Source organism: Sturnira hondurensis, unplaced genomic scaffold, assembly GCF_014824575.4.
Source record: "Sturnira hondurensis isolate 20B ecotype Veracruz unplaced genomic scaffold, ASM1482457v3 Scaffold0009932, whole genome shotgun sequence".
Lineage (NCBI taxonomy): Eukaryota > Metazoa > Chordata > Mammalia > Chiroptera > Phyllostomidae > Sturnira > Sturnira hondurensis.
Genome location: NW_028082563.1, coordinates 1 through 144,179, shown reverse-complemented (window position 1 = coordinate 144,179; position 144,179 = coordinate 1). Strand labels below are relative to the sequence as shown.

Here is a 144,179-nt window from a genome sequence, read left to right as displayed (position 1 = left end):
TGGGTGGCAGCAGGTTGACCTTAGGGCCCAATGCAAAGTGATTTAACTTTATGCTACTCTTGTGTTTGGAGGAGGACAAAAAAAAGAGTCCCACCTGGCAAAATTTCTGTAACATCTTCAGTTGAAAACTTCAGTATTTTTAAAATCGCAATAGTTGTTGTGTCAAGCTTCTTCAGGTGGAGCTCCCAGGGTTAGCTAATTTTGGGGTCTGAAACAGATGCAGAGACCAAAGGCAGTGCAGAAAACAGCCACCAATTTTGCTACGCCTCTGAGCTGCAAGATTATATTCATTTGGGGGCTTGCAAGATGGTGACAGAGTAGGATGGAGTGGATTCCATTTCCTTGTATAAATGGGAGAGGATCCTGGCTGATCCGTGGAAGAGCAGCACAGGCAGCCAGCAGTTCCCCAGCAGATATGAAAATAAGGGTCCAGAAATCCTGACAGTCACGGAGGATCCAGATGGTAGGGAGACAATGGTGGTACAGTGGAGTGTCAAGGACCAGAGCAAAGACAGGAGCAGCAGGGGCTTCGGTGGTGCACAGCCCGGGGTCCAGTGTCCGGTGCCCAGCACTCAGGACTGGCTCCTGGTGCATCTCCCTTGGACTCTTTGGGAGCCCCGGGCCTGCTGAAGGGTTGGAAGAGAGCTGGGTTATCAGTTTCCTCCCTCCCCAGCCAAGCAAGGTTGGGCACCAGGAGAGATTTGTTTGCCAAAGTTCGAAGAGAGGGTACTGAGCACAAAGGGCTGAGATCAACCACGGACTCTGTGGCCACCGGCCTGGAAGGATTGAGAGGCACAGTGTGGGGCTCTGACTTAACATAGTCACAGCTGCCCCGTCTGCTCACCAGCCGCCCTGACAGTGAACCCAAGGTTGGGCGGAGGACCTGGCGTTCCCCCACAGAACTGGGAGGGTTCTATGCCCGAACCCACAGGAACCAGGCAGCTTGACCAGCGTGAGCACACGTGCACACGTGCGCACTCCGCAACAAGGGCCATGGTGGTAACCCCTGAGAAAAGAACACTGTGAGGAAGTCCTAGATCCCCTTCACAGGGTGCTGGGGAGAGGTGCGGCTCTTGGAAAGCGTTCACAGAAAGACCACACTGATTGCCCCTCAGCCTGTTGCAATCATAAAAATGGATTTGGCCAATTTGAAACCAACAAAAGATGTTTTGGAGTTTTTTTAAAATAATCTTTTGTCTTTTTATTTTATTATTATTTGATCTTTCAATACATTTTCCTCCTTTTTCTTCTTTTCTGTTTTATTCCTTCTTCCTTTCTTTCCAAACATCACTTTTTCCTTTCTTCTCCTGCCTTTTTTAAAAATTTTTTACCCACAAGCAACACAAACAACTTGTAACTGCAAAAAAACCAGAGCTGGGCCCAAGGAAGAGGCTTCCCAACAGTGGTGACAGAGAGACAAATTTCACTTTGCTATAGCAGAGAAGCCACAAGTTGCTGCATATTTTTATTATTACTTTTTTCGTTATTCTCACTTCTTTTATATTTTAATAGTATCTTTGTGCTCCTCCTCTTTCTGTACTCTTCTTTGCCTTGGCTTGTTATACTGTATCATTTGACAGGTTTGCCCTGTTCTCTCCTCCACAGGGTATTGCTAATTTTCTATACTTCCTGCCACTTATTTTCCTTTAGCACACTACCCAAAGTCCTAAATCCCCTACTCAGACAGATCACATAGAGTCTGTCATATGATTGTTGCTCCAATATTATTGTAAATAATAGCTGTTCTATACAACTGTCAATACCTCACAACACAGCTTCCAGATCTTAGTCCACTTCACAGTTTCCTGAGTTCTATTAGTGGAGTAGTTAACTCTATTTGCTCATACACTACACCTATTTACTTTCCTTTACTCTCACCTTACACCAGAATCTGAATACCTCCAAACTCAGTGCTTTCTAAATCCAACTCACGAGCCTTCTCTCTCCAACAAGAGACTTATCATGTGTCCAGTCTCTTAAAAGTGGCAAATTGGGTTGAAGATTATGGTTAACACTATATATAGCCTAAAGATCTTCTATCTTTTCTCTACCAGCTGTGACTATAAATGTCATAAAATACTCTCTCTCTATCATAAACCATCTTGCCTCTCCGTCCAACTGATCACAAAAAATAAAAGTAGGTAGAAGCCGAGAACACCAGGATAACTGAAGGAGGCTGCACCATTGAATTTCACAGGCATTCCACCACAGAAGTTTACATAATACACACAGAGAGTCAGAACAGATCAATTTAAGGAGCTGAGGCTAACAGGAAGAGTCTCACAAAAAATGAGAAAGACAAAGAAACAATCCCCAAATGAAAGGGAGGGAGGAAGCCTCAAATACAATGTTACATGAAATATACTATCAGACACTGAATTCAAAGCACTGGTTATCAGGAAGTTCGAAGAGCTCACAATGAGCTACGAAAAACTACAGGAGAGCTACAATGTGCTCACCAGAAACTATATCAGCATGAAAATAAAATAGAAACTATCAGCAAGGGAAAAGAGGAAATGAAGAATAAAATTTCCAAATTGAAGGACAGAGTAGAAGGAATCAAAAGCAGAATTGATGAAGCAGAAGATCAGATCAGTGAGTTGGGAACAAAGTAGAAAAAAACTCACAGAAAAAGCAAGAAAAGAAAAAGAGGCTCAGAAAGAATGAAGAAATATTAAAAGAAATGCAAGACAATATGAAATGTAATAATATCCAAATAATAGGGATACCAGACAGACAAGAAGAAGAAGGGATAGAAAACCTATTTGAAAAGTATTGATGGGAAACTTCCCTATATTGATAGGAGAAAAAGTCACATGAACTGAGGAATCACATAGAGTCTCAATCAAAAGGAACCCAAAGAGGGCCACCTGAAGACATATCATTATTTACATGGCAAAATTCCAAGACAAAAGCAGAATCTTAGAGGCAGCAAAGGAGAAAAAGGAAGTAACATACAAGGGAGCCCCAATAAGGCTAGCTACTGACTTCTCAATGGAAACACTCCAAACAAGAAGAGAATGGCAAGAAATATTTCAAATAATGGAACCAGAGGCCTACAACCAAGCCTACTTTACCCAGCAAAGCTCTCAAACAAGATAGAAGGCCAAATAAAGAGCTTCCAAGACAAAAGAAGACTAAAAGAAGATGCCTCCACCAAACCAGCTCTACAAGAAGTACTAAAAGGACTGCTTCAAGGAAAGGAAGGGAAAGAGAGAGAAAGAGAGGAACTGTGGTACAAAAATGGCAATGAATAAGTACCTATCAATAGTAACCTTAAACATAAATGGACTAAATGCTCCAATCAAAAGACATAGAATAGCTGAATGGATAAGAAAGCATGACCCACACATATGCTGCCTACAGGAGACCCACCTTAGGACCAAAGACCATCACAGACTAAAAGTGAAAGGATGGAAACAAATTTTCCAGCAAATGGACTAGGAACAAAAGCTGGAGTAGCAATTCTAGTATAGGACAAAATAGACTTCAGAAAAGGGCCATAAAGAGAGACCCAGAAGGTCACTCATAATACTCAAGGGAACAATACACCAAGAAGACATTAACATTGTAAATATATGTGCACCCAACATAAGAGCATCCAAGTACATAAAGAAAATCTTAGAAGATTTCAAGAAAGGTATTGACAGCAACACAATTATAGTAGGGGATTTTAATACCTCACTGTCAAAAATGGACAGATCTTCCAAGCAAAATATCAACAAAGATATTGTGGCACTGAAAAATGCCCTAAATGAATAAACATAACTGATATATATAAGCCTTTCCTCCCAAAGAAGCTAAATACACATTCTTTTCAAATGCACATGGAATATTTTCAAAGATAGACCACATGATAGGGCACAAAATGAGCCTCACAAATTCAAGAAAATTGAAATCACACCAAGCATTTTCTCCAACAACAAGGGACTGAAACTGGAAACCAAAAACAAGGAAAAAACCCCAAACACTCAAAATCATGGATATTGAATAGTGTGCTATTAAACAATGAATGGGTCAAGATTGAAACTAGGGAAGAAATCAAAAAGTTTCTGGAAACAAATGAAAATTAACTCACAATAACCCAAAACGTATGGGTCACAGCAAAGGCAATTACGAGAGGGAAGTTCATAGTAATATACCTAGAAAAGATAGAAACATTTCAAACAAGCAGCCTAACCCTACACCTGCAAGAACTCGATAAACAAGAACAAAAACAGCCCAGAACAAGTAGAAAAAAGGAAATAACCAAGATCAGAGCAGAATTAAATGACATAGAGACTAAAAGCACAATTCTAAGGATCAATGAATCCAGGAGCTGATTTTTTGAAAAGATAAACAAAATAGATAAGCCTTTAAGTAGACTCATCAAGAAAAGAAGAGAGAAAACACAAATTAACACAATCAGAAATGAAAGAAGAGAGATTACAATTAATACCACAGAAATAAAAGGGATTGTAAGAAATTACTATGAAAAATTATATGCCAAGGAATTTGAAAACCTAGGTAAAATGGAAAAATTCCTAGAAAAAGTATAATCTTCCATAACTCAATAAAGAAGAAGCAGACTGCCTGAACAGACCAATAACAGCAAATGAAATTGAAGTAGTAATCAAAAAACTCTCCTCACACAAATGTCCTGGACTAGATGTTTTCACAGGAGAATTCTACAAAGCATTTAAGGAAGAGCTAACACCTATTCCTCACAGACTATTTCAAAAAATCGAAAATGATAGAAAATTTCCGAACGCTTTTTATGAAGCTAGTATCATCCTAATTCCAAAACCAGATAGAGACACAACAAAGAAAACTTCAGGCCAATATGGCTGGTGAAAATGGACATTAAAATCCTCAACAAAATATTGGCAAATCACATCCAACAATACATCAAAAAGATCATAGACCATGGCCAAGTGGGATTCATCCCAAGGATGCAAGGATGGTTCAATATTCAAAAATCAGTAAATGTAATACATCACATAAACCAAAGGAAAGGCAAAAATCACATGATCATATCAATAGATGCGGAAAAAGTTTTTGATAAGGTACAACCCCACTTATGATAAAGGCACTTAGCTAAGTGGGAATAAAGGGAACATTTCTCAATATAATGAAGGCCATACATAAAAGATCTACAGCCGACATCATACTCAATAGGAAAAAAAAAATTCCCAATAAAATCAGGAACAAGACAAGGTTGTCCACTTTCACCACTTCTATTCAATATAGTATTAGAAGTTTTAGCCACGGTAATCAGATAAGAAAATGAAATAAAAGTCATTCAACTTGGAAAGGAGGAAAGAAAACTGTCAGTGTTTGTTGATGACATAATAGTGTAAATAAAATATCCTATAGACCTTACCCAAAAACTGCTCGACCTGATAGATGAATTGGGCAACACAGCGGGTTGCAAGTGAATATTCAGAAATCAAAGGCATTTTTTATACTAACAGTGAATCAGCAGAAGCAGAAATCAAAAAAAAAAAATCCCACTCGATATAGAAATACAAAAATAATATATCTGGGAATAAATCTAACCAAGGAGGTAAAAGACTTGTATGCAAAAATTACACAACACTGAAGAAAGAAATTAAGGAAGACACAAACAAATGGAAACATATACCATGTTTATGGATTGGGAGAATTAACATCATCAAAATGTCCATACTACCCAAAGCAAGTTACAGATTTAATGCAATACCTATTAAAGTGTCGATGGCATATTTCACAGACATAGAACAAACACTTCAAAAATTTATATGGAACCATAAATGACCCTGAAGCACCCAAAATTCTGAGAAAGAAAAACAAAGTAGGAAGGATCACAATACCTGATATCAAACTGTATTACAAGGCCACTGTAATCAAAACAGCCTGGTACTGGCATAAAAACGGGCACATAGACCAATGGAAGAGAATAGAGAACCCAGAAATAAACCCAACTCTCTACAGTCAATTAATATTCGAAAAAGGGGGCAGTAACATAAAGTGGGGTAAAGATAGCCTCTTCAACAAATGGTGTTGGGAGAACTGGACAGCTACATGCAAAAAAAAAAAAAAAAAATGAAACTCGAGCACCAACTTACATCATACACCAAAATAAATTCAAGGTGGATAAAAGATTTAAATATAAGCCATGACACCATTAAAGTCCTAGAGGAGAACATTGGCAGGAAAATATCAGATATTTCACGCAGCAACATTTTACTGATAAGTCCCCTAGAGCAAGGAATATATAGGAAAGAATAAACACATGGGATCTCATCAAAATAAAAAGCTTCTGTGCAGCTAAAGAAAACAGCAGTAAACTAAAAAGAGAACCAACTGTATGGTAAAACATATTTGCTAATGATACCTCAGACAGAGGTTTAATCTCCAAAATATACAAAGAACTTACACAACTTCATTTTAAGAAAAAAAAACTAACCTAATTAGAAACTAGGGAAAGGACTTGCACAGACACTTCTCCAAGGAGGACATACAGAGGATCCAGAGACACATGAAAAGATGATCAATATTGCTAGCTATCAGAGAGATGCAAATTAAAACCACAATGTGATACCACTTAACACCAGTCAGAATGGCTCTCATAAACAAAGCAATAAACAACAAATGTTGGAGAGGGTGTGGGGAGAAGGGGACCCCAGTTCATTGTTGGTGGGATTGCAGACTGGTATAACCATTATGAAAAACAGTATGGAATTTCCTAAGAAAACTAAAAATGGACCTCCCTTTTGTTCCAGCAATTCCACTGCTGGGATGATATCCTAAGAACCCTGAAACACTAGCACAAAAGAACCTATGCGCCCCAATGTTCATAGCAGCACAATTTACAATAGCCATCAGCTGAAAGCAACCAAGCTACCCATCAGTAAGTGAATGGATCCAAAAAACTATGGTACATTTACACAATGGAATTCTATGCAGCAAAATAGAAGAAGTTCCTACTCTTTGCAACAGCATTGATGGAACTGGAGGGCATCATGCTGAGTGAAATAAGCCAGGTGTTGAAAGACAAATAGTATATGATCTCACCTTTCACAGGAAACTAGACAATGAAACAAACAAACAAGCAAAATAAAAACAAAGACACTGAAATAGAGAACAGAGTGACAGTGACCAGAAGGGAGAGGGGAGGGAATTTCAGAGGAAAAAGAAGGATTTACAGGAAGTAGTATAAAGGACACATGGACAACGTCTAAGGATGTTGGAAATGGGAGGGAGGTGGAGAACACAGGAAGGGGGAGGTAGAGGTGGGATGGGAGTAAAAGACAGAAAACTGCTTGAACAATAATTTAAAAAAATATTTTTTAAAAAGAAGTCCCAATCCATAGTATACCTCATGTAACCATTGGGAAACTGTGCCTTGAATCAGCAGTTGGTCTGCCCAAGATCCTGTGCCAAGAGGAGCAGGATGCATATAGAAGGTTTCACAGTCTTACACATCTGAATTCAGTAACCAAGATCCATAATGGCTCAGTGTTCACAAAGAATCTCTGCAGGCAGATGTCAGCAGTCAGTGGGCCTCTTCTGCGGTGGTTGGAGGACAGACTGGAGCAAAACCAACAGCATTTACAGGAGTTGCAACAAGAAAAAAAAAGAGCTTATGCAAGAACTTTCTTCTCTAGAATAAAGTGGTCTAGAATAAAGTGGGAGACAAAATAGAGGAATGGAAAGGATCCATGTATAAAATTAAATAAGCTCAGTCAGTTTTGAAGAAAAAGTTGGAAGGACTCACATTACCTGAATTCAAGACTTACTGGAGTAATAAAGATGGCATAGTATATAACCAGCTGAATTTTGACAAAGGTACAAAAGCAATTGAATGCAGGAAAGATAGTCTGTCCAACAAGTGATGCTAGAGTAACCAGACACACATAGGCAAAAAAAAAAAACAAACTTTGACATAAAACGCACACCTTATATAAAAATTTAACTCAAAATGTGTCATGGACTTAGATGTAAGATGTAAAACTATAAAAAGTTTAGAAATAGCCCTGACTGGTATGGTCTGACTGGTTGAATTGAGTGCTGGCCTGTGAACCAAAAGGGTGGCAGTTTGATTCCCAGTCAGGGTACATGCCTGGGTTGCCAGCCAGGATCCCCAGTTATTGCATGCAAGAAGCAGCTTATCAAAGTATTCTTCCCAGATTGATGTTTCTTTCCCTCTTTCATCCTTGCATTAAATAAATGAATACATAAATAAGTAGATAGATAGATAGATAAATAGAAAAAAATACATAAGAGCTTTAATAAATGAAAACTAACAAAAATCTTAGAAATAAAATTATAGAAAAAAGTGTATTGTCTTGAGCTAGGCAACAAGTTATCAGCACTCACCCCAAGGCACAGTCCTAAAACAAAACAAAAAAAAGGGTGACCCATTGGACTTCCTTAAAATGAAAAACCACCCTGCCAAATTTTAGAGAAATAAATTATTGAAGGAATTATTTGCAAACCATGTCTGATTAATCTAGAACATGTAACAGGAAAAACCAATACTACAATTAGAAAGTGGGCAAAGTGCCTAATAAATATTTCACTTAGGAGAACAGAAAGTAAGTGCAAGAAGAGATATAAGTTAAATATACATATACTGTATGACCCAACAGTCTAATTCATAGATATTTATGACAAGGAAGTGAAAACCTGTGTGGACAAGAAAACTTCTACATAAATTAGAGAAGCTGTTGAGAGCACTTCAAGTGGAAAAAAAATGATCTCAGTCAGAAAGTGGAAGCCTTGAAAGAGCAGGGCCCTGTGAAAGCAGCAGATGTAGATGTAGCAACAACTGGGATAGAGCCCTGTACTACTATTGATTCTCAGAAAGACTTGAAGCCTTCCTCCACAGGACCTCCAGGAATCTGCTTGCAAGATGAGACCAAGGGAGGAAATGAAACCAAATGCAGTCCCAAAGACCCTTTCCACACGATCTCTTCTGGGCATTGATTCAGTTGATGTAGTGACGAGTGCTTCATGTATTGAGACGCACTTTGTATATAAGTTTTCCATAGCTTTTAGAATAGGTTTTCTGATGAAAGGTTTCTACTTCTGCATTTCCTTAGAACTATTGAACTGTGTGGTACACACAAGTGCCTAGCAGTCTTGCGTTGTTTGATGTATACATTTCTACAGCTGTATTTCCTATCTGCCTTCTTTTCCCCTTCATCAAAATATGTCTACTCATTGCCTTATGGTTTTAGTGTTATCACTTAGTGTGCTTATTGCCTTATCTCTGGGTCTTGCACCTAATTACAGTTAAACTTAGATTTGTTCCAACAGTGGCTCCCTATGTGAAAAGCAAAACTAATTCAAACTATCTAGTCCACTAACAAAAGAACAAGCCATATAAAAAATGATTAGTTTAGTTTATTGGATCATTTTAATGCCATCTAAAATTAAGATGAGTATGGGGTATGAAACAAGAATAGTATGTTGGATTCGTATGGGCTTTTTTAATAATATTTTTTAACACTCGACAAATTGATGTGACTGCCAAATCCCAAAGTAGGGGCAGGTTGTGTATATGAAGATGCCATTTATGGAGAAACTGGGGCTTGCAGGCAAGTCAGTGGACAAATAGGCTCAATATTCACATGTCCCAAAACGTCTTACTGCTTTAGTTTGTGTTAGATAGATGTCTAAGGAAAAATAATTGGTAACGAGTATCTGCATTTAGAATGGTCAAATTTTCAAACATGATGGTTTCATTCCTTACTTATTTCAATGCCTAAAAGCTACATTTTTTTCTTTCAAAGATTTTATTTATTTATCTTTAGAGGGGAGGGGAAGGAGAGAAGAGAAGGAGAGAAATATCAATGTACGGTTGCCTATCGCGAGTCCCCTACCGGGAACTGGCCTGCAACCTAGGCATGTGCCCTGACAGGGAATCGAACTGTGATCATGTGGTTCGCAGGCCCATGCTCAATCCACTGAGTTATACCAGCCAGGGCAAAAAAAGCTACGTTTTTTTTATTTTGGTGTTCCTCTCACACTTACAATCTAAAATTGGTTAAAGATGCAAAATTATCTACCAGGGAAAAGAGCCAAGAATCTAAGTAAAGTATAAACTTCCTCGATAATCAACAGTCCAGACAGAATAGGAAATGTACATGAAATCTGACTAAATAATTATGCCAACATTAGCAGAATCAAAACATCTCACCCCCACCCCCACAACAAGCTGTTATGAGTACCTCCCTTAGCTATCAAATGAAATTTGGGGCCCAACTCCGCAGAGAAATGAGGATATGTGTCAGAGTTATAATTCGACTTGGAATTGATCCTAGTGATCAGATTGTGCAGGACCTAGCTGCTGCTAAGCTTTTAACACTTTACAAAGATAGTTCTGTGTCCCATCACACTTCTTTGTCACCTGTTTTGTGTGGAAGGTAAATCTTGGATTGAGAGCAATATGGTTGACAGAACTTGGTCTATCTATTCTTTTGGCTGTACTGGGTGTATTAGATAATATTGTGTGAAATAAGACATTAAAAGGATCTAGCTTGTTTGAGGAGCTTTTGTTTCCTTCTTACCAAGTGGAGAAAGGCAGGGCCCGGTGGGGACCTGATGAAAACCATTTTCTTCTAAATGACCTGAAGCACGCCCAGGATCTACTGTATTCTTCAACTGAAGTTGGCAAACCCGGACTTAAGTGGCTAGTGCTGGCTTTATGAGGGTAGTTGAACAAGTCTCAAATATTTGATATCTGACCCTTTGGCAACCCTTGTTTGAAAACACCGTATCTCACCCAGGAAAGGTTTACATGCCACAATCAATTAAATTGTGAGCATTTGCGCCATTCTGTGGGAAGTTCTGGAGTTGTAAAATTTATAGTGGTAGTGGGTTCCAATGTAGGGAAATCAACATGGGTGTGAAAGAGAAGGCCATTTCGTATTCAGATGTACAGAAATACATTACGTGATTCATGAGACATTTTTCTAGTTATTAGTGACTAAGGACATATAGTCACTACCATAAGACATAGTGACTCTTATTACACCTGTCATCACGGTTCATTTCCTTAGGGCTCATTTTCAGAAATAACTACCTCTTTCAGACCATAAATGAAAATAACCAAAAGAAAAAACAAAAAGAAAGGGATGCAGTACTACCTACACTGCCTGATTTTTACAGCTCACGCATCCTTCATAGATGTAACTAGATCGATGAGGCAGTCTTACTTTGTTTTACAAAGACATTTTGTACAGATTTTTAACTAATGCAAATTTTATTTTATCTTCTATGTTAAGGTTTAGTCTCCATGTAATGATTAACTTAATAGCCTCTGTGTATTCTTTACATTTAATGACTTTAATTGTATGACCCTCAAGTTCAAACACAATTTTTGTAAACAGCTGACTTCTCCGGTTTTATAGCACAATTTGGATAAGCAGTGGGTAGAGGAACATACCCTCAGTTTGTCTGGCAAAAGTCACTTAGCTGGACTCTCAGCATATAAAAAGCTAGAAGAATAAGGGTTTTATTTGTTGTTGTTGTTATTTTAACCTTCCTAAAATTATGAGAATTACAGCCACAGCTCTTTCTTTTTGATATTTGAAAACTTTCCTTAAAGTATTAGGGGATAGCATGGTGCTAGAAACATTTGCACAGAAACATGAATATACATGCTATAAATCATATGGTTTTTAAATTTTATTTTCAAATATACTTCTCCCTAGTTTATTGTGCTGGCATTAGTTAATAAAGTTATGTAGCCTGGAGGTGTGCAGTTCTTGTAAAACACCATCTGTGTATGTTGTGACACCACCATGTTGTGTCTTCTCCACCACAAGTCAATTCTCCTTCCATCCCCATTTATCACCCTTTACCCTCTTTTACCTTCCCCACCCCACTTTTCCTCTGGCAGTTATTTTACTCTTGTCTCTGTCTGTTACCAGGTGTTTTATTTTATTTTTTTGCTTTTGCTTCAGAAACTTCACCTGTTTCACCCAGCCCCCGAATCCCAACCCCTCTGACAGCTATCAGTCTGTTCTTTATATCCATGCATCTGCTTCTCTTTCGTCTATTTTGTTCATTATACTCCATATATGACTGAGATCATATGGTACTTGTCTTTCTCTGACCGGCTTATTTCACTTAGGATCGCGCTCTCCAAGTCCACCCATGCTATTGTGAAAAGTAAGCAAAATTCTATGTTTTAGCTGAACAGCCTGGGAGGAGGCTGATGATTTTGTTTGAATGCCCAGTTTAGGCACAGATGAAAAGACGTCAAAAGTAATATAATGGTTCCAGATCAAGGCGAAGTCACATGCTGTTTGTTTTTTACTTTCTGGCTTACTTCACTCAGCATAATGCTCTCCAGTTCCAACCATGCTTTTGCAAAGGATCCCATCTTCCTGTTTGCTACAGCGTATATAAATGTAGCACAGTTTTGGGATCCACTCCTCTAGTGATGGGTGCTTAGGCTGTTTCTAGCAAACACAGAAAAGAACAAGCAAAATATATGAACAAATACCTTCACCTCCCCCTGTGAATGGGTGGCCCACATAGCCGATCTGAGGAACAGATCAAACAGCCAACAGTATCCCAGCATATATGGTGATTGGAGACCAAAAATTGTAGAGAGCATTGAAAACTCAGGGGGTGAGGAGCGAGCTCCAGGACAGTAAGATCCCTGGGACCAGCTTGGAAACCAGGTGCAGCCGCAGACCCTGTGCCCACTGGTTCTGCCACAGGTTTCATGGGAGAGAGCCAGGTCAAGGGCTCCCAACCCTGCCAAACAAGGTTTGAGCAGCATGGGGCCCTCCCACCTCCCTTCCCAAGTAACCTACCAGGGCCCTGGTTACTTGAATTTGCAGGGCAGGAGTGAGAATTAAGTGGCAAGCACTCAGGGGCAGTGTGTAACCTCTCAGACTGTGTACATCAGCAGGGAAGAGTTGGGCTTTGAGGGACCCTGACCAGAATAACCCCAGGGCTGTGAGAGGGGCCAGGCAGTTGTTTGGAGAGGCAGGCTTGAGCAGGAGAAATTTTTCAAAAGCAAAAAGAGAGAAAAGAGGCACTCAGAGGCTGTGTGAAGAATTTTCCTGTAGCAGCTGCCCCTGACCTCCTGGATCTGTACCCAGTCCAGCTGCATGGTGCTCCTGCAGTGGCACAGAAGGTCCCGAGCTCACATCCAAAGTCCCAGGGAGAGTGACAATCCACACTTGTGGAACCAGTGGCTGCCCCTCTTGCCCCAGTACCGCTGGCCAAGTGCTCATGCCCACAGGCATGCTATGGGCTTCATCTGACTCCACCTCATGGAAGCACCTTGAACCTTGAAAAGCATTGAGTCCCTTCCCACTGAGGGGGATCCCTAGATCCTGGGGGAAGCCACAGAAGATGCAGGCCCCTGCATCCACAGCAACAGCCACACAGGGCACACTGGCTCTCTAAGAGGGAGGGGAAGACATCCCCATGGAAGGGAACTAATTGCAGAGCCCAGGGAGTCAGCAATCCCCCGAGAGACTTAACTGTTTTGTCGGGGAGGGGTTGAGCTAGGCTGAAAGGACTCTGAGACTCCCTAGCATCTAGGACAATAAGGAACGAGAAGCCCTGGCTGGTGTAACTCAGTGGATTGAGCAAGGGCCTGCTAACCATGCGGTCGCGGTTCGATTCCCAGTCAGGGCACATGCCAGGGTTGCAGGCCAGTTCCCAGCAGGGGACTCAAGAAGAGCAACCATACATTGATATCTCTCTCCTCCCTTCCCCTCTAAAGATAAATAAATACAAGTATTTTTTAAAAAAGAGCCAGAAGGTTATGTGTGAACTGCCCCCAGTGGGTGCACCTCAAAGACAGCACCACTGGTGGACTGTAGGTGTAGGCTGGGCTCAGAAGGACACTGAGGGCCTGGCAGTGAACTGAGGAACTGGTCTGGAGGCTGGGCAAACAGGAAGAGTGAAGAGTGTGGCTAAGGAAGAGAGGAAAACCCCAAACAAATTCCTGCTCAGCCTGCTGCAGCCAGGAGGACCAGCAGAACTGGCCTGGCCTGTTTGAAGCCAGCAGGAGGTTCTTTTATTTTTTTTAAGTAATTTGTTTTTCTTTTCTTTGAATTCCCTCTTCCTTTCTTCCTTTCCTTCCCTTTTATATCCCCCTCCCTCCTTCCTAATTTCTTTTTAAATTACCACATGTAAGACAATAAAACCTGGAGCTGTGAAGGACCAGAGCTGGACCCCTACAGGGGTCATGCCAACAGTTGAGACAGTGAGACAAATTTCACCTTGCAAGTCATTGTATATTTGCATTATTCTTTTCATTATTCTTGCATCTCTTAGTTTACTAGTATTTTTGTAGTTTTCTTTTTTCTGTTTAGTCTCTGCTGTTCTTGTTAAATTACATTGGTTGACTGGTTTCCGTTGTTCTGTCTTCTAGAGTACATTTTTAATTTTCTGTCTTCCACTTCACTTGTGTTCTAATTGCACACTAGTCCAATTCCTTTAGTCCCTATTCTTCTTATCCAGACCACAGAGATTCTGTCAAATGATATGTGCTCCACTACTATTGTAAATAATTGCTGTTCCATACGATTGTAAATTCTACACAGCAACCCTCCCAGGTCTTAGCCTGCCTCACTGTTTCCTGAACTTTATTACTGTTGTGCTTAACTCTGTTCTCTCACAAACTACACCTATACTCTATATTTTGCTCTTACTTTACCTCATAATCTGACCTCTCACAAGCTGAATGCTTTCTAGATTCAACTCACAATCTTCCCCCACCTGTAGGAAGAGTCTAACCTATTTTTCACCCTTTCTAAAAAGTTCTGAGTTGGCTAAAACTCCATGGTTAACACTATACGTATACAAAGGACCTCCTATCTCTTCTCCAGAGGATGGTACTTTATTCTATGGAACTTTAAATACCATAGGATACACTCCTGCTGTCTTAAATCATTTTGCCTCACCCTTTCAATGGTTCATCAAAATCAGCAAGTGCCAGCACCAGCATATACTATGAACACGAGTATACCTGCTTAGAGAGGAAACCCACAAGCAAAGGAACCACCAACAGATAACAATGGTAGAAGGTGAAGGAGGGAGTGGAAGCCACCCAACCTCCACCCAGGACTGATTTGGAAATATAATTAAATGGTAGAGAAATTGCCCAGAGGAAACAACTGAACAAGAGTGAGGGAGAAGCCACAAAACCTCATGCACACACAGGATCAGCTTCAACTCAACCTGTCCACAGCTGCACATCAGATTACATGACGTGGTGGATGGAGTGACATTTAGTGATTCAGCTGGAGAAAAGGACCCACCAAAGGAAGACCCAATTTGTTGAGAAGAAAGTCAGCTATTACAGTTATATGCAACACATATTACTGGAAATACAGTGGGTCCAATTAAGGCACACCTTAAGGAGCCCAGCCCAGAATACATAATAATTAAAATGGCCAACTTGAAAGAGAAAGAAAGAATCTTCAAGGAAGCAAGGAAAAACAGGAAGTAAAACACAAGGGAGCCTTGGTATGACCAGCAGCTGACTTCTGAATGAAAACACTACCAGCCAAAAATAGAGACAAGACATATTGTATGTAATGAAAATCAGAGGCTTGCAACAAAGACTACATTATCCAGTGAGGCTCTCAATGGAAATGGAAGACCACATAAGGAGCTCCCCAGACAAATGAAGCCTCAAAGAATATACCTTCTCCAAACGAGCCCTGCAAGACATGCTAAAGTTTCTGTTTTAAGGACAGGAATTAAAAACAAAAAAACAATGCAAGAGAGTGGAACACAGGTATGAAAAAAAAGCAATGAGAAAGTACCTATAGAAGAGAAATCAGGAGAGGAAAATGGCGGCAGAGTAGGATGGAGAGACTCTAGTTCTTGTACCCCTGGGAGAAAATTCTGGAAGATTTACTGAAGAACAGCGCAATCAATTCCCCAACCAACAATTCCCCAGCATGTATGAAAATAGGAGACCAGAGATAGTGACAAACCAGACAGCTACAGGTCGTTTGGGTCTCAGGGACACCAGTAAGGATGGAGGCGGCCAGGCTGGCGGCAGCCATTGGCCCATGCGTAAAGACCTTGGAGCCACTGCTGCCACAGCAGTCAGAGTCCAGAGGCTTCCTTCTGTCTCTGCCTAGCGACAGGGGCGTCTGCCACGAAGAACTCATTGGGAGCCTGGCAACCCTGAGTAAAGTCAAGGGTACCGGCAGCGGTGGTGGGGGCAGTGGTGGTGGCGAGATGGCAGGCATTGGCTGGCGCATAAAAACCTGAGAGCCATCGCTGCTGCAGTGGTCGGGGCCCAGAGGCTTCCGCCAGAGCCCAGAGACAGGGGCGTCTGCCACAGAGGACTCATTGGGACCCCAGCACATGTGAGTAAAGACAAAAGCAGCAGCAGGGGGAATAGCAGGCATTGGCCGGAGTGTAAAGACCTTGGAGCTGCTGCTGCTGCAGCTTCCAGGACCCAGAGGCTTCTGTCTATGACCAGCATCTGGGTGTCTGCCACAGAGGACTCATTAGGAAGCCAGCATCTGTGAGTAAAGACAAAAGCTACAGTGGCAGGGCTGGCTGCCTTTGGCCAGCCTGAAATGCATCTGGAGCCACCGCTGCCACTGCATTAGGGGTGTAGAGGCTTCCTTCTGTGGCCAGTGCCACAGAGGACTCATAGGGAGCCCAGCACCCAGTGGAACATTGGGTCAGCTGCAGGGTCCTTGGAAGAGCTGGCTCCCTCCCTTACCATCTAGGTGGGGCTGGGTGGCAGGGACCTGTCTGCCTAGGTGTGCAGGGAGGGTGGCAAGGACAGGGGGCAATGTTCAGTTGCGATCTCTGTGGTTGCCAGCCCACCAGCCTGCCAGCCCAGGATATTTGAGAGGAACAGTGTCCTAACCAGTCAGGTTGGGGATTGGGCTGGGCTGAGAGGCACCCTTTCTAGAGAAGTTTTTACTGGAAAGTGGACTGAGGTGTTCTCCTGTGAAGGCAGCTTGACTTGCTTCTCACCCAGGCACAGGACTGGGAAGGACCAGAACCAGATCCTGTGGGACCCAGACAGCCTGCTGGGTGGGCAGTGGCCCCCACCCCAGTCTGGTAGCCGAGCTGGTGGGTGGGTGTGGTCCTAGACCTACAACCCAGCCCACAGAGTGGTTCTGCCTAAACGAGAAATCCGGATTGGACAGTTTGAATCCAACAAGGAAGGAGTTTTTGGTTTTGTTTTTACTTTTTTTCAGTAATCGTGTATTTTTTAAAATTTTATTGTTGCTGTATCTTTCAGTACTCTGTTCCTCTCCTTTCTTTTTTCCTGTTTTAGTCCTTCTTCCTTTCACCCCACACTTATTGCGATTTTCTCATTTCTCTTGCCCTTTTTTTGTGTGGTTGTTTGTTTGTTTGTTGCTTTCTATATCACTGTAAATACTTCACAACACATCTCTCGGGTCTTAGCCCACTTTACAGGTTCGCGAATTCTGTCACTGTAGTGATTAACTCTACTTGCTCACACGCTATGCCTATTTACTCTTTACTCTCACCTTGCCTCAAAATCTGACCACCGGCAACCTCATTGCTTTCAAGATACAACTTACAAGCCTTCCCTCCCCACAAGAAACTTATCCTTGGTCTATCTTTTATTAAAAGTGGCAAATTAGGTTGAAGATTACACTTAACACTATAAAGAGCCTAAAGATCTTCTATCTCTTCTCTACCGTCTGTGACTGTAAATAATCATAAAGTACTCTCCTGCTGTTATAAACCATTCTGCCTTCCCCTCCAGATGATTCCAAACACACAAAGAAAGGAGTAGGTGGAAGCAGAGAACATCAACATACCTGCAGGAGACTGCACCACTGAATCTCACAGGTATTCTACCACAGAATTTCACACCATAAACCCAGAGAGTCAGAACAGATCAATTGAAGAAGCTGAGGCTAACAAGAAGAGTCTTCCAAACAATGGGGAGACAAAGAAACAATCCCAAAATTAAAGAAAAGGTGAAAGTCTCAAAAAAATGTCAGATGAAAGAGAGGCAACTCAGTTATCAGATATTGAATTCAAATCACAAGTTATCAGGATATTCAAAGAGCTCAGAATGAGCTACCAGAAACTAGAGGGGAGCTACAATGAGCTCTCCGCAAACCATATCAACATGAAAAAGGAAATAGAAACTATCAGCAAAGGCCAAGAGGAAATGAAGAATACAATTTCGGAACTGAAGAACAAAATAGAAGGAATGAAAAGCAGGATTAATGAGGCAGAAGATAGGATCAGCGTGTTGGAGGACACAGTACAAAAAATCACCCAGAAAGAGCAAGAAAGGGAAAAGAGGCTCAAAAAGAATGACGAGGGACTAAGAGAAATGCAAGATAATAAGAAAGGTAATAAAATCTGAAAAATAGGAATACCAGAAGGAGAAGAAGAACAAGGGATAGGAAACCTATTTGAAAGAGTAATGATGAAAAGTTTTCTTAATTTGATGAGAGAAAAAGTTACACAAATCCAGGAATCACAGAGAGTCCTATTCAAGGGGAACCCAAAGAGGCCCACTTCAAGACACATCATCATTAAAATGGCAAAATTCCAAGACACAAGCAGAATCTTAGAGACAGCAAAGGAGAAAAAGGAAGTAACATACAAGGGAGCCCCAATAAGGCTAGCTACTGATTTCTCAATGGAAACCCATTCTTTTCTCTCCAAGCAAGAAAAGAGTGGCAAGAAATACTCCAAGTAATGAGAACCAGAGGCCTACAATCAAGCCTACTTTACCCAGCAAAGCTCTCAAACAAGATAGAAGGCCAAATAGAGATTTTTCAAGACAAAAGAAGTCTAAAAGAATATGCCTCCACCAAACCAGCTCTACAAGAAGTACTAAAAGGACTGCTTTAAGGAAAGGAAGGAAAAAAGAGAGAAAGAGAGGAACTGTGGTACAAAAATGGCAATGAATAAGTACCTATCAATAGTAACCTTAAACATAAATGGACTAAATGCTCCAATCAAAAGACAGGATAGCTGAATGGATGAGAAAGCATGACCCACACATGTGCTGCCTACAGGAGACCCACCTTAGAACAAAAGACCATCACAGACTAAAAGTGAAAGGATGGAAAAAATTTTCCAGCAAATGGACAAGAAAAAAAAAAAGCTGGAGTAGCAATTCTAATATCGGACAAAATAGACTTCAAAAAAGAGCCATAAAGAGAGACCCAGAAGGTCACCCAATACTCAAGGGAAGAATCCTCCAAGAAGACATTAACATTGTAAATATATGTGCACCCAACATAAGAGCATCCAAGTACATAAAGAAAATCTTAGAAGATTTCAAGAAAGATATTGAGAGCAACACAATTATAGTAGGGGATTTTAATTCCTCACTGTCAAAAATGGACAGATCTTCCAAACAAAATATCAACAAAGGTACTGTGGCACTGAACAATGCCCTAAATGAAATAAACTTAACTGATGTATATATACATATATATATATAGCCCTTTATCCCAAAGAAGCTAAATGCACATTCTTTTCAAATGTACATGGAACTTTTCCAAAGATACACCACATGGTAGGTCACAAAATGATTCTCAACAAATTCAAGAAATTTGAAATCATACCAAGCATTTTCTCTGACCACAAGGGACTGAAATTAGAAACCAACCCCACAAGAAAAAATCACAAACACCCAAAATCATGGAGACTGAATAGTATGCTATTAAACAATTAATGGGTCATGATTGAAATTAGGGAAGAAATCAAAAAGTTTCTAGAAACAAATGAAAATGAACTCATAACAACCCCAAACTTATGGGATATGGTGAAGGCAGTACTGAGAAGGAAGTTCATAGCAATACAGGCTTACCTAAAGAAGATAGAAACATTTCAAACAAACAACCTAACCCAATGCGTGCAAGGACATGAATCACAACAACAAAGACAGCCCAGAGCAAGTACAAGGAAGGAAATAACCAAGATCAGAGCAGAATTAAATGACATAGGGACTAAAAGCACAATTCTAAGGATCAATGAATCCAAGAGTTGGTTTTTTGAAAAGATAAACTAAATAGACAAACCTTTAAGTAGGCTCATTAAGAAAAGAAGAGAGAGGACCTGAATAAAAACAATCAGAAATGAAAGAGGAGAGATTACAACTGATACCACAGAAATAGAAGGTATTGTAGGGAATTACTATGAAGAACTGTATGCCAAGAAATTTGAAAACCTAGGTGAAATGGACAAATTTCTAGAAAAATATAATCTTCCAAAACTCAATGAAGAAGAAGTAGAAAGCCTGAACAGACCAATAACAGCAAATGAAATTGAAGCAGTAATCAAAAAACTTCATCACATAAAAGCCCCGGAACTGATGGTTTCACAGGAGAATTCTACAAAGGATTTAAGGAAGACTATTCCAAAAAACCCAAAATGATGGGAAACTCCCAAACTCTTTTTATGAAGCCAGCATCATCCTAATTCCAAAACCAGACAGAGACACAACAAAGAAAGAAAACTTCAGGCCAATATCACTGATGAACATAGATGCTAAAATCCTCAATAAAATATTGGCAAATCGCATCCAACAATACATCAATAAGATCATACAACAAGACCATGTGGGATTCATCCCAGGGATGCAAGGATGGTTCACTATCCACAAATCAGTAAATGTAATACATCACATAAACAAAAGCAAAGACAAAAACCATATGGTCATATCAAAACATGCAGAAAAAGCTTTTGATACGGTGCAACACCCATGTATGATAAAGGCACTCAGCAAAGTGAATATAGTGGGAGCATTCCTCAATATAATAAAGGCCATATATGAAAGACCTACAGCCAACATCATACTCAATGGACAAAAACAAAAATCTTTTCCACTAAGATCAGGAACAAGACAAGAGTGTCCACTTTCACCACTTCTATTCAATATAGTATTGGAAGTTTTAGCCTCAGTGATCAGGCAAGAAAAAGAAATAAAAGGCATCCAAATTGGATAGGAGGAAACAAAACTGTCATTGTTTGCAGATGACATGATAGTGTACATGGAAAATCCTATAGACTCTACCAAAAAATTGCTCAAACTAATAAATGAATTTGGCATAACAGTGGGATACAAAGTCAATATCCAGAAATCAAAGGCATTTCTGTATACCAACAATGAAGCAGCAGAAGCAGAAATCAGGGGAAAAACCCCATATGATATAGCAAAAGCAAAAATAATATATCTGGTAATAAATCTAACCAAGGAGGTAAAAGACCTATATGCCCTATGGTAAAAAACTACACAACACTGAAGAAAGAAATCAAGGAAGACACAAACAAATGGAAACATATACTGTGTTCATGGATTGGAAGAATTAACATCATCAAAATGTCCATACTACCCAAAGCAGTTTACAGATTCAATGCACTACCTATTAAAGTACCAATGGCATATTTCACAGACATAGAGCAAACACTTCAAAAATGTATATGGAACCAGAAAAGACCCCTAATAGCAGCTGCAATATTGAGAAAGAAGAACAAAGTAGTAGGAATCACAATACCAGATATCAAACTGTATTACAAGGCCACTGTAATCCAAACAGCCTGGTACTGGTATAAATACAGGCACATATCAATCGAACAGAATAGAGAAGCCAGAAATAAATCCAACTCTCTACAGTCAATTAGTATTCAACCAAGGGGGCAGTAACATAAATTGGGGTAAAGATAGCCTCTTCAACAAATTATGTTGGGAGACCTGGACAGCTACATGCAAAAAAATGAAACTTGAGCACCAACTTACATCATACATCAAATTAAATTTAAGGTGGATAAAAGACTTAAATATAAGCCGTGACACCATTATAATCCTAGAGGAGAATATTGGAAGGAAAATATCAGATATTTCACGCAGCAACATTTTTACTGATATGTCCCCTAGAGCAAGGAATATAAAGGAAATATAGGCAAATGAGATCTCATCAAAATAAAAAGCTTCTATGCAGCTAATGAAAACAGCATTATAATCAAAAGACAACCAACTGTATGGGAAAACATATTTGCCAATGATACCTCAGGAAAAAGTTTAATCTCCAAAATATACAAAGAACTCACAGGACTTCACTCTAAGAAGACAACTAACCCAATTAAAAAATGAGGAAAGGATTTGAACCGACACTTCTTCAAGGAGAACTTATAGAGGATCCAGAGACACATGAAAAGATGCTCAATATCGCTTGCTAGCAGATAGATGGAAATTAAAACCACAATGACATACCACTTTACACCATTCAGAATGGCTATCATAAACACAGCAATAAACAACAAATGTTGGAGAGGGTGTGGGGAAAAGGGGACTCTGGTCCACTGTTGGTGGCATTGCAGACTGGTACAACCATTATGAAAAACAGTATGGAATTTCCTAAGAAAACTAAAAATGAACCTCCCTTTTGTTCCAGCAGTTCCACTGCTGGGATTGTATCTCAGGAACCCTAAAACACCAATCCTAAAGAACCTATGCACCCCAATATTCATAGGTGCACAATTTACAATAGCCAAGAGTTGTAAGCAACCTATGTACCCATCAGTAAACGAATGGATCAAAAAACTATGGTACATATACACAATGGAATTTTATAGTGCAGAAAGAAAGAAGGAGCTCCTACGTTTTGCAATATAATGGATAAAACTGGAAAGCATTATGCTGAGTGTATTAAGCCAGGTGTTGAAGGGTGAATACCATATGATCTCACCTTGAACAGAAAGCTAAACAACAAAAGAAACAAGCAAGCAAAATATAACCAAAGACACTGAAATAGAGAACAGGCTGAGAGTGACCAGAGGGGAGAGAGGAGGAAATTTCAGGGAAAATAGGGGAAGGATTTAGAGGAGCATATATAAAGGATACATAAGCAACAACTGAGAAGGGTGGAAATGGGAAGGGGGGAGCATGGGGGTGGGATAGGAGTAATATATAGAAAAGTGTACTTGAAAATAATTAAATAAAATAATTGAGAAAAAAAGAGAGAGAGAGAAAAAGAAAGTACCTATACAAAATACCCGAAGTGTAAATGGGTTAAATGCTCCCATCAAAAGACACAGGATAGCTGAATGAATAAGAACACGTGACCCACCCATGTGCTGCCTGCACAAGACCCACCTCTGAACAAAAGAACTACACAGATTGAAACTGAAGTGCTGGAAACAAATATTCCAAGAAATGGACAGGAGAAAAGAGTCAGGGTAGCAACACTTACATCATACAAAATACAATTCAGAAGAAGAGCCATAAATAGAGACTCAGAAGGTCACCCCATAATACCCAAGGGAAGAACTCATCTAGAAGAAACAAACATTTAAACACATATGCACCCAAAGTGGAGCTCCCAAACAAATAAGGAAAATCCTAGGGAACTTCAAGAAATATGTTGACAGCAACACTCTTATACTAAGGGATTTTCATAGTCCATTGTCAAAAATGGACAGATCTTGCAAACAAAATATCAACAAAGACATTGTGGCATTGAACAATGCATTTGGTGAAACGGAATTAACTAATGTACAAAAAGCCTCTATTCCCCCAAAACAAAATTCACTTTCTTTTGAAATGTGCACGGAGCATCTTCAAAGATAGACTACCTGATAGGACACAAAACCAGCCTCAACAAATTCAAGTAAATTGAAACCAGATAAAGCATTTTCTCTGACCACAAGGGACTCAATCTAGAAAACAACCTCAAGGAAAAAAAAACAACACACACACACAAACACTCCAACACATGGAGATTGAATGCCATGCTATTACACAATTAATGGGTCCAGAACAAGATTAGGGTTAAAATAAAAATGTTTCTGCTAAAAAAAAAATGCACTGACAACAATCCAAAACTTACAGTGATACAGAATAACAGCAGCCAAGTGTTGCTATGTCTGCTGCCTTATAGGAAAGACATGTCTCAATGCCAGAGATTTGTGAAAAGGAAAGGAAATGTTTATTTAATGCCACACAGACTTAAAGTAGTGACCCTGTGTCTTCCTTTAAAATATCAGAGATTTTTAGGTTATGTACCGACATAACACACACAGTGCTTCCTTATCCTCCTGCCCTAATGTGAGTGTAGGTACCGTCAGTCAGGAAAAGAAACAAACGTCCAGGATTCAGACTCCTGCGACCATCCACTGCGTTGCTGTCCAGGCAGGGTCTTTAGTTAATCCAAAGCCATGTGGCGCTCTCTCATGGTCTGCTGGCAATAGTTTTTTGTACCCATTTTCCAGGTAATGTTTCTCTTGCTTCCCTTGCCATATGGACAAAAGCAGCACCTTGAACCCACGTAGTCCTCTTCTACCAAAACCGCAACAGTCTGCACCACAGCCAAATCATGTGGTTCTCTTTTCCTGGCAGGGCTAAGAGAGCAAACTTTATGGCACTCTGGCAAATTCTCTCTCTGGCAAAACCCCACTCTAGCAAAGCCTCACAGCACTCTCTCTTCTTACATGGCTCCAGGGGTGCCCACTCTGGAAAAGCCACATGCTATTCTCTCCAATGGCTGTCATGTCTGGGTTTAAATCCCCAAAATGATCTTCCTCTGTACCCCATTCCCAACTCTTCCTAAAATGAACTACACCTGTCAGCCTTTTTGTATTATTCCAAGTTTACCAGGCTCCCATCCTGAATCTGGGCAGGTATGGCCCCATGTCTTGGCATCAATCTTCTCCAAGCTCCCACACATGTGGTGTAACTCGAGGGATCTGTCAGATAGTAAATCTTGGGGTGGAGTCCCTTCCATCCCCTTGGCTCAGAGGATGGCCCCAGCTATTTAACATATCTAAGCGACCCGTCATAGGCTATAGATATGTTAAACAACCATGCCATGGATTAGCTTCAAGGCTGTGGCTGTGCAAAACAATCCTGCATGCTCCTACTTCATGTGTCCCTTCCCCTAACTCACCTGTGCAGGAAGGGGTAAGGACATCTTATATGTCTTTCTAATATTTCCTAGACAAATTGGTTTTGGACAACATTCCAAATCCCAATTGGGGGCCTCTCTCTTGGCTGCATCCTGTTTTAATGCGACATAGTGAAATCACTTTTGTGATGGAAGCTCATATCAGTACAGTCCTACATAAAAAAGATAGAAACATTTCAGATAAACAACCTAACACTATGCCTACAAGAACTCAAGGAACAACAGCAAAGACAGCTCGCAGCCAGTAGAAGGAAGGAAATAATCAAGATCAGAACAGTATTAAACTACATAAGACACTAAAAGTCTAATTCTCTCAATTAATCCCACAGTGGCCCTTTGAAATGAAAAACAAAATTGACAACCCTTTAAGTAGACTCACTGACAAAAAAGAGAGAGAGGACCCAAATAAACACATTCAGAAATAAAAGAGGAGACACTACAATTTATGCCACAGAAATACAAAGCACCGTAAGAAATTAATCCAAAACACTATATGTCAACAAATTGGAAAACCTAGCTGGAATGGACAAAATGTAGAAATACATAACCTTCCAAAACTGAATGAAGAAGAAGCAGAAAGCCTGAACAAAGCAATAATACTTGATGGTATTGAAGCTATAATCAAGATCCTACCAACACAGATGGAGCTGGACCAGATGGATTCACAGGAGTTTGGTACAAAGAACTTAAGGAAGAACTAACCCTCATCCTTTACAGCTTTTTCCAAAAAATTCAAGAAGATGGGAGTCTCCCAAACTCATTTTATGAAGCCAGCACTATCCTACTCCAAAAACCACATGAAGACATAAGAAAGAAAGAGAACTTAAGGCAAATATTACTGATGAACATAGAAGCTAAAATCCTCAACAAAATATTGGCACACTGTATCCAGCAATATGTTAAAGAGGTCAGTCACCATGACAAAGATAGAATTTTCTCAGATAACTACAAATTGAACTGCCCATTTACCCAGCAATTCAGGTTGCTGAATTATATCCTAAGAACTCTGAAAACCAATCACAACAAGTTATGTACTACAATGTCCAGAACAGCACTATTACAGTGGCTGAGTGCTGGAAGCAACCCAACAGCTTGTCAGAAAATGAGTGCATCCAAATACCTTGGCACATATACACAATGGAATACTAGGCAGCAGAGAGAAGGAAGCTCTTCCTACCCTCAGGAAGAGCATGCTTGGAATGGCGCAACATTATGCTAAGTGAAATAGGCTTGGTGGTGAGGACACATACCATAGAATCTCACCTTTAACTGGAATCCCATGAACACACCAGGAAAGCAGGCAAAATATAAGCAGAAACACTGAAAGTGAGAAGAATCTGAGAGTCGCCAGAGGGAAGTTTGGAGGCTAAAAGGTTGGAGGGCTTTTAGAAATGACTGCAAGGAGCACATGGGCAAAACCAACTTGCAGGTGGAAACAAGGGAGGGAAATGGTTGTAGCTTGGCCAGGGTGATGATGGGGGAGAAGTGCTAACAACTGTAAATGAACAAAAAATATGATTAAAAATGAAAATAACAGTAAGAATAGGTGAATATAGAAAACAACAGCAACAACAACAAGTGCAAGTTTAATTTAAATAGCATATTTAACACCATACATAAAAACTGGTCCTCTATCTCTTTTTTACATGTTTCTTAGGTTTAATCTCAGAGAACACAGGCTCTGTTTCTTAATCCACATTTCCTCCCCCTTCCTACTGATCACATAAAGCATCCAGTGGAAGCTGGGAACACCAGGATAACTGCTGGAAATGAGGAATCAGCAAGAAAGTATAAGAATACAGGGTGAAGTAGTGAATGGAAGCCATATTCATCTCCATACACAACCAGTCTGGAAGTACAACCTGTGGTGAACATATTCCCTGGAAGATCCAACTGAAAAATGGTTAGAGAGAATATTCAAAACTTTAGGCAAACAAAATAAGCACCCTTGACACAATCTATTGCGCCTGCATAACTGCGTATAAAATGTGATAAATGAAGTGGCCACCAGTTTACCAGATACAGAAAAATACGCACCAAAAAAAGACCCTGGGTCAATCAAAACCCAAAATATATAGAGATCTAACATACTGGAAAACACAAGAATGGGATGTTCCACAGTTCTAGGTGTCTGTCTGCAACGATGATTCTTACAGGTCTATGGCCATAGTGGTTCATATGTCAATCACAGAGGATCACTATGATGCATTTAAGAAGCCGATGCTAGTTAGAAGACTATGAAAAGACAACAAAAAATAAATAAATACTTCCCAAGTAGAAGGGCAGGTAGACATCATAGAGAGTGCAAAATTAAGTAAATGACAGTCAAAAGTCAGATATTACATTTAAGAAAATGGTTAGAAGGCAGCTCAATGAGCTCATTGAGAACTACCAAAACCTACAGGGAAACTAGAATGAATTCTCTGAAAATTATGTTATCATGAAAGAGGAAATAGTAACTATTTAAAAGAGCCAGTACATAGTGGAAGAACAGATTACAAGTGGAAGAACAGATTCTTCTGAGTGGAAGAACAGATTACAAGTAATCCAAAGGAAACTGCATGAGTAGAGCCTCAAACTAGTTAGCTGCTCAACGAGGTGGAAGAAAACATCTAGAAAGAACATGAGAATGAAAAGTGGCCCAGGTATGTGAAGAAGGGTTTAGGAAATTACAGGATAACATGAAACATAATGATATTTATACACCAGAGATACCCTGTGGAGAAGGAGAATAAGAAGGAGTAGTAAAGATTTTTTCTGAAAATAATAATGGATAACTTCTATAATTTGATAAGAGAGAAAAATCACACAAAATGGTAACACGGAGTGTCTTGATAAAGGCGAACCATGAGGAGCCCCGTTTAGAATACATGATAATTACAACAGACAACAACCATGGCTAAAAGAGAATCTTGAAGGCAACAGGGGGAAACCGAAAGTAACATACAAGGGAGACCTTATAAGACCAGCAGCTGACTTCTCAATAAAAAAAACTACCTGCCAAAAGTAATGGGCAAGAAATATTGCAAGTTACTAAAACAAAGACAAAAAATGGCAATCGAGAACTCTCACTCCAGTAGAGCTCTCAAATTAAAAAAGAAAGGGCTAAATAAAGATTTGCCAGATAAAAGGAACTGAAGGCATTCTTCTCTTCAAACCAGCTTTGCAAGAGATGCTAAAGGGTTTGCTTTCAGAAGACAAAAAAAAAAAAGTGTGAGAGAGAGGAACACAGGTGTGAATATCATGAAATGACTGAACACCTATCAATTACTACCTTCCAAGTAAATGGATTAAAAGCTGCAACCAAAAGACAAAGAAGAGCTGAATGGGTAAGAAATCATGACTCGCACATATGCTGCTGACCACAGACCAGCCAAAATCAAAGACCTGCACAGAGTGAAAGGGAGGAAATGGAAACGTATATTTTAAGCAAACAGACAGGAAAGAAAGACCAGGGTAACAGTAATTCTTTCATCCATCACACACTTTCAAGGAAGGGGCAGAAAAAGAGACCCAGGAAATCACTTCATAAAACTGAAAGAAGCAATACACCAAGAACCACAAACAATTTAAATATATACACACACCCAACATGGGAGCACCCAAATATAAAACTAAAATCTTGGAGGACTTCCAGAATGATATGAATGTCAACAGTTAGAGTGGGGGATTTGAACAGTCCACTGCCAGAAATGAATAGAAAATGTATATTTTCTATTTCCCTTGAAATGGAAAAAACACATTGAAAAAACAACTTGCAGGTGGAAACAAGGAAACACAAAATACACATTTGGTTCACACACACACATGGAAAAGTTTCAAAGATAGAACACATAATAGGACACAAAAAAAGCCTTAGCAATTTTAAGAAAATTGAAATCATATCAAGCAATTTTTTTAGTAAAAGGAACAGAAGGTAAAAATTTCAGAGGAAATATTCAGAAATACTGAAACTCCTGGAGGTCCTATAGCAGTTATTGGGTCAAAAATCAGAGTCAGGAAGAAATTTTAAAAAGTTTCTTAAAGCAAATACAAATGAACTTACAACAACCCAAAATATATGGCACACAGAGGAATTAGTTCTGAGAGGGGAGTTCATTGGGGAACAAGGCTACTAAAACAAGACAAAAATATTGAAATAAAGAACCTCACCCTACATCTACAAGTACTGAAGGAACAACAAGAAAGCCAGCCAAGACCGCATTGAAGGGAGGTAATGACCAAGATCAGAGCAGACTGAAATGACACAGAGACCAAAAGGACAATTTGAAGGGTCAAATTGCAAACAACCAACAGAAGCCGGTGGTTTAAGAATAAACAACCGGCCCTGGCTGGTGTAGCTTAGTGGATTGAGTGTGGGCCTGCGAACCACACGATCGCGGTTCGATTCCCAGTCAGGGCACATGCCTGGGTTGCAGGCCAGTTCCCGGCAGGGGACTCACAAGAGGCAACCACACATTGATGTTTCTCTTCTTCTCTCCTTCCCTTCCTCTCTAAAGATAAATAAATAAAATATTTTTTTAAAAAAGAATAAACAACCAGCAAGCCTTTAAGAATACCCATTAGACAAAAATGAGAGAGAACACAAGAAAATGATTAGAAATAAAAGAGAAGACACTAGAGCTGCTTCCACAGAGATATAAAAAAAAGTAAGAAACTACTATGAAGAAGTATATGCCAAGAAATTTCAAAACCTAGGTGAAAGGAACATATTTCTAGAAAAACATAATCTTCCAATAGTGAGTGAAGAAGCAGCAGAAAGCCTGTACAGAGGAATTACAGCTGATGAAACTGAAACAGTGATCAGAAAAATGCTGACACACGAAAGCCCTGTAACATGTGGTTTAACAGACGAATTTTATGCACGATTAAGGAAAAGATAAACCGCTTCCTTCACAAATTATTCCAAAAAAATCCAAGAAGGATGAAGACTCCCAAACTCTTTTTATGATGCTAGCATCATCCCAAAATCTAAAATACATAAGGACAAAATGAAGAGAAAACCTTCAGGTCAATATTGTCTGTAAACATAGACAATACATGATAAACAATACATTGAGGAAAGTGCATTGAGCAATACATTGAAAAGGTCGTACACAAAGATCAACAGGGATCCCCCATCCCCGGATGCAAGGAAGGTACAATATTCATCAATCAGTAAACATAATACATGACATAAACATTAGGAGAGACAAAAATTAAATGATCGTGGCAATAGACTCATAGAGAACATTTCATAAGGCACAGCACATATTCATGGAGAAAAACACTTAAGAGGGTGGCAATAGAAAGTGCATTAATCAACATACTAAAGGCTGTATTTGAGAAAACTATAGGCAACCTGAAGCTCATGGGGCAAAAACTTCAGCTTTCCCACTAATATCAGGAACATCGCAAGGATGCCAGCTTTTACTACTGCTATAGAACATGGTATTGAAAGTCCTAACCACAGAGGTCATACAAGAAAAAAGACATAGAAGGCATCCCACTCAAAAGGAGGAAGTAAAATTGTCATTGTTTGTACATGACTTGAGAGTGTACATGAAACATCCTATAGACTCCACAAATAATATACTGGACCAAAGAGGTGAATTTTTACAAAACAGCAGGACACAGAATGGGCACTTGAAAAATCAAGAGCATTGTTGTACACATAAAAGAAATTTCAGTAGAGAAAACACTGGAAGTAATCCTATTTGATAAAGTAGCAAGGGAACTAAAGCACTTGAGAACAGATTTAAGCAAAGATGTTAAAGTCTTTTACCCAGAAAAGTACAAAACACTGAGGACAGAAATGGAGGAAGACCCAACAAATGGAAGCATGTCCCATGAACACAATTTTGAAGAATTCACATCAACAAATGTCCTTATATCCCAAAGCCATACACTATATATCCCAATGTAGTATTTATGCATTCAATGCAATCCCTGCTAAAGTACCAATGACATATTTCACAGACAAAGAAGCATTTCAGACATGTATATAGAAGCATAAACAACCTCAAAGAGCTGCAGCAATATGGGGAAAGAAGAGCAAAGTAGAAGGGATCACAATGACTGATATCAAACTAAATTACTAGGCCACTGCAGTCAGAACAGCCTGGCATTTACATTAGAACAAACACATAAAATCATGGGACAGAACACAGAGCCCAGAGATAAAAACCAACTCTCTATGGCCATTTAGTGTTTGACAAAGGGGGCAGCAGCATCAAATGGGCTCCAAATTGACTCTTCAGTAACAGTTGTTGGGACATTAGGACAGGTACATGTGCAACAATGAAACTCAATCAACAACCTATGCCATGCAAAACACTAGAGTGAAGGTGGAGGAAGGCCTGAAATATAAGTCATGACATCACAGAAGTCTTTGAGAGAAATCTTAGCAGGAAAATCTGAAACATTCCATGCATCAATATTCTCACTGATAGGTCCCCTAGAGCAAGGCACAGAAAGTAAAGACTACACACATGGGACCTCATCAAATTGAAAAGCTTGTGCATGGCTAAAAAAAAAGCCCAGCAGCTTTAAAATACAAAGAGTACCAACTGATGGGGAAAATATCTATGCAGTGATACCTCCCACAAGGGCTTGATCTTCAGGATGTGTAAAGAACTCACATAATTGCACTTCAGGAAGGCAAACAACTCAATGAAAGGGCTCATGAATTGAACAGACACTTCCCCAGGAGGACATAGAAAAGGCCCACAGGTATACAAAAAGATGCTCAAAATCACTAGTCATCAGAGAGACTGATGCAAATTAAAACTGCAGAGAAAGACCACTTCACACAGGTGAGAAGGGCCATCATAAACAATGTGGAAAAGCAAGTGTTGGAAAGGAAGTAAAGAGAAGTGAATCCTAGTGTACTGTCTTGGGATCCCTAGTGTATAGATAATACTACATTTTGTGTGGTTCTGTAATTCCTTAAATCCTTCCTCTATGTGAGCCTCTTTTTCTTTTCTTGCTCTTTCTGTGTGTATTCTTCTACCTTGTTTATGAGTCCACTGATTTGAACCTCTTCTTTATGGAGTTTTTACTGGATTACTTCTGTGTTCTTCCACTCAGATGGCATACCCTTCATTGAATATTGTCCCTTGTTAATAGGTACTACTTTCTCTTTCAGGATAATATAATTTTCAGTTAGTTCATTGTCGTTGCCCTGTCAATTTTGGTAGTTGTCAGTAACCTTGTTGAGCTTTCTTCTAACCACTGCCTTGAACCTAATAACTGACAGTTGACCTGTATTTCATTTTTCACTCTCTCTGTGATCTCCAACTGTCCTACTCTTAATTTGGTTTTCATTTTCTTAAATGATGTTTTCTCATTCATTTACCTTTGTATGCATTTCTCCCCCATCATCACCCTGGTGCAAGCTGAAATCATCTCCCTTCCTTGTTTGCACCTGCAAGTTGTTTGTTTTTTCAATGTGTTTCTTCCAGTCATTCATGAAAGCCCTCCTTCCTACTGACTCCCAATTGCCCTCTAGCGACTGTCAGATTGTTCTCCATTCCAGTTTTTCAAGTTATATTTTGACTTCTTTCCTGGTGTGTTGACTGGATTCCAGTTAAAGATGAGATCCTATGGTGTGTGTCCCTCACCAACTGACCTATTTCACTTAGCATAATGCCATTCCAGCATGCCATTCCAAGCATGCTGTCACTGAGGGGAGGAGCTGCTTCTTCCTCTCTGCTTCCTAGTATTCCATTGTTCATATGTGCCATGGTATTTGGATGCACCAATTTCCTGACAAGCTGTTGGGTTGCTTCCAGTACTCGGCTACGGTAATGGTGCTGCTTGGACAATGGAACACATGGCTTGTTGAGATTGGGTTTTCAGATTTCTTAGGATATAATTTGGTGAGAGAAATTGCTGGGTCAATGGGTAGTTCCATTTGTAATTATTTAAGGAATATCTATCTTGTCTTCCATTGTGTGTGCACCAGTGTGCCTTCCCAACAGTACACTAGGATTCCCTTTTTTTTACCTTGTTTCCATCACTTCTTTACTGGTTTGTTTGTGATGGGCATTCTTTCATGCATGAAGAGGTCTCTCACTCTGGTTTTAATTTGGATCAGTCTCTCTAATGGCTAGAGATGTTGAGCATATTTTTACATGCTTGTGGACACTTTCTATTATCTTCTGGAAGAAGTGTCTGTTCAATGCATTAGCCCCTATCTTCACTGAGTTTTTCACCTTCCTGCAGTGTAATCATGTCAGTTCTTTACACATCTTGGAGAATAAGCCTTTATGTGAGCTTGTCATTGTCATCCATATTTTCCCCATTAGTTGGTACTCTTTGTATTTTAATGATAATTTTTTAGCCATGAGCAAGCACTTCAGTTTGATGAGGTTCCATGAGTGTATTATTTTCTTTCTGCACTTGCTTTGGGAGCTGCCAGTGAGGACATTGATGCTTTGAATGTCTCAGATTTCCCTGCTAAGATTTCTCTCTAAGACTTCTGTGTTGTCATGACTTATATTTCAGGCCTTCCTCCACCTTCACTCTAGTGTTTTGCATGGCATAGGTTGTTGATTGAGTTTCATTGTTGCACATGTACCTGTCCTAATGTCCCAACAACTGTTACTGAAGAGTCAATTTGGAGCCTATTTGATGCTGCTGCCCCCTTTGTCAAACACTAAATGGCCATAGAGAGTTGGTTTTTATCTCTGGGCTCTGTATTCTGTTCCATGAGTCTATATGTTTGTTCTAATGTAAATGCCAGGCTGTTCTGACTGCAGTGGCCTAGTAATTTAGTTTGATATCAGTCATTGTGATCCCTCCTGCTTTGTTCTTCTTTCTCAATATTGCTGTAGTGCTTCAGGGTCATTTATGGTCTGTATACATTTCTGGAGTGCTTTTTCTCTATCTGTGAAATCTATCATTGGTATTTTAGCAGACATTGCATTGAGTCTATAAATTGCCACATCCTCTTTCAACCATGTTGTCTGACAAGATTCCAACATGGAGAGAAGAAATTCAAGGAATCTATCTTCCTGGAAGAGAACGTGGCATACAAAGGGGGACAGTAATTCTTTTTGAGATTTCTCTTAGTAACTTCCTTGCTGATGCTATTCATGGTCTTACTTTGTACCCTGATGCCCATAAGAACAGGCCATGAGGAGAAAGAGCCTCAAAGTGAGTCGATGATTAACTTTGAAGAAAATTCTGAAAAGATAACTAGTTCTCCCCAGTCTACTGAATCATGCCCAAAAAGTGTTTAAACAAAGTGTTTATAAACCTTCTCCTCAAAACATGTTTGTTTTGGTGATAAAAAGGTGGTGGGATTGTAAAACACCTGTATTTCAGATTCATTAATTTGCATAATTCCAATGAAGTTGTACAAAATAATTTCTTGACCAGAGAGCAAAATACCCTCTAATGAAATAGCCCCTGAATGTCTAAAAGTTGTTAGAGTGACAACCCCTCCTTTACCTTGAATAGGAATATATATCAATTAGATTAGACAGGCAAAGAAATAGGAGAAGGTATTTAGCTATTACAAACTAAATACATAGAAACAATTACCAGGGAGTCAGAGTCCACAGTACATAGAGAAATATTTTAGACAGAGAAGATAGATAGCTAAGTTAGACATCACAAAGGCCTTATACTCAATCTAGTGTATCCCTTTGCCCATGACAACTTCTGAGAACTTTAATATAAACAGAGAGATATTCAAACTCTGTACATACAGCTATTTTTAATTTTTTGATTCTGAGCAGAAAATTTTCTGCTTCACCTAACCACAAATGTTAATCATTACCAAAAATGAAAATATAAAAACATGCTTCTACTTGTAATAAATGGAACGGAGCTTCACTGTCCTGAGTCACATTGTCGTCATCTGTCTCCCATCGCCAACGCCCTACCCACCTTTCGGGAACCCCTGGACCCTGCTACGGCCATACAGCAGCAATAATTGGCTTTAAGATGAAAGCACATTCTGTTGATGTGAATTCTTCCAATCCGTGTGCATCGGACATGCTTCCATTTGTGTGAGTATTCATTCAATTCTTTCCTCAGTGTTTCTACTTTTCTTAGTATAGGGCATTTACATCTTTGCTTATATCCAGTCCTAGGTAATTTAGTTCCCTTGCTGTTTTATCAAATCGCATTCCTTCCCCTTTTTCTCTACTTGAGGTTTCATTATATTCATACAACGATGCCCTTGATTTCTCAATATTGACTTTGCCTTTTGCTTTTTTGAGAAATTGACTTCTCTGGTTTCATAAATTTTTTGGTGTCTACAGGATCTGCCATGTACACTCTCATGTCATGTGCAAACAATGACAGGTTTGGTTTCTCCTTTCCAATTGGGTCACTTCTCTGCCTTTTTTTCTTATATGACTGCTGTGGCTAAAACTTCCAATCATATGTTCAATAGCAGTGGTGAAAGCTGGCATCCTTGCAATATTCCTGATCTTAGTAGGAATGTTGCAAGGCTTTGACCTTTGAGCTTCATGTTGCCTATAGTTTTCTCAAATGTGGCCTTTAGTATGTTTAGGAATGCGCCCTCCATTGCCAATTGCTTAAGAGTTTTTCCCAATGGATACATGCTGTGCTTTATCAAATGCTCTTTCTCAATTTATTGCCATGATCATGTAATTTTGCCCTCTTGTATTTACAATGCAATGTACTTCATTTGCTGATTGGCTCTTACACTACCATCCTTTCATCCTAAGTGTGAATCCCTCTTGATCATTGTGTATGACCTTTTTAACCTATTGCTGGAAGAAGTTTCCCAATGTATGGTTTAGCACTCAGTGCCTATGTTCACTGAAGATATTGTCCTGAAGACTTTATTCTATGCTTTTTGTTTATGCATTTTAGATATTTGGATGATGCCAGCAGCATCGAAATAGTGTGGGAGTCTTCCTCATTCTTGGATTTTTGAAATTATCTGTGAAAAACACAGGATAGCTCTTCTTTAAATGCTATGTAAAATTTTTCTGTGAAACCATCTGATCCAGCTCCATCTGTGTTGGTAGGATCTTGATTATAGCTTCAATATCATCAGGTATTATTGCTTTGTTCAGGCTTTCTGCTTCTTCTTCATTCAGTTTTGGAAGGTTATGTATTTCTACATTTTGTCCATTCCAGCTAGGTTTTCCAATTTGTTGACATATAGTGTTTTGGATTAATTTCTTACGGTGCTTTGTATTTCTGTGGCATAAATTGTAGTGTCTCCTCTTTTATTTCTGAATGTGTTTATTTGGGTCCTCTCTCTCTTTTTTGTCAGTGAGTCTACTTAAAGGGTTGTCAATTTTGTTTTTCATTTCAAAGGGCCACTGTGGGATTAATTGAGAGAATTAGACTTTTAGTGTCTTATGTAGTTTAATACTGTTCTGATCTTGATTATTTCCTTCCTTCTACTGGCTGCGAGCTGTCTTTGCTGTTGTTCCTTGAGTTCTTGTAGGCATAGTGTTAGGTTGTTTATCTGAAATGTTTCTATCTTTTTTATGTAGGACTGTACTGATATGAGCTTCCATCACAAAAGTGATTTCACTATGTCGCATTAAAACAGGATGCAGCCAAGAGAGAGGCCCCCAATTGGGATTTGGAATGTTGTCCAAAACCAATTTGTCTAGGAAATATTAGAAAGACATATAAGATGTCCTTACCCCTTCCTGCACAGGTGAGTTAGGGGAAGGGACACATGAAGTAGGAGCATGCAGGATTGTTTTGCACAGCCACAGCCTTGAAGCTAATCCATGGCATGGTTGTTTAACATATCTATAGCCTATGACGGGTCGCTTAGATATGTTAAATAGCTGGGGCCATCCTCTGAGCCAAGGGGATGGAAGGGACTCCACCCCAAGATTTACTATCTGACAGATCCCTCGAGTTACACCACATGTGTGGGAGCTTGGAGAAGATTGATGCCAAGACATGGGGCCATACCTGCCCAGATTCAGGATGGGAGCCTGGTAAACTTGGAATAATACAAAAAGGCTGACAGGTGTAGTTCATTTTAGGAAGAGTTGGGAATGGGGTACAGAGGAAGATCATTTTGGGGATTTAAACCCAGACATGACAGCCATTGGAGAGAATAGCATGTGGCTTTTCCAGAGTGGGCACCCCTGGAGCCATGTAAGAAGAGAGAGTGCTGTGAGGCTTTGCTAGAGTGGGGTTTTGCCAGAGAGAGAATTTGCCAGAGTGCCATAAAGTTTGCTCTCTTAGCCCTGCCAGGAAAAGAGAACCACATGATTTGGCTGTGGTGCAGACTGTTGCGGTTTTGGTAGAAGAGGACTACGTGGGTTCAAGGTGCTGCTTTTGTCCATATGGCAAGGGAAGCAAGAGAAACATTACCTGGAAAATGGGTACAAAAAACTATTGCCAGCAGACCATGAGAGAGCGCCACATGGCTTTGGATTAACTAAAGACCCTGCCTGGACAGCAACGCAGTGGATGGTCGCAGGAGTCTGAATCCTGGACGTTTGTTTCTTTTCCTGACTGACGGTACCTACACTCACATTAGGGCAGGAGGATAAGGAAGCACTGTGTGTGTTATGTCGGTACATAACCTAAAAATCTCTGATATTTTAAAGGAAGACACAGGGTCACTACTTTAAGTCTGTGTGGCATTAAATAAACATTTCCTTTCCTTTTCACAAATCTCTGGCATTGAGACATGTCTTTCCTATAAGGCAGCAGACATAGCAACACTTGGCTGCTGTTATTCTGTATCACTGTAAGTTTTGGATTGTTGTCAGTGCATTTTTTTTTTAGCAGAAACATTTTTATTTTAACCCTAATCTTGTTCTGGACCCATTAATTGTGTAATAGCATGGCATTCAATCTCCATGTGTTGGAGTGTTTGTGTGTGTGTGTTTTTTTTTTTTCCTTGAGGTTGTTTTCTAGATTGAGTCCCTTGTGGTCAGAGAAAATGCTTTATCTGGTTTCAATTTACTTGAATTTGTTGAGGCTGGTTTTGTGTCCTATCAGGTAGTCTATCTTTGAAGATGCTCCGTGCACATTTCAAAAGAAAGTGAATTTTGTTTTGGGGGAATAGAGGCTTTTTGTACATTAGTTAATTCCGTTTCACCAAATGCATTGTTCAATGCCACAATGTCTTTGTTGATATTTTGTTTGCAAGATCTGTCCATTTTTGACAATGGACTATGAAAATCCCCTAGTATAAGAGTGTTGCTGTCAACATATTTCTTGAAGTTCCCTAGGATTTTCCTTATTTGTTTGGGAGCTCCACTTTGGGTGCATATGTGTTTAAATGTTTGTTTCTTCTAGATGAGTTCTTCCCTTGGGTATTATGGGGTGACCTTCTGAGTCTCTATTTATGGCTCTTCTTCTGAATTGTATTTTGTATGATGTAAGTGTTGCTACCCTGACTCTTTTCTCCTGTCCATTTCTTGGAATATTTGTTTCCAGCACTTCAGTTTCAATCTGTGTAGTTCTTTTGTTCAGAGGTGGGTCTTGTGCAGGCAGCACATGGGTGGGTCACGTGTTCTTATTCATTCAGCTACTCTGTGTCTTTTTTAAATATAATTTTTATTTAATTCTTGTTCAAGTACAGGTTTCTGTCTTAATTCCCAACCCTGCCCACCCCCCACCCCATGCTCCCTGCCTCCCTCCCCTTTCCACCCCCCACTCTTACTTATTGTCCATGTGTCCTTTATATTTGTTCATGTGAGTCCATTCCCTTTTCCCCTATGATTCTCTCCCCTCTCTACTCTGGACCCTGACAGCCTGTTCCATATTTGAGTGTCATTGGTCGTATTTTGCTTGCTTGTTTGGTTTGTTTAGATTCCTGTTAATGGTGAGATCATATGATATTTGTCTTTCACCGCCTAGCTTATTTCACTCAGCATAATTCTTTCCAGTTCCATCCATGATGTTGCAAAGGGTAGTAGTTCCTTCTTCTTTTCTGCTGCATAGAATTCCATTGTGTAAATGTACCATAGTTTTTTGATCAGGTCATTTACCGGTGGGCATCAAGATTGCTTCCAACTCTTGGCTATTGTGAATTGTGCTGCTATGAACATTGAGGTGAATAGGTTCTTTTGGATTGGTGTTTCAGGGTTCTTAGATATAATCCCAAGAGTGGAATTGCTGGGTTAAAAGGCACATTCATTTTTAGTTTTCTTAGAAAATTCCATACTATTTTCCATAGTGGTTGTACCAGTCTGCAATCCCACCAACAGTGAACTGGAGTCCCCTTTCCCCCACAACCTCTCCAGCACTTGTTGTTTGTTTCTTTGTTTATGATAGCCAATCTGACTGGTGTTAAGAGGTATCTCAGTGTGGTTTTAATTTGTATCTCTCAGATATATAGTGATATCGAGCATCTTTTCATGTGTCTCTGGATCCTCTGTATGTCCTTCTTGGAGAAATGTCTGTTCAAGTCCTCTGCCCATTTTTTAATCGGGTTGCTTGTCTTCTTTGAGTGGAGTCGAGTGAGTTCTTTGTATATTTTGGAGATTAAACCCTTATCTGAGGTATCATTGGCAAATATGTTTTCCCAAGCTGTTGCTTCTCTTTTTATCTTGATACTGTTTTCCTTAGCCATGCAGAAGCTTTTAATTTTGATGAGATCCCATTTGCTTATTCTTTCCTTTATATCCCTTGCTCTAGGGGAGGTATCGGTAAAAATATTGCTGCTTGGACTATCTGAGATTTTCTTGCCAATGCTCTCCTCTAGGGCTTTAATGGTTTCACAGCTAATATTTAAGTCTTTTATCCACCTTGAATTTATTTTGGTGTATGGTGTAAGTTGGTGCTCAAGTTTCATTTTTTTGCATGTGGCTGTCCAGTTGTCCCAACACCATTTGTTGAAAAGGCTGTCTTTACTCCATTTTATGTTATCCCCCCCCACCCTTGTTGAATATTAATTGACTGTAGAGAATTGGGTTTATTTCTGGGCTCTCTGTTCTATTATATTGGTCTATGTGCCTGTTTTTTTGTGCCAGTACCAGGCTGTTTCGATTACAATGTCCTTGTAATACAGTTTGATATCAGGTATTGTGATCCCTCCTTCTTTGTTCTTCTTTCTTAACATTGCAGCTGCTATTCGGGGTCTTTTCTGGTTCCACATAAATTTGTGAAGTGTTTGTTCTATGTCTGTGAAATGTGCCATTGGTACTTTAATAGGTAGTGCATTGAATCTATAAATTGCTTTGGGTAGTATGGACATTTTGATGATATTAATTCTTCCAATCCATGAACACGGTATATGTTTCCATTTCTTTGTGTCTTCCTCGATTTCTTTTTTCAGTGTTGTGTAGTTTTCTGCATACAGGTCTTTTACATTCTTGGTTAGGTTTATTCCCAGATATTTTATTTTTCATTTTGCTATATCATATGGTATTTTTTCCCTGATTTCTGCTTCTGCTGCTTCATTGTTGGTATACAACAATGCCTTTGATTTCACGATATTGGCTTTGTATCCCCGTTATGCCAAATTCATTTATTAGTTTCAGCGGTTTTTTGGTAGAGGCTATAGGGTTTTCCAAGTACACTATCATGTCATCTGCAAACAATGCCAGTTTTGTTTCCTCCTTTCCAATTTGGATGTCTTTTTTTTTTCATTTTCTTGTCTGATCACTGCAGTAAGAACTTCTAATACTATATTGAATAGAAGTGGTGAAAGTGGGCAACCTTGTCTTGTTCCTGATCTTAGTGGAAAAGCTTTTAGTTTTTGCCCATTGTGTATGATGTTGGCTGTAGGTCTTTCAGATATGGCCTTTATTATGTTGAGGAATGCTCTGTCTATTCCCATTTTTCTGAGTACCTTTATCATAAATGGGTGTTGTACCTTATCAAAAGCTTTTTCCGCTTCCATTGATATGACCATGTGAGTTTTGTCTTTGCCTTTGTTTATTTGGTGTATTACATTTATTGATTTGCATATATTGAACCATCCTTGCATCCCTGGGATGAATCCCACTTGGTCGTGGTGTATGATATTTTTGATGTATTGTTGGATGCGATTTGCCAATATTTTATTGAGGATTTTAGCATCTATGTTCATCAGTGATATTGGCCTGTAATTTTCTTTCTTTGTTGTGTCTCCATCTGGCTTTGGAATTAGGGTGATGCTGGCTTCATAAAAAGAGTTGGGGAGTTTTCTCTCCTTTTGGATTTTTTTTTGAATAGTCTGTGAAGAATAGGGGTTAGCTCTTCCTTAAAAGCTTTATAGAATTCTCCTGTGAAACCATCTGGTCCAGGGCTTTTGTGTGATTGGAGTTTTTTGATTACTGCTTCAATTTCATTTGCTGTTTTTGGCCTGTTCATGTTTTCTGCTTCTTTTTCATTGAGTTTTGGAAGATTATATTTTTCTAGAAATGTGTCCATTTCACCTAGGGTTTCCAATTTCTTGGCATACAGTTCTGCATAGTAATTTCTTACAATCCCTGCTATTTCTGTGGTATCAGTTGTAATCTCTCCTCTTTCATTTCTGATTGTGTTTATTCGGGTCCTCTCTCTTCTTTTCTTGATGAGCCTACTTAAATATTTGTCTATTTTGTTTATCTTTTCAAAAAACCAACTCCTGGATTCATTGATCTTTAGAATTGTGTTTTTAGTCTCTATGTCACTTAATTCTGCTCTGATCTTGGTTATTTCCTTCCTTCTACTCGCTCTGGGCTGTCTTTGTTGTTTTTCCTTGAGTTCTTGCAGGCGTCGGGTTAGGTTTTTTGTTTGAAATGTTTCTATCCTCTTTAGGTGAGCCTGTATCGCTATGAACTTCCCTCTCAGGACCGCCTTCACTGTGTCCCATAAGTTCTGGGTTGTGGTGAGTTCATTTTTGTTAGTTTCAAGAAGTTTTTTTATTTCCTCCCTAATTTCAATCTTGACCCATTCATTGTTTAATAGCCTACCATTCAGTCTCCATGATTTTGGGCGTTTTGGTTTTTTTCCTGTGGGGTTGGTTTCCAGTTTCAGTCCCTTGTGATCAGAGAAGATGTTTAGTATGATTTCTATTTTCCTGAAGTTGTTGAGACTGGTTTTGTGTCCTATCATGTGATCTATCTTTGAGAATGTTCCATGTGCGTTTGAAAAGAAACTGTATTTAGCTTCTTTGGGATGGATGGCTCTATATATATCTATTAGGTCCATTTCTTCTAGAGTGTCATTTAATGCTGCTATATCTTTGTTGATATTTTGTTTGGAAGATCTGTGCATTTTTGACAGTGGGGTGTTAAAATCCCCTACTAAAATTGTGTTGATGTCAATATCTTTCTTGAGGTCTTCTAGGATTTTCTTTATATATTTGGGTGCTCCTGTGTTGGGTGCATATATATTTATGATGTTAATGTCTTCTTGGTGGATGCTTCCCTTGAGTATTATGAAGTGACCTTCTGGGTCTCTCTTTATAGCCTTTTCTTTTTTTTGAAGTCTATTTTGTCTGATATGAGGATTGCTACCCCGGCTTTTTTTTCATGTCCATTTGCTTGGAAAATTTGTTTCCATCCTTTCACTTTCAATCTGTGGTGGTCTTTTGTCCTCAGGTGGGTCTCTTGTAGGCAGCATATGTGCGGGTCATGCTTTCTTATCCATTCAGCTATTCTATGTGTCTTAATTGGTGCATTTAATCCAATTACATTTCAGGTTATTATGGAAAGGTACTTATTCATTGCCATTTATGTACCTGTGTTACTCTTTGTCTCTCTCTTTTCCTTCCATTCCTTAAAGCAGCCCTTTTAGTAATTCTTGTAGAGCCGGTTTTGTAGAGGCATATTCTTTTAGACTTCTTTTGTCTTGGAAGCTCTTTATTCGCCTTTTATCTTGATTGAGAGCCTTGCTGGATAAAGCAGTCTTGGTTGTAGGCCTCTGTTTCTCATTACTTGGAATATTTTCTGCCATTCTTTTCTTGCTTGGAATGTTTCTGTTAGAAGTCATTAGCCAACCTTATTGGGACCCCTTTGTATGTTACCTCCTTTTTCTCCCTTGCTGCCTTTAGGATTCTCTCTTTGTCCTGGAGTTTTGCAATTTTAATGATGATGTGTCTTGCAGTAGGCCTCTTTGGGTCACCTGCCTGGGACTCTCTGCGATTCCTGCATTCGTGTGACTTTCTCTCCCCTCATCTTAGGAAAATTTTCCGTTATTACTCTTTCCAGTAGGTTTTCTATCCCTTGTTCTTCTTCTTCCCCTTCTGGTATTCCTATTATTCAGCTATTATTACGTTTCATATTGTCTTGCATTTCTCTCAGACTCTCCTCATTTTTTCTGATTCTCTTTTCCATTACCTCTTCCATCTAGGAGTTTCTTTCCACCCTGTCTTTGAGCTCGCTTATGCGGTCCTCCACCTCATCAATCCTACTCTTCATACCTTCTACTGTGTTCTTCAATTCAGAAATTTTATTTTTCATTTCGTCTTGGCCTTTGCTCATGGTTTCTATGTCCTTTTTCATGCTAGTATAGTTTTCGGAGAGTTCATTGTAGCTCCCCTGTAGTTTCTGGTAGCTCGTTGTAAGCTCTTTGAATTTCCTGATAACCAGTGCTTTGAATTCCACATCTGATAGCTGACTTGCCTCTATTTCATCTAACATTCTTTTTGAGGCTTCCTCCTTTTCTTTCATTTGGGGATTGTTTCTTTGTCTCCCCATTGTTTGTGCTGCTCTTCTCATTGGCCTCAGCTCTTAGATTGATCTGTTCTGGTACCCTGAGTTTATGGCGTGAACTTCTGTGGAGGATACCTGTGGAATTCAGTGGTGCAGTCTCCTGTAGGTATCTTGGTATTCTCTGCTCCCACTACTCCTCTGGTTGGTGTCCAGCGAGTCAAACCGTCTGGTCTCACTAACTGCGGCAGCCTGAGGGGCTGTTTTTGTGGCTCTTCTCGCACCTTGGTACACTCAACTGGTCTTGTCAGTACCCCCCCAAGATCCAGACTGGCGCCTCTCACCTGCGCCCTACTGAGAGCGGATTTTCTCCCAGGCTTCCGAGCCCTGGTCTGACATGAGGGTGCATGCTCCCAGCCTGGCTTTCTTGTTCTTGTAGGCTTGGGTGTGGACATTTCCCTGTGTTGTGGCTAAATACACAGGGCAACTCACAATTCTCCTAAACCAACAGCAACAGCCTGACTCCCTGTGCTTCCCTGTGTTTCCCTGTCTGCGCTGACTGAGTAGGGGGAAGCTGGAGACTGGCTCTCTTCCAGGGGCCCAGCCAACAGCCAGAGACTTCCCGAATTTATTCGACAGCCGGTGCAGGTCCTGTGCCACAGGGATCACCTGGGCAACTCTCAATTCCCCAAGCCGAGGGTCAGCGCAGACCCGCCCCACCGGAAAAGCATGGGCGACTGGCAGTTCCCCGAGTAGACGGCCTGCGTGGGGCCCCTCAGGGGCCCAGAAGGCGCTTGCGGCTGAAGGAGCGGCTGAAGGAGCAGGCACCGGCAGTGGTGCGGGTCCCTAGGGGGCTGAGAAGGTGCAGGGGACCAGTGGTCGACGAAGCCGGGGGGCCGGGTAGGTGCGCGCTCCCCGCGGTCAATGAAACCGGGGGCCCAGAAGGTGCGCGGGACCAGTGGTCAATGGAGCTGGGGGGCCAGGAAGGCGCTCACGGCTGAAGGAACAGGCGCTGGGGATGGCAGGGCCACTCGGGGACTGGGAAGGCGCGCATGACTTGCAGCCGGTCAAGCCAAAGATCAATGCTTGACTCACACTGTCTCCTAGTCTGTGCCAGCTGAGCAGGGATGGAGCTGGTCTGTGCCAGCTGAGTAGGGATGGAGTTCACAACTGACCCACTTCTGGAGGCCTTGCCAGCAGCCCAAGACCCCCGGGACTGCTTGCAGGCAGGCAGGGGCCCCTCGAAGCAGGGAATGCTCTGGCAACTCTCAGTTCTCCCAAGCCAGCAACCTGACTCCACAGGTTTTCGGAGCTTTCTGGTTTGCTTCTGAATGCTCACTCCTCTCTCTGCCAGTACTGGCAGACCAATCTCTTATGGTGTTTTCCAACCTGCGCCCTGCCAGATGGGGGTGGTCCCGGTGACCAGTTCTCTCCCAGAGACGGTGTTGCCCACCCTCAGCTCTCAGAGACCTGGGCGGCCGACCAGGGCCCTGGCTCGGCCTGGCCGGGGGCCCGCCACTACCTCTCTCGTACCTTGTTGATCTGTGGTTGTCTCCTCTCCTCAACCTCTGGTCATTCAGTGTCCACTCCAGTCTCTGGAGTCCTGCCTTCTTATATGCTGGGTCCCAGTTTGGCATCTGCTGTGCTCTTCAGCAGATCAGCCAGGTCCTTCTCCGGTGCATGGAGAGAAGCGAAATCCTTTGTCCTACTCCACCGCCATCTTCCCCAGAATCTCTACTCTGTGTCTTTTGATGGGAGCATTTAACCCATTTATATTTCAGGTTATTTTTATAGGTACCTTCTCATTGCTGTTTTTTCATACCTGTGTTCCTCTCTCTCTTGCATTTTTTCTTAATTCTGGTTCTTAAAACAGAAACTTTAGCATGTCTTGCAGGCCTTGTTTGGAGAAGGTATATTTTTTGAGGATTCAATTATCTGGGGAGCTCATTATTTGGCCTTCCATTTTTATTGAGAGCCTCACTGGATAAAGTAGTCTTTCTTGCAAGCCTCTGATTTTCATTACATACAATATTTCTTGCTTCTACTTTTGGCTGGTAGTGTTTTCATTTAGGAGTCAGCTGCTGGCCTTATTGAAGCTCCCTTGCATGTGACTTCCTATTTTTTCCTTGCTGCCTTGAAGATTCTCTCTTTATCTCTGGTGTTGGTCATTTTAACTGTTATGTATTTTGGGCTGGGCTCCTTATGTGTCACCTTCATTTTGACCCTCTGTGTTTCCAGCAATTTGTGTTCCATACAATTATAAATAATTGACTTCCTTCTTATCAAATTGGGTCTTTCTTTTTTTTTTAAGTTTTTTTTAAAGATTTTATTTATTTATTTATTTTTAGAGGGGAAGGAGAGAGGGAGAGAAACATCAATGTATGGTTGCCTTTTATGCGTCCCCTGCTGGTAGTTAGCCTGCAAGGAACTGGCCTGCAACCCAGGCATGTGCCCTGACTGGGAATCGAACCACGATCATCTGGTTCGCAGGCCCGCGGTCAATCCACTGAGCTACGCCAGCCAGGGCAAATTGGGTCTTTCTTTGGTGGATTCTTTGCTCCAGCTGACTAACTAAAGGTCACTCAACCCACCTAGCCCTGTATCAGGATGTGCAGGTGTGGACAGGTTGAGTTGAAGCTGATCCTGTGTGTGTATGTGGTTTTGTGACTTCTCTCTCACTCTTGTTCAGTAGTTTATTCTGGGTAATTTCTCTACCATTTAATCATATTTTTAGATCGGTCCTGGGTGGAGGTTAGTGTGACTTCCACTCCCTCTTTCAACTTCTACCATTGTTATTTGTTGGTGGTTCTTTTGCTTGTGGGTTTCCTCTCCTGGCAGGTATAATGGTGTTCATAGCTTCCACCTGTTTTTTTTTTTTTGTGTGTGTGTGTGTGTGAACATTTGGAAGGCGAAAGTAAAATGGTTTATGACAGCAGGAGTGTACTTTATAGTATTTAAAGTACCATCCTCTGGATAAGAGATAGGAGGTCCTTTGGATATGTATTGAGTTAACCATGAAGTTTCAGCCAACTTGCCACTTTTTAGAAAGTGTGGGAAAAGGGTGTGACTATTCTTAGGGGTAGGGAATTATTGTGAGTTGGATCTAGAAAGCATTGAACTTGTGGGAGGTCAGACTGTGAGGTAAAGTGAGAGCAAAGGATAGAGTATAGGTTAGTTTGTGAGAGAATAGAGTTAACCACAACAGTAATAAAATTCAGGAAACAGTGAGGTGGGCTAAGATCTCGGAGGGTTGCGGTGTAGAATTTACAATTGTATGGAACAGAAATTATTCACAACAGAAGTGGATCACATATCATATGACAGAATCTCTGTGATGTGGATAATAAGAATAGGGACTAAAGGAACTGGACTAGTGTGCTATTGGAACACAAGTGAAGTGGAAGACAGAAAATTAAAAATGTACTCTGGCAGGCAGAACAAGTGAAACAATGCAATTTAACAAGCCAAGTGAAGACTATACAAAAAGAAGAGAACTACTAAAATATGAGTAAACTAACAGATGTAATAATGAAAAGAATAATACAAATATACAATAACTTGCAAAGTGAAATTTGTCTCACTGTCTCAACTATTGGCATGACGCCTCTAGGGGTCCAACTCTGGTTCTTTACAGCTCCAAGTTTTATTATCTTACTTGTGGTAATTTAAAAGAAAAAAACAAGGAAGGAGGGCAAGAGGAATAAAAGAGAAGGGAAGGAAGAAAGGAAGGAGGAATTAAACAAAGAAAAGAAAGGAATTATTTAAAAGAAAGGAAAAACAAATTACTTAAAAAGTCTCTTGCTGGCTTCAAACTGGCCAGGCCAGTGCTGCTGGTCATCCTGGCTGCAGCAGGCTCACTAGGATTTTTCTTCCTTCCTTACCCACACTCTACATGTTTGCCCATCCTCCAGCCCAGTTCCTCAGTTTGATGACATGCCCCCAGGTCCCATGTATGCCTAGCATCTACCTTCAGTCCAGCAGTGGTGCTGATCTTGAGGTGCACCTACTGGGAGCAGTTCATAGGCCTCCTTCTTGTTCTTTGTTGTCCTAGATGCTAGGGACTTAAAGAGTTTCTTCGGGCTAGTTCAGCTCCTCCCCCACAAACTGAGTTAAGTCTTTCTGGGATTGCTGACTCCCTGAACCCTGCAGTTTTCCTCTGCAGGTATGCCTTAGGCATCCTCTCAGAGAGCCAGTTGGCCCTGCAAGGCAGGGGTACCACCATGGTTGTTGCTGTGAGTGCAGGTGCACACTTGTGGAACAAATGGCGTGCCCCTCTGTGGCTTCCCACAGGGTGCAGGGGTTGGGTTCGAGGTGTCTCTGGGAGACAGGGCCAGGTGCACTCCAAGCCATGGCTGTTGGCATGAGAACTTGGCCAGGGCTACTCGGGCTTGAGGGGCAGCAATCAGTTCCACAAGTGTGGGTTCTCACCTTCCCCTAGGCTTTGGGTGTGAGCTTGGGACCTTTTGTGCCACTGCAGGAGCACCATGCAGCTGGCCTGGGCAGGGATCCAGGAGGCCAGGGGCAGCTGCTACAGGAAAATTCCCCAAACAGCCTTTGACTGCCTCTTTCCTCTCTTTTTGCTTTTGAATAATCTCTCCTGTTCAAGCCTGCCTCTCCAAATACGTGCCTGGACTCTCCCACAGCCAAGCTCACCAACCAGACCTAGGAGTATTCTGGTCAGGGTCCCTCAGGCCCAACTCTTCTCAGCCAATGTCCACAGTCTCAGAGGGTACACATTACCCCTGGATGCTTGCTACTTCATCCTTACTCCTCCCCTGCAAATTCAAGTAACCAGGGCCCTTGTTGGTTACTTGGGAAAGAAGGTGGGAGGGCCCAGTGCTGCTCAAACCTTGTTTAGCAGGGGCGGGAGCCCTTGCCCTGGCTTCCTCTTGGGAAACCCGTGGCAGATCCAGTGGACACAGGGTCTGGGGCTGCACCTGGTTTCCAAGCTGGTCCCAAGGATCTTACTGTCATGGAAAAGTCTCCATACCCTCTGAGTTTTCAATGTCCTCTACAATTTTTGGTCTCCAATCATCATATATTTTGGGTTACCATTGGCTGTTTGCTCAGTTTCTCAGAAGATTGGCTAGGTGTGCCACACTTGAGGAGGGGGAGGTGGATATATTTGTTGCTATATTTTGTTTTTTTTTTTTTTCTGTGTGTGCTGGAAACAGCCTAAGCACATACCACTGGGGTCCACCCATCAAGGAGTCGATCCCAAAACTGCTATGGCATAGCAAACAAGAGATGGGATCCTTTGTGACAGCATTGTTGAAACTGGAGAGCATTATGCTGAGTGAAATAAGCCAGGCAGTAAAAAACAAACAGCATGTGACTTCACCTTGATCTGGAGCCATTACATTACTCTTGACCTCTATTCATGTGTGCCTAAACTGGGCGCTTGAACAAATTATCAGCCTCCTCCCAGGCTGTTCAGCTAGAACATAGAATTTTGCTTACTTTTCACAATAGCATGGGTGGACTTGGAGAGCGCAATCCTAAGTGAAATAAGCCGGTCAGAGAAAGACAAGTACCATATGATCTCAGTCATATATAGAGTATAATGAACAAAATAGACGAAAGAGAAGCAGATGCATGGATATAAAGAACAGACTGATAGCTGTCAGAGGGGTTGGGATTCGGGGGCTGGGTGAAACAGGTGAAGTTTCTGAAGCAAAAGCAAAAAAATAAAATAAAACACCTGGTAACAGACAGAGACAAGAGTAAAATAACTGCCAGAGGAAAAGTGGGGTGGGGAAGGTAAAAGAGGGTAAAGGGTGATAAATGGGGATGGAAGGAGAATTGACTTGTGGTGGAGAAGACACCAACATGTGGTGTATGTCACAACATACACAGATGGTGTTTTACAAGAACTGCACACCTCCAGGCTACATAACTTTATTAACTAATGTCAGCACAATAAACTAGGGAGAAGTATATTTGAAAATAAAATTTAAAAACCATATGATTTATAGCATGTATATTCATGTTTCTGTGCAAATGTTTCTAGCACCATGCTATCCCCTAATACTTTAAGGAAAGTTTTCAAATATCAAAAAGAAAGAGCTGTGGCTGTAATTCTCATAATTTTAGGAAGGTTAAAATAACAACAACAACAAATAAAACCCTTATTCTTCTAGCTTTTTATATGCTGAGAGTCCAGCTAAGTGACTTTTGCCAGACAAACTGAGGGTATGTTCCTCTACCCACTGCTTATCCAAATTGTGCTATAAAACCGGAGAAGTCAGCTGTTTACAAAAATTGTGTTTGAACTTGAGGGTCATACAATTAAAGTCATTAAATGTAAAGAATACACAGAGGCTATTAAGTTAATCATTACATGGAGACTAAACCTTAACATAGAAGATAAAATAAAATTTGCATTAGTTAAAAATCTGTACAAAATGTCTTTGTAAAACAAAGTAAGACTGCCTCATCGATCTAGTTACATCTATGAAGGATGCGTGAGCTGTAAAAATCAGGCAGTGTAGGTAGTACTGCATCCCTTTCTTTTTGTTTTTTCTTTTGGTTATTTTCATTTATGGTCTGAAAGAGGTAGCTATTTCTGAAAATGAGCCCTAAGGAAATGAACCGTGATGACAGGTGTAATAAGAGTCACTATGTCTTATGGTAGTGACTATATGTCCTTAGTCACTAATAACTAGAAAAATGTCTCATGAATCACGTAATGTATTTCTGTACATCTGAATACGAAATGGCCTTCTCTTTCACACCCATGTTGATTTCCCTACATTGGAACCCACTACCACTATAAATTTTACAACTCCAGAACTTCCCACAGAATGGCGCAAATGCTCACAATTTAATTGATTGTGGCATGTAAACCTTTCCTGGGTGAGATACGGTGTTTTCAAACAAGGGTTGCCAAAGGGTCAGATATCAAATATTTGAGACTTGTTCAACTACCCTCATAAAGCCAGCACTAGCCACTTAAGTCCGGGTTTGCCAACTTCAGTTGAAGAATACAGTAGATCCTGGGCGTGCTTCAGGTCATTTAGAAGAAAATGGTTTTCATCAGGTCCCCACCGGGCCCTGCCTTTCTCCACTTGGTAAGAAGGAAACAAAAGCTCCTCAAACAAGCTAGATCCTTTTAATGTCTTATTTCACACAATATTATCTAATACACCCAGTACAGCCAAAAGAATAGATAGACCAAGTTCTGTCAACCATATTGCTCTCAATCCAAGATTTACCTTCCACACAAAACAGGTGACAAAGAAGTGTGATGGGACACAGAACTATCTTTGTAAAGTGTTAAAAGCTTAGCAGCAGCTGGGTCCTGCACAATCTGATCACTAGGATCAATTCCAAGTCGAATTATAACTCTGACACATATCCTCATTTCTCTGCGGAGTTGGGCCCCAAATTTCATTTGATAGCTAAGGGAGGTACTCATAACAGCTTGTTGTGGGGGTGGGGGTGAGATGTTTTGATTCTGCTAATGTTGGCATAATTATTTAGTCAGATTTCATGTACATTTCCTATTCTGTCTGGACTGTTGATTATCGAGGAAGTTTATACTTTACTTAGATTCTTGGCTCTTTTCCCTGGTAGATAATTTTGCATCTTTAACCAATTTTAGATTGTAAGTGTGAGAGGAACACCAAAATAAAAAAAACGTAGCTTTTTTTGCCCTGGCTGGTATAACTCAGTGGATTGAGCATGGGCCTGCGAACCACATGATCACAGTTCGATTCCCTGTCAGGGCACATGCCTAGGTTGCAGGCCAGTTCCCGGTAGGGGACTCGCGATAGGCAACCGTACATTGATATTTCTCTCCTTCTCTTCTCTCCTTCCCCTCCCCTCTAAAGATAAATAAATAAAATCTTTGAAAGAAAAAAATGTAGCTTTTAGGCATTGAAATAAGTAAGGAATGAAACCATCATGTTTGAAAATTTGACCATTCTAAATGCAGATACTCGTTACCAATTATTTTTCCTTAGACATCTATCTAACACAAACTAAAGCAGTAAGACGTTTTGGGACATGTGAATATTGAGCCTATTTGTCCACTGACTTGCCTGCAAGCCCCAGTTTCTCCATAAATGGCATCTTCATATACACAACCTGCCCCTACTTTGGGATTTGGCAGTCACATCAATTTGTCGAGTGTTAAAAAATATTATTAAAAAAGCCCATACGAATCCAACATACTATTCTTGTTTCATACCCCATACTCATCTTAATTTTAGATGGCATTAAAATGATCCAATAAACTAAACTAATCATTTTTTATATGGCTTGTTCTTTTGTTAGTGGACTAGATAGTTTGAATTAGTTTTGCTTTTCACATAGGGAGCCACTGTTGGAACAAATCTAAGTTTAACTGTAATTAGGTGCAAGACCCAGAGATAAGGCAATAAGCACACTAAGTGATAACACTAAAACCATAAGGCAATGAGTAGACATATTTTGATGAAGGGGAAAAGAAGGCAGATAGGAAATACAGCTGTAGAAATGTATACATCAAACAACGCAAGACTGCTAGGCACTTGTGTGTACCACACAGTTCAATAGTTCTAAGGAAATGCAGAAGTAGAAACCTTTCATCAGAAAACCTATTCTAAAAGCTATGGAAAACTTATATACAAAGTGCATCTCAATACATGAAGCACTCGTCACTACATCAACTGAATCAATGCCCAGAAGAGATCGTGTGGAAAGGGTCTTTGGAACTGCATTTGGTTTTCATTTCCTCATCCTGCAAGCAGATTCCTGGAGGTCCTGTGGAGGAAGGCTTCAAGTCTTTCTGAGAATCAACAGTAGTACAGGGCTCTATCCCAGTTGTTGCTACATCTACATCTGCTGCTTTCACAGGGCCCTGCTCTTTCAAGGCTTCCACTTTCTGACTGAGATCATTTTTTTCCACTTGAAGAGCTCTCAACAGCTTCTCTAACCGTTCCAGCTTCATTTGAGAAGATTTGTACTGTTTATCACGAATAGTTTTCTGGGGGGGAAAAAAGAGAGAACGTTAGCAACCTCTGCATATGTAAATACAAATTCGATTACCATTTACAAAATTAAGTAATCCCAGCAACCCTGGAAACTACTTATTTTCATCTTTTGGACCTTACTGAATACTGATATGTATAACTATTCTGAAGGAGTACAAACATTAGGTAACCCAAATGTACTTCATGACTGTGTCAAGTAGTAAGAAAATCCAGCATCTTAACTTAAGATGCCAGAAACATGAACAATTTTCCTTCTATTCCACCATTTTAGAGCCTTCGTGTTTTATTTTCTGTCATAAACTAGCCCTATCAAGTTTATGGACGTGTGAAATGTGCTAATTGTACTTGGGATACATTTCAGCTTTATTTATAAGTCTGACAAAAACATAGTTTGTTGTCTTTTGGAAAGAATAAGTCAGGGCAAAGAAGCAATCGAGTCACAAGTTGGTGTTCTCCCCACAGGAAATTTGAAAAAAAGTTGTCTGTATCGAAGAGGAGAGACTCTAAAGTTGTGGCTTTTGAGCCAGCAACATAATTATGCTTTACACAACTACTTGTTAGAAATGCAAATTATTGGGCCACACCCTAGATTTAATGAATCGATAACTGTGAGGGAAGCAGCATACCAGGCGTCACAAACCTTTAGTTGGCATACACTCATTTACTATAGCAGAAAGCAAAATCTACATACTTTAGCGCTATGTTTAACAAAATTAGTTGGGCAAAGAAGTTTCCATATCACACTGAACACAACCTAACTCACTGCAGAAAACTAATCAAACTTTAATAATCACACCTGAAGTTACTTTAGCAAATACCCAGCCTGCCTTAAAACTGGAATATATGAGCATTCACCGTTAACGTAAAACCTTCTCACCTCTTCAGCCATTTGCAGAAGTACTTTATTATTACTTTCCCACTTGGTACGCCATATTACCATTTCTTTTTCCAGTTTCTTAATTTTCTTTGTCATCTGTGAATCAACACAATGCAAATTTAAATCCTAAGTGGAATTTCCTGACCTCCAACAGAGACATGTTATAATGTTCCTTTTTCCTCTCTCATCACTGCACTTGTCTCACCAGCTGATAACATGAATGTCTCTACAAAAAAATTTTTTTTATCTGCCCTGGCTGGCATAGCTCAGTGGATTGAGCACAGGCCTGTGAACCAAAGGGTCACAGTTCGATTCCCAGTCAGGGCACATGCCTGGGCTGCAGGCCAGTTCCCAGCATGGGACCCAGGAGAGGCAACCATACATTGATATTTCTATCCCTCTCTCCTTCCCTTCCCCTCTAAAGATAAACAAACAAAATCTTTAATTTTTTAAATCTTCTCAATATTAGAGAAAGATGCAACATGCTAACTTTAGATACTCTTAAATCTCTGAGTTAAGGTCAGAATACAATTCGTCCCAACTCATGTAGGAAGATACAAGACCTCCTGCTTCCTAGGTTGTATGGGGGGAAGGAAAGTACACGTTTTTGAGTTTTCTCAAAACTCAAGATGTGATACAACACATTAAACTAATTTATCAGATTCTTGGAACAACAGAGATTCTCAGGCCACAAAGAGATTAAGAATCTAAAACCACAACAGTAGCAGAACTAGGGCAGGAGAAGTTAGGTGACCAAGGAAGACGGTATTAAAATTATTAAATCCTTAGGTTTCATCAGCCCCACAAATCACACGAATTTTACTTGAGATTTTACCAAAGATAAAATGGGTCTAAACATAAGGGGAATGTTGTTAATTCAATTGCTACAATATCCCCTTTTTCAGAAATTCCAAATAAGAATCAGCTATGCCTATCACACGCCTATGGTTACAATATTCCTTCACTGTTGAGCTGCACATAAGCGCTGCTTCAAGTAGGCACACTAATTAAGCCAGGCAGTGTTAGAGAAAACAAGGATAAGACAGAGCCAATGCCCTATGTCATGTGCTATTAACCACAAAACTGCACCACAAGGCACAGTGCGACAGAGGCCATGGGAAAAGCATGTAGAAGACCCGAGCTCAGGCGTGCTGACGTATCTGTATAGCCAGCAGCGCAAGCGCGCGCGCGCACACACACACGCACACACACACACGCACGCACAGTGTTCCAGGCCAGAGGATTCTCCACAATAGTGAAATGGCCATCCCCGCTCTTAAACCGCTCTGAATCAAAAGCATGCATGTGCTACAGTCCAGCTAACACATACGCTTCAACTGGAGCCTCAGCTGCAAAAACGGGAGGGCAAAACTAATTTTCTCAGACTCACTGAACTCTCCATGTTAGTAGGTGTAAAACCACCTGAAGATGCTAACTGGAGCACTTAACATGGACAAGGTCTGTTTGAAATACTGCAGACACTTTCATTATTCTCGTTTTTAACAATGAAAGGCCAGTGAGGTTGAACAACTTGTCAGTGGTCGACAATACATAACGCAAGGGTACTTGTTAACAAGATAAATCTGACTACTGAAAACCGCCTTTCGACTACCATTCAAGATTTGGTAATAATGATGACTAATAGCTACTGACTATTTATAAAATGTCAGACCCCACTGTTACTTACCCTGCACTGACCACCCTTTCTTAAAACCCAATTTTAACGGGCAAATGCCAAAGTAAATAGCTTGCCCCAAGGAAGTCACACAGAACAGATATTAGTTCCAGAGTCCATGTTCCACACGAAGGTGCTGCTCCCTATTTATTTCAGGACAGAGGCAGGTAACAGTACTCACTAAACTTGACCTTTACCCCATATTCTGAACTGGAATGACCCAAAAGTGATGTCTATGCCGAATTTTATTTTATGTTCTTTTAAAGATTTTACTTATTTATTTTTAGAGAGAAGGAAGGGAAGGAGAAAGAGAGGAAGAGAAACATCAATGTGTGGTTGTCTCTCAGGTGGCCCCTACTGCAGACCTGGCCCACAATCCAGGCATGTGCCCAAGACCGGGAAATCAAACGTGTGACACTTTGCGTCACAGGCCAGCACTCAATCTACTGAGCCACGCCAGCCAGGTCTCTATGACAAATTTTAATACTAATTTTTAAATTTTATAACGATGTCCCTGTGTGTAGTAAGGTCAAATTTTAAAAAGTATTGCCCTGGCTGGTGTGGCTCACTGGATTGAGTTTGGGCCTGAGAACCAAGGGTCTGGTTTAATACCCAATCAAGGCACATGCCTGGGTTGTGGGCCAGGTCCCCAGTAAGGGACGCTTGACAGGCAAACACACACTGATGTTTTTTATCTCTCTTTTTCTCCTTCCCTTCCCCTCTCTCTGAAAGTAAATAAATAAATTCTTTAAAAAATTATGTTTTAGACATTAGCTGATATCCTCAGAAATAACCTATTTGAACCAAAATATATTACTTTCCTTGGTCTGCATCTCTAAAAGTTAATTTACACAACGTTTTTGAAAAAAAACAAGGAGAGATTATCTGAAGTGAGTTTTAAAAAATAGCTACTTCTAACAACCTTATTAGGAGAAGGAGAATTCTTATTTAATAATGACAGATTTTTGAGAGTATGGAGACTATTATCAACTTGGGGTAATTTCTGGACACAATGCCTGAATATGGCAATGGAGGATTAGAAAAAAATAAAGTTAAGATCATATCAGATCACTGTAAGCTCATCCAAACAGGAATTATGCTTAAGGCAATCACACACAACTTTAGAAGCAATATCCCACTACAGATATGTAAAATACCTTTTCCATTTCCTGCCTGAAGTTTATAAAGAGGTCATTGCTTTTTGCCATCGTAGTCTGGAATTCTTCAAACTTATCCATATAAAGAGAAAGCTACAAAAGAAAGTAACAAGTATTCTGAGTCCCAGATAAGTGATTTGAAAGTCCCAAAGGCTTTAGAAAGAACATAACATGGCTAAACATTAGTGAGTTGTTATATGTGATGAAAGTAAGAACAAACACATACTAAATATTGGAACAGCCACAGGATGGCTGAAGTTCTTATAAACCACTGAAGCACACTGAAAATCTATAGCATTCTGTTGCAAATGATCTGTGCAAATCCTTAAACTGTAGAAATATTCACTAGCTCTGTTCCATCAATTACAATAAAAAGCGTTATAATGTACAGTGGTATAGCTCTACATTTCATATAACAATAATGTTTTATGCACCAGTCCTCTCCTTACATTTGAAAAACTGTTCTTGCAAAAGAGTCATTCTTTTAAGTGTACTATCTGAGTAGTTCTCAGCTTAATGTGAAGGATATTTCTTTCCTGAACATGGAAGGGAGGTAAAAACAGAAACCAAGGAATGGTTTGGCTGGAGAAGAAAGAATTTAGTGGGAGTTAGTGGGAGTACAGCTGAGACAAAGAAAAGCTAAGAAAGGTAGAAACACCAAGTTTTTTAACCCCTACTGTTACAGAATTTTTATGCTGGCTGGAAAAATAATGCTAACTGAGTGTAGAATGGAGTCATCATTTTTGTTGGGGTGGAGGCCTCAGTAGCTGCCAGAACAGAAAGCATGTGGGTGACCCTGAACTATGCCTAAATTTTAGGCAAAACATTTAGGTTTGTCTAACTTATTTTGCTAGGATCAGGATAGAATGCTTTAGAGATAACCAAATATAATAATATCACAGTGAGGATGAGAAACCACAGGCCCAGAGAGGCACTGCATTTCATGAGGGACAGGCTCCAGGACCCCAAGGGGAGGCCTTGAAACCGCAGGGAGTACTGGAAATACGTATTACTATATTTTTCTCCTATACATGATATGTAAGATAAAGCTTAATTTATAAACTAGACACAGCAAGAGACTAAAAACAATAATAAAACAGTTATAAGAATGCACTGTAACAAAAGTTATACAAATGTAGTCCATCTCTTTCTCCCCCTGGTAAACGAGTATCAATTAGATAAACAGGTAGCATTATAGTGTGGAGACACAGAGCAAAGCGAGGAGTCACGTCCCAGGCAGGGAAGAGCATCTGGTGCAAGATTTCATTATGCAATTCAGACTGGCATGCAATTTAAGATTTATATTATTTCTTAGTTCTAGAGTTGTTTGCTTAATGTGTCTGGTCTGTGGTAACTGAAACTGATGAATGGGAGCCCACAACTAAGGGTGAGTGTTGCCAAGTGGTTTGCCAAAGGAAAGTGGAAGAGGGTGCAAGGGAATCAGCATCCAAGAAACAGCCCTTCAAGTTTGGCTTTTAATTGGTGCTGCATGAGGAATATCCAGCAACTCATGAACAGGGTGGGGAGGAGGTAGGAGGTGATGACAGAACAAGCCCACCAGTTATCAGGTGGGATGGGCCATATGGGGAGCACTGAGAAGCAAGCTCTGCTGTACCTGGGAGGGAAAAGCTGACTGAAAGCAATGTTACCAGTGAGAAGCTAGGTAAGGAAACTGGAAGAGAGCCAAAACACGCCTGCAGAAAGGTGACGGCGAGGGTAAGAAGGAATGGAAATTTAGGGGCAAACTAAGAAGAATGCAGAGAATTTGTGAGCAGCCTGTTGAGGGGCACACACTGACCATACCCCTGAGGCAGCTGGCCTGAAGTGGGGAACAACAGCGGTGCTCAGGCACAGTGAGGGAGTTCTGGTGCTTGAGGGCCTGAGGGAGATTGCAAGTTAAGACAGTTTGGGCACGGCCTGTTTTTACTGAAGATGGGGCATCTAGGTAGACAGCCCCATCTGCGAGGTCAGTGCTGGCCCACACTGGGTAGTCAGTCAGTGGCAACTGCCATGACTCCTGGGCTTATGTAGCAGGGTCACCAACAGTGGCTTCAGACACACCAAGATGACGAGACTGTCAACATAGGCTGGAAACTGACACGGTAAGGACGAAGAATGAGAATGGCTCTTGGGAAGGACAGCCATACTTAGAGAGCGCGGAAAGGAAGAGGTAACAGCAAGCAAAGCAAACTAACGATTACATAAAACTTGGAGTGACAGGTCGGAGACTGACAACAGCACAACAGAAACAGAGGTGGCCTCGTGAGCTTGCTAAAAAGGATCTCCAGTGACTTACTACTGGAATAAGAATCAATCATTCCCTCCCATATTAGAGAACACCTTTCAAACCCATACACAGACTTTTTACACCTTCTCCACACTGATCCTCTTTTCCATGTTTATGAACAACTCAGTGTATAAAGCTAATTAAGTAAAGGGTTTAAACTTTCTAGAAGCATAGTAACAAGATCACAACTTATGATGGAAAGTTCAGAAAACTTCTTCTATTTGACTACTATTCAGTTTCCACAGTAAGTTACATTAGTAGCTTTATAGAGTATCACTACATTGTAAGATATTCGCAGAGACAAATAGCATGCAAATGAATTTGCAAATGCTCATGAATTTGTACACCAGTCTTAAAGTATTAGTGTACTTTAGAACTAATTAACGGAGTCCCTACACTTAAATAATATAGTGAATTTTAAACAGGAAGTGCTTTTTTAATAGAATACAATCTAATTAACCAAAAGGGAATAAAGTGTACATATAAATACCTAATTGCTTCTTTCTGAACAAACCAGGGAGATATCAGTAATGTTTCACAGATGAAAAACACACAATTTCCTCTATTTTTACTTTGTGTTTGTACATCTGCTTCCTTTATTTCACAAAAGACAGACTACAATGGGACAGAAGAGGACTCATTAACAAACAGGAAAAACCCCAATTCTTTTAAAAAGTACTCACACATACAACATTAGCTAGTAGAGGACCTGTGTGAGCATGTAGTTTTTTAAACTACATGTAGAACAAAATGTGTATTTTTCTGCCTGCTTTACTTTCCTTAAAGAACAAAATCAGAAAGATACTAGAACAGTATCTAACATAGGAAGGCCACAATGAAAGTAGACTGAGCAGTTAACCTGATTATCCCGGCACTGGGGGGTTTCTTGGGGCATGGGATTTACAAGGCTAATATCGAGAAAAGTCCTACTCCAATGGACTCCAATAAGTTAGTCACCCTAAGTGAACAGAAAAATTCCAAGAGGGCAAGAAATCTATCTACCCTTCTGTTCTACCTGGCTCATCCTGGGAGCAACAATATTCATAAATTGCCCTATTCCTGTGTTGTCAAGTTACCTGCTGCTTTAATTGTACTTCCTGGTGTTTCATTTCTTCATATTTGTACCTTGATTCTGTTGCTTCTTTTAACAACTAGAAAACAGAAACATTCTGGCAAAACACTAATAGTAATTACACATGTCTAAAATGTCAAATGAACAGATAGTCAACATTAGTATTTACTGTCATTATTTTGGAAAGAATCACAGGCCAGTGGGTAAAACACTCTATTACATCATTTTTCAATTATCCCTATGTTTGCTCTGTACCACCTTTAACACCCAGGAATGTAGGAATAATCTTTGAGCAGCTTAAGGAGAAGAGACTCCTGAAGGCCTAATGAGGTACATGAAACTCAGGGTTGAATTGAGGTGTTTTAGGTGAAAATAATTAGACCAAATAGAAGCAAAAAACAGGACTAGGAATACTGACATTATCTGAAAGGCTCAGAAGGCCATCTGCTCCATGAGAGGCAAGGTGAGATAGAATAACTACAGGGCCAAAAAAGAGAGAAAGAGTGAAAGAGAGAAAGAGTGAAAGACAGGAAAGAAGGAAGGAAGGAAAGGAGGAAGAAGGAAGGAAGGAAGGAAGGAAGGAAGGAAGGAAGGAAGGAAGGAAGGAAGGAAACAGACATCAAATTTCTCACTATTTTTTCAAACATGGGGGGAAGAAGGCTCTAGTCAACAAAGGGTGGGGCAAAGTCAGTTTATACATGTTTGCATGAAAAGGAATACAACAGTAGATAAAAATACAAGGATAAAATCTTGTATGTTGTTCCATGTCCTCACAAGTGTTAACCTAGTTTTGCCCCATGCTATGTACATGGGTTTTAAACAAAATTATACAGTGAAGCTGCATGGTAACAGGTACGAAATTCAGTCATTAAATTACTCGAGCAAAATGTTACACATAGTGCAATTAAGCCTTAAAAGATCCCTAAACAAATCACAAAGTACACAAATGTAATACATGTATATATGCATGTTTATGTACACACACACACACACACACACACACACACACACACACTTTATACTCCACAATGGATATGGCAATTGCTTCTTCAGGTGTGCACTAGATGCTACTGTTGGCTTACACTAAAGGCTCATGCTGTGAAAATGCATCTCTCTAAACCACAGACCTGCATTTAGTATGAGTTGTTCACACTTAGGCACTGAGTATGTCACACCATGCTTACCTCAGGGCCTGGACTGGTAAAGTGTCAGGGTCTTGAATGACACGCTAAGTGGACCAGTCCACACTACTATAGCCATTTAGCACTTCACTTAAGATAAGCATATATAGTTTAATTTGCATATGTTAAATGTGGGGTCTCACTACATTTACAATGGATAAAGTTGGTGTGAAATAAAATTGCCTCTGGCTCTCAAGGCCCAACTTGCCAAATGACTGCCACAATTTTCAACTGAATGATCATTCCCTAAAAATCAAGGGAATAATACACACATACACACACACATGCACAAACACACACACACAATAAAACATACATAGGGTCTTTCTACTAATTTGGTCTAAAAATTCCACTCTGTGTTTTTATATGAAAATGTTATCAGAAATAAAAGGCTGAATGTATTCTAAGTTTTTCATTCCAGTCAGTGAAAAAGCAGACTGCATGACTCAGGTGTATGTAAAATAATTAGTTTGAATGTTTTAAAAGGCTTTGGTTACAGTGTGGCAATAATGTTCTTTAAGAGATTGAACTTACAAATTCTCTTTCTCTTTGGTGTTTTTCATCAGCTTCTCTTATGAGCTGTGTTATTTGCTGAAGCTTGACATCCACAAGGTGTTGTTGCAGCTCCTTGTGTTTGAACACTTTATCAATATGCTACAGGAAAGATAAAATTTCTTTCATCATTTAATAAAAAAATAATACTTATTGGTGAAGAGAAATAATATGAGTTACAATTACTTGCTCCTGTGTTCTTTCTGCTAAAAAAGGTCACAGCGAATAACACCAAATCTTTGTGTCCCTATGATTGCAGAAACATCTATGTACAACATTTCACAACCATCCTGCACCTGCAGGAATCATCCCTCCACTCTACTATCTGCACCCAATGTTGTTGGAGGCGGTCTGTCCCCATCAACAGCTTTAAATTTCCCATTTCTGCTCCACACTAAAAGTTAGGCCCAAACTATCAAGAAAAAGATGACGATCAAACTATTAATATTAAACTCGTTCATCCTATACATACATTCCTGAGCATTCCCCACCCCCCCTTCGTAATTAATGTTCCCCAAATTTCTCTGTGTGGGTAGCAGCATGGTGTAATGGTAGAAATGAAATAGTCTAGGGTCAGATGCTCATTCAGTGATTACGGCCTTGGACAAAACTCTGCCCCCTAATGAAACTGTTCCTTAGTGAATCTATAAAGGTTGATAAATACATCAACCTTACAGAGCTTTGGTAAAAATCAATGCAATGGTTAAAATATTTAAGGTGCTTGGAGCCCTAGCACAGATTACATACATACCTGGTAAGAGGAGATGTCATTATTATTTCCCAACTAAATTGCTAAGTGCTAGTCGTGTACAACGAACTCATCAGAACATCCTTCTCAGATGGAGAAATACTAACTTTTTTCAGTTACAATATCCCATGCGATAGGAAGAAATGCTGATACATAACAGGTAACCTAATTAGCTTTTGAGAACTGCAGTAGATGTGCCTTTGATCGAAAATAGTTGACTGGAATATTAAATGCCCCCTGCTAGGGACATGGCTTGAACCCGAGGCATGTGCCCTGACTGGGAATCAAACTGCTGACCTTTTGGTGCACAGGCCAGCACTCAGTCCACTGACCTACACCAGCCAGGGCAGATTATTAACTTATATCTTGACCAAAAAACACAGAAAATTCTGTAACTCCTAAAATGCACAAGACATACAAGTGATACAACATGAAAATACACCTTACAAATTTCCTATGTTAATAGAGAAGTAGACTGTCATTCTTAGAAACAGTTAAAAGTTTAAGATTTCATTTAACAAAACGAGAACTTCATAAATCTACTAGTAGGAAAATCAGTCTATAAGCCTTTGCATTACAAACACTTGACATAATAGCTAACAAAATGCACAAAACTTGTTTGAAACTGATTCCAATGATCTTAAAGGGGTGGATGGGGCAGAGAAATTTAAACAATGGCAAGGCATTTGATTAAGCGGTTATTATTAAATTATTAGCTGTAACAATGTTACCGTGGTTCTGCTTCCACGGTAACAATGGCAAAAACAGTCTTGTCATTTCAGGTTACACATTCAAATAGTGTTGAGTGATGTCTCAGACTTGTTTAAAACAGACAAAACAACAGCTGCTCGACACAAAAGTGGATAACTTTTTTCTTTTAACACCTTATTTATTTATGTTTAGACAGAGGGGAAGGGAGAGAGAACAAGAGGGAGAGAAACATCAATGTGTGGTTGCCTCTCGAATGCCCCTAACTGGGCACCAGACCTGCAACCCAAGCCTGTGCCCTGATTGGGAATGGAGCCGCAAATTCTGCTTCGTAGGCTGGTGCTCAGTCCACACCTGCCAGGGCCAAAAGTGGATAACTTTTGAAGCTACATAGTTGGGAAATGCTGACAAATCTTAAATATGTTTTCAAAGAGTACGTAAAAGTATAAATTAAGACAATATAGAATTTGAATTGCAACTGGTGCAGTTTTGCTGGTAGTAAAATACACAAAATTGGCCATTTTAACCCATGTTAAGTGGTCACAATCTTTTTTAATTATTAATTTTAACCTCTTTATGTAAGGAGCTCAATGCACGTAAATAACAGAAACAACATGTTGCTACCTTAAAAGCGTAATAATGGCAGGAGAGGCATCCTTTTAAAAAGCCAAAGCCTCTTACCCTACATATTTGACCTCTAAAAGTGAGAAAACTAAAATGAGCACTTTAGTCACCTATTTGCTTCCAATCTAGACCCTCTCTAACTGTCAGAGTAGCTTGTAAAATAAAACACAATAATCAGGTTCTGCAAGCACAGATCATTCCTGTAACACTTTTTAACCTCACTGTGTGTGTGTGTGTGTGTGTGTGTGTGTGTGTGTGTGTGTGTGTGAGAGAGAGAGAGAGAGAAAGACAGAGAGAGAGAGAGAGAGAGAACTAAGAGGAGTGGGTAATGAATTAACAGGAGGTCCATTTTTTTCTCCCAAATAATACAATGCTATGGTAGAATGCAATGCTACTTACACATGGAACAGATTGTCATGGAGGTCTGAGATAGGTTATTTGGAGGCCTGATATTCATTGTTAGGTTGCATATGGGAAAAACAGTGTCTATGGTAAAATCACAACCTTCTAGTACCACATGGCACACAAGTGGTACCTAACATACCTCCTAGAAACCATCTCAGATATCCAAAGCCACTGACACCTGGGCTGTGGCCCAGAATTAGTCCTTGGGTTCACCTAGTGCCAATTCTTTCCTAATAAATGCCCAATTATACACATACAAAAGTTCTAAAATACCGTCCTGTGACAAAAGTTTTAAATTAGCAATGAATGGTAAAACATTTTGGTGATAACAAGATGCTGTCTAAATAAACAAAATATTTTTACCTCCTCCCTCAGTGTGTACTGTTCAATGAGCTTCTTCAGCCTCTCTCCCAGTTCAGTGTTTTCCTGGTGCAGCTTGGCATTTTGTATGTCATGCTGTTCCAGCTGTGCTTGGATTTCATTTAAAGTTAACTGGAAATGTGAAGTTGCTTTTTCACGACTTTCTTCTTCTTCTCGTGCCTGCTCCATATTTTCTTCCTTATTACCCAAAATAATTTCTGTTAATTGCATTAAACCTACAGGTGAAATGCTCATATAAAGGATGCTGCTGCTATGTGGGTTCAATAATCATGCTGAAAATGCTGCTTGTGAGCTACAATTTCTTCTCCTGATGTATGACCAGAAAGCTCTTACTTTTAGAAGCAGGCAGATCATCCTAATTAAACTGTCAGAGATACAAGTTGCCCTGATACAAAGTAAGTGTTTTCTGATGACCTGTCTATTCACTGAAGTAAAGTACAAGTAGGAGCTTCTCTACACAATCAGCTTTTTTCACATTACTTTCCCAGATGTCCTCCTCAGGGTTTAGGCAGGCCATCATCCTTGTTACACAAGGCCTAAGAGCTATTTCACACGTAACGGCTTACTTTTTAATGACACACCTCTTCAAAGGGCATAGGGCAAATTAAATACTCATTTTAAAAAGCTTACTTTCATTTCTTCCTAAGATATAAGCATCGAACAGAACGTTACCTAAGCCATTACCAATCCAGTCAAAATGTTGACTTATGTGTGTGTAAGGAGGGGAGGGAAAGGAATCAACTGTCTATTTGTATTGTATCAAAATCCAAAATTTCTAAAGCAAGAAAAAACAAACCCCATACACCAGTTGAATATTCATCTCAGAAACGGTCTCATACTCTAGGTTTATGGGAGTTTCCTGTGGCAGGGTAGTCTGAGCTCTTGCTTAATTGAAATCATCCTCCAACTGTATCTCTTACCCATTGATAGAAGCACATGTGCTACCACCATAGGGATTCTTTGTATCCTCCATGCTCTTTATCCCTCTTTCCTCACTGACACAAATTCCAATGCCTGCTGCCTCTTCCTTTACAATTAGCCGAGGTATAAGTTAAAATTATTTAGCACCTGAATAGCTGAAAGAGGTCTGAGAACAGTTATGCAAATTAGCCTATTAGCAGCCATGCCTCTCCTTTTCAAATTAATTCTGACTCAAGTCTATTGCTACTTTGTTTCACCTAATTTCTTTGTTTCACCTAGGCATTTAATTCCTTACTCAAGAAGGCTATGGTAATCAACTACACTAATGATTAGCAGGGCATCTGAGAACCTTGAGGTTCCTAAACTGGAGGACTATGGACATAACATTTCCTGAGCAGGAGAGGAGATTTCCTGTAATCAAATGAGATACATTCAAAGGCCCTCCCTTGAACCCCTAACCAAAAGCTGGGTGCCAAAAGTGAGTCTTTGATTTACAATGACTTCACCACACAGCACTAAAACCAGCGAAATAGAAAAGCAAGGCAGTTTATTTTTGAGGACCCCCAAAAGTTCTCTACTCAGGAACCTCATGTACCAGAGCAAGCACGCGAGAGATCAACCACGAGCAATAAATATGGATATATATGAATATATATAGAGAGAGATGTAGGTAGGTATAATATAGATAGAGATACATGTGTATATATCCCACTACATCAACAGAAGCAAGGATTTACTTCAAATGGATAGTCAGTTGAGAATAAAATCAGCCTAGGTACACCTCCTGGAAGCAGAGCAATGAACCAATAACCTTTAATGTCTTGTTGTAACGCTGAAGTTCTCTGCAAAGAGATTCTAGTTTGCTTCTTGCCAAAACAGCCTTGCTATGTTCACTCTGCAAGTGAACTTTCTCTTTCACGATCTGAGCTTGCTTCTTCTGCAGAATCTTCATTTGCTTCTGAACATTCCAGCTCTCCTCCAGCTAAAATAACAAGCACACTTTACATTTACAAAGTACACTGTGAACCTTTGAGTTACAAGTGAAAAAATCACAGTCATGGAATCTTTTGTACTTCAGTTGTGAAAAGAAAATATGCAAGTGATTAAGTGTACAGAGAAGATCAGTATCAATCTACTCTATTTTTATTAAAAACCAATCTGGAAGCAACCTAAGTGCCCATCAGTAAATGAATGGATCTAAAAACTATGGTACATTTACACAATGGAATTCAACGCAGCAGAAAGAAAAATGGAGCTCCCACTCTTTGTGACAGCATGGATGGAACTAGAGAGCATTATGCTGTGACATAAGCCAGGCAGTGAAAGACATATGATCAAATACCATATGATCTCACCTTTAAGTGGAACCTAGTCAACAACAACAACAACAACAACAACAAAAGAACACAAGCAATTAAAATAGAACCAGAGACAGTGCAATGAACAACAATCTGACAATAACCAGAGGGGAGGTGGGAGGGGACAATGGAGAGAAAAGGGGAGAGAAGGGTTTCCAGGAACAAGTATAAAGGACACAGGGACAAAACCAAAACCAGGGGGGTGGTGAAATCAGGGGGGGCAGAAAGTTGGGGATGATGAAGTGGGGGTGGGGGAGTGATGGGGGACAAAAGGCACACAACTGTACTTGAACAACAATAAATTTAAATTAAATAAAAAAAACAAATATGAATCTTTTAAATAGACTTCACATGAATCAACATTCTGAGGTGGTGCAGAGCAGGTCATAGGTGTGCCCCCATGCCCCATGCTCGAATTTACAACTACATTTTGGAGCAATAGACATGAACAATCAAGTGAGGGCTAGCTGCACTGAAATTTTATAATCAAGAAATGCAGTCAAAGACACATAGAGACTGGTAGGAAAGGTGGAGATGGGAGATGGGTAGGAAAGGCTGACATAGCCCCAGCCCCAACCCAAGTGTGCAGCTGAGAAGGCTGAGGAATATCAAGGCTGTGAAACTCCCTCCCCTCTGGGGTCAGAAGCATGGGCTCTGAACCCCACACAGATATCACCAACCCAGGGCAACAGAGATGGGAACAAGAAATTGGCATAGCATCCGGAGGTGAAAATCAGTGGGACTCACTTCACCTGGGAAACTCAGACCACAAACTTCTAGGGATTAACTCCCCTCTTGATATAGAAGCAGCCTCGGGGCAACTCATGGGGTTCCAATACCCCATGTGAGTCCAGCCCATGCTATCCATGGAAAGGTACCTGCATCACTCCTACAGGCTTGTAGGCAAGAACCCTAGGGGAGGCTGTTTGGATCAGCCCTCCAAGTCGTGGATATGTCCACTGGTCTCAGTTCCATGGGGGAAAGGAAGAGAGGCTCAGAGCAGACCCTCAAAATCTACAGTGAGGCACCAGGATGAAGAACTTAGCCCCGTCCTGTGAGCTGGGTCAGCATCACCCCCAATGGGAGACTCTTTTGATCTATTATCCCTGAGTCCAGGGCAGCTGAGCTTGCTCCTGCACAATGGTAGAAGGCTGAACCAAACCTGAACCTGCAGCAAGGTCATCCAGGGGAGACTAGAGTTGGAGACCCTGGCAAAGAATATGTGGTTTGACATTGAAGCAGGGACCACTTTCCCCTCATTGAGTGCCTGGCTCTGTGGTCACAAACTAAGGGACTGACAAGCCCTGTTTCTGACATTAGTTGCCCTGCACTACCAAGCTCATGAACCGTGCCATGAGCAGTGGACTGTGGCCAGCCTGGGCCCACCCTAGAGTCCTTCCCCCCCACCGCCCCAAGAAGACTGTGGAAAAAGACCAGGCAACCTTGGGAGGCAGGTGGAGTAGTACAGCAGTGGACATAGACCTCAGGGAGCTTTAGTCCTTTTACAGATCTGCCCTAAACCTCTAAGTGGGAAGAAGTTGATTCTTTTACTCAGATTGGCTCCTCACGCGCACACACAGGCCCACTAGACACAGACACTAACAGTGAACAGCATCGCAGCTACAGACAGGAAGCTGAAAGCCACTAACACACGTGTCACATTGCCCTGCAACTGAACCCCAGAAAAGTAGACCCAGAACCAAAACAACCAGTGGTGGGCTTCACCCAACACCAAAGCTCGACTCAAGAAGCCACACAAGTGGCACATCCAAAGGGGGATTCCTGCTGGCACCAGTCCCTGCTGGGAAACAACAGTGCCTTCCGGGACAGCGTTTCTCTGCACAGTGACTCATACATGGTGATTCTGGTACATACCCTTGCAGCCACCCAGCCTGAGGATTACCTGCACCCAAGAAAGGGCCAAGAGCATTCAAGACTCAACTACAACAGGGCGGTGCACACAACCCATAAGAAACATTCCTGGAGTCCCTAGCTCAGGTGATCTAGAAGACTGTGCTACTGAGTCCAACAAGACACCTTCATAATAAAGCCAACACCAAAATTCTGGGAGTCAAGGCAGATATACCTAATATACAGAGACAAAGTGGGGAGCAAAGAAAACTTACACAAACAAACAAACAAACAAACAAACAAACAAACGGGAATCCCCAGGGAAAAAATGAAATGAAATCAAAGTAACCAAAACACCAGCTGCAGAGTTGCAAACAATGGTTACAGGATGCTCGACATCCTAAGTGGCAGATGGATGATCTTGGCCACGAAAAAAAAAAAAGAGATAGTAAACATTAAAAAGCACATAGAAACTATTTTAAAAATCCAGTCAGAAAAGGACACAATATCTGTAATGAAGAATACACTAGAAGGAATCAACAGCAGGTTACACGGAGCAGATGGCTGAATGGGCTAATTAGAGGATGAGATGACAGCACTCAGGCAGAACATGAACAAAAGAAGAGAAGTAAGAGAAGTGAGGAAATGCTAAGGGACCTCTGGGATAACATCAACTGTAACAACCTCTTCACCACAGAACTTGTCCACAGAAGGACAAGACAGTGAGCAAGGAATAGAAAACCTGTTAAAGAAATAATGGCAGGAAACGTCCCTAACCTGGTGAAGGAAGAAGTCACACAGGTTCAGGAAGCACACATAGCCACAGTCAAGATGAACCCAAACAGACCCACAAGGAGGCACATCGTAAATAAAACAGTAATAATTAAAGACAAAGAGAATTTTAAAGGCAGCAAGAGAGACACAGTTAGTTACTTACAAGGGAGTCCTATTAAGACCATCAGCTGATTTCTCAGCAGGAACACTGCAGGCCAGAATGGTTGGGCATGGAATATTCAAAGTGATAAAAAGTAAGGACCTGTAACCAAGACTCCCCTAGCCAGCAAGACTATCATTTAAAATTGAAGGAAAAATAAAAAGCTTCCTTGCCACCGACCAGCACTGCAAGAAATGTTAAGGGGAAGGCACTTAGAAGAAGAAATAGAGAAAAAACACAGTATAAAGAATTGATACATATAAATAAGTACGTATCAATAATAAACTCCAATTTAAATGCATTAAATGCTCCAATAAAAAGACATAGGGTAGTTCAACGCATAAGAAAACATGGCCCATATGTATGCTGTCTCCAAGAGACCCACCTCAGCAGAACAAAAATTACAAAGGCTAAAACTGAAGAGAGGAGAAAATATATTCTATGCAAATAAAATAAAAAGCTGGGGTAGCAGTATTTATCAAAGGCCATAATAAGAGACATATAAGGTCATAAAGCAGCAGTAAAGGGATGGATCCAACAAGAGGACATAACTCTTGTAAAGATATATAAACCCAATATAGGAGCACCTAAATTTATAAAGAAAACCTTAAAGTTTAGGGAGAAATCGACATCAATGCAGCCACGGTCAGGGATTTTCACACCCCACTGGCATCAATGGATAGATCTTCCAGGCATAAAGTCCACAAGATAAACAACACACTAGACAGAATGGATTTAATTGATATTTACCAATCATTTCATCCCAAAGCAGCAGAATATATATTATTTTCAAGTGCACATGGAGCACTCTCAATGATAGACCACATGTTAGGACACAAAATAGGTCTTCAAAGTCCAGAAGACTGAACTCATATCAAGCATTTTCTTGGATCCCAATCCAAGTGAATAAAAGTGGCTATCAACTACAATAGAAAAAAAAGGAAAAAATTCAACTGCATAGAGGGTTAATAGGATGTTACTAAACAATGAAGGGCTCAGCAGTAAGATCAAGAAAGAGGCCAAATGATACCCTGAAATGAATAAAAATGAACACACAGCAACAAGAAGCCTATTGGACATAGCAAGACCAGTGCTGAGAGGGAAGTTCACAGACATCAAGAAGACAGAAAAATCCCAAATGAACAATCTAACCCTACACATAAAAGAATTATAAAAAGAAAAACAAACAAAGTGCTGAATAAATAGAAGGAAGGCTATAATAAAGGTAAGAATGGAAGTGAACAAAACAAGAGTCTAAAATCACAACACAAAAGATCAATAAAACCAAGAGCTGGTTCTGTGAGAAGATAAAACATTTTGATGATCCTTTAAGTAGACTAAGAGAGAGAGAGAGAGAGAGAGAGAGAAGACACAAATAAATAAAATGAAAAACGAAATAGAAGTGACAATCAACATCACATAAACACAAAAACTGTAACCAAATATTCTGAACAACTAAAAGCCAGAAAACTGGACCACCTGAGATAAATGGATACACTTCTAGAAACATACACTGTTCCAAAAGTGAATCAAGAAGAATCACAGAACTTGAATAGAGGAATAAAAACTAAGAGAATTGAGGCAATAATCAAAAATACCCACAGCAAACAAAAATCCTGGGCCAAACTTCTCCACAGGTGAATTTTACCAAACATTCAAAGAAGAATTGAAACTTACCCTTCAGCAAAGACTTCCAAGCTCTTTTTACAAGGCCCTCATTATCCTGTTTCCAAAAGCAGATAAACACACGAGAAAAAACTATGAGCCTTTACCCCTTATCAATATATAGATGCTACGATTCACAACAAAAATAGCAAACCATATCCCTCAGTACATTAAATGATCATACACCATGATCAATCGAGTGAGATTTACCTGGGGATGCAAGGCTGGTACAATATTCATAAATCAATAAATGTGACATATCAGGAGGATAAAAATCACAGCATATATATCAGTAGAAGCAAAAAAAAAAAAAAGCATTTGATGAACTCCAGCACCCGTTCATGAAGAAAACTCTCAGCAAAGTAGAAATAGAAAAATCTTACCTCAACATAATAAAGGCCATATATGACAAACCCTGAGGCAATATCATATTGGCAAACCCTGAGGCTGTATCATATTAACTCAGCAAAAGCCCCTAAGATGAGAAACAAGGCAGGGATGTCTGCTTTCACCTCTCTTATTCAGCAGAACACTGGAAGTCGTTGTGATGGCAATCAGATAAGAAAAAATAAAAGACATCCAAATTGGAAAAGAGGAAGAAAAACTGTCATTACTCCCAGATGACATGATATTGTACACAGAAAACCCTAAAGACCCCAACAAAAACTATGAGATCTAATGAGTGAATTTGGCAAAGTTAACAGATTACAAAATTAACATTCAGATATCAGTGACATTTTATACACCAGTAACGAATTATCAGAAAGAGAAACTAATAAAAAAGATCCATTTAAATTGGCAACAACCAGAACATCAACAAACAAGTTATCTAGAAATAAATTTAACCTACTAGGTAAAAGACCTGTACTCAGAAAACTACAGAACATTGAAGACAGAAATTAAATAAGAAACAAATAAGTGGAAGTGTATATGTGGACTGGAAGAACCAACATCATTAAAACGTCCAAACTGCCCTGGCTGGCGTGGCTCAGTGGACTGAGTGCCGACCTGAGAATCAAAGGTTCACTGGTTTGATTTCTAGTCTAGAGCACATGCCTGGGTTGCGGGCCAGGTCCCCAGTAGGGGGCGTGTGAGAGGCAGCCACACATTGATGTTTCTCTCCCTCTCTTTCTCCCTCCCTCCTGCTCTCTAAAAATACATAAATCTTTAAAAGTAAAATAAAATAAAATGTCCATACTAACCAAAGCAATCTGTAGAGTCAATGACATGCCTATGAAAATACCAATGACATATTTCACACATCTAGAATAAATATTCCAAAATTCGATGTGGAACAAAAACAAAACACACACACACACACACACACACACACACACACACACACAGAATGAGAGATTAGCTTCAGGAATCTTCAGAAAGAAAAACAAAGTTGCAGAAATCATACTGTACTTTAAGGCCACTCTATTCAAGAGTCTGGCACTGGTGTGAGGACAGGCATGCAGATCTAGGGAACATGACAAAGATCCCCGAAATACACCCATCTTTATGGTTAATTTATTTGACAAAGGAGGAAAAGCATATCATAAAATTTTAAAAAAACCCTTTTCAAGAAATGGTGGTGAGAGAAAAGCACAGATGCAAGCAATAAAAAGTAGAAGTACACCACCAACTTGCATCATACACAAGAATAAACTCACAGTGCATAATAGTCTCAAACATAAGTCCCCAAATCATAAAAGTCCTAGAAGTAAAGAGAGTAAAATATGAGACATCGTGTATAGCAATTATTTCTTAAGGTAAATGTGTCTCCTAGCACAAGGGAAAAAAGTAAACAAATGGGACTACATCAAAGTAACGAGTTTCTGCACAGCTAAAGAAAGCATCATTGCAATGAATAGGGAGCCCACTGAATGGGAGAACACATCCAGTGATACACTGGATGACAGTTTCATCTCCAAAGTGGATAAAGAACTGATACAAGTCAACACCAGGAAGACAAATAATCCTGAACAGATGCCATCTCTGAAGAGGACACACAGATGACCAACAGACATATGAAAAAGGCTCAACATCATTAGTTATCAGAGGAATGCAAATTAAAACCACGAGATATCACCGGGCATGTCAGAATGGCTGCCATCAACAAATGACATGTGCTGGTGAAGTTGTGGAGAAAGGGGAAGGGACCCTGGTTGTGGAAATGCAGGATGGTGCCAGTACCTGTGGAAAGGAGTGGCGGATGTTCCTGAAACAGCCAAAAACAGAACTGCCTTTTGACCCAGTGACCACACTTCTGGAAGTGTATGGAAAGAACCCTGAAACACCTATCTGAAAGCATACATTGGCTTGTTTACAACAGCCAAGAGCTTGAACCAGTGCGGTGCCCTCTGCAGACAAGTGGGTAAGAACAGCTGTGGTACATCTGCACAATGAAATAGTACTCATCCATTAGACAGGAGAGAATTCTTACCTTTGGTGACAGCATGGGGGACCTGGAGAACATCATGCCAAGTGAAAGAGGCCAGTGGGTGGACGACAAATAGCGTTTGTTCTCACATGCATGTAGAATGTAGAGAACCAAATGAACTGAGGAATAGCACGGGGCCCCCACTGACAGCGTGAGAGCTGTCAGAGGGGAGGGGGCTGGGTGAAAGAAGGTGAAGGGAATAGCCAGAGAACATATATGCCTGGCCCAGGGACACGGAGAGCAGTGTGGTACTGACAGAGGGAAGGGGGTGGGCAATGGGTTGGAAAATGGGGACACCTGTAATAGTGTGAACAGTCATGTTTGTTTGTTTTTTTTTTAAAGATAGAGGAATACAGCCCAAGATGGCAGAAGAGTGAATACAGGACATGCTGACCTCCTCCCAGGACCAATCTGGAATTACAAATAAATTGCGGAGAAATCACCTGGAACAAACAAATGAACAGCAGCAAGAGAGAAGCCTTATACTGAAGGACAGACAGAAGAACCAGCTTGAGCATGAGGTGGCTGGAAGGTAGGCAGTGCAGTGGAGACACAAGAGGTCTGCTTGGGAGTCCACAGGTGGCAGCACCGGAAGAATAAGTAAGCAGCTGGGTGGGCCCCACGCCCAGAGAAGTGTGGGGTCTATATGCTAAGCTGGGATCCCCAGCTTAGAGCACCTGAGCCCCAAAAGTACCAGCAGTGAAAAGAGGCAGGGTTGTTCTGTGACAGAGATGGATGGCTGGAGCCATTTAAAGGGCCAAAACACAAATTTTCATGTGCAGCCACTTACCTGGTGCTCCTCCGGCAAAGGGGTGTGGCAGAGTCAGCTAGAGATGCCTGAGGAGAGACTTGGGATGGAAGTTCTGGGGAGAGAACTGAGAGAGTAGACTCCAGGACCCCAGTGCTGAGTCATACCCCATAGGGCAGTAGCCATCCTAATCAGGCAGACCACTCCCCTCTGAGTGGCAGCAGCCTGCGGGGAAACTGAACCCCCAATGCCAGGAGGGCCCATGCCCTGGCCCTCTGGTGCTGAAGCTTGACCGCTGAGTGCAGAGTGACCACATGAACAACTCAAGGAGACAGCCACAGACAGTAGATCCCTGAAAGTCTCAAACAGGGTGTCTAAGGTCAGACAGGGTCATCATCTGACATCAGCAGGGATGGATCCAGAAAGGAAAAACAGTGGTAAATACTAGATGCTATTGAGATGAAAGCTACTGCGGTCTTCTTCATGGCTTGTGATAATTTCTTTCCCGCACAGCTTTTTAACATTCATTTCTTGTCCAGCAAGGTTGTGTATATCCAGTCACTAGATTTTATATTATAGTGCATTTCTAATTCACATACTCTGCCCCTCCTATCTCTTACCCCATTTTACCTTCCTCTTTCCTCACATTACTTTTGTTTTCTCTTTCACTGCAGCTTGTTTCCATTTGCACTCTTACTATTTCACCCTGTTCCAGGCTCCTGAAACCAATTTTCTTGTCAATGGTCATCCCACATCCTTTCTCCCTGCTCTTAAAATACCCACGTTCTCTCTCCACCTTTAGCACATGGTTTGTGGATAGGGTAGTTGTTCTTGCATTTTTAAAATTTGACCCCTAGATCTTCACTAATTTTGTGTTCCAAGAATCAAATTTTACCAATCCCCTTTCCCACTCTGTTTTTTACCTCCAAATGCAATTGTGCCCTGCCTTTGTCTGTTCTTTTCTCCTTTTTTCCTCCCCCATCTGCCTTTTCCCTTTCATCCTGCCTCTTTTTTTCTTCTGGCTCCTTTTTTCTTTCTTTTTTTTTTATTTTAGCCTCAAATTTAATTTTTCCAGTTTTAGCCTGATTTTTGTGCCTCTCTGTTAGTATTTCCCTCTCCCTCTATCATCTCAAAATCAACTCCCTTTCCTCTAGACATCTCTTAAGCATTTCCTTCCTTCTTTTTTCACTCTTATTCTATCCCCCCAGTATTAATTTTAGCTCAATGGTAGTTGACAGTGCCATGGAGTATCACTCTCTCCAATTTGGCTTCTTTTATTTTTTCATTTATTTATTCCCCCCCACCTTTCTTTTTTCTTTCTTTCTCACTTCCTTTTATTTTATTTTAAATTCTGTTTAAAGCTAATACTATACACTTCCCTTCTCATGCTCCATTCCACACTCTCAATTTCCTTCCCCCGGCCCCCACGATGTAAATTTTACTTTCTCTCTTGGCATGGCTCCGACTCATAACTCTTACTGGCACTCCTCCCTCTACCCTCTGAAATTCATTTTTTTTTCTTTCCGTGCATCGTCTCATATTTGTTCTCCTTTCTTATCTTAGTTTAACTCTTTGCACGCTTTTAAATACTGGCCCATTTCCTGTTGAGAGTCCTGTTGAGTGTGTGTGGGGGAGGGGACAATATATTTGTGGGTGAAGGTTTGTTTCCTGGGCTATGTGGCTTTTTTCTGGCAGCACCTGGACAACATCACACAAGACTGGTGGGCAGAGTGATCCTCAGTCAACCAGCTGGATGGAAGGATCCACCAAAGAATGGCCCAACACAAATCAAAACCCAGTAAAATCCAGAGAACCAACAGAGATGGCACGAAGGGCATCCCAAGAGCACCTAGTGCAGCTGATCGAAGAGAATGAGCCACTGAACCTCATGGTCCTCCTATCATAGAAGTTCACACCACAAAGTCAGGAAGTCAAAACACATCGATTTGAGAAGCAGAGCCAAAGAAGAAGAGTCTTGCAAAAAATGGGAAGATGAAGAAACAATCCCCAGTTGAAAGGGAAGGAGGAATCTCAGAAAGAATGCTAAATGAAAGAGAGGCAAGATAACTCTCCAATGTTGAGTTCAAAACAATGGTTATAAGGAAGCTCATTGAGCTCAGTGCAAATTACCAGAAAGTACAGGGAAACTACAAGGGACTTACTGTGAACCACATCACCACAAAAAAGGACACAGACACTATTAACAAGAGCCCGGAGGGAATGAAGACTACAATTTCTGAATTGTAGAACACAGCAGAAGGAATCAGAAGCAGGGTAGATGAACCAGAGGGTCGAATCAGCGAACTGGAGGACAAGGTAGACAACACACCCCAAAAGAGCAAGAAAAGGAAAAAAGGCTCAAAAGGAAAAAGAGATGCTAAGGCAATTGCAGACAATATGCAAATGCAATAATATCCATAAAATAGGGATACCAGAAGGAGAAGAAGGGGAGGAAGAGATAGAAAACCTGTTTGAAAAAGTAATGATGGGAAACTTCCCTAAACTGATGAGGGAAAACATCACACAAGTCCAGGTAGCACAGAGAGTCCTAGTTGAGAGGAACCCAAAGATGCCCACTGCAAGACACATCAGAATATAAAACACAAAATTCTAAAGCCAAGAGAGAAAGTTAAAGGCAGCAAAACAGAAAGAGCTAGTAACATACAAAGGAGCACCTATAAGGCTAGTAGCTGACCTTCTTTACAAGCCAGAAGGGAATGGCAAGAAATATTCCAGGTAATGAGGAGCAAAGGCTTGCAATCAAGGCTACTCTCTCCAGCAAGGCTCTCAGTTAATAGAAGGCCAAGTAAGGAGTTCCTCAGACAAAGGGAACATCAAAAAACACACTTCCTCCAAACCAGCAATGCAAGAGATGCTAAAGGGTCTGCATTAAGAAAAGGTTAAAAAAAAGTTACAAAGAGAGGAACACAAGTACAAAGGATGAAAAAAATGAACAAGACCCAATCAATGATAACCTTAAATGTAAATGGATGAAATGCTCCAATCAAAAGACATGGGTTTGCTGAATGTGTAAGAAATCATGAACTGCACAGATGCTGCCTACAAGAGACCCACCTCAGAACAAAAGACCTACACAGACTGAAAGTGAAGGGCTGGAAAATAATAGGAGGCATGCGACCCATGATGGAGGCATAGGTAGAAATGCTTCGCTTCCTCACACAACCAAAAGCAGGATAACAACCGATTTAACAACAATAAACAACCAGAACTGCAGGGAACTCTCACAACCAAGGAATGAAAGAAACATTCATCCAGACTGGGCAGAGGGGCAGAGACAGCAGCTCAGTGGAGAGGACCTGGGCAGCAAGGCACCAGACTATGTGCACAAGGAGTGGCCTGCTGACGAGAACCAAAGACTCAAAACCTGCAGCTGTAATATCCTGAGGGTGGATTGCAAAAGGAGGGAGAAACTCCCAGTCTCACAGGAGAGTTCGCTGGAAAGTGGTACTGGCTTGAAGTGAGTGGGTGGCATTGTTGCCTCTCTGACCCCTCCCCGCAAAATGCCACAAAGAGGGTTGCCCCAACCTGGCTGGCACTGAAGGCTCCGCCCCTTACAACAAAACAGGTGCACTGAGACAGAGAAATATGTCCCAAACGAAAGAAGAGGACACAGCTTTAGAAAAAGCTAAGCAACATGAAAATAGACAACCTATCTGATGCAGAGTTCAAAACACCGGTAAGCAGGATGCTCACAGAATTGATTGAGCTCAGTTACAAAATGAAGGAGGAAATGAAAGCTATACAAAGTGAAATAAAGGAAAATACACAGGTAAACGACTGTGAAGAGAAGGAAACTGGGACTCAAATCAATGGCATAGAGCAAAAGGAAGAAATAAACATCCAATACAAACATCCAATACAAACATCAAGAAACAAGGATTCAAAAAGATGAAGGGAAGCTTAGGAACCTCTGGGACAGCTTTAAGCGCTCCTACATCTGAATCATAGGGGTTCCAGAAGAAGGGAAGCAACAAGAAATAGAAAACTTATTTGAACAAATAATGAAGGAGAACTTCTGCAATCTGGAGAAGAAAATAGACTTCCAGGAATTCTAGTAGTCCAGGAATCCCAGAGAGTCCCAAAGAATTCGGGCTGAAGGAGGAAGACACCATGGTACATCACAATTGAGATGCTCAAGATTAAAGGCAAGGAGAGAATCTTAAAAGCAGAAAGAGTTAAGAAGAGAGTTACCTACGAAGGAGTTCCTGTAAGACATTCTGCTGATTTCTCAAAAGAAATCTTATAGGCAAGAAAGGGCTGTAAAGAAGTATTTGAAGTCCTGAAAGGCAAGGACCTACATCCAAGATTACTATACCCAGCAAAGTTATCATTTAGAATGGAAAGGCAGATCACAGCTGGGAATATAAGACAGAAAACTTATTTGAACAAGAATTAAATAAAAATAAAAATAAAAATAATACAATAATGAGTAAATAACAACAACAAAAAAATAGAATGGAAGGGCAGATCAAGTGCTTCCCACATCAGGTCAAGTTAAAGCAGTTCATCATTACCAAGACCTCATCATATGAAATGTTAGAGTGACTTATCTAAGAAATAGAAAAGGTAAAAAACTATGAACAATCAAATGACAACAAATTCATAACTATCAACAAGTGAACACTCCCCACCCCCACCCAAAACAAACAAACAGAAGAAAGAAAAAAACCTAAGCAAGCAGCTAGAACATGAACAGAATCACAGAAATGGGGATCACATGGAGGAGGGTTATCAGTGTGGAGGAGGAGGAGGAGGACGTGAATGGGAGTACTGAAGGTACAGTGAAAAAGAAGCATAATTGCCGGGCATAAAATAGACAGGGAGAGGTTAAGAATATCATAGAAAATAGAGATGCCAAAGAACTTATATGTACAAGCCGTGGACATGAAGTAAAGAGGGTGGGATGCTGGTAGAAGGGGAGATACAGGGCAGAGCGGAGATGAAGGGGAGGAAACAATTGGGAAACTGTAACATCATAACAAATAATGTAGATAAAAAATATTACTAGCAAATGGACGGGGAAAAAAAAGCTGGGGAGCAATACAGATATCAAACAAAACAGACTTCAAAACAAAGGCCATTAAAAGACACAGAGGATGCTCCACAATATTCAAGGGAAGAATCCATTAAGAAGACATAAATGTTGAAAACATACACGACCCCTACACAGGAGCACTGAAGTATATGGAAATTCTTGGAGGACTTCAAGAAAGATGTAGACAGCAACACAATTATAGTAGGGGATTTTAACACCTCACTGCCAACAATGGAAAGATCTTCCAAACAAAATATCAAAAGGATACTGTGGAACTGAACGTCACATTAGATCAAGAGGACTAAACTGATATACACAGATCTCTTCATTCCAAAGAGGCAAAATACAAATTCTTTTCAAGTGCACACATGGGACATTTTCCAAGACAGATGGCATGACAGGACACAAAACAAGTCTCAACAAATTTGAGAAGACTGAAAACTTACCAAGCATTTTCTCAGACCACATGGTCTTTGAACTACAAACCAACCTCAAAAGAAAGAGCTCAAATGTATTCAAACTCGTGGAGATTAAACAGCATCCTATTAAACAACGAATATGTTAAGAAGGAGATCAAGGAAGACATCAGAAAGTTTCCGGAAACAAGTGACAGTGAACATACAACGGTCCCAGAACTGTAAGACACAGCCAATGTATGGCTGACAGGGACATTCATACTTGCATGGGCTTACTCAAAACAACAGACACGTTTCAAATAAACGACCTGACCCTACACCTTCAAGAACTGCAGGAACAACAACCAAAAGAAGCCCAGAGCAAGCAGAAGGAAGGAAATAATATCAGAGCAGAATTAGATGACATAGAGACTAAACGAAGAATTCAAAGAATCAATAAATCCAGGAGCAGGTTCTTTGAAAGGATAAACCAAATTGACAGGCCTTTAGCCAGACTCACTCATCAACAAAAAAAGAGATAGGACTCAAACAAGTGGAATCAGAAATGAAAGAGAGGAAATTACAACTGATACCACAGAGATACATAGGATTGTGAGGAATTATACGAACAAGAATATGCCAAGACACTCAACATGCTAGGTGAAATGAACAAATTTCCAGAAATGCATAATCTTCCAAAACCAAATCAAGAAAACACAGAGAGCCTGAACAGACCAGTAACAGCTGGTGAAATTGAAGCAGTGATAAAAAAAAAAAAAAAACCTCCCTGCACAAAAATGCCCTGGACTATCTGGTTTCACAGGAGATTTCACAAAACACTAAAGGAACAGCTAACCCCTACATTGCCCAAACCATTCCAAAAAGTCCAAGAAGAGGGGAGATTCCCAAACCCTTCTTATGACCCAGCACCACACCAATTTCAAAACCAGACAGAGACACAACAAAGAAAAAAAAAAAAAAACTATGAGCCAGTATCACTGACAGAAACACATGCTAAAATACTTAACAAATATCAGCAAATTGCATCCAGTGATACATTAAACACATCATACACAGTGATCAAGTGGGATTCACCCCAGGGATGCCAAGGATGCGGCAATATTCGCAAATCAAAAAATGTAACTCATTACACAAACAAAAGGAAAGACTGAAATCACATGGTCATATCAATAGATGTGGAATAAGCATTTGATAAGGTACACCACCCATCTATGATAAAAACACTCAGCAAAGTGGGAGTAAAAGGGGCTCACCTCAACTTAAGAAAGGCCATATACAAGGAACCCACAGCCAACATAATACTCAATGGGAAAAAACTAAAATCTTTCCCACTAAGGACAGGAACAAGACAAGGATGTTCGTTTTCACCACTTCTATTCAACATAGTATTGGAGGCCCTAGCCACAGCAATCAGACAAGAAAAAGAAATAAAAGGCATCCAAATTGGAAAGGAGAGAGCAAAACTGTCATTGTTTGCAGGTCACAAGACAGTGTACACAGAAAATCCAACAGACCTCACCAAAAACGTACTCAACCAAATAAGTGAATTTGGCAAAGCAATGGGCAACAAAGTCCATATTCAGAAATCAAAGGCATTTTTGTTTACCAATGATGCAATATCAGAAAGAGAAAACAAGAAAATACCCAACTTAATACAACAACAAGAAAAATAAAGAACCTAGGAATAAGCCTAACCAAGAAGGTAAGAGACCTGTACTCAGAAAACTACACAACACTGAAGAAAGAAATTAAGGAAGACACAAACAAATGGAAGCAGGTACCATGCTCATGGATTGGAAGAATTAGCATCATTGAAATGTCCGTTCCTCCCAAAGCATCTTACAGATTCAACACAATCCCTATCGAAATACCCATGAACTACTACACAGATACACAACAAATGTATCAAAATGTATATGGAACCATAAACAACCCCAAATAAACAGCTGCAGCAATTCTGAGAAAGAAGAACAAAGTAGGATGGATCACAATACCTGATATCGAACTGGATTACAAGGCCACTGTAATCAAAACAGTCTGGTACTGGGATAAGAACAAACACATAGGCCAATGGAAAAGAACAGAGAGCCCAGAAATAAACTCAAGTCTTTATGGTCAATTAATAGTCAACAAAGGAGGCAGGAGCATAAAATGGGGTAATAATAGCCTCTTTTAATAAATGCTGTGGGGAGATCTGGACGGCTACGTGCAAAAAGATGAAACTTACCCGCCAGCTTCCACCAAAAAAAAAAAAAAAAAAGCCCCACGAACAACAAAAACAAACAAACAAACAGACAACAGCAACAACAACAACAACAAAAACACACCAAAACAAAAAACCCAAAAACTCAGTGTGGAAAAGACTTAAATATAAGTTATGACACCATGAAAGTCGTAGAGGAGAACACAGGCAGAAAAATCTCAGACACTCCACACAACAATATTTTCACCAATATGTCCCCTAGAGCAATGGACATAAAGGAAAGAATACACAAATGGGATCTCATCAAATTAAAAAGCTTCCACATGGCTAAAGAAAACATCAGCAAAATGAAAAGGGAACCAACCGTATGGAAAAACATATGTGCCAGTGGCCTGCCAGACAAGGGTTTGTTCTTTGAAATGTATAAAGAACTCACCTGACTCCATACCAGGAAGACAAACAACCCAATTGAAAAATAGGCAAAGGCCCTGAACAGACACTTCTCCCAGGAGGCCATACAGAGGACCCAGCGGCATATGAAAAGATGCTCAGCATCACTAGCCATCAGAGATGCAAATTAAAACCACAATGAGATACCACCTCACACAGGTCAGAATGGCCATCATAAGACAAAGCAACAAACAACAACTGTTGGAGAGGTTGTGGAGAAAAGGGAACCCTAGTGCACTGTTGGTGGGAATGCAGACTGGTGCAGCCACTGTGGAAAACAGTATGGAATTTCCTCAGAAAACTACAAATGGAACTGCCTTTTGACCCAGCAATTCCACTGCTGGCATTATACTCTGAGAATCCCAAAACAACCATTCAAAGGAACCTATGAACCCCAATGTTCACAGCAGCACAATTTTACAATAGCCAAGTGCTGGAAGCAACCTAGGTGCCCATCAGTAAATGAATGGATCAAAAACTCTGGGACAGTTACACAATGAAATTCTATGCAGCAGAAAGAAAAAAGGAGCTCCTACCCTTCACAACAGCCTGGATGGAACTACAGAGCATCATGCTAAGTGAAATAAGCCAGGAGATCAGGGACAAATACCATGTGATCTCACCTTTAAGTGGAACTTAATCAATGACACAATCAAGCAGGCAAAGTAGAACCAGAGAGATGGAAATAAAGAACAAACTGCAGTGACCAGAGAGAGGGCAGGCGGGAGGGGCATAACGGGGGAAAGAAAGAGAAGGGTCAAGACAAGGGACATGTGTAAAAGACCCACACACAAAGACAAGGGTCAAGTCAAGGGACATGTGTAAAAGACCCACACCCAAAGACAAGACACATTTGGGAGGTGGGAGTGGGTTGTGTTGGGGAGAGTAACTGGGAGAATATGGGGACAACTGTAATTGAACATCAATAAAACTTTTTTTCAATACAAAAAAGGTATATACATTTATATTTGGACAGCCATTTTAGATAGTAAATGGTAGAGGTCATCAGTTGCATTGTATTCAAAATGGTAATAAAAAACCTTTGTAAGCACAAATCATAAACAGTTTATTAATTTAATGCCAAGTAGACATTTCCACATAATACCTAGGTAAGATCTAAGTTAAGACATTTAATACCTCACGGAAGAATACCTAATAAAAAACTACAGCTGAAAACAGGTTTTTCCTTCCATGAGTATGTATGTGATTCTTAAGATCTCTTTGTAACCTTTCATAAAGTTACTTATCACTAATTGTGGATTTAGCACTCTATCCATGTACTCTAGCAAAAGGAGGAAAAAGTGTCTGCTTGTGAGACTAAAGAAGTACAGCACTTTATCATTTTTTCTCTTTGATATCACAGCACTATTTAAAGCTCCATAGATGCCTTCCACTCAGTTTATTTATGCAGCCTATATTCCCTTTTCTGGTTGCATCACAGTACGGTAGAGAGATAAACACAGCAAAAGGTGTTAACAATAGAACTGTGGTCCTATCTATTTTGCTGTTAACAGTGAAATCCTATTCTACTGTAATAATAAAATAGTCCATACTTGCCTGAAGGTAGTATTGCTTTTGCCTTATAATAATATACTCTAATATTACCATGCTCCTAATAATAAGAGTAAATTTTCATGTGCTGGCATGCTTACCAGTCAATAATGTTACAGATGTTCAGCACCCAGTGAGGGAATTGTGGGGGTATTGCATTACATATGCCATCCATCTGCTGAAAGAATATGATGTTCAGCAAAACTACCTGCTGAGCAATGTGAGATTTTTGTTTAAGGTACAGATCAATAACTATTGTTTTTTTATTTTTCTATAATTTCCTAAGAGGCATTATCAGGGCCTGCCAGATGGGAAGAAGCCTATTTATTAAAATATCTAGTACCAGACTGAAAATTACAGTCTGGTGGTAAGGAAAAAAGGTACAATCAAGTTTTATTTTTCTACAATAACCTACAGCAAACACCAAAACAAATAAGCAGCACTCAGGAAATGAGTGAGGAAGCTAATGAGTGAGGAAGCCAATTTTGTAGTCAGAACAAATGATTTTATTTTACACCAAGAGATGAAATAGTGGTCTTGCTGAGAATTCAGTAAAGCTTTCATGAAGAATCAATGGTGACACATCAAAACTGTTCAAGAGCAAGAGTGAGATATCTGGGAAACCTATCAAGCAACAACATATTTGCAGCTATTACAAACACCTCCACTGAAGAAACTAAACCTTTGGTGGTAAGCATGCAAATACAGTCTACAGATATTCAATCAGAGTGTTGTACAACTGAAATTTACATTATGATATTAATCAACATTACCTCGATACATTTAGCTAAGTAATAATAATTTTGCTTAAAGTGAGTCAAAATACTGTCATACCTATTGTATGACAATACAATACTTTCTAAAATAATAATTTTTTGCAGAAAGTGTGTCAAAATACTGTCATACCTATTGTAACTATACTCTTTAATAGTAACAGTAGTAACAAACTACTGATGTTGCAGTTGAGAAGCACTAAAGGTGATGTATCACACTGAAGTGACTACGTACTAGACACTGAACTAATACACATTAATGATATGAAAGTGAATAAAAGACCCCAGAAGATGGGCACATATAAAATTAAGGTATAGATTAAATTAGATACCTTGGTGGTCTGATGGCTTCTCTTTCCTCTAAAAAATAAAAGGCATAGACATCTGCTTAGAAAGAGAGGATGATCCACTGCTACGATTATATGGTGAGAACCTTGAAACACCAATCCAAAAGTACCTATGTACCCCAATGATCATAGCAGCACCATTTACAACAGCCAAGTGCTGGAAGCAACCTAAGTGCCCGTCCTTAATGAGTGGGTCAAAAAACTACGGTACATTTACATAACAGAGTTCTACACAGCAGACAGAAGGAAAGAGCTCCTACCCTTTGCAACAGCATGGATGGGACTGGAGAGCATTATGCAAAGTGAAGTAAGCCAGGCAATGAGGGGCAAATACCGTATGATCTCACCTTTAACTGGAACCTAATCAACAAAAGAAAAAAGCAAGCAAGACATAACTGAAGACACTGAAATTAAGAACAGCTGACGGTGACCAGAAGGGAGAGGGGAGAGGATAAGGAGGGGAAACAGGTGAAGGGTTTACAGGAACAACTATAAAGGACACATGGACAATAACAAGTGGGGTGGAAACAGGGGAGAGAAGTAGGGAAGGCTGCAGTGCTGGGGGCTGGGGGGGGGGAAGGAAGAAAACTGTACTTGAACCACAATAAATGTGTGTGTGTGTGTGTGTGTGTGTGTGCGCGTGTGCATCATTAAAAAAATCTGCAACAAACAAAAAAGTGACTTCAAAAGAAAGAGACAGATGAAGAGAAGTTGAGGGTTTATAGTTAATAAAATGTAACTAATAATATGCGGTTTTTATAATACTGTAGTGGCTGAGGAGAAGGAGGTATTACAACATAATGATCACACAGCCATGCACCCCTTCTTGCATTTTTATCTGCCTGGTTGTGTTTTCATATACTCAGAGTTAGAGTCCTTCTAGGCAAGTGGAATGCATGAGTAAAGGGGGAAAAAAACAGTATTTCCAAAGACAGTGGTTGTTATGATGTATGAAATCAAAGGGGAAAACACACATTAAGATGGAAGGTGGAAAGTGATGGTAAACAGGGTTAGAGAGAACAAATGCAGTAGAAATCCTTCATGAAATTATGCTGGACTGATGGTGGTTAGTTTGCATGGGGTACCTATACTTGTAGGTCCCTGTGAAGGTCCCAAGGTACACAAGGTGACCAGAGCAGAGAATGGCCAGGGGGACAGAGTCAAGGAATAAGAAACTGAAGTAACACAATGAAAGATGACAAAGTAGACAGAGCCAGGAATCTGTCTCCACACCTAGCCAACAACTGTAGTTGCAGAAACTGTCTGAGATAACCATTTTGGAACTCAGAATTTTTGTCGTTGTTGTTTTTGAAAGGCTTGCGCCTTCCAGGGAAGGAAGTAGTGGTAATAAGTAGTGGTAAAATTTGGCTGATTTTAGGCCAACAGTGCTGAGCACCTCAGCACCTTTAGCAACTCCTCATTTCTCCACTCCACAACCCCATCCATGTCAGGTGGTCATACTAACGTTCCTGAACTGGCTTAGAAGAGTCAGGGCAGGCAATAAGGACACAGACTCTGGAATATCAGGGAATCTGTACTCTGAATGCTAATGAGTACATCTGATCATGAAGGTGAAGGCACAGATATGGGACGCTATTTTTGTGGCCTCCCTGCGAAGCAGCATGCAGAGGATTCTGCAAACAGAGTCAAGTTCACTATTATTTTCCCACTTTACTTATCCCTCTTTCCATCTCAGCAAGCCAGATATTTTTGCCCTGGGATGTTCAGAAACAACCATATATTTGGCTAAATTTAGGAAGACAGCATACAAAGCCGAGGAACGAAGAAAACCTGAGGAGACTTTAAGTTTATATCTAGGCTAATATCCAACACACAGACACTCCATAAAACTAACAGGAAAAAAAAAACTTGTTCACAGAAGAGAATCTAATATCCAGAATCCCTACATGATAGAAGTTAAATGACCAGTTTTCAGTAACAAAAAATTTGAAAGGCATAGAAAGATAAAGACAAATACCCCTCTTTCAAAGGAAAAAATGTAAAATCAACAGAAACTGTCCCAGAGGAAAAACCAGATAATAGAATCACCAAAGACTTGAGGATACAGTCAGGAAACAATGCATGAATAAAATGGAAATATCAATAGAGAGAAAATAACCAAAAAAGGACCCCGCTCCACTGACCCCCCCGCCCCAAATCTGGAGTTGAAAAGTAAAATAATTGGAACGAGAAATTCGCTAGATTTTCTGATTCAGAAATCAGACCTAAAAGAAAAGAAGGTGAAATACAAGAAAAAAAAAAAAAACAGTGAATGTCAAGATAATACAATGGAAATTATCAACTCCAGCATATACAAAGACTGGGGAATAATCTAAAAGCCTAATGGACTTGAGAGACAGAATCAAGTGGACCAATATATGCACTGTGGTAGTCCAAGAAGAGAAGTAAAGTGGGGATTTCTCAAAGAGAGATTCTTTGAGAAAACAAAGGCCATATTTCCCAGAATTGATGCATAATATCAATCCACAAATCCAAGAAGCAAACTATACTTTAGGAAGGATGAACTCAGATGCCTACACTGAGAAATACTGTGATAAACTGTGCAGTAACCAAAGACACAGAGATCTCAAAAGCAGTGACAACCCTCAACACGATTATCAGCTCACTGTTTAGCAAAAATCTTGGAGACCAGAAGCCAGTGCCTTCAGACTGCTGGGAGAAAAATAAAAAGCCGTCGCCTGAGAATCCTTTAGCTGACAAAACTCTCCTTCAAAACAGAGGGACAATAAAAAGTTTCCCGGAGAAATAAAAGCCAAGGAAGGTTGTGATTACTAGACCTAACCTGGAAGAAATGCTCAAGGGAGCCTCTGTTGCTTGCAGTATCCTCCTGATACGCCCAGGTTATGGGGTTTGAAACCTGGTCTGGGCACATGCATGGGTCAACCAAAGAATGCATAAATAAATGGAACCAAAAATCAATGTTTCTTTCCTCCCCTCCCCTCCCANCCGCCCCTCCCCTCCCCTCCCCTCCCTTCTCCTCTTTTCTCCTCTATCCTCTTTCCTCTCCTCTATCCTCTCTCTCTACCTTCCTCCACTCTCTCAAATCAATTAAGAAGAGGTGTGTTTTTTTTTGTTTGTTTGTTTGAAAGAAATTCTCAAGGGAGTGCTTCAGGTCAAAGTGAAAGAAAGTTGGACAGAACTCAAAATAGTATAGAAGCTACTATAATTGTAATTGTGTTTCACATTCCAGTTGTGTGTCTTCATAAATTAAGAGGCAAATACACTTTAAAAAACACGTTGCCTATATGGACACAGAATGCCATATAAAACAGGTAGTTTTGTGACACTAATAACTAAAAGTGAGTGGTGACAGAGCTGTATAAACAGCTTTTGTATGCTTCTGAATTTAAGCTGGTATATATGCTGAGCAGTGTTAATAACATCAGGTTGTTAAATGCAATCTCCATAATACATACAAAAAAAGGCTGTTGAATACTATTGAATATACAAAGAATGAAGCAAGGAAGTTAAACATTTTACTACCAAAAATCAAACACAAAGTTGACAGCAAAGCAAAACACAAAGAGTACAATGGTAAAAATCAGTCCTTCCTATCAATAATCACTTCAGATGTAAATGGAGTAAGTTCTCTAATCATAAGAAGAGAGTGGAAGAATGGGTTGGAAACGCAATCCAGGTGCTTCCAAAAGTGAGGAGACCTATTCCGGTCAAAAGTGTGCTGGATGGCAACAGTGCCTTTTACTCTGTGCCAGTATTCCAGGTGAAGATGGTGATGTTGGAGACTTTTGGCTTTACTTTATCCCACCATCACACCAAATCTACAATTACACATGGAATCCCATATTGACTGCCCCACATTTTAAACCTCCACTTGAGAGAGAAGTCCCCCAAATATCTAAATTTGACAGGCAGCATGTCTTGTGTCCAAGAGACCCACAGGCTATAACGGAACTGAGAAACATGTCTTAAGGGGCTCATGTATGCAGTAACCAACCAACTGACCCCTGGTCCCAGCACAGAGGCAGCTGACTGAAATCTCAGTCTTTCTGTGAAAAAGGCCTATTAACCGATATTTATAGCTGTGGCCTGAGGGCAAATACCTAAGTAAACACCCATCTAAGGGCCAGTGTAATCCTGTCCAGGGGTCTCAGAGGTGGGTGCTCTCTTCACTCTCTTTCTTTGCTCCCTCTGCTATTACCTGCATGTGCACACATCTGCCTCGTTCCTGAGTGTTTACCTGTGGTGCCCTGGTTTTTGGGACTGTCCCTCTGAAGACACTCCTTGATTGCTTTGATTCTGGTGGCCGGCCAGTAGGGGCTTGTGTTCATGGGTCCCATGGGATTGTAACAAGACTGTAAGTAGTTGAGTGGATGAATAAAGGGAAAACCAGAGCAAGCTATCACACAGGGGGCTACACAGACAGCAGACTGAAATAAACCCTGGCTCTTTCTACACAAGGGGGCTATTTCCTTAGAGCTTCGGCCTGTGGGGCGGATTTCCGGTTTGGCACACAAGTAGATGCCTACAAAGATGTTTTTAGGGAATGGAGGCCAGTGAATGCTATCTTTGTGCTCAGTATCACATCACCAATATGTCTCAGAGAGCAACTTAGGCACTTATCTGGCACCCTGACTGTTGTGGCTGCCACACATATAATGCCCTTGATTGCCTGGCTCTGAAGGCCAATTGAGCTTGCACTCTAAGGTCAAATGGAGAAACAGTTCCTGCCATCTATGCATGTCCCACCCCCTGGGCACTTGGAAGACACAGCAGACTGAAATGCAACCCCAGTGTTTCTGCAAATGAGTCCTATTAGCATATCTTCGCAGCTCTAGCTTGACGACCAGGTGTTTAATCAAACACCTATCTAGGAGTCAACCATTTTTCTCCCCAGAGATTGGTGGATGGCAGAAGGCACTATCTTCACACTCTCCCCCTGGTCATCAGTATCTCCGAAAAAAAGAGCCACTGGATTTGTGTCTGTGGCCCAGAGGACACACCCTTCAGCAGCCTGGCTCTCGTGGCCAGCAGGGCCATGTTCAATGGGATGACAGCAAAGAAAGAGGCTGTTCTTCATGGAAGAGCTAAAGAGAGAGAAAGAGTTGGACAGGTCCTTCTCCCAGCAGTCCCCTGAAACACTGTATCTGCATATTGTGACAGCTATTGCCTCAGGGTGTGGCTTCCAATCAGCCAGAAAGTAGATGCTGACTGAGGTCCCCCCTCGTGCACACAGACAGGTCTTGGCACACCATCAGCTACTGGTACATCCTGAAAACAGTGGTGTACAACCACTAAGAACAAAGTAGACTGTTTGGGAAATAACAAAAATGTAGGAGATGGGCAACAGCTATGTAACACAAGGTTGGACAGGGTCCATATCCCACTCAAGGCCCCTATTATACGATCAGGAGAGGGGGCTGTGAAATCTAATGCTTAAGAACAAACAAATAATGACTAAGAAAATGGAGAAACGAAGGAGTAATGTTCTCTCCACAATGAGTGAGATAAAACCTCATATAAAAAATAATGAAATAAAGATGACCGAATCACATGAAATCCAGTTTAAAACAACAAATATAAAGAGACTCACCAAGCTCAGGAGAGAAATAAATGAACAAATCGAGAGTTTCACCAAAAAAACATAAATACATAATGAAGTATTAATAGAAGTCCTACAGCTGAATGATGCAACATTAAACTGAAAAACAAAACAAAGGTTTCAATTGCAGATTAGATGAGGCAGAAAAAGAATGAGTGAAATCAAACATAGGAAAGTGGGACTCACACAATTCAGAGCTGAAACAAACAAACAAAACTGATGACAGTGAAAGTACTTTAAGGGCATTATGGCACATCAAGCAAACCAACATTTGCATTATAGAGGTCTGAGAAGGAGAAGACAGAGAGAAAGGCCGGGGATACAGAAGTTACTTGTAGAAGCATGGCTGCAAACTTTTCAAACTTGGGGAAAGAAACAGACATCCAAATCTACAAAGCCTGGAGAGTAACAGTAACATAAATCCAAAGAGACCCACACCAAAATACATTATAACTAAACTGTCAAAAGTTAAAGACAACCAGAGATTCTAAGAGCACCAAGAGAAGAACACCTGGTTGTGTACAAGAGACACCATCACAAAATTACCAGCATGTTTTCAGCGGAAGCAATGCAGACCAGAAGGGAAGAACATGACGCATTGAAAAACATGAAAAATGGAGGGGGAAAAATGCCACTAAGAATACCAGCAACTTTGTCACTAGGTCAAAAGAGTGATATAGGGATTCGTCACCAGAAGAATGGCCTCAATAGGAATGTGAGAGGGATTTCTTTAAGCTGAAACACAAGGACACTAAACAGTAATAAAAAAAGCATGCAGAATTATACATCTCACTGGTAAAGCTAAGCATACAGTGAAATTCAGAATAGCATAATGCAAGATTACAAATTCTACCAGAAAAGCTAAGGATAAAGTAAAATTGAGCATAGTCTAAGGTGAAACCAGTGAACAAGGAACTTATAAAGCTAGCATAAGGGCCAAAAGATTAAAGTGCTAAAAATAACTATAACTACCATAATTTATATATGAAAACCATCTGACACTGTCATTAAATCAGACATGTAACCAAGAGCCCACTTGAAAGAACAATTCTTACACCATACATGAAAATGGGCTGAAAGTGGACCCAAGACTTGAATGTAAGGCCTGAAACTATAGAATTCCTAGAAGAAAACATAGGTTGTGAGCTCATTATTTCAGCAAACAAGGGGGACTACAGCAAACAAACAAACAAATAAAATGTTCTACACAGCAAATGTTAACCTTCAGCAAAGGAAAAAGAAACCTGTGGAAATAAGACAAAATGTTTTTCCAGTTCTATCTCAACAAAACCTTAATATTCAAAACACACATTTGGCTTCCTACAACTCAATACCAAAGAATAGAAACAAAACAAACAGACAAGCAATCTCATTTAAAAAATGGCTTAAGATCCAAATAGGCCTTTTCTAAAAAAAACATAGACATGGCCAACAGGTATATGAAAAGGTACTCAGCACCAATAGTTATCACAGAAATGGAAATCAAAACCAAAATGAGAGACCATTCACACCTATTTGAATGGCTACTGTGAAGAAGACAAAAAAAAAATTGCAAGTGTTGTCAAGAATGTGAACAAAAGGGATTCCCTGTGCACTGTTGGCTGGAATGTATATTAGTAAAACCACCGAGGAGAACAATGTTTCAAAAGTTAAACATAAAAGTACAACATGACCCAGCAATTGAGTATTTCTTGTGAAGGAGATGGGAGATAATAACTTGCAATAATATCTGTGTTGCAGTATAATTCTGGTTAACAATAACCAAGACATAGAAACAGCCTAAGTATCTATTGATGGATGAATGATTTTAAAAATGTCATACACTTTGTAAAGTATAGTTGTCTGACCACTCTCGTGTACACCTAAGTTAATATGAAATTAAATATATTTGAATAATAAAAATTTTAAATGTTATACACATGTGCACACACATACTTACACACAATGGCATATTATTCAGCTGTAATAATGGAAGGAAATTCTGTGATTTGTAACAACGTACAGGACTTGAGGGCATTATGCTACAGTGAATATGTCAGACATAAAAGAATGAATAGCATGTAAGCACACTTATATGTGGAATATAAAACAAAAGTCAAGTCACAGATACAGAGAATAGAATGCAATTTGCCAAAGATGAGGGGTGTGACAGGGAAAGAGGCTGACAAGGGGTGAAGGTGGGTCAAAAGATACAAAGTTCCAGTTAAAAGACGGGTATGTTTCTGGGAATATAATGTACTACATGACTATTACTATAGTCAGTAATACTGTATTCTGTACTGGATAGCTGAGAAGGCAGCAGATCTTAGAAGTTTTCATCACAAGAAAAAATTGTGTAACTATTAGTGTTGACAGACACTAACCAGACTTATGGAGAATCATTTCATACTACATACATGTACCCAACTGTACCATTGTACAGCTGAACTAATCCAATGTTATATGGCATATCACAATAAAAATTTCAATGAATGAACACATGATACAACTGCTAGTGTCCACAACAGATTCACTTTAGATCCAAAGCACAAATAGGCTGAGCACAGAGTAACTATTCTATAAGTATAAAAATTATCCATTCTACACCAAAATATTCTACAAACACAGAACCAAAAGATAGGTGGAGTAGCTATACTAGTATCAGAATATTACTGAAATGGCTAAACTACCCAAAGTGATCCACAGATTCAATGCAATCTGTATATAAGTACCAATGATAATTTTTGTGAAAGTAGAAAATCCCATCATGAAGTCATATGGAATCTGAAGGGATACAGAATGGCCAAGTAATGTTGAGAAGCACGAAGCTGAAAGTGTCACACTTTCTGATTTTAAAATTTACTACCACGCTACAGTAATCAAAATCAACTGGCACAACGACTAACAATGCACACACACAAATGTAACAGAATAAAGACCACAGAAAAATATTCTCGATACATGGTCAAATGACGTTTAACAGGAGTGCCGAAAACCATTCAGTGGAGAAAGGACTCACTGTCTCTTCAACCGAGCATGTTGAGAAAACTGAGGATGTGCATGCAAAAACAAACAAACAAGCAAACAAATGAAGGAACAGTTTTGGACACTCACCTAACACTATATACAATAATTAACACAAAGCAGATCAGAGAGTTACATGTAACAACACAATAAAACTCTTAGAAAAAATTAGGGAAAATCTTTCATGCCACTGGAGTTGACAATGACTGCTAGATATGACACCAATGCACCGGCAACAAAAAGAAACCCACAAATCTGACTTCATCAAAATATAAAAAGTGTTATACATCAAAAGACACTAAGTGGGTGAAGGACAACACACAGAACAGGAGAAAATATTTGGAAGTCACATTATGTGGTAAGGTATTATTAGTCACAATACATAAACAGCTCCTAAAACTAGAGAGAGGAAAAATAAAAAAAATAAATAAAAAAACTCACCAAGCAATGTGCAAAGGACTGAGGAGACATTTCTCCAAAGAAGAGACATACATGGCCAATGAATATATGTAAGATGCCCCAACTTATTAATGACCTTCAAAATAAAAACAGAATTATCATAAAATACCACTTCACATCCATCGGCTTGGCTATTATCAGAAAAAAACAAAACAGAAAGCAAGCGTTTAGATTATGTGGCAAAATTAGAATCCTTGTACATTGCTGGTGGAGTACAACCACTATGGTCAACATAACATTACTGTTTAATACAGCAATTTTGTTATGCTGAAGCAGCAGGAGTCTCTCCATTGACCAAGATGGTGGCACTGAAGGGCTCTCACACTGAGCAAGCAAAGAGCTGGAAATATTAGTGATAGGGACCCGAAGGCCCCAAATGCTAGAAAGATGAATGGACAGAGCTCTCAGTGTGCTGTAAACTAGAAACATTAATGGATGAGGCCCAAGTGCACCAAAAGCTAGAAAGATGAATGGATAAGGCCTGGAGGCGCACAAAAAGATAACTGGGTGGAGTGGGGGGAGAAGCCCTCTGCTCCCTATCCCTATAAGATCCTCACATTTGAGCACAGAGATTGAGATGGCTCTTTGGGAAGGGAGCCCAACATTCTCCCAGGTTGTACAGCACCTGCATAAATCTCATTCCTTTTCCACCAGCACCTGCCTCATGAGTTTGGATTTTGTTGCAGTGGTTTGTTGCAGTTTTGGTGCAGCTGCACCTCCATTTTGTTCATTTTTACAACCTCACTTCTGGGTATATGTGGAAAAGAATTAAAAGCACATACCTGAATATGTATTTGTGCACCCATGTTCATAACAGAATTATTCAAAGCAGCCAAAATATTCAAATAACCAAATTTTGTTTATCCATTTATATTTGTGTGTATCCTTGTATACACACATACACACGCACACACATATATACACATTGTGTGTAATGTACAACACACACAGAGGCAAAAGGTAATATTATCCAGCTACAAAGGAATGAAACGTGATACATGGTACAATATGGATGAACCTTGAACACCCCTGCTTAGTGAAATAAACCTGGCAAGAAAGAATAAATATTGTGTGATTCCACTTACATGAAGTAGCTAGAGTAGTGAATATGAGTTATAGGAAGTAGAATGGTGGTTACTAGAAGCTGAGGGAGGACAGAGAATGAGGAAAAATGAAGTTTCAGTTTGGGATGATGAAAATTTCTAAGGGGAATAGTGGCGATGCTCTCAACATAACATGAAAGTATGTAATACCACCGAACCAGCACACTCAAAAATGGTTAAAACAGTACCTTTAATATTATGTATATTTTACCATAATGTTTTTAAAAAGAGGCCATGGCCACAGTGTTCCACATGCTGACTTCAGTGAAAAAGCTCCTAAACTGAGATAGGATTTTGGGTGTTGGGGACCATAGTGCATCAGTACAGTCTTCATTAAGCGAGGAATGACCAGGAAGGTTGGTCCGTGATAGCAACAAGAAAAGATTACCAGGACAGTTCTAGTTGTCTTAAATCTTAAGAAATATGAGGCCTGGCTGGTGTAGCTCAGTGGATTGAGCGCCCCGGGCCTGCAAACCACACGATCACGGTTTGATTCCCAGTCAGGGCACATGCCTGGGCTGTAGGCCAGTTCCCAGCAGGGGACTCACGAGAGGCAACCATACATTGATATTTCTCTCCTCTCTCCTTCCCTTCCCCTCTAAGGATAACTAAGTAAAATCTTTAAAAAATAAGAGAAATATGGATTGTTGTTGTTGTTTTAAAGGCAGAAACAGGAAGGATCTGCATCCTACCCTTGAGATACAGGAGAGAAAAAATAAAAACAAAATTTTAAAAAACGAGAAAAGTTCCCGAGAGAGCCAAACTTTAGTAAATAGAAATTGAGGTCCTGACAATAGAAGTGGATATGAATTTTGGTGTTTGCCTTTCATGAGATAGCAGTATCAAAGATACTGTGAGTTTGCTTTTGTTTGGTGGGATAGTAGGGATAGTAAGAAGAAGAACACCTTGAAGACATCTTCCATTTCTCAAAGCCAAATGCCACTAGTCCTGGATTAGTGGCTCCATGGATTGTTTTTAGGTCAGGATGCAAGGTTTATTCTGATTTCCTTGAGGAAAAATGGGGACAAGTCGCAGTCTACAAATATGCTGTGGTCTGGTACAGGCTCAAAGAACAAGGCCTGGGAATTTATTTCTCACAGACAACAGGCATTAGCAGCTATGATTAAGTGTAGAGGTCAAGAAAAACTGCAGATACGCCACTTGCTTCTCCACTACGGTAGTGTCTGTAGGGATTGCAATCAAATCCAGAAGGTACTTAGCAAGGGTTAATTAAGCTCATCTTAAACACATAATTCATGTTCCAAAGAGGGAAGGGCCATCACACTTTTGTTCCTTAAGTTTTCAGAGAAAGTAGAGTCCTGCAGGGCATGGATTCACTGCTCTTAAAGTATCTGCCCCAGAGAAAGACACCCTGAAAAAACTAAGAGAATGGGGTGTGGCTATCCCATCTTCATCTTCAGGGACTATCTCTGCCTTTCTTTTTTTTTTCCCCCCCTTCCACCTTGTCCATTTTGGAAGTAGGAGAACAGGATTGAGATTTTGAAGCATAGCTTTTGAGTCAAAGCAAAAATTATGTTCTCTTTGCTAAACTAAAAAATGAACAGCAATACTCTGAAGCAAAAAGAAGGGGCAAAGAAAATTAAGACTATCTAAGTTAGAGAAACCCAACCAATGAATACATGAGGAAAGTTGAAGAAGCACAATGAGAAGATATGTTCCATTTAATAATCAGCCATTACTTACTGAGCATTTACTGTACCCATATGTCACCTATTGTTATTTTCCCCATTTTCAAAATTTATAAACCAAGTCCAGAGTAAAGCTACCTGCCCAGGGTCATACAGGTATCTGGTAGCAAAGCCAAGATGCAAACCAAAAAGCCTTTGCTCTTATGCTATGCCAGCTCTACTGCCTATGTTTTAAATATTGCACTCACATATACACTAAGAGACTTAAAAATGTTGCTCTCTTTTTAGTAATTCAATACTTATATTTATTAGAAATAGGCTTTAAGAATTGTAAAGACAGGACCAGGCTAGATGGCAGGGGAGTGAGTGGAAGCCACATTAACCTCCTCCCAGAACCAATCTGGAATTACAACTAAACTGTGGAGAAACCACCTGGAATAAACAACTGAGCAGTAGTGAGAGAGAAGCCCTTCAAGCTCAGACACACAGAGGAATGGCCTTCGGCATGACCTGTCTCCTAAGGAGTGTTGTGGAGATCCAAGAGGGCTGGGCTGGGCGCCCACATGTGGCAGCACCAGAGGGACAATTAAGCAGCAGATCGAACCCATCCCCTGACCCCAAGAAGAACGAAATCTCATGTCTAAGCTGGGATCCCTAGCCTAGAGCACCAGAGCCCAAAAGGTACACAGATAACAACTGGCCATGAAAAGTGACAGGGTTGGCTCTGTCAGGGATCAATGGCTGCAGAGGCAAAGAGCCATTTAAACAGCTGATGCACACATTTTCATTTGCTGTCACTTACCCGAGGCTCCAGAAAAGGTGGGGGCAGAGACACACCTGAGGAGAGACTGGGGACAAAAGCTTTTGGGAGAGAGCTGACAGAGTTGCCACAGGAACCCCTGTGCTGAGTCATCCCCTAGATCGCAGCAGCCTGGCGGGAAACAACAGCCCCTGCTCTGCAGTGCTTAAGACTGACTGGAATAGAACAGGGAGCCCAGAAATAAACCCAACTCTCCACAGTCAACTAATATTCGACAAAGGGGGCAGTAACATAAAATGGAGTAAAGATAGCCTTTTCAACAAACGGTGTTGGGAGAACTGGACAGCTACACACACACACAAAAATGAAACTCGAGCACCAACTTACACCATACACCAAAATTAATTCAAGGTGACTAAAAGACTTAAATATAAGCCGTGACACCATTAAAGCCCTAGAGGAGAACATTGGCAGGAAAATCTCCGATATTCCAGGCAGCAATATTTTTACTGATACGTCCCCTAGAACAAGGGACATAGAGGAAAGAATAAACAAATGGGATCTCATCAAACTTAAAAGCTTCTGCATGGCCAAGGAAAACAGTATCAAGATAAAAAGAGAAACAACAGCTTGGGAAAACATATTTGTCAATGATACCTCAGAAAAAGGTTTAGCCTCCAAAATATACAAAGAACTCACTCGACTCCACTCAAAGAAATCAAGCAACCCAATTTAAAAATGGGCAAAGGACTTGAACAGACACTTCTACAAGGAGGACATACAGAGGATCCAGAGACACATGAAGAGATGCTCGGTATCACTAGCTATCAGAGAGAGGCAAATTAAAACCACAATGAGATACCACTTTACACCAGCCAGAATGGCTATCATAAACAAAGAAACAAAAAACAAGTGCTGGACAGGTTGTGGAGAAAAGGGGACCCTAGTTCACTGTTGGTGGGATTGCAGACTGGTACAACCATTATGGAAAACAGTATGGAATTTTCTCAGAAAACTGAAATTGAACCTGCCTTTTGACCCAGCAATTCCACTGCTGGGATTGTATCCTAAGAACTCTAAAACACCAATCCCAAAGAACCTACACACCCCAATGTTCATAGCAGCACAATTTACAATAGCCAAGAGTTGGAAGCAACCTAGGTGCCCATCAGTAAATGAACGGATCAAAAGACTATGGTACATATACACAATGGAATTCTATGCAGCAGGAAGAAAGAAGGAGCTCCTACCCTTTGCAAATGCATGGATGGAACTGGAAAGCATTGTGCTGAGTGAAATAAGCCAGGTGTTGAAGGACAAATACCATATGATCTCACCTTTAACAGGAAGCTAAACAACAAAACAAACAAGCAAGCAAAATATAACCAAAGACACTGAAATAGAGAACAGGCCTACAGTGACCAGAGGGGAGAGGGGAGGGAATTTCAGGGGAAATAGGGGAGGGATTTAGAGGAACAAATATAAAGGATACATGGACAACAACTAAGAATGGTGGAAATGGGAGGGGGGAGCACGGGGGTGGGTGGGATGGGATGGGAGTAACAGACAGAAAAATATACTTGAAAAATAGTTAAATAAATTTTTTAAAAGATTAAAAAAATAATAAAAAAATAAAATGGGAGGCCCAATAAGGAGCTTCCCAGATGAAGGGAAGGTCCACAATACACCTCCACCAAACCAGCTCTGCAAGAGATGCTAAAGGGTCTGCGTTAAGATAAGAGGGAAAAAAAACAGTGTGTGAGAGAGGAACACAGCTACAAAAAAGGTAAAATGGCAAAGAACAAGTACCTATCAGTAATAACCTTATAGGTACATGGATTAAATGCTCCCATCAAAAGACATGGAATAGCTCAATGGATAAGAAATCAGGCCCTCCACATGTGCTGCCTACAAGAGGCCCACCTCAGAACAAAAGACCTACACAGACTGAAAGTGTAGGTTGGAAACAAATATTCCAAGCAAATGGACAGGGACAAAAATACTCATAAGAGACAAAATAGACTTCAAAACAAGGGCCACAAAAAGAGACCCAGAAGGACACTTCATAATACTCAAGGGAAGAATCCATCAAGAAGACATAAACTTTATAAACATATATGCACCCAACGGAGGAGCACCAAAATATATAAGGAAAATCTTGGAGGACAGCAACACACTCATACTAGGGAATTTTAACACTCCACTGTCAAAAATGGACAGATCCTCCAAACAAAATAGCTACAAAGATATTATGACATTGAACAATGTCCTAGGGCCAACGGACTTAACAGATAAATATACAGAACGTGTCATCCCTATGAAGCAAAGTACACATTCTTTTCTAATAAAGATGGGACACTTTCAAAGCTGGACGACCTGAGAGGCAAAAAAAAAAAAAAAAAAGACTCAACAAGATCAAGAAAACCGAAATCGTATCAAGCACTTTCTCTGACCACAAGGGACTGAAACTAGAAACCAATCCCAAGGGGAAAAAAACCTCAAAAGCCCTCAAAATTCGTGGAGATTGAATAGCATCCAATTAATCAATGAATGGGTAAAGAATGAGATAGGGGAAGAAATCAAAAAGTTTCTGGAAACAAATTAAAATGAGCACACAACAATCCAAAACTTATGGGACAGAGCAAAGGCCGTCCTGGGAGAGAAGTGTGTGGCCATATGACCCTATCTAAAGAAGATAGAAACATTACAAATAAATAACCTAACCCTACAGGTACAAGAACGGGAGAAGCAACAACAAAGACAGCCCAGAACTATTAGAAGGAAAGAAACAACCAAGATCTGAGCAGAATTAAAGAACACACAGACTAAAAACACAATTCTAAGGATCAATAAATCCAGGAGCTGGTCCTTTGAAAAGAAAAACAAAATCAACAAGCCTCAAAGCAGACTTATCAAGGAAAAAAGAGAGAGGACCCAAATAAACACAATCAGAAATGAAAGAGGAGAGACTTCATTTCACAACTGATACCACAGAGATACAAAGGATTGTAAGGAATTACTATGAACAACCATTTGCCAAGGACTCTGAAAATCTAAGTGAAATGGACAAGTTTCTAGAAAAATACCATCTCCCCAAACTGAATGAAGCAGCAACAGAAAGCCGGAACAGACCAACAACAGCTGATGGAAACCAAGCAGTAATCAGAAAACTCCTGGCATGCAAAAGCCCTGAACTGGATGGATTCACAGGAGAATTTTACACAAACATTCAAGAAAGATATTCACCCCTATCCACAGACTATTCCAAAAAATCCAAGAAGACGCAACACTCCCAAACTGTTTTTCTGAGGCCAGCATCATCCTAATCTCCAAACCAGGGAAACACATAACAAAGAAGGAAAACTACAGGACAATATTGCTGATGAACATGGCCGCCAAAATCTTCAAAAACATAGTGGCGAAATGCATCCAGCAACGCACTGAAAAGATCACACACCATGATCAAGCATGATTCATCCCAGGGGTACAGGGATTGTACAGTACAAGCCAATCAATAAATGTAATACATCACATAAAAAAGCAAAGACAAAAAACACATGATTATATCAATAGATGTGGAAAAAGCATTTCATAAAGTACAGCACCCACTCATGATAAAAACACTCAGCAAAGTGGAAACAGAGGGAGCATATCTCAACACAATAAAGGCCATATACTAGAGACCTACAACCCACATCATACTCAATGGGCAAAAGCTAAAAACTTTCCCACTATGATCAGGAACAACACAAGGATGTCTGCTTTTCATTTCTGTTCAGCATAGTACTGGAACACTTAGCCACAGCAATCAGGCAAGAAAAAGGAATCTGAGCCCTCCAAATAGGAAAGGAAGAAGGAAAGGCAACCAAACTGTCATGGCTTGCAGGTGACACCAGTGTACACAGAAAATCCTATAGACTCCCCCTGCAAAACTACTCGACCTAATAAGTGAATTTGGCAATACAGCAGAATACAGAGTCAATATTCAGAAACCAAAGGCATTTTTGCACAGCAACAATTAAATACCAGAAAGAGAAATCAGGGAAAATATCCCATTTGATATTGCAACAAGAAAAATAAAGAACCTAGGAATAAACCTAGCCAAGGAAGTAACAGACCTATACTCAGACAACCACACAACACTGAAGAAAGAAATGAAGGAAGACACACACAAATGGAAACATATACCATGTTCATGGACTGGAAGAATTAACATCATCAAAATGTCCATACTACCCAAAGCGATTTACAGATTCATCACAATCCCTACTAAAGTACCCATGGCATATTTCACAGACATAGAACAAACATTTCAGACATTTATATGGAACCATAAACAACCTCAGATAGACACAGAACTTTTGACAAAGAACAACAAGGTAGCAGGGACCACAATACCTGATATCAAACTATATCACAAGGCCACTGTAATCAAAACAGCCTGGTACTGGCATAAGAACAGGCACATAGACCAATGGAACACAATAGAGAGCCCAGAAACAAACCCAAGTCTCTACGGTCAATTAATATTTTACACAGGGGGGCAGAGGCATGTAGTAAAATGGAGTAAAAATAGTCTCTTCAATAAATGGTGTTGGGAGATCTGCACAGCCACATGCAAAAAAATAAAGTAAAACTTGACCACTAAATTACACCATACCAAAAAAAAACCCCTCAAGGTGGGTAAAAGACGTATATAATAGTGGTGACACTGCAAAAGTGCTGGAGGAGAACATACACAGGAAAATCTCAGAAATTCCACACAGCAATATTTTCACCTCTAAGCCCCCTAGAGCAAGGGACATAAAGGAGAGGATAAACAAATGGGGTCTCACCAAAATAAAAAGCTTCTGCATGGCCAGAGAGAAACAACTGACCATAGCCAAGTGCTGGAAGCAACCAAAGTGCCCATCAGTGAATTAACAGATCAAAAAACTGGGGGCCATTTATATGACGGAATACTACACAGCAGAAAGAAAGAAGGTGATCCTATCTCTTGCCACAGCATGGATGGATCTGGAGAGCATACTGCTAAGAGAAATAAGCCAGGTGGTGAGGGACACGTACCATAGGATCTCAGCTGTACATGTAAGCTAATCAATGAGAAAAACAAGCAAGCAAAATAGAGCCAGACACACTGGAAATAAGAACAAAACTGACAGTAACCAGAGGGAAGGTGGGAGGGGAAAATGGTGAAGAGAAGGGGAATGGTTTTCAGGAGCAGGTATAAAGGACACATGGACAAAACCAAAGCAAGGCAGGATCAAGGATGGGCAGCTGGGATGGCTGGGGTCATGGGGAGTGGTGTGTGGGGGGTGGGGGTGGGAAGGGAGACAACTGTACTCAAACAACAATAAAAAGAAGTGGGAAAAAAGGAATTATCAAGATACTCCTCATCAGTCCATCGGTGCTTATGAGTTTAGACTGTGCAACACAGTCTTTTTGTTCTTCACAGTGTGACTATAGAGAAATTATTATTTCATCATTGTTCAGCTCAGTCATCGTAGTCCTAATTCTTAACTGCCATTTGTATTATTTCATTTTCTCCCCCCACCCCGCCAGTTCCATTGGATTATTAGTGTCTTTGTAACTGGTTTCTTAAGAGCTCATTTGTGACTAAAATGTTAACCAAATCTCATGCACTGCAAATGAAGTACTTTGTTTTTGTTATTTTCCTGTGCTGCTTTATTGTTCGGTTATAAATAAGTTGTGTATTGGAACATAATCATTCTGGTTTTTTTTTCAAAAAATGGATTACAAATATGTAAAAGAGTAATGGTAAGTGGAAAAATACTAAATTATATACACAAAAATATTTCCTACTTGTACAAAATAGGCATAGCTAAATATACAAGACAAAAGGCTTACAAAAAATTTAAGAATGGTTTCCCTCCCAGTAATGGTTATATGGTTAATTTTTCTTTATACTTTAGGCTCCAGATACACAGAATTGAATTAATCACCACTTTTTAGTTACAACACAGTCATTAATATTTGTGAGGCCTGTTGACTTATTTTCTCCCAAACCCAATACCTATACATTAGCAATTACTTACCCTTCTTATTACCCCTTTGTATTCCCTGATTCGAGATATTTATAATTCTGAATGCTATGTTCATCCTTCCTTTACTTTCCTTTTTATGTTACTTAATACCATTTTAATTTAATTTTCCATTTGCTTTGGTTTCATTTATTTCAGGAGTTTTTAGTGACCCCAGATTATGTTGTTAATATTCATCCATATTGTTGCAAATGCTAATATAAATCACCTGGATCACTGTACAATATCTCACTTTTCAAAAAACAGTCACCATGTTCACTCTCTGGCTATTGGTATTTGTATTATTCCTAGGCTTCTTTACTATCACAAGCATATTAACCTTCTTGTATATGCATGCTGGTAAAAACATACGAGAATTTCTCTGGTGTGTAAACCTAGTATCACTGCTGTAATTTCTAACACATTCAACTTTACATGGTGAGGTCATGCAGGTTTCTTTAGAAGAGCTGACAGATTAACATCCCCAGCAGCAATTTATAGATTCACACAATGCTCAACGCATAGTATTATCAAAGTTCTTAACTGCTACAGCTAAAATTGAGATAAAATGGCATCTCCTGTTTTTTTCATTTTATTAAATTTATTGGGGACCCCTGGCATGGGTAGTTCAGGCAGGGTGCCATTGGTTATAAGATTACATAGTTTTCGAGTCTACCTTTCTATAATAGATCATTTGTGTATTGCACTGTTGTGCCCACTACTCAAAGTTAAATCGTCTTCCATCATCATTTATCCATTCCCCCTCTGCCTTTGACTACCCCCACACCCTTCCCTCTGGTATAACCACTATACTGTGTTTTCTTAATTTGCATTCCTTGATTACTAACAGGATCAAACATCTTTGTGGTTTTTTTTCCCATGAAATGTCCCCTTAAAACTCTTCTGTCCTTTTTTCTACTTATTGTTTGTCCTTTCCTTATTAGTCCACAGGTGTTTTTCATATAGTCTTGCTGCTAATTCTCCGTTGATTGCATGTTGTCCGCATGTCCTGTTTGAATGTACCATTTGATCTTCTCACAGATGTATCTCCAGCAGGGTTTAATTTGAAAAGCGTGAAGTCTGGCACTTTCTTTTCTCTCATAAGTTCACTTAGTGTTTTAAGTACTTTGGTGTCTTAATGAATTCCAAGGTTCAAAGCTGAAAAGTACTCATCTGCATAATAACACCCAAACATCTTGAAGCTTAATTTGCTATTTTAATTTTAATTTTTATTGAGGTGTACTTGACATAATGTACAGTGATTTGAGGAGTTGGACATAATGGTTCAATTTAGTGGTATACCGGCAAAAGAATAATCACAGTAGTCTAGTTAACATAGTCATCATAGTTACAAAAGATATTCTTCTTTTGATGCAGGTTTCTAAGATCTACTTACTCTCTTACCAACTTTAACATATGTAAACAGTATTATTAGCCATAGCCACCATGGTATATAATTACATCCCCATGAGTTGCTGTAACTGAAAGTTGGTACATTATGACCCCCTTCATGCATTTCATGCTCCTCCCACCCCGTTCCTCCACAAACCACCAATCAGTTCTCTGTGCCTGTGGGCTTATTTTTGAATTGCTTTAATTCCATTGTAAGTGAGATTACAGAGTACAGGCTTTCTCCGTCTGACCTATTTCACATAGCATTAATGCCCTCAAGGCCCACCTAGTTGTCACAAAGACTTTTTAAATTCTTTTTTTTAAAGTAACTAAAGAGTGGTCTAGTGTGTATCCACAAGTACATACGCGCACACACGTTCCTTAGCATTCATGCACTGGTGAACACATTAGGCCGTACCACGTAGCAGAGCGAGCCCCCCTGCAAGTTCAGCCCACGTGACAGAAAATAAAGGAAGTGTGGGCACCAACCCTCCCCGCCCCGCCGCCGGCTCCCGCCCCCACCGAGTGCCACCCACAAGTCTGTGAGTCCTCTGAATACTAAAGTGTCCGTTACCCTTCTGGGCATACTTCTGCGGAGGAAGAGACATCAGCTCTGAGGACGACATTCAAAGGGTGGGACTTGAGGCAGACCCGACCCCTCTGGGCTCAGCATGGCCCCACCTGCTGGTGCACTGGAAGCTTTACACTGACAATCTTGCCAAGGCCAGGTGGAGAGAGCATCTGGCATTGGCTTGCAACAGAGCACCGCTGGACTAGGACCGAGGGCCTGGGCGCAGATCAGCACAGGAAGTGGACAGATTCGGAAAAACATTCCAAGCAGGGTGGGAGAGGCTCCACCATGTACTTAGAGACTAATCGCGCAGGTCACAACAAACTGCTGAGGACAACTACAACTTTTTCTTTTTTAATCTTTGCAATCTCCTTACTATTTCCTTGTTGTCCTTATCTTCCCTTTTCACTCTCATATCTCTTGTCCTCGCTTTCCAATTCTTATACTATCTTTTTCTCTCATTTCTGTTTTTTATTCTTTTCCAGATTTTTCCTCTCCCATTCTTTAATTTTTCTCTAGTTTTATTATTTTTAAATTATTATTTCTCTTCCTTCTTTCCTTTCAAATCCGTTTTCCACTTCTTTTTTTTTCCTTTGCTAATTATTTTTGTTTCCCGTCTTTTAAAAATTTTCCTTTTTACTTATCTGTTAATACTTTAGTGGGATTTTTCCTTGAATTTTTTTCCTTTCTGATTCTTTTTGTTGTTGCTGTTGGTGTTGGGTTTTTTTGTCTGTTTGTTTTTGTGTGTGTGTGTGTGTGTGTGTGTGTGTGTGTGTTTTCCTTTGGTTGTCAGTGCAGAGTTCTTCTCATTTTTGTTTTGTTTTCTCTTTGGTTCAGACAGCACCTGCACAACCCTTTGCACAGCTTGGTCAAGGCTGAGTTTCACAGTCCACCGCCTGAGCTCACCCACAAATAGGACAGCGGAAATCAAAAGCAGTTATAACAGCAGGACCTACATAACCCATGCAAGGCTCATTTCTACAGCACCAAGTTCAACAACGAAACAGGACCCTTACACAACGCACTAGGTCAGAGGGACATAATTCATATTTACAGGACATTTTATCTCAAAATGACAGAATATAACACTCTCTTCACGTCACATGGATTATTTTCAAAGACAGACCCCGTATTAGGCACAAGGAAGTCTTAATTGAGATCATATCAAGTATCTTCTAGATCACAATGGCAATAACTGGAAATCAACTACAATAAAAAAAAACCCTCAAAAACATTGAAGCACACAGAGGATAAATAGCATATGTCTTAATGCATACACTTACTATGTCTTCTCCCTCTACCCTATCAAATTTAGTTTTCTTTACTTTAGACAACTCACAATCCTTTTTTTCTTTTCTTCCACTTCTCTTTCTTATAATATTATTACTCTCTTTGCACCTTTACCAATCTTTGGTCCTTTGTTGTAGATATCCTTGAGGTGGTGGTTTGACTTCAGCGTGATTCCTATTTTTTTTTCCTCCAAACCTCATATCATACTATTCCCTTGTCTCACACCAGCCCCCCTATTCCCTCCCTATTTTATTTAAGCAGAAAATTTTATTTTTTCCTTTTCTTCTATTCCCTACTCTTATTAATTCACCTCCCCCCACACTCTCACAATCATTTTTCTTCATGTTAGTCACCTCATATTCTTTTTTTCCCCCTTTGTATAATATCATTCTCTTTCCACCTTTGTAAATCTTCGCTCATTTGTTGTTGACATCATGGTAGTGACTGGGGGTAGTTTTGCTGGTGTGGGTTTCACTTGCTGGGTTGTTTTGTTTTGTTCTGGCAGCTCTCGTACATTAGCATGCAGGACCTGGTGGGGGTTGTGACTGCCAGTCGGCTAGGTAGAGGGGAAACACCCACCAAGAAACAGGCTGAAAACAACCAAACCTCAACTACAACAAGAGAGCCCACAACAACAAAACAGGCATCCCTACCTGTTCAGTTCTCCCTGAACTCCTGAGCTGGATGCTGTAGCAGTGGACTCTCAGGACTGAACCAATGAGACCCACAGGTCTCCTACCACAGAAGGACAACCCACAAAGTCAGGGAATCAAAGCAGATCAATCTAATATGCAGAAACATTAAAAAAAACCTAACCACCTAAAGTGGGAAGACAAAAACAAACAAACAAACAAACAAACAAACAAACTGCCAACTGAGAGGAAAAGGGGACTCCTCAGAAAGGGAGCTAAATGAAATGGGGGCAAGTAAACTATCAGACATAGGGTTCAAAGTAATGATTATAATGACACTAAAGGAACTCAGTGAGAACTGCAAGGAAGTTAGTGGGAACTGCATCATCAGGAAAAAGGACACAGAGACCATGAATCAGACCCAGGAGGAAATGAACAATACCATATCTGAAAAGAAGAACACACTAGAAGGAATTAAAAACAGGCTGGACGAAGCAGAGGGTCAAATCAGCAAGCTGGAGGATCAGGTAGAACAAAATGCCCAGTTAGTGCAACAAAACAAAAAGGACACTAAGAAAGAATGAAGATAGTTTAAGGGAGTTGCAGGACAACATGAAATGTAACAATATTCATATTATAGGGATTCCAGAAGGAGGAGAAGAAGAGCGAGGGATAGAAGACCTGTTTGAAAAAATAATGTCAGAAAACTCCATGTCTAATTTGACAAGACAAACAGTCACACAAATCCAGGAAATAAAGAGGGTCCCAATCAACAGGAACCATAAGAAGCCCACTCCAAAATGCATAATAATTAAAATGGCAAATACTCAAGACAAAGAGAGAACCTTAAAGGCAGCAAGAGAGAAACAGGAAGTAACATACAAGGGAGCCCCAATAAGACTGGCAGCTGACTTCTCAATGGAAATGCTCCAAGCCAGAAGAGACTGGCTGTGCAAGAAATATTACAGGTAATGAAGAACAAAGGCCTGCAACCGAGACTACTCTATCTAGCAAGGCTCTCAATTAAAATGGAAGGCCAAATAAGGAGCTTCCTGGACAAAAGAAGTCTAAAGGAGTACATCTCCACATCTCCACCAAACCAGCACTGCAGGAGACACTAAAGGGACTGCTTTAATGGGATCCTGGTAGGATCCAGGGTGAAAGGCAGGGATGGGTGGGGCAGGGGGTGTGGGCATGGGAAATGGAGACAACTGCGCTAGAAATACAACAATAAAAAAGGAAGATGACAAAAGAGGGAGACAGACAACAACACGGGCACAAACAAAATTACTGGCAATGAATGAATACCTACCAATAAAAACATTAAATGTAAATGGATTAAATGTGCCAAGCATGAGACACCAAAGAGCTGAATGGATAAGGAAACACGACTTGCATAGAGGCTGTACACAAGAGACCCATCTCAGAACAAAAAGATCTACATGGGCTGACACTGAAGGGATGGAAAAGAAAATTCCATGCAAATGGGCATTAAAAAAAAAAAAAACAGCCTGTGGTAGCAATACTTATATCACACAAAACAGACTGCAGAACAACAGCCATAACAAATTAACAAATGCAATTAACAAAACATTCTTAGTGTAGTTTTGGAAAACAAAATGAATTTCTTTTGTCAGGGTACATTTGAGGGAGGGGCGGTGGGATCAAGCAGAAAGGAAAAAGAACTCATGCACATGGACAACAGAGTGGTGGCTGCAGTGGGGAGGGGCACTGGTGGGGAGGTAGAAGAGGGTTTAGGGAGGATAAATGATAATGGAGAAAACATACAATAAAACATGGACTATTAAATAACATACCTGGAAACAAGTGAACATGAACACACAACAACTCAAAATCTGTGGGACACAGGGAAAGCAGTGCTGAGAGGGAAGTTCACAGCATTACAGGCCTAAATCAAAAAGCAAGAAATAGGGCAAAATGGTGACGGAGCAGGATGGAGCGACTCCAGTTCTTGTAACCCTGGGAGAAAATCCTGGCAGATCTACTGAGGAACAGCACAATCAATTCCCCAGCATTTATGAAAATAAGAGACCAGAGAGAGTGACCAACCAGACAGCTACAAGTTGGTGGGCTCTCAGGGACGTGAGTAAGGACAGAGGCGGCTGGGCCAGAGCATAAGGGTCTCGGAGCTGCCACTGCCACAGTGGTTGGGGCCCAGAGGCTTCCATCTGCGCTCAGCAACAGGGGCGTCCTCCACGGAGGACTCATCTGGAGCCAGGCACCCAAGGGTAAAGTCAAATTCAAGGAGTTCATCATCACCAAGCCCTTATCATATGAAATGTTAAAGGGACTTATCTAAGAAAAAGAAGATAAAAAATATGAGCAGTGAAAAGACAGCCAACTCACAGTTATTAACAACTACACCTAAACCAGAAGCAAACTAAGAGGACAGCTAGATCGGGAGTGGAACCACAGAAATGGAGATACATGGAGGGTTAGCAACAGGGGAGTGGGAGGAGGAGAAGGGGGGAGAAGGTACAGAGAATAAGTAGCATAGACGGTAGGTAGAAAATAGGGGGGAGGGCAGGAATACTATGGGAAATACAGAATCTAAAGAACTTGTGGCTCATGGACATGAACAAAAGGGGGGAGTGGTGGAGAGGGGTGTGCAAGGGTGGAGGGGAGTGAAGGGGGGAATGGGACAACTGTAATGGCATAATCAATAAAATATATTTAAAAATAACTTAAATAAATAAATTTAAAAATTTAAATTTTTAAAAAAGCAAGCACTGGTGGGACTGGCGGCCCTGGGCTGGCGCCTAACGGCCTAGGAGCTGCTGCTGCCGAAGCGGTCAGTCGGGACCCAGAGGCTTCTGCCTGTGCCCAGCGACAGGGGAGGGGTGTCTGCCACAGAGAACTCATCGTGCGCCCAGCACCCAGCGGAGCCTTGGGCCGGCTGCAGGGTTCTTGGAAGAGAGCTGGCTCCCTTCCTCCCCATCTAGGAGGGGCTGGGAGGCACCAGGCAGAGACCTGCCTGACTAGGTTTGCAGGGAGGGTGGCAAGGACAGGGCCATGTTCAGCTGCGATCTCTGTGGTCGCCAACCTGCCAGCTCGCCAGCCCGGGAGATTTGAGAGGAGCATTGTCTTAACCGGTTGGGCTGGGCTGAGAGGCAGGCTTTCTGGAGAAGTTTTTATTGGAAAGGGGGCCGAGGTGTTCTCCTGTGAAGGCAGCTTGCCTTGCTTCTCACCCAGCCACAGGACTGGGAAGGACCAGTATCAGATCCCGTGGGACCCAGGCAGCCTGTCGGGTGGGCGGGCACCCGCACCACAGTCTGGTAGCCTGGCTGGTGCGTGGGTGTGCGTCTGTGCCTACAATCCAGCCCACAGAGGGGTCCTACTGAAACCAGACAAACTGGATTGGACAGTTTGAAACCAACAAGGGAGGGTGTGGTTTTTTTGTTTTTTTGTTTTTTTTTTTTTTACTTTTTTTTGGGTCAGTAATAATATATTTTTAAAATGTTAGTATTGCTTTATCTTTCAATACTTTCCTTTCTTTTTTTCCTGTTTTAGTCCTTCTTCCTTTCATCCCAAACTTAATGCTTTTTCCTCCCTTCTCCTGCCCTTTTTTAATGTTTGCTTGTTTGTTGCTTTCTATACCACAATAAATACTTCACAACACATCTCTCAGGTCTTAGCCCACTTTACAGGTTCCTGAGTTCTATTACTGTAGTGATTAACTCTACTTGCTCACATGCTATGCCTATTTACTATTCTTTACCCTCACCTTGCCTCAAAATCTGACCACCCACAACCTCACTGCTTTCTAGACCCAAATCACAAGCCTTCCCTCTCCAACAAGAGACTTATATTTGGCCCATCCTTTCTTAAAAGTGGCAATTTGGGTTGAAGATTATGGTTAACACTACATATAGCCTAAAGTTCTTCTATTTCTTCTCTACTGGCTGTGACTGTAAATATCACAAAGTACTCTCCTGCTCCCATAAACCATATTGCCTCCCCCTCCAACTGATCACACACACACACACACACACACACACACACACACACAAAGAAATGAGTAGGTGGAAGCAGAGAACATCAAGATACATGCAGGAGACTGCACCCCTGAATCTCACAGGTATTCTACACAGAAGTTCACTCCATAAACCCAGGGAGTCAGAATGGATCAACTGAAGAAGCTGAGGCTAACAAGAAGAGTCTCACAAACAATGGGAAGACAAAAAATGCCCAAATGAAACGATTAAGAGCTATTAAGAGAAATGCAAGACAATACCAAACATAATAATATAGAAGGTGGAAGTCTCAGAAAGAATGTTAGATGAAAGAGAGGCGAGTCAACTATCAGATACTGAATTCAAAGCACTGGTTATCAGGAAATTCAAAGAGCTCACAATGAGCTACCAGAAACTAGAGGGAACTACAATGAACCCTCTGCAACATGAACCCTATATCAACATGAAAAGGGAAATAGAAACTATCAGCAATGGCCAAGAGGAAATGAATACAATTTCTGAACTGAAGAACACAGTAGAAGGAATGAAAAGCAGGATCAATGAGGCAGAAGATCAGATCAGTGAGTTGGAGGACACAGTAGAAAGAATCTCCCAGAGAGAGAAAGAAAAGGAAAAGAGGCTCAGAAAGAATGTAGAGGGATTAAGAGAAATGTAAGACAATACCAAATGTAATAATATCCAAATAATAGGAATACCAGCAGGAGAAGAAGAAGAACAAAGAATAGAAAACCTATGTGAAAGAGTAATGATGGAAAATTTTCCTAATTTGATGAGAGAAAAAGTCACACGAATCCAGGAATCACAGGGAGTCCCAATCAAGAGGAACACAAAGAGGCCCACTTCAAGACACATCATCATTAAAATGGCAAAACTCCAAGACAAAGAGAGAATTTTAAAGCCAGCAAGGGAGAAAAAGGAAGTAACATACACGGGAGCTCCAATAAAGTTAGCTACTGACTTCTCAATGGAAATGCTCCAAGCCAGAAGAGAATGGCAAGAAATACTCCAAGTAATGAGAACCAGAGGCCTACCACCAAGCCTACTTTACCCAGCAAAGCTCTCAATCAAGATAGAAGGCCAAATAAAGAGCTTCAAAGACAAAAGAAGTCTAAAAGGATATGCCTCCACAAAACCAGCTCTACAAGAAATAGAAAAAGTACTGCTTTAAGGAAAGGAAGGAAAAGAGAGAGACAGAGAGGAACTAAGGTACAAAAATGGCAATGAATAAGTACCTATCAATAATAACCTTAAATGAAAATGGATTAAATGCTCCAATCAAAAGACATAGAATAGCTGAATGGATAAGAAAGCATGACCCACACATATGCTGCCTACAGGAGACCCACCTTAGGACAAAAGACCATCACTGACTAAAAGTGAAAGGCTGGAAACAAATTTTCCAAGCAAACAGACATAAAAAAATGTGGGGCAGCAATACTCATATCAAACAAACTAGACTTCAAAAAGAGGAACAAAAAGACAGACCCAGAAGGTCACTTCATAATACTCAAGGGAAGAATTCACCAAGAAGACATTAACATCATAAATATATATGCACCCAACATAGCAGCACCCAAATACATAAGGAAAATCTTAGAGGACTTCAAGAAAGATATTGACAGCAACACAATTTTAGTAGGGGACTTTAACACCCCACTGTCAAAAATGAACAGATATTACAAACAAAATATCAACAAAGATATAGCAGCATTAAACAACACCCTAGATGAAATGGACTTGACTGGTATATAGAGAGCCCTTCATCCCAAAGAAGCTAAGTACACATTCTTTTCAAATGCACACGGAACATTTTCAAAGATAGACCACATGATAGGTCACAAAATGAGCCTCAACAAATTCAAGAAAATTGAAATCATACCAAGCATTTCCTCTGACCACAAGGGACTGAAATTGGAAACCAACCCCAAAGAAAAAAAACCCAAAACACCCAAAATCATGGAGACTGAATGGTATGCTATTAAACAACAAATGGGTCAAGAATGAAATTAGGAAAGAAATCAAAAAGTTTCTGGAAACAAATGAAAATGAACTCACAACAACACAAAATGTATGGGGCACAGCAAAGGCAGTCCTGAGAGGGATTACAAGTTCATAATTACAAGTTCATAGCAATACAGGCTTACCTAAAGAAGATAGAAACATTTCAAATAAACAACCCAACCCTACACCTGCAAGAACTTGAGGAACAACAACAAAGACAGCCCAGAGCAAGTAGAAGGAAGGAAATAACCAAGATCAGAGCAGAATTAAATGACATAGAGAATAAAAGCACAATTCTAAGTATCAATGAATCTAGCAGTTGGCTTTTTTGAGAAGATGAACAAAATAGACAAGCCTTTAAGTAGGCTCATTAAGAAAACAAGAGAGAGGGCACAAATAAACACAATAAGAAATGAAACAGGAGAAATTACAACTGATACCACAGAAATAGCAGGGATTGTAAGAAATTACTATGCAGAACCGTATGCCAAGAAATTTGAAAACCTAGGTGAAATGGACAAATTTCTGGGAAAATATAATCTTTCAAAACTCGATGAAGAAGAAGTAGAAAGCCTGAACAGACCAATAACAGCAGATGAAATTGAAGCAGTAACCGAAAACCTTCCATCACACAAAAGCCCTGGACCAGATGGTTTCACGGATTAGTCCTATAAAACATTCAAGGAAGAGCTAACCCCTATTCTTCACAGACTATTCCAAAAAATCCAAAATGATGGGAAACTCCCAAACTCTTTTTATGAAGCCAGCATCATCCTAATTCCAAAACCAGATAGAGACACAACAAACAAAGAAAACTTCAGGCCAATATCGCTGACGAACATAGATGCTAAAATCCTCAATAAAATATTGGCAAATCGCATCCAACAATACATCAATAAGATCATACACCAAGACCAAGTGGGATTCATCCCAGGGATGCAAGGATGGTTCACTATCCACAAATCAGTAAATGTAATACATCACATAAACAAAAGCAAAGACAAAAACCATATGGTCACATCAAAACATGCGGGAAAAGCTTTTGATAAGGTACAACACCCATGTATGATAAAGGCACGCGGCAAAGTGAAAATAGAGGGAGCATTCCTCAATATAATAAAGGCCATATAGGAAAGACCTACAGCCAACATCATACTCAATGGACAAAAACAAAAATCTTTTCCACTAAGATCAGGAACAAGCCAAGATTATCCACTTTCACCACTTCTATTAAATATAGTATTAGAAGTTCTTGCTGCAGTGATCAGGCAAGAAAAAGAAATAAAAGGCATCCAAATTGGATAGGAAGAAACAAAACTGTCATTGTTTGCAGATGACATGATAGTGTACATGGAAAATCCTATAGACTCTACCAAAAAACTGCTCAAACTAATAAATGAATTTGGCAATACAGCAGGTTACAAAGTCAATATCCAGAAATCAAAGGCAGTTTTGTATACTAACAATGAATCAGCAGAAGCAGAAATCAAGAAAAAAATCCCATTTGATACAGCAAAAACAAAAATAAAATATCTGCAAATAAATCTAACCAAGGAGGTAAAAGACCTGTATGCGGAAAACTACACAGCACTGAAGAAATCAAGGAAGACACAAACAAATGGAGACGTATACTGTGTTCATGGATTGGAAGAATTAACATCATCAAAATGTCCATACTACCCAAAGCAATTTACAGATTCAATGCAATACCTATTAAAGTACCAATGGTGTATTTCACAGACATAGAACAAACACTTCAAAAATGTATATGGAACCACAAATGACCCCGAATAGCAGTTGCAATGTTGAGAAAGAAGAACAAAGTAGGAGGGATCACAATACCTGATATCAAACTGTATTACAAGGCCACTGTAATCAAAAGAGCCTGGTACTGGCATAAAAACAAGCACACAGACCAGTGGAACAGAACAGAGAGCCCAGAAATAAACTCAACACGCTACAGTCAATTAATATTCAACAAAGGGGGCAGTAACGTAAATTGGAGTAAACATCGCCTCTTCAACAAATGGTGTTGGGAGAACTGGACAGTTACGTGCAAAAAAATGAAACTTGAGCACCAACTTACACCATACACCAAGATAAATTCAATGTGACTAAAAGACTTAAATATAAGCTGTGACACCATTAAAGCCCGAGAGGAGAACATTGGCAGAAAAATCTCCGATATTTCATGCAGCAATATTTTTTCTGATACGTCCCCCAGAGCAAGGGACATAAAGGAAAGAATAAACAAATGGGATCTCATCAAACTTAAAAGCTTCTGCATGGCCAAGGAAAACAGTATCAAGATAAAAAGAGAAGCAACAGCTTGGGAAAACATATTTGTCAATGATACCTCAGAAAAAGGTTTAGTCTCCAATATATACAAAGAACTCACTCGACTCCACTCAAAGAAATCGAGCAAGTTAATGGGCAAAGGACTTGAACAGACACTTCTCCAAGGAGGACATACAGAGGATCCAGGGACACATGAAGAGATGCTCAATATTGCTAGCTATCAGAGAGATGCAAATTAAAACCACAATGAGATACCAGTTTACACCGGCGAGAATGGTTATCGTAAATAAAGCAATAAACAACAAATGTTGGAGAGGGTGTGGGGCAAAGAGGACTCTGGTCCACTGTTGGTGGGATTGCAGACTGGTACAACCATTATGGAAAGCAGTATGGAATTTTCTCAGAAAACTAAAATTGAACCTGCCTTTTGACCCAGCAATTCCACTGTTAGGAGTATATTCTAAGAACCCTGAAGCACCAATCCCAGAGAACCTATGCACCCCAATGTGCACAGCAGCACAATTTACCATAGCCAAGAGTTGAAAGCAACCTAGGTGCCCATCAGTAAATGAATGGATCAAAAAACTATGGTACATATACACAATGGAATTCTAGGCAGCAGAAAGAAAGAAGGAGCTCCTACCCTTTGCAACAGCATGGATGGAACTGGAAAGCATCGTGCTGAGTGAAGTAAGCCAGGTGTTGAAGGACAAATACCATACGAATTCCAAATACCTCACCTTTAACAGGAAGCTAAACAACAAAACAAACAAGCAAGCAAAATAGAACCAAAAACACTGAAATAGAGAACAGGGGGACAGTGACCAGAGGGGGGAGGGGAGGGAATTTCAGGGTAAATAGGGGAGGGATTTAGAGGAACAAATATAAAGGATATATGGACAACAACTAAGAATGGTGGAAATGGGAGGGAGGGAGGGGGGAGCACGGGGGTGGGTAGGATGGGATGGGAGTAATAGACAGAAAACTGTACTTGAAAAATAATTCAATAAAGTTTTTTTAAAAAACAAGACATATCTCCAATAAACACTCTAACTCTACACCTAAAAAAATCAGGGGAAAAAAAGCCCAGAGTGAGTACAGGGAAAAATAATAAAAATCAGAGTGGAAATAAAATACATAGATGAGATACAAAAACAGCCCTGGCTGGTGTGGCTCAGTGGGTTGAGCACGGGCCTGTGAACCACACGATCGCGGTTCGATTCCCAGTCAGGGCACATGTCTGGGCTGCAGGCCAGTTCCCAGCAGGGGACTCATGAGAAGCAACCGTACATTGATATTTCTCTCCTCTCCTTCCCTTCCCCTCTAAAGATAAATAGATAAAATCTTTAAAAAAAGATACATGTTTTCTTAAAAAAAAAAAAAAAAGCAAAGGATCATTGAAATCAAGCTGGTTGTTTGAAAAGATAAACAACATTGATGGATGGACCAATAGCCAGAATTCCTAAAAACAACAAGAACCTAAACAAAGAAATTAAAATCTGAAATAGGCAAAGTAACAATGAACATCACAGAAGTAGAAAGGATTTTGAGGAAATGCTCAAAATACTGTGAACAACTATGTGCCAGCCCTGGTGAATCAGACAAATGCCTAGAAACATACCATCTTCCAGAACTCAATCAGGAAGAATAAGAAATCTTGAACACAGTGGTAACACATAATAAAACTGAAGAAGTAATAAAAAAAAAAAACTCCCAGCAAAATGTCTTGGACAGGATAGCTTCCTAGGAGAATTTTTACCAAACATTCAAAGAAGAACTAACTCCAATTCTCCTCAAAGTATTACAAAAAATTCAAGGGGAAGCATGACTTCCACATTCTCTTTATGAGGCCACCAGTATCCTGTATCCCAAAAAAAAAAGAGATAAAGACACAACAAAATTAATTACAGGGAAATATCCCTGATGAACATAGATGCTAATATCTTCAATAAAATATTAGGAAACTCAATCCAACAACACGCTAAACATGACCAAGCGGTATTTATTCTGGGGTTGCAAGCTCCATGCAATATTCACACATGAATAATGTGACACTTCACATGAACAAATCAAAGGATAAAAATCACATGATCACTGTCAACAGATGCGGAAAAAGCATTTCGTAAAATCCAGCACTCATTTATGATAAACACCTCTCAGCAAAATGGGAACTCAGGGAGCATACTGCAACATAATAAAGACCATATATATAAAAAACCTGCAGCCAAAATCATACTCAATAGGCAAAACCCAAAATGTTTCCCTTAAGATCAAGACCAAGACAGGTTGTCTCCTTTCAGCAGTCTTATTCAACATAGAACAGAAAGTCCTGCTAGCCACAGTGATCAGACAAGATGAAATAAAAGGCATCCAGTTTGGGAAGGAGGGAGTAAAAAATGTCATTATTCACAGATGATATGATATTGCATATAGAAGATCCTAAAGACTCCACCAAAAAACTATTAGATATATAAGTGAATTCATCAAAGTAGCCAGAAATTGGTAGCACTTTTATACATCAACAAGGAACTCTCAGAGAGAAACTAAAATAAATAAATAAATAAATAAATAAATTAATTAATTAATTTAGCGTCATTTACCATTGCAACACCAGGAAAAAAAAAAAGGAGCATGGGAATAAGCTTAGCTATGAAGGTAAAAGACCTGTCCTCGGAAAACCATAGAACGTCAGACAAAGACATAGAAGAAGACACACAAAAAAGTGAAAGTGTATGTACCATGTTGCTGAACAGGATGAATACACATCATTAAAATGCCCGCACTACCCAAAGCGATCCACAGATTCAATGCAACATCTCTTAGGCACCAATGGCATATTTCAAGGACTAGAACAAATAATCCCCAAACCAAAAGACCCCGAATGGCCTCAGCAACCTTGAGAAAGAACAAAGTGGGAGAAATTACAATACCTGATATCAAACTATACTACAAGGCCACTGTACTCAAAACAGCCTGGTAGTGGCACAAAAAAACAAACATAGATCAGGGGAACAGAACAGAGGGCCCAGAAATAAACCCATGTCTCTATGGTCAATTAATATTTGACAAAGGAGGCAAGAGCATCAGTGGAGTAAAAAACAGTGCCTCCAATAAACGGTCTTGCAAAATTGGGCTGGTATTAACAGATGCAAAAAGAAGTAAAAATAGACCACCAACTTATACCACACACAAGAATAAACTCAAAATAGATAGAGATTTCAATGTAAGTCATGAAGCCAAAGAAATCCTACAAGAAAATGCAGGCAGTAAAATCTCAAACACGTTGTGTAGCAGTTATTTTTGCCAATGTCGCCTAGGGCAAATGAAAATACACACAAGCGGGACTGCATCACACTGAAAAGACACCATAAACAAAAAGAAAAGGGAAGCAGCTAAATGGGAGAACACACTTGCCAATGATACATCTGAGAAAGGGTTAATTTCCAAAACATATAGAAAAACTTACACAACTCAACACCAGGAAGACAAAAACCACAATTAGAAAATGGCCAATGGATCTTAACAGACACTCCTCCAAAGAGGACATAGAGATGACCCATTGACATATGAAAAGATGCTCAATGTCACTAATCATCAGAAAAATCCAAATTAAAGCTGCAGTGGGGTACCACCTCCAACCTCTAAGAATGGCCATCATCAATAAATCAACAAGCAACAAGTGCTGGTGAGTATGTGGAGAAAAGGGAACCCTCGTGCACTGTCGGCGGGAGTGCAGACCTCAAAAACCTAAAACTGGAACTGCCATTTGAGCCAGCAATTGCACTTCTGGGGATGTATTCTAAGAATCCAGAAACACCAATCAGAAAGAATGTATGCCCTCCCATGTTCATAGCAGCATTATTGATAATAGTCAAGATCTGGAAGCAACCCAAGTGCCCATCAGTAGATGAGTTAATAAGAAAGAAAAAAAAGTGGTACATTTACACAATGGAATACTAGGCAGTTATGAAAAAGAAGGAATTCTTGCCCTTCCCGACCACATGGATGGACTTGGAGGACATTATGCTAAGTAAAATGAGCCAGTCAGTGTAAGACAAACACCATATGATGGCATGGATATGTGGAAGCTAATGAACAAACTAAACTGATGAATGAAACCAGAGGTGTGGAGGCATGCAACGGACTGACAGATCCCAAAGGGCAGGGGGCTGGAGCTGCCTGGAAGAGATCAGACAAAGAACATGTATGCATAGCCCATGGACACAAACAACAAAGTAGTGAATGGTGTGGCTGACTCTTTTATACATCTGCTATAGATTTTTGCTTTTATCTCTCTCTCTCTCACACACACACACACACACACACACACACACACACACACACAAACTCCCATGCTTATAGCAACCTATTTTAAGTTGACAATTTTCAACGCATTCTTAAGCTGTTCATTTTTATTCTTACCACCACACATTTTATTCCAATGTTAGTTTTACAACTTTTGTTTAGTGTATCTCTTAATTATTGTTTTTGTAGTTATTTGTACTACTTTTGCCTTTTAAGTTTCACACTACATCCATAAGTAAACTAATCCACTGCCTTTTGTAAACATTTACCTTTACCAGTGAGCTCCACATTTTCATTATTTTGGCAACTAATTAGCACTATTTACAGTCCCTTCACTATTTCTTGTAAGGATGGTTTAGTGGTGATGAATTTCTTTACTGTTTGTCTAGAAAAAATAATGTGTACCTCTCCAATTCTGAGAGGAAATGTTGCCAGTAGAGTATTCGTGAATGGATGTTCTCTTTTGGTGCTCTGATTATATCACGCCAGTGCTCTTTTGGATTGCAAAGTTTCAGCTAAAAATCCTGCTGATAGTCGAATAGGATCCCCTTGTACACAACAACTTGTTTTTTTCTCTTTACAGCTTGGTAGTCCCTCTTTTGCCTTTAATTCTTATGTTTTAACTATGATATGTCTCACTGTGGTTTTCTGTCCCTCTTTGGAAAACTCTGCAGTTCCTGGATCTGGGTGTTAGTTCCTTTCCATTTTGTGCTGTCCCTTATTTTTCTTAAACTCTCTTCAGCTTTTTTTTAAAAGTAAATCTTATATACGTACTTACGTATTTATTTATTTATTTACTGATATGACAGAGTAAGCAAGACTACACTAGTGATGACTGCTTACTACACTTCCTAATGTTCACCGACTACTTTTTTCCAGTTCATCTGTTATTGAATTCTTCTACTGTATTTTCTTCAGTGTGATTATTTGTAGTCTTGACTTCTATAACTTCACTAGGTACTGTCTTATAACACTCTCTGTGTTGGGAGTTCTGTGTTCAACCACTCCTCTTGCACATTCAGTGGGTTTCTTTATGACCATTGCTTTCAACACTTTACTAGGGAAACTGCTTATGTCATGTCAATTTCATTAAGGCTTTTTGGGGGGAGGATCGGGGCAGGGCGGGGTGGGGCATGGTGAGGATCTATCCTGTTCTTTCATTTGGAATATAGTGGAACCTTGGTTCTCAAACTTAATTTATTCCTGAAACCTGTTTGAAAAGCAAGTTGTTCAAAAAATAAATCATATGTTTTCATTAGAAATAATGCAAATTGAATTTTTCATTGTTGTTCACTTACAATTGCCCCCATTTTTCCCCTATTATTCTCCTCTGCCCTACACCCTGCCCCCACACCTTCCACTTTCAATCCTCCCACAGCCCTGCTGTCTTTTTTCCAGGGGTCCTTTATATATGTTCCCTGACTTGACCCTTCCCCTTCTTTCCCCCACTGTCATCTTCCCCCCACCCCTCTGGTCATGGGGGTAAAAAAGGAAGGAAGGAAGGGAGGGAGGGAGGGAGGGAGGAGGGAGGGAGGAAAGGAAGGGAGGGAGGGAGGGAGGGAGGGAGGGAGAAAAGGAAGGAAATAAATTGAATTAATCCATTCCAGAGCCACAAATGATTCCTCATTTTAACCTTTCTCATAGATAGCCCATGTCTAACATAGTGTTTAATTCATAAACAGGCATCTCAAAAACAAAAGGAACGCAATGTAAATGATATTTTAACTAAAATAAAATGATATGCACAGTAAAAAGTAAAAATTTATGTGCACACTGGAACTTACCTTTAATGCTGAGAACTAGTGATGACTGAATATGGAGAAGAGGGATGGAGGGATGGAGGGACATTATTGTTTGGAAGGGGGGGATCCCCTTCTGTGAAAGAACAAGTAGCTGCTCTTCTGGGGTTCTTTCTCTCTTTTGTCTCTTTGTTTTGCTAGCACTTATTTCAGACTCACTGGGCCTCTGTCTCACTAAAAATCTATCCAGTGATGTTTGGTTTTGCCTGCACTTTCACACTGTGTGACATGAGACAGTGGGTTGTTATTAAACAAGTTTATTGCATGCTTTGCTACTTCTTTGTCAGGGTGATGATTCTCAATAACACTTTGAACTTCTCCCACTTCCCAAGTGTTTTTTTGATTACTGGAGTGGGAATATCCTCCCTCCCCTTTGCCTCTGAAGAGGACCCTTCAGCTTCCATCTCTTGCTGGTTCCTCTGGTGGTCTTGAAGTTCCTTGGGGGTCAGTTCAGTGCTGTGGGCTTCCACCAAATCTTCCCCATCATCATCATCCACCTTCAAGCCTGAGGAAACTTGTCCAGAGACACAATATTGTCCACAACACACAGGGCCCACAATGTGTCTTCCAGCAACAGACTCAGGCTGCAGCTCTCCCAGGCTGATTGCATGGTCCCGGAAGCCACTTCACCCCTTGCTTTGACAATAAGCCTCAAGCAAGTGAGGATATTAAGCCTCAAGCAAGTGTTCCTTCCACAACTCCCTGAAGGTTACAGTAGTCTCAGAAGTCACCTCAAAACACCTCAGAAAGTGCCTTGTGTAGGATTTCTAGTTAGAGGTGACCTGCCGGTCCACGGCTGGCTGACAGGAGTTGTGTAAGGTGGCAAGAACCTAGCAGTGATGAAGCTGTACTCCTTCACCAATTTGGCCTCCAAGCCTAGAGCCAGGCAGGAGCACTGTGCATTTCAAGAAGTACTCTGAGTGGCAGCGGCTTTTCCTGGATGCATTACTTCATACGTGGGACAAACACTTCATGAATCCACTCAGTAAAAATCTGCTGGGTTAACTGAGCTGTGCTATTAGTCACCCATATCACATTCAACCTGTTTTTCATGAAGTTATTTTTCTTGAAAACTTGCAGCTTTCAGAATACTAGGTGAGCAGAGGCTCCAACTTCAAGGCCCCACTCACATTCCCACTCAATGATATCAGCCTGTCCTTTGTGACTTGTGTTCTGGCAATGACTTCTCCTCCTGTGTGCTGTAGCTAGTCTGATCTGACATTTTCTTCCACAAGAGTCCTGTCTCATCACAGTCAAACACATGTTGGGTAACAGATCTCTCAGCCTGTGTGTTTTCTTAACATTATATGATGAAATTATCAGCAGCTACTTTGTTAGAAATGGTACCCACCCTCCCCATGCCTCACTACACTTAGAATGCAGTTCTTTTCTTAAATTTCTCAAATCACCCCCGAGTAGACTCAAACAAAGCACTTCTGCACTCATTCCAGGGGTGTCTTCCATGAGGCCAGCATGCAGCATCTTTGCTTTTTCACGTATTGTAGACATTGAAATGATATCACTAGTTTCTTTTCATTTATCCAAATCAACAACAATTTTCCTACCTCTTCAATGGTCTGGGATCATTGTTTCGTGAGCACTCTCACACCCTTAGCAACATTAGCACTGCTGATGGTCTCTTGATGTTTGAAAATTGTACTAATTGTTGATTCTGCCTTGCCAAACTCAGTTGGAAGATCAGACACTGGAGTATCTCTACCATACTTTGCAATTATTTTTTAAGTTCTATGTTGTTCCCCCTTACGAGTTCCCCTTTCACTTTGCTGCTATCACTAAGCTACTTAGAACCTATGGTGACTTACTGTAAATGTTTTAACGATAAGCAGTAACAACGGCAAAAGACCCACAAATGTTTACAACACAATTTGCTGAGATGTTAACAACACAAGGTATAGTGGTAAACCAACTCATACTCACACACTGTCTCCTTTGATTGTTGCCTGAGTGGCATGTGACTACTCACACAGGCATCAGCGTGAAAGGGCAGTTGTGTCAAGGAGTGAACTTTTATTGAACAACTGAGCCATTTTTTTGCATGAACTTGGTCACAAACTAACTTGGAGGAGATAGGAGACATTTGAGAACTGAGGTTTGACTGTATATGCTTCTCTTACACCATTTGACTGACTATTTTTTTTCTATGTAAGATGAAAGAACCCTCTTTCAGGCTTGAAGGAGTGGCTTCATGTAGAGGAACCCACTGTCCTACCTTGCTGTAGTTCTTGCTGGTCTCTTGAAACTTCATCCAAGCAGCCCATTTTATTTTCAATAGCTCCAAGTTACTGCAGCTGAGCCAAGACCTCAGTGGCCCAAAGAGTGGAGAGGGAGAATCTCAGCCAGCAGCTAGATGATGCCAGAAACTCAGCAACTTTTAAAGTATGCAAGTACATACACAGCCCTGTGGGAATGCAGGTGTAAGCGCACACTGAGATCACCCCAAGACCAGGTGATCTGGAGGTGTCCCCTGAGTGACAGTCACTAAAATCAGGACTCCAGACAAGAAGTGTGAGTATAAGCTCCTTTCTAGGAGATACTGGGAGCTGTAGAGAGGCAGGATGAGAGTGTAAAGCCTGCCCCACAGACCAAAGCTCCTAGACAAGGAAGTAGGCACCTTTCTCAGAAAGATAGGGTTGTGTTACACTCTGATGTCTGTGCAGTATCCTGGGGGTCACACTCCACCAAGAGCTGTGTCCATGGTTGTTAGAGACTCATGGGAACAAGAAATGCAAGTAGGCCAGGGATCAGGACTTGTCCCCAGGGCAGCAGCTACAAAAACCAGAGCACCAGACATGCTTAAAAGTTCACCTCCCAGAGATACTAGCACACTGGAGCATGGCATGGGTAGAGAACACAGATGGCCCCTGCTGAGGAAAAAAAATAAAGAGATGTCTCCCACTGGCTTTAGCAAGACATAGGGAAAAGCACAACCACCAGCTGAAGGGTAAAAATGAAAACACCAAATGAAAAAATAGACTCTAGAGTTAAAAAATAATAATAAAAGCAACAGACAACTGTAGCAAGGTAGGAAAGTGTGAAAATGGTACTCACCAATACCTGCATTCATGAAGAGTATCCCAACAGGCCCCTGACCCTCAGGCCCATGATCTTTAGATTAGAAAATGAATCTCTTCCACTTAACAGTGTGAACACTTTTGAAATGGTTGCTCCTCCCTGGGGCTAGAGAGTCCAGGCATGAGCTACAGACTTTTTGATCTCCCGGACTCTCACCATATCGGTTTTTCAACGTCGGATGATTTGGGCACTTTTGGATATGTAAGATACTCTCTGGTGGAAGAGCCAAGTGATGAAAATCAAATGAGCAGTGGTACAAAAAGAAGACTTAAACAAAAGAAAAGAAAACTATGAATAGAGAAAGGAGTATGAATTAGGTAGAAACAGTAGCAGAACAGGAGGTGATGTAGTTGACTTGGTGATGGGACAGATGCAGTCAGCCATGAAAGGTGTTTATGTTAAAAGCTGCCATGCCTAATGCAGGGTACAAACACTTTGCCTATAAAGGCAAAGCTCTAAGTTTGTGAATTCTCTCTCAAAGTGGGTCACTGCTCTGGGGTGTGGTGTACACACCAGTCTCTTTCACCTCCACGTAGCCCTCTTCTTGTTTCTTTGACTGATATACTTCCAGGTGGTCTCACTGTTACATACCCTAACTCTATTTTTTAGGGAATGCATTTAAAAACATGTTTTAAAACCAAAATATGTGTAGCTTTTATTATTCACAAGAACGGCTGCCCTCCACGGGGATAAAACTAAATCAAAGAGAGGGTACTACATTATGCAAGTACCTAATGCATCACTTCCTGAAACAAATGCTTAGCATATCCTCCTTCCTCCCCTTCCTGGCAACCCCTCCCACCCAAATTCTATATAAATAAATAATACACCGCTTGACTCCTGGACATCACCTTGGCACTTGTTACAATGTAGTACCTTAGCCATCTCTCCCAGTCCACTCCATATCTAATGTAAAGTGTTTTTCACACGTACTGAATCGGAACCCCAACTTGACAAGATGCCCAAGTGACCTGCATGAGTCTGACAGTACCCTAGACTACTCTGCAAGTCAATAGTCTTTCTTTTCTAGTCCTTTCATGTCTGGCTGCCATCTGTCCCATCACCAAGTGAACTACTTCACCTTCTATTCTGCTGCTGTTTCTACCCAATTTATAGTTTTTTGCCCATCTATCTTTTTCTTTTATTTTTGTGTTTCAGTCTTCTTTTTCTTCCACTGTTCATTTGATTTTCATGATGTGGCTATTCTGCTGGAGCAGCAATTTCCAACCTATTTCAGCTCGTGGCACAAATAAACTAATTACTAAACTTCTCCACCAAAGAATGTACTATATTTACAACTATCTAACCAAAAAACGAGTATCATTTTTACTCATTCCCACCACATGACTATCGTTGTGTTGACTGTTGTCATGTATTTTATTTCACAATCTAAGGGAAAAAGTGATTACTGCCCCTGACTAAATAGTCAGGTATTGCCTGTTTTTAAAATTCTCGCAGTATACTGGTTGAAATATTTTTTCTAACCAGTGCCACCCCAATAAATTCAATAAAAAATGAAAAATACCTCTGTACAAGACTATTTCACAGAACATATAATTTCAATCAACATGGTTACAGCTCCTGACCCTAGTTATTCTTTCATGTCTACAATTTCTGAATTTAAACACAGAAATCACTCACTCCCAAAAGAGAGGCACAGAAATATACAAATGAACACAATGACCTAGAAATGCTGAGGCTAAGTGTTAGGATATCTATTCCACACCTCAGAAAACATAATAATGTTCAGCACATCATAGAACAAGGCCATACAACCAACCTAACTTCCAAGAAATCAGATTATTCCCTCCAACTATGAAATAAAATATAATTTACATATAAAGCTCTCTTAAAATGATATATGAAAAGCTTATCAAGCACACACACAGTTTGTCTATATGGGCCTTGCTCTCTTAATACTCACGAGATCAGCATATTTCTTACAGAGAGCTGCCAGCTTCTCCTCTGGAGTTGAAAGAGTATTTAAGGCTTGCATCAATAATAATACTTCTTTCCCTAGTGATTAATCATATAAAAGAAGAAAAGAACCAGGAGATAAAATTACTTCAATCTGTTAGATACAGAGATTCATCAGCTAAATTAGAGAAACCAATTTCAAATTAGGATTTATTAGCTTCCCACACCCAAACTTCTTCATGTGCCAACTAACACTGGTAGATATTGGCCAACTGGCACTTGAACTGTAAGAACACTGACTGAAAGCTTAAAAGTACTTGCCTAATCAATGATTCCAAGTTAAGATGTTTTACAAAGGGTGGGAAGGTTTTTAAGAACTTCCTCCTATCAGAGACAAATACACAAGGAAGTTCAGAAAGCTATTCAAAAAGCTACAAAGTCTGCCTGTATCTCAAATGCACATAGTCTCATGTGACACAAAATTTTTCCTGTGACCAGTTTGAGTTCTAATTGTTTTCTGATGATTTACCAAGCATAATCTGGATATTAACTGATGATAGCACCAAAAGGGGGAAGACAAAACTCTGAGGGAAGAAAAAACTCTTCCCTGAAGAGTTTTATGGTTAAATGGGAAGAGTTTTAAAAAGAGCACATCAAAAGCTGTGGTGGGGAGAAGGAGATGACTGAAATACATCGGAAAAAAATTATGGTTTGACATAAACAATAAAGTTTGATTTATTGCCCTGGAGGGTAGGTACATACTTATTTGCTAAAATGTTCACTCCTGTATGTGAATACATGAATATTTCTTTCTCCTCCTTCTTTTTTGAATCTGAAGAAATCTTTAATATTTTGTACACCTTACAGTCTGCTACTTAGGGGAACGGAGGAACAGGCTGACTTCCAAATGAACACTTTCCTATGCACAGGAAATTTTAGTACTAAAACCTTTTATTAAATCCAATGCCAAATAAAAAGACGAATATAACTACTTAATGTGTAAGAAATAATAAAGGTAGACTGCAATTTTCTTAAGGTTATAAACTCTAGCCGCTTTAAACTAAACAATTTTTAACCCGAAAGTATATTTTATACACAGTTTTGAAGATATCTGTCTTGCTTGCAAGAAGTTATAGACACTTTCCATCTCCTTCCAAGCTTTAAAGTACTTAAGGGTAACAGATTAAGGAAAGAAAGTTGTAGTTATAGTCCTATGCATAAATCAGTCAAATCAGACAAGGTAATTGTTACATGAAATTGTAATAAAATGCTGAAGGGCAACCGGTGAGTCAACAGTACGAGGGAGGAAAACCTAACCTGAAATCCACTCTTATTAATTCACTTTGTAAACAGGGGATAACATATGTAATTTCTAAATTTTAGTGAATTTCATTTAAGGAAATGGAGCAAATATACAGTGTTAACTGTAAGTATTGGTTAGACCACTTTAAAAGATCAAACAACAAGGCAAATAGAATACCACCTCTGCAAAACTGGCCACACACGTTTTCAGAAAAAAAAAAAACAAAACAATTCTTGATAATTCAGAGAGAAATAACTAAGCTTTACTAAGCTTCCTACTCTGCGTTTTTGCCTCATGCATATACTTGCAGCAGCCAGGCACACTGACCTGACCAACATGAAAGTAAGTGTAGTAGCTAAACAACATCTACTTCAAACCCGTTCGCATCACATAATCACATGTGCTGCCGAAAACATAAGTAAATGAGCTATGCATGAAAATGTCCAGCCACTGAGCAGACATGATTACCTAAGGTTTTTCCTCTGTTCCTGTTGCACTCTGAATCTTGTGGACTATCAGAGGGATCTGTCCCAGCGTCTACCCGAGGAGGTTTCTCTCTTGACTCCTGTGTGCAAAACAGTGGGCTCATCAAATTACTGTTTTTTATTATAGAGTCACTGCCTTCATCCTTGTCCAGTGAATATTTGTTACTTGTGCCACCACAATTTGAGTCTTGATGCTGAAGAATACTGTTTGGTTGGCAGTTATGCAACATAACTGCTTTTACTCCTTGTCTGCAAATTCTAGATTCTTCCATAGTGCCAACTATAAGCTAGAAGAAATAGGGAAGAAAAAACAGGAAGAAAGGGGTTAAACCAAATGTAATCAAGGGAGGAAAACTATGCGGCACAGGCCCTGGCGGGCGTAGCTCAGTGGATTGAGCGCGGGCCTGCAAACCAGACAATCGCAGTTCGATTCCCAGTCAGGGCACATGCCTGGGTTGCAGGCTGGTTCCTTGCAGGCTAAGTACCAGCAGGGGATGCACAAAAGGCAACCGTACGTTGATGTTTCTCTCCCTCTCTCCTTCCCCTCTAAATATAAATAATAAATAAAATCTTAAAAAAAAACTATGCGGCACTTAAAAATACAGTTTTCTGCATTACTTCGTTCATATTTTAATGTAGTTTTTACTTTTTGTGCATGGTACAACCAACAGACATATGCCATCATTTGGCAAGGTTTCAGAGCTTTAAAAAAAAATAGAATAACAATGTTTCTTTGAATCACTAAAGGAAAACACAGAGGAGGCACTACCATAATGGTGGATTAGAAACTCCAAGGCACCATAGCTTCAACAACGAAGCGCCAGCAGGATCTATCAGAATCAACTTCTGAAAACTCTGAAATCTTCCAAATACTTATAGCACAAAATAACAGCCCAATGCAAGTGAATAAAAAAGCATTTGCTTTGCAGTAGGAGAGCACCATGCAATTTCCAGCCTCCCACTTATAATTCCACACCCCAGGCCAAGAGCACCCTAGGGACGGCTCCCCACAGTATTTATCAGTGCAAGCTAATAGCGCCAGAGGGAACAACAGAGAGAATATTTTGAAAAGCTTCTGGTCCCATACAACCTGTCTGAGAGGTCCCTGAGAAACCTGTACATGGGTGTGCCTTTTCTTGCCCTTGGGGGAACTGTCCCGGGAAGCTTTTAGGTAGAAACATCAAAGACACAATTAGTGATTTCAGCAACCGAGAGTAAAGGGGCAGCAATCGAGAAACAAACAAACAAACATACAGTAGAGAAAAAAAACCTGCGAAGAGAGACACTGGGAAAGAAGATGAACACAGGACTTTTAAAAGTTACCTAAGCCCTGGCTAGTGTGGCTCAGTGGATTGAGTGACAGCTTGTGAACCAAAGGGTCGAGAGTTTGATTCCCAGTCAGGGCACATGCCTGGGAATCAAAGGAGCATGTAGGATGGAGGCAAAGAAGAAGAGTCTGGGTTGCAGGCCAGGTCCCCAGCAGGGGGTGCATGAGAGGCAACCACACACTGATGTTTCTCTCCCTCTCTTTCTCCTCTTCCTCTCTCTCTAAAAAAATAAATTAAGTAAATCTTTTCAAAAAAAGAAGTATTAAAAATAAATTTAAAAAATAAAGTTACCACATAAGACTAGTCAGTCTTGCCTTCAAGGTGAAATGAAGGCTAAGTCATAGGCACAAAGAGCCTGGCTAAGCTTTCAAAACTACTCAAAAGCAAAAGAGAAAAGTAACCACATTTTGCTTATTAACATTTGGACCAGCTCTCCCTGTCTTCATGCCCACTGATTTCTCCCTCAGTACCCTATGTATACTCTAACTTTAGGACCCCTTAAGGAGAAAGGTGTTAGGCTTGGGCCAAGGTTTATCATGCCACAAAGGAACCAAAGGCCAAAAACATCCATCCTATATGCTGTGGAGAAGAGAAAATTCAAACTTGTAAGATTCTATTGGAAACAAGCACCCAAGTAACTGTGCCATTGGTTCTGAGCAGATTGGTTCTGTGAGGGCAAGAAATTACTGAATTCAACTGATGGGGTTTGGGCAGCGTTCACAGTAAACAAATGAAGCTAGACCAATCTGCTCAAGGCTGAATAAATGTACTATTATTGTTATTCTTATATTTGAATATATAGTATGAATTACTGCACATGCACATAGAAACACTGCATATGTAGTGTAGTAAGCATTTACTTAACCATCCCCTAAGTGCCAGTGGGAGTTCTTCCCTTTGCAAAAGCCACAAATAGAGGTTTTGGGGGGCCCATAAGCCCTGACAATTCCATTTTGTTCCAAGTCTCTGTGGTAAAGAAAAGCAGCCTTCCACACTTACCAGGTATATCCCTTTTGTATCAGCTTGCCCCTGCACTCTTGCTAACACCAAACACTTAAATCCATAGAGCCTTCCTGACTCTCAAGGCTCATGTTCTTTTTTTTGGAGTGGATTAACTTAGTCTGTAAAATTAATCACACAGAAAAGGCCCAACAAGCTTCACTGGTCATATCAAAATGGCATTGTCAAGAATTTACCTATCTAGACCCAAGAGCATCTCAACTTCATACAAAAACGTGTCCATTACTCAAGCCTGTGTTGGATATATGTTGCCTATGAAGTCTCTGGCCCAGTGAGATCAACCGAGGGTCTTCAAACGCCTGGGTCTGGCTTGTTGATGACTCAGTTAAGCTGAAACCCAACAGGATCCCGTTGGCTCCTGTTCTGCCTCAGCACCACTTATGAGGAACCTAGGATGGGCATGGGTGTGCAGAACTCATTAACTCTCAATGCCCTTGCTACCAAGGCATGCTAGACTTGCGACATACATTAAAAGTTGACCCAGTTGTCTCCAGATTGGGAAGGAAGCAGCACACAGGACACTGACTCCACCTTATCCTAAAGGTCTGAGCAACTACAAACTTTAAAACCTGCTCAAGGCTATTACTCATCAGGAGTACCCCCTTGCTGGCCAGGTTATAGGGTTATAGGGTTGCTTCTCTACTCCAATCGGCTGACTAGTCTACCACACCATTGTAGACTTTGAACTAATCTGTCTCACGATCACTTTCCTAGATCATCTGCAGTCTGAAAACGACACATTTTTATCATAAAAACCTAAGGGATTGCCCACACTCCCTATGATTCACAGGCATCTAGCGTTATTACAGGTTAAGGGTGCCAAAAAAAAAAAACATGGAGATGAAAAGACTCCTAAAATTATTTCCTTCCCTCAGCTTCTTATCCACACACACAGCCTGGGAAGGGAAGCTGGGCTGTGGATTGCAGCTGTTTGCAGAAGGACATCATCCCCCTCCCCTGCATAATGATCAGGATGTGTCACAAAGCCAATTTCAGGAAAAAGAAATCCAAGAAATGTAATCACTTTGAGGCTGCTGATCCCTTCTTTCTCCCAACAGCAAAACCAAGACAGCCTAGGGGTACACTCTCCCAACTACAAAATGAGCCCTAAAACATTCCAACTCTGGTTGTCTCTCACGAGAGTGACATGGTCCTGGATCCCTGGAGCGTCCATGCCCTGGCCCTGTGGTGCTGCAGCTTGACCGCTGAGTGCAGAGTGACCACATGAACAACTCAAGGAGACAGCCACAGACAGTAGGTCCCTGGAAGTCTCAAACAGGGTGTCTAAGGTCAGACAGGGTCATCATCTGACATCACAAGAGGTGGATCCAAAGAGGAAAGAAACAGTGGTAAATACTACAGGCTACAGAGACAAAGGCCACTGTGCTCATCTCCATGACTTGTGATAATTTCTTTCCCACATAGTTTTTTTTTTAACATTCATTTCTTGTCCAGCAAGTTTGTATACATCAAGTCACTGGACTGTATATACTACAGTGTATTTCAATTCACGCATTCTGCCCCTCCCATCTCTTACCCCATTTTACCTTCCTCTTTTCCCTGTGTTATTTTCATTTCCATTTCTCTCTTGCTACACCTTGTTTCCATGCCACAGTCTTACTATTTCTTTTCTGTCCAGACACACAAAACCAATTTTCTTGTCAGTGGTCATCCTGCATCCTTTCTCCCCACCCTTAAATTAAAATGCCCACATTCTCTCTCCACCTTTAGCAATCTTTGCTAGTTGGTTATGGGTAGGGTAGTTGTCGTTGCATTGTTTTTTTCAATTTTTATCTCTAGAGCTGCACTAATGTTCTATTTCAGATATCAATTTTTTGTTGGTCCCCTCTCCTACTCATTTTTTATCTCAGATTTTTAAATTGTGCTGCCTTAGCCTGCTTTTTTTCTTTCTTCTACTTCTCTTTCACCCTGCCCTTTTATTTTTCTTTATTCTCCTCCCCCCCCCCTTTTTGTCTCTTTCCTTACATCCCAAATTTTAATGTTTCCCTGTCTTAGCCTGGTTTTTGTCCCTCACTTACTATTTCCTCCTTCCCATCATTTCAGATTCACTTTCCATACATCTGAACATCTCTTAGACTTTTGTTTCTTTTGTCCTTCTTATTCCCATACCACCTATGGGAATTTTAATTTTAGCTCGTTTGCTGTTGATAGTGCTGTGGTGGATCTCTTTTCTCCAATTTGGTTTCTATATTTTTTATTAATTATTTAGTATTTTCCTTCCTTTTTCTTTCTCTCTCTTACTTTATTTTATATTATTTTAATTGCTGTTTAAGCCTAAAACTATATCCTTCCCTTCTCAGACTCCATTCCACATTCTTCATTCTTTTTTTTTATTCATGATATAAATTTTACTTTCTCTCTTCACACTGCTCCAACTGCCAACTCTGATTAGTGCTCCTTCCTCTACTCTCTCAAAATCATTTTTCTTTCATTAGGTTATCTCATATCTGTTCTCCTTTCTTATGATGGTCTTAATCTCTCTACACCCTTATTAATACTGGTTCAATTGCTGTTGATAGTAGGATTGTGGGGGCAGAAGGTGGAGAGGAGTTGTTTATGCCAGTGTGTATTTATTTCCTGGGCTTTGTGGTTTTCTTCTGGAGGCACATACACAATGTCACACAAGACTGGTGGATGGGGTGATCCTCAGTCAACCAGCTGGACAGAAGGACCCACCAAAAAAAGACCCAACAACAATCAAAACTGGTTATATCCAGGCAGCCAACATAAATGGCATCTCAAGAGCAGCAAGTTCAGGAGACCGAGGAGACTGCACCACTGAATCTCACAGGTCTCCTACCATAGAAGTTAACGCCGTGATGCCAGGAAGTCAACACAGATCAATTTAAGAAACAGAGGCAAAGAAGAAGAGTCTCACAAACAATGGGAAGACAAATAAAAAAGAAAGGAGTGATCCTCAGAAAGAGTGCTAAATGAAATAGAGGCAAGGTACCTATCAGATTTTGAGTTCAAAACAATGGTTATAACGAATGTCATAAAGTTCAGTGAACATTACCAAAAACTACAGGGAAACTATGAGGAACTCACTGAAAACTGTATCAGCACCAGAAGGGACACAGGAACAAACCACAGGGCCAAGAGAAAATGAAGAATACAACTTCTGAATTGAGGAACACGGTAGAAGGAATGAAAACCAGGCCAGATGAAGCCGAGGATCAAATCAGTGAGCTGGAGGACCAGGTAGAAAAATAACTCCTAGAAAGAGCAATAAAAGGGAAAAAAGGACTCAAAAATAATGAAGAGGAGTTAAGGGAGCTGCAGGACAACATGAACCATAATAATATCCATATAATAGGGATATGAGAAGGAGGAGAAGAGCAATGGATAGAAAACGTGGTTGAAAAAGTAAGGATGGAAAACGTCCCTAATTTAATGAGAGAAAAAGCCATACAAGTCCAAGAAGCACAGAGAGTCCCAATCAAGAGGAACCCAAAGAGGCCCATGCCAAGACACATCATAATTAAAATGCCAAGTTTTAAAGACAAAGAGAGAATCTTAAAAGCAGCAACAGAGAGACAAGAAGTAACATACAAAGGGGCTCTGATAAGGCTAGCAGCTGATTTCTCAAAAGAAACACTTCCATCCAGGAGAGAATAACAACAGATATACCAAGTAATGAAAAGCAAAGGCCTGCAACCAACACTACTCTACTCAGCAAGGCTCTCAACAGATGGAAGGAAAAAAAAAAGGTGTCCCCCAGACAAAAGAAGGCTGAAAGAATACATGTCCACCACCAAACCAGCATTGCAAGAGATGCTAAAGGGATTGCTTTAAGAAGAGGAAGGAGAGGAGGGAAAGAAAGAGGAACACAGTACAAAGGGGGAAAGTGGATAAAATACCCATCATTAGAAACTTTGAATGTGAATGGATTAAATGCTCCAGTCAGAAGACATAGAGGAGGTGAGTGGATAAGAAAGCGTGATGTGCATGTATGATGCCAGAAGAGACTCATCTCAGAACCAAAGACCTACACAGACTGAACGGGAAGGGTTGGGGGGGAAAAAAAAAAACACTCCAAGCAAATGGACAGGAAAAAAAGGGCAACAATACTCATGTCAGATAAACAAAGACTTCAACATAAGGGCCACAAAAAGAGACAGGGAAGGACCTTTCGTAACACCCAAGGGAAGAATCCATCAAGAACACATAGACATTGTAAACATATATGCACCCAACATAGGAGCCCCCAAATACATAAGGAAAATCTTGGAGGACTTCAGGAAGGATGTAGATAGCAACACACTTACAGTAGGAGATTTTAACACCCCACAGTCAAGAATGGACAGATCTTCCAATTAAAATATCAACAAGGATATTGCAGCATTGAACAATGTCCTTGATCAAATGGAGTTAACAGATATACATAGAACCTTTCATCCCCAAAAAGCAAAGTACACATTCTTTACAAATAAACATGGAACATTTTTTGAAGCTAAACCACATAATAGGACACAAAACCAGCCTCAACAAATTCAGGAAAATTGAAATCGTATCAAGCACTTTCTCAGACCACAAGGGACTGAAACTAGAAACCAGCCTCAAGGAAAAAAAAACCCAAACAGTCAAATTCACTTAAACTCACAGAGACCAAAGAGCATGCTATTAGACAATGAATGGGTGAACAACGAGATCAAGGAAGAAATCAAAAAGTTTCTGGAAGCAAATGAAAATGAACACACAACAGTCCCAAACATACAGGACACAGTGAAGGCAGTCCTGAAAGGGAAGTTCATAGCAATACAGGCTTTCCTAAAACAGATGGAAACATTTCAAATAAACAACCTAACCCTACATCTACAAAGACTGGAGGAACAACAAGAACAAAAAAAGCCCAAAGTGAGTAGAAGAGGAAATAACCAAAAATCATAGCAGAATTAAATGACACAGAGATGAAAACAACAATCCAAAGGTCCAACACATCCAGGCCCTGGTTCTTTGAAAAGATGAACAAAATTGACGAGCCCTAACTAAAAAGACACATCAAGGAAAAAAGGGAGAGGACCCACATAAACAAAATCAGAAATGAAAAGAGGAGAGATTACAACTGATCCCACAGAAATACAAAGGATTGCGAGATTTTACTATGCACAACTAGGAAATTTGAAAACTGGGTGAAATTGACAAATTTTTAGAAACATATCAGCTTCCAAAACTGAATTGAGAAGAATCAGAAAGCCTGAACAGGCCGATAACAGCTGGTGCAATTGAAGCGGTGATCAAAAAACTCCCGTCACACTAAAGCCCTCGACCAGATGGTTTCACAGGAGAATTTTACAAAGCATTGAAGGAATGGCTAACTGCTATCGTTCTCAGACTATTCCAAAAACCCCAGAAGAGGGAAGCCTCCCAAACTCTTTTTACAAAGCCAGCACCACCCAAATTCCAAAACCAGATAAAGATACAACAAAGAAAGAAAACTATCGGTCAATAGTTTTCAATATCGGCCAATATTGCTGAGGAACCCAGATGCTAAAGTTGTCCACAAAATATTGTCAAACTGCAACCAGCAATACATCAAAAAGATCACAGACCACGATAAAGTGGGATTCATCCCATGGATGCAAGGATGGTACCATATTTGTGAATTAATAAATGTTATACATCACATAAACAAAAGGAAAGACAAAATCACATGATATTTTCAATAGATGCAGAAAAAGCATTTGATAAAGGTAGAGCACCCATTCATGATAAAAACACTTAGCCAAGTAGGAGTGGAGGGTGCATTCCTCAATATAGTGTGTATACAAGAGACCTACAGCAAACATCATACTCAATGGGAAAAAAAAAAAAACTAAAAGCTTTCCCACTAAGATCAGGAGCAATACAAGGATGCCTGCTTTCACCACTACTATTCAACATAGCATTGGAAGTCCTAGACAAGAAGAAGAAATAAAAGGCTTCCAAATTGGAAAGGAGGAAGTAGTTAAAACTGTCACTGCTTGCACATGACATGATAGTGTGCTTAGAGAACCCTATAGACTCCACCAAAAAACTATTTGACCTAATAAGTGAGCTTGTCAAAGCAGTGTGATAAAGAGTCAATATTCAGAAATCAAAGGCATTTTTAAACACCAACAATGAAATATGAGAAACAGAAATCAGGGGAAAAAATCCCATTTGATATCTCAACAAGAAAAATAAAGAACCTAGGAATAAACCTAAGCAAGGAGGTGAAAGACCTGTACTCAGAAAACTACACAATACCGATGAAAGAAATTAAGGAAGACACAAACAAATGGAAGCACATACCATGTTCATGGATTGGAAGAATTAACATATTCAAAATGTCCCTACTACCCAAAGCCATTTACAAATTCAATGTGATCCCTATTAAAGTACCAATGACATATTTCACAAATGTAGAACAAACACTTCAAAAATGTACATGGAACCATACACAACCCCGAAGAGCCACAGGAAATTTGAGAAAGAAGAACAAAGTAGGAGGGATCATACTATGACATACCTGACATCATACTATATATTACAAGGCCACGGTAATCGAAACAGCCTGGGACTGGCACAAGAGCAGACACACAGACCAATGGAAAAGAATAGGGAGCCCAATGTCTCTATGGTCGATGAATATTCAAGAAAGGAGGCAGGCACATAAAATGGAGTAAAAATAGTCTCTTCAACAAATGGTGTTGGGAGATCTGGACACCTACATGCAAAAAAGATAAAACTTGACCACATACCCAAATAAAACCCAGACGGACAAAATACTTAGATATAAGTTGTGGCACCATGAAAAGTCCTAGAGGAGAACACAGGCAGGGAAATCTCAAGATATTCTACATAGCAATACTGTCACTGATATGTCCCCTAGAGCAAGGGACATAAAGGAAAGAGTAAACAAATGGGATCTCATCAAAATAAAAAGCTTCTGCACGGCTACAGAAAATACCTGCAAAATAACAAGAGGGAAATGACAAAATGCAAAAAGGGAACCAACTGTATGAGAAAATATATTGGCCAATGATACCTCAGACAAGGGTTTGCCCTCCAAAATGTATAAAGTCACACAACTCCACTCCAGGTAGACAAGCAACCCATTTAAAAAATGGGGAAAGTACCTGAACATGCATTTCTCCACAGAGGACATATGGAAGGCCCAGAGCCACATGGAAGGATGCTCAGCATCACTAGCCATCAGAGAGATGCCAAGTAAAACCATAATGAGATACCAGCTCACACTGGTCAGAATGGCCATCCTAAACAAATCAACACACAACAAGTGCTGGTGGGGTTGTGGAGAAAGGGGAACCCTATAACACTGTGGGTGGGAAAGCAGCCTGGAATTTTCTCAGAAAACTAAAGATGGAACTGCCTTTTGACCCAGCAATTCCACTCCTGGGACTACACCCTGAGAACCCTGAAACACCGATGCACAAGAACCTATGCACCCCAACGTTCACAGCAGCACAACTTACAGTTGCCAAGTGGTGGAAGCAACCTAGGTACCCAACAGTAAATGAGTGAATCCAAACACTATGGCACATTTACATGGTAGAATGCCATGCAGCAGAAAGAGAGAAGGATCTCCTTCCCTTTGGGACAGCATGGGTAGAACTGGAGAGCACTGCTAAGTGAAACAAGCCAGGCAGTGAAAGACAAAAACCATAGGATCTCACCTATCAGTGGAACCTAATCAACACAACAAACATGCAAGCAAAATAGAACCAGAGACATTGAAATTAAGAATGAACCGCCCTGGCTGGTGTAGCTCAGTGGATTAAGTGCAGGCTGTGAACCCAAGGGTCGCTGGTTCGGTTCCCAGTCAGGACACATGCCTGGGTTGCAAGGCAGGTCCCCAGTGGGGGCCACATGAGAGGCAACCACACACTGATGTTTCTCTTCCTCTCTTTCTCCCTCTGTCCCCATCTCTCTAAAACCTTGGGGGAAAAAAAACCCACCAAACTGACAGTAACCAGAGGGGAGGTAGAAAAGGGGGTAAAAAAGGGTAGAAAAGGGGATAATGGAGGAGGGGAGGGAGAAAAGGGGAAGGATTGTCATGAACATGTATAAAGGACACATGGACAAAGACAAAGGGGCATAGGATTGAGGGTGGGGCAGGGGAAAGTGGTGGTGGGAAAATGAAGACAACTGTAGTCGAAGAAGAGCAACAAAAAATAGTTGGGGACAAGACAACACCCCAGGAGTGACTGCAAATACTACCTCTGCATGGTCCAAACAACTAGAGTGACTGGTGCAGTAAATTATAGTACATGAAGATGTGCTATAGGTACATAAGATGAGTAACCAATGCTAAACTTAAGGGATGGGAGAATCTAATTTCTTCCACCACTGAAGAAGCCAGGGATGAGCAAAATAGTTCAGAAAACAGCAAGTTATGAAGCAGTCGTGTTTAGTTTGGTAACATCCACACTAGTAGCACAGATACTACTAGGCTGTATATGTATTAGTGGGTTCTAAAGTGGTAGCACATTATATCATGTAAAACGTTTTTCTTTTAAAGCAAACACAATCTGAGGCCATTTTATCCATAAAAATAAAAGGGGCTGAAAAAAATCACATGTAGCTCTAACTGTAATTCAATGATTATTTCCAACATGAATCTAAACACTGATCTTGGCAGTAAAATGATCAGGATATCCAAGCATTTTAATTGTCCAGTGAATGATCAGGATATCCAAGCATTTTAATTGTCCAATGAAAGAGTGGTAGAGGTTAGGTCACACAATTAGCATCTTTAAGCCGCAGCCTCCTAAACATAAAAATGGCCCTCTGCTTTCACAGGTTGGCTAAGTGGAACATCTCTGTCCCAGTTATGCAAAGCCTTCTTCCTTGGCTCCATGTGAACAATAATGATGGACCTTTGAAACATCGAGTCTTCTCTTTTTACCTGTCCTACATATCCAGACAACTTAGTATCTGTTAACGCTATGTTGTATGGGCCTTATTTAACAAAATTAAAATGGGCCTCTCTACTTGACACTTTAACTGACAGCAAAATTCCAAAGCAGTCTTATAATTTTTCCAAGCTACACTGGAGAAATTTCCAAGTTAGAATGGATGGCTTTTCAGGGAGTTACAGTGCAGCACACTTCCTAAATAATGTGCCTTAAAGCCCACTTAGTGCCAAATAAGTGAAATAGTAAGTGTAAAGCCTAGAAGGATATGTATCTACTCCTCTGGTCCCTAGGTTACAACAAATTTCTGATACCTCTTAATCACAGATTCCTGCCCTTAATAATTTATTTTCATTTAGTAAAAATTATTACTCATTTACCTACCACCAACTTTTGCTCATATTCAACAAGGAAGCTATTTTTGCCCTTCACTGTCCTCAATAATTGTGTTAAGAGATTATGAGACAGACAAACTGGACAACACCTTTGGAACCACAAGGGCCAGTCTTTGAATATACCACTTTCCACCTCTTCTTATATGGCCATTGGGAGAGGTCAACCTCTTAAGTTTCCTCACCTGTAACCTAGGATGTACATACCGTACCTACTTTACTTACTTTACAAAGCACCAAGATTAGATACATCATAAATGTAAATTGCTGGCCCACGGTCTAATACTTCATGAATCAGGACATTTTACAGAATGCATGCTATACTAGTTTCCTATCACTGCTGCCACAAATTACCACAAACCTAATGAATTCAAATTCACACTTATTATCTCACAGTTCTGTAGGTCAAAAGTCCAAAATGAGTCAGCAGGCCTATATTCCTGCTGAAGGCTCGTGAGGAGAGTCTGTTTCCTTCTCTTTTCCAGGTTGTAAAAGCCACCTGCTTTCCTCCGTTTGTTATCCCTATCTCCTTCTTCAACACCTGCAACATAGCATCTTTAGACAACTTTCCGATGTTTACTTTCATCATGACATCTTCTCCTCGAACTGTGACCCCCCACCCTGCTTTCCTATTGTAAGAACCCTTCTGATTACACTGAAACCACTCAGACAAATCCAGGACAAACTCCTCATCTCAAGGTTCTACAAAATTATACCTCAGGGGTCCCTTTTGCCATGCAGGGTAATGTAATACTTTCAAAGGTTCTGGAGATTAGGGCACAGACATCTTCTGGGGGGACATTATCTGCCTACCACACAATCACATTAATGTGACCTACACTTCAATACTTCAAAAAATTATCTTTTAAACTACCAGAACAACATCTAGAAACTATTTCTACATTATAGAAACACCAAACTATTCTACATTATAGAAACAGAAAAACACAGTGTCCTCTTTGCAGATTAAAGGGTAGAGAAGTGGGGAGAACCAATGTCATTCGTGTGACACTTTTTAAAAAAATGGCCATTATGTGGGATTTAAAGCAACATCCCCAAAATACACATCAATACAAATTATGCTTGTAGCACGGGAAGACCGCATCAGTCTCTTCCACCAAGTAAAGTAGAATTTACATAGGCGAAAGTGCCAACATAAGTTAAGTAGGAAATTTATTGAAAAACAAAAATATAATCTCACGGTCTATGCCTTTTCTCTTCCGAAAATACTAAAATTGTCGATGCTCAATGCTGTTGAACACCACATTAAATTTTAACACTTTAGCTATTTCAAATACAAATACATAGCCATCTTTTCCCCCTTACTTAAAGTTATTTACGGTCACACTAGAACCAAAGAAAACGAAGTGCGAGAAGGAAAATCAGGCAAAGGAATTTACTCCAAACATTTCTTTAGAAGTTAATATAGGCAACCACTTTTCAAGGAGTCTGGCTTTTCACACTATCAATTACACTATCGTATAGTTAACTATAAACTTCACTGACTAGGGGCCCTGTCATGTAAAAAAGGTTTTAATTTTCGATCAAATTTGTTAATCACATACCACTTTACAAAGTTAAATTTATAATGGAGAGACATCAGTGAAAACTGTGAAGGAGGCAGTTCCAAAAATATATCCTATACTAAAGCAATGATTAAACTGGCAAAAACTGTCAAAATCCACTTTTTTGACATTCTGGAATCTCATCAGAACTTACAACCACCAAAGAATTGCTTAGTGAAACAGGAAGCTGCTCTACTTTAGTAAAAGAAGGTTGTAACTTTTAAACGTACCTACCTATCCTTCCCTAATCCCCGCACTGAGGTGGATAGCAGCACTTCTGCTGTGGCTTGCTGGTGCCTCACTGGTGCCTCACTTGGTAACAGAGACCCTGCTCTTAGGAAAACTGATGGTAGGTTTTGACCTATATGGCAGCTCTCCCCAAGGAGCAGCCAAGAGATAGGTCTTGTTTCGCCAGCCTTGGCATTTTCTCAGGGCTATATAGTCTCCTAGTGTCAAATGTTAGAGAAACAGACACAGCCACCAGGGTCATGGAATAACAAATAGACAACAGAGGCAGCATACAGAAAGAGCAGAGTGTGAGGAAGGAGTTTGGAACAGAAGATATGTGAAGAATAGGTCTTTGAAAAGGCTCCAGGTGTTCAAAGGGAATCTAGAAGATCACACACATCCACGACAGGATGCATGCTCAGAAAAGGCCTCCAAAGACTCAACACTCTATGTTGTATATCTGCTTGTACACAAAGAGAAAGTGTGTATGTACGCTAAGGCAAGTTTTAAATGGCTCAGCTAAAGGTTAAAAGAGTTCCCCAAACAAAGCCATTTTTATAAAGCCTGGAGAGTTTGTGTTTTGTCTGTTGTTGTTGTTGTTGTTGTTGTTGTTGTTGTTGTTGTTGTTTTGGTTGCTCCAGGCATTCAAGGAACTCTTTCAATCACTGGGTGTTCTCTAAGCTGACATTAGAGACTTCAAAGACCACAGAGGCCAAAGTATACACTAACATTTATAAAGTAAAACCCCCCTTGGCCATGGCAGCGTAGCTCAGTTGATCAGAGCATCATCCCCAATATGCCAAGGTTGTGGGTTGGATCCCTCTCAGGGCACATATAGGAAGCAATCGAAGAGTGCATAAATAAGTGGGACCACAAATCTGTGTTTTATTCTCTCTTTTTCCTTCTTCCTCTCTCTCACTAAATCCAATTTTAACAAAAGAAAGGAATAACCGAATCTACAGTTTCACTTTCTGCAATTTCAATGACCATCAGTCAACCTGGTGAAAAAACATTAAACAGAAAATTCTAGCTATAAACAATTCATATGTTTACAACGTTAAATTTTGCACCATTCTGAGGAGCATGAGAAAACTCAGGCTATCCTGCTCAGTCCATACCAGTGTCTGGTATGAATCATGCCTTTGCCCAGTGTCTAGGCATACACTTCCCACTCATTAGTCACTTAGTAGCCTTCTCGTTCATCACAGCAACTGCCATACAAATGTGGTGCTATTGGTCAAATGGCCTATTTTCTCCTTAATAAAGTCCCCCAAACACAAGAGTAATGGTGTCAACTCAAATAGGCCAAAGAGAAGCCACAGAGTGAACGTTTTCAATTTACCAAGGGAAAAAAAAAATATCTGATGAGGCTGCTAAGACCCCTGATGAGAACAAATCTTTTATCCGTGAAATTGAGAAGAGAGCAAAATTTGTGCTAGTTTTGAATGTCACGCCTCAAACTGCAAAAGTTACGACCACAGTGTGTGGTAAGTGCTTAGCTAAGTTGAAACAGACATTAAATGTGTGGGTGGAAGACAGCGACAGAAAATGTGTTCTGATCCACACCACCATGTTGTGCCAAAAAGCACTGAGCCTATGAAAAGACTTTAGCAAGGGAATCCCTGAAAAGAGTGACACCAAGCCATTAACTGAAAGTAGAAGTGATTAGACAGATTCAGAAATATGTTTGGACTAAAATATAAACAAATTATGGGAGACAGACAGAAAGAGAGAGACCACATTCATGTAACTTTTACTATAGTATATTATAATAACTAGTCTAGTTTTATTATTCTTACTGGTCTCTGTGCTTCATTTAAATTAAACTTTATCATAAGAATGTACATGTAGGAATAAACATAGTATAGACAGTGTTTGGTACTGTTCATGCTTTCAGGCATCCACAGGTGGCCTTGAAAGGTCTCCCCTTCTCCCCCACAGAAAAGGAGGGGACTACTGTATAATCTTTATAAAAACAGTTCACTCCACAGACCAGAAAAAGCCAGTGAACAAAGAACTACAACCAACTGCAAGCAGCAACAACAAACCCCAGGGAAGGGGGGCGGAGGGGTGAGTCCAATTTCCAGAGTTCGGTGTTCATCAACTGCCTGTTTCTTACTTAAGTATTGCTTTTTCTTGATCAAATCTTACTCAAGCTACTTTTCTTCTCACAGATCTCTGAAGTCTGGGTTTACTCATGATCAAGCACTAAAACACAGAATACGCCTCTATCAACAGCCAATTGCAACAATCACATGCTGCTCACTCTCCTTCCTTTGCTCAATTTCCCCTTAAAAAAATTCCTATGA

The 144,179-nt window shown here is 40.2% G+C and overlaps 1 protein-coding gene and 1 pseudogene across 1 annotated transcript; one reads left to right on the top strand and one right to left on the bottom strand.

Annotated features, from left to right (window-relative positions):
- Positions 1 to 7,633, top strand: part of LOC118995188 (lys-63-specific deubiquitinase BRCC36-like) — an 8,381-nt pseudogene extending 748 nt beyond the window's left edge.
- A 43,719-nt stretch (positions 7,634 to 51,352) lies between these two features.
- On the bottom strand, positions 51,353 to 128,706 carry LOC118995190 (gamma-taxilin-like; the record flags this gene model as incomplete). The annotated part of the gene is made up of 9 exons (XM_037058130.1): positions 51,353 to 52,367; positions 53,252 to 53,347; positions 56,084 to 56,176; positions 59,447 to 59,521; positions 61,158 to 61,277; positions 64,024 to 64,218; positions 65,774 to 65,944; positions 126,639 to 126,730; positions 128,403 to 128,706. Coding segments are annotated over 9 exons (1,458 nt in total), but the record flags the coding sequence as incomplete, so codon positions are not given.
- Positions 128,707 to 144,179: the final 15,473 nt, after the last annotated feature.